Consider the following 144,179-nt stretch of genomic DNA (forward strand, 5'->3'; position numbering starts at 1 on the left):
ACTCTCGCACAGCATTTCACAAGTTTATTTTACTTACGTACCTTTTACGTACCTTCAGGTACCTGACCTGCTGGGCTTCAGATAATGGTATTGGATAGACTCTCAGGGCAGGTACACAGCTTCTTCCAGCCTCAAGAACTAAAGCACAAAGTTGGAGTCTGCCCAGCGCTGCATGTACGCCAGCTGTCAGTTTCTTGCTTTTTCACCTCATCTAGTCATAAGGTAGGGTGCAGTGAATGAGGTTCTTGCCAACCCCTCTCCCTGTGATGAAATGGGAGAGGATGAGCAGACAGCATGACTCATGGGTAGCCCTGGGCACGGTAGGGATTAACACAAAAGTGCCCAGGGCTACCTGTACCAGTTACACTACAGCATACCACTAATGGGGAGGTCCTGAGGCCTGGCAGGGTTCAGAGGCCAAGGCTAGGACCTTTGCTAGTACTGGTCAATCTTGTTAATGACTGTTACACGTGCCTCCGTGCGGGTTTGCCAGCCATGAGTTAATGCCTCAGGCCACAGCAAGGGTGGGCATACTTTTTATTATAAGAGTGAATAATAGGTTAATATTTATTACTGGTATTATAAAACAAGCATTGGCATAGCCAATAGGTCTCGCTTTTGGGACCTTCTAAGTATTTAGTTATGCAGCACAATATCCTTGGTGCAACCACGTCAACTGTTGCATGGCTAAACCCTTAAAGGTCGCAAAGGCAAGACCTATTGGCTATGCCAATGCTTGGTGTGGTTGTGTGTGTGGTTGTGTGATGTTGTGTGTGTGTGTGGTTGTGTGTGTGTGTGTGTGGTTGTGTGTGTGTGTGGTTGTGTGTGTGTGTGTGTGATTGTGTGTGTGTGGTTGTGCGTGTGAGATTGTGTGTGTGTGGTTGTGTGTGTGTGTGTGTGGTTGTGTGTGTGTGTGGTTGTGTGTGTGTGTGTGTGATTGTGTGTGTGTGGTTGTGTGTGTGGTTGTGTGTGTGTGGTTGTGTGTGTGGTTGTGTGTGTGGTTGTGTGTGTGGGTGTGGGTGCGGTTGTGGGTGTGGTTGTGGGTGTGTGTGTGGATGTGTGGTTGTGTGTGGTTGTGTGTGTATGGTTGTGTGTGTGTGTGGTTGTGGTTGTGTGTGTGGTTGTGTGTGGTTGTGTGTGTGTGTGGTTGTGTGTGTATGTGGTATGTGTGGTTGTGTGTGTGGTTGTGTGGTTGTGTGTGTGGTTGTGTGTGTGGTTGTGTGGGCTGTTGTGTGTTTGGTTGTGTGTGTGTGGTTGTGTGTGTGTGGTTGTGTGTGTGTGTGGTTGTATGTGTGGTTGTTTGTGTGGTTGTATGTGTGATTGTGTGTGTGTGGTTGTGTGTGTGTGGTTGTGTGTGTGGTTGTATGTGTGGTTCTGTGTGTGGTTGTGTGTGTGGTTGTGTGTGTGGTTGTGTGTGTGTGGTTGTGTGTGGAGTTGTGTGTGTGATTGTATGTGTGGTTGTGTGTGTGGTTGTGTGTGTGGTTGTATGTGTGGTTGTGGTTGTGTGTGGTTGTGTGTGTGTGGTTGTGTGTGTGTGTGTGGTTGTGTGTGGTTGTGGTTGTGTGTGTGTGTGGTTGTGTGTGTGTGTATGGTTGTGTGTGTGGTTGTGTGTGTGGTTGTGTGTGTGGTTGTATGTGTGGTTGTGTGTGTGGTTGTGTGTGTGGTTGTGTGTGTGGTTGTATGTGTGCTTGTGTGTGTGGTTGTGCTTGTGTGTGTGTGTGGTTGTGTGTGTGTGGTTTTGTGTGTGGTTGTGCTTGTGTGTGTGGTTGTGTGTGGTTGTGGTTGTGTGTGTGTGTGGTTGTGGTTGTGTGTGTGGGGGGTTGTGTGTGTGGCGGTGTGTGTGTGGTTGTGTGTGTGGTTGTGTGTGTGCTTGTGTGTGTGGTTGTGTGTGGCTGTGTGTGTGTGGTTGTGTGTGTGTGGTTGTGTGCGTGTGTGGTTGTGTGTGGTTGTGTGTGTGCTTGTGTGTGTGCTTGTGTGTTTGGAGTTGTCTGTGTGTGTGTGGTTGTGCATGTGGTTGTGTGTGTGTGTGGCTGTGTGTGTGTGGTTGTGTGTGTGTGGTTGTGTGCGTGTGTGGTCGTGTGTGTGGTTGTGTGTGTGCTTGTGTGTGTGGTTGTGTGTTTGGGGTTGTCTGTGTGTGTGTGTGGTTGTGTGTGTGGTTGTGTGTGTGTGTGGTTGTGGTTGTGTGTGTGTGTGGTTGTGCTTGTATGTGTGTGGTTGTGGGTGTGGTTGTGTGTGGTTGTGTGTGTGCGGTTGTGGGTGTGGTTGTGTGAGTGTGGTTGTGTGTGTGGTTGTGTGTGTGGTTGTGTGTGTGGTTGTGTGTGGTTGTGTGTGTGGGGGTGGGTGTGTGTGGAGTTGTGTGTGTTGTTGTGTGTGGTTGTGTGTTGTTGTGTGTTGTGTGTGTGGTTGTGTATGTGTGGTTGTGTGTGTGGTTGTGGTTTGTGTGTGTGGTTGTGTGTGTGATTGTGTGTGGTTGTGTATGTGTGGTTGTGGTTATGTGTGTGTGGTTGTGTGTGTGTGTGGTTGTGTGTGTGGTTGTGGTTGTGTGTGTGGTTGTGTGTGTGTGGTTGTGGTTGTGTGTGTGTGGTTGTGCGTGTTTGTGTGTGGTTGTGTGTGTGTAGTTGTGGGTGTGGTTGTGTGTGGTTGTGGTTGTGTGTGTTAGGTTGTGGGAGTGGTTGTGGGTGTGGTTGTGTGTGTGTGGTTGTGTGTGTGGTTGTGTGTGTTTGTGTGTGTGGTTGGGTGTGGTTTTGTGTGTGGTTGTGTGTGTGTGGTTGTGTGTGTGGTTGTGGTTGTGTGTGTGGTTGTGGGTGTGGTTGTGTGGTTGTGCGTGTGGTTGTGTGTGTGATTGTGGTTGTGTGTGTGATTGTGTGTAGGGGTTGTGTGTGGTTGTGTGTGTGTGGGTGGTTGTGTGTGTGTGTATGGTTGTGTGTGTGTGTGGTTGTATGTGTGGTTGTGTGTGTGGTTGTGTGTGTGTGGTTGAGGTTGCATGTGTGTGTGTGTGGTTGTGCGTGTGGTTGTGGTTGTGGTTGTGGCTGTGGTTGTGTGTGTGGTTGTGTGTCTGGTTGTGGTTGTGTGTGTGACAGTAATACTAAAAGCGTCTCAAAATAAAGGAACACAAACATCGAGTTTATGGAAAGAGAAAGCACGTTGTACGTCAAACGGGCGTAGCAAAGCATTAACACAACAGCAAAACAAACAAGATCACTTAGCGAAGACTAAGTGCTGATAATGGATACACACAGCCCATCATCTTAAGAGTTCGATTTCAGCTAATGTGCACTCAAACCTGCCCCCTCCTTGTGAGTTGCACCCCATATTTCATGAGTTGTAACTGCTGCTCCCACCATAGCGCTTTGAGATCTAAAGCGCTACATAGGTCTAATCGATTAACAAGTCACCAACATGCTGTGCTTTTAAAGAGAATGTGCCAAAAGTTTCCAGCCATCTCATAATGTCCTCATGAAAGCGCCAACGAAAGGACTCCCTGAATGGTGCAACGGACATGAAGCAGCCACTGCGATCAGAAATAAACACTGTGAACGTTGTCCAGTTTCACAGTAACATTTCCTTAATGTTCTTTAAGTCACAAAACAGTAATACTAAAAGCATCTCAAAATAAAGGAACACAAACATCGAGTTTGTGGAAAGAGAAAGCACATTGTAAGTCAAACGGGTGCAGCAAAGCATTAACACAACAACATGTTCTTTGATGTTTGATGTTCCTTGAACGAGAACATCAAAGGGGCCTGCAAAAGTGATCGCGGGCGAAAGTGAAAGTGATCACGGGCACTTAATGAGCATGACGAGGTTTGCCAGCCTCTGCTCCTAAGCGCGCGCAGTTATCGCTGGCGAAAGTGAAAGTGATCACAGGCACTTAATGAGCATGACGAGGTTTGCCAGCCTCTGCTCCTAAGCGCGCGCAGTTATCGCTGGCGAAAGTGAAAGTGATCGCGGGCGCTTAATGAACATGATGAGGCTTGCCAGCCTCTGCTCCTAAGCGCGCGCCCGCGCACATGCACTGTAGCTCTAGGATGGCCATGGTAGCATTTTTTTGAGCCCTCACAAAAAGTCTCGCCAGACCAGCGCATGCGCTGGGTCAGGCGAGACCTAAAAAGGGGGCTGAAACAAGAGGGAGCGCTACTGAAAATAACAGATTTTATTCTATAAACTCGTATATAGTGAATCAAGAGGAGGAATTTCAGAGCCGCTTTTTCTCTTCCACTTATCATTGTAGTTTCCTTTCCCAGGGATCCTGCCCTAACCCCTTTTGCCCCCTGAATTTGTACTAAATTTCTGATTGATGTTATAATCAGAGTCGAGGACCTAGTTGATTGAGAGCAGGAGTCTTGCAACCCTGTAAGTGTTGAGACTGAAATAAGTATTCAGTTTTTACAGCTGCAGCGTTTCCAGTCTTCATCAATGTTACTGACTCTTCAAGCTTACAAATGCTTAATTTACCACAAATTTCTCCAAAAATGAGCCTCCTGATGCTAAACAAGCAATATTTTTGGGGGCGGCCCGGGACTATTTTTGGTCCCAATCTGACCCTGCCCAGGACCTCTGGAAGCTGATCAACCAAAGCATCCAACTGCTGGCCTGCTGGCATGTGACCCTGGGACTGGGAAACCCCTCAAGGTGCCTTACCCCACTACAAGTCCCTGCATCCTGCAAGAGGCCCCCTGTGAGATGGCTGTCCTCATTATGGAACCATCCACCCTACAGATGTAAGGCCCGTGTACGACCCTTCAAGTGACCCTTCGCTTAGCGGCCTCCCACCACTGTGAGCCTCCTGCAACACGAGTAAACCTGCACTAGGGATCCGGCATCCCTGATGTGACTATTGCAAGCTGCGATGAAGCCCCGCCCATGGCCATCATTGACACCGTGTGATTCCTCTGTAAGTTCCCGCACAGAGCTCCAGAGCGCATGTGCGTGGTTAAATCCAAGATTAAATTCATGAATGATTGGAGCCCTGGCGTAACCCCCACGGCCCCTCCCCTTACTGATCATAGATGGCGGAAGAAACGTAATCACAGGACTACCGGAAGTAATATAAGTGCCATAGAAGTTCCTAAAGTTACAGAGCCTGTTTGCCTAATATGAATAAACGTGTCCTCCCGGCTTATAAAAGAAAGACCATTGCCTCAACAACCTGTTTATTATTGTGAGTGACACATGAGCTGCTTGACCTACATGCCCCCCTCCCCCCCTCCCCCCCAAGAGTGCACCTTGACCTTGTTTCCGTTGAGAGTCAAAGCCTATGAAGTGGGCCCTTTGCACTCAGAGAGCTCCCAGCAGTATCTGGTTCCTGTGTTTCTAGGAGCAGTGCCAATGCTTGTTGCAAGGATTTCCCTATCTGCCCCTGATGTGCACAGGTCCTTAGAACCGTCCTGAACCTCTGGGGCAAAGGGGGTTACTTGGTAATCCACTCGGAGGGCAATGGTACCTGTGGGCCCAGGAGAACTGTGGGAAACAACGGGCAGAAGAGGGCTACTGCCCCGGAACCAAGGACTGCCCAGACCCAGAGAGATTCCTCCGAGAAACACATTTACAATGCAAACTCTTTGGGAGGGGGGGAGGGGGGAGGCTATAAACCTTTTGCGTTTTCCTTCTTTGCTGCCTCAACTCGATGTATTAATTATTTGCAACATTTCACTCACAGCACGATCATGAGAGTTCGGAACCTGCCACATAGCGCTGAGGCTTCAAGGAGTTACAAATGTGTCCTGGGCACTAGTGCAAGCAGAGAAATGCCACTCGAGTCCAAAGTGGATAATAACAGACAGTCATAGTGGGTTCAGTGGGCCCCTCACATACCTGGGCCCCAGTGCCACTGCACCTGCTGCACTAACGATTGCGCCGCTCCTGTGAGGTGAATATGCAGGGTGCTGGGCCCACCTCGTCAGCGCTTGGGTGTGTTCACAATCAGCTTCTGTAGTGTGTGTTCACACATGTGTGTCGTGATTGTGAAAACAACAATTGATGGACAGAATGCAGAACAATGTCATACATTCACCCCAGTACAGAGATCTGGGCCTAAATCCATCGTTTTTTTGCTCACCATGCCATTCCAGTTTGAACCCAGCCATATGCAAATCAGTCTTGACCCTGTGCCTCATGGGAACAGTCCAGCCCGAACTGCCAAGCCAGGTCCTCCCTGGACTGGAAACAAGCATCCTAGGACCGGTTTCGGGGTTTCACCCCTCTTCAGCCAGGATAGCTTGATTCCAGTGGCATGGAGAGCACGGGACTCACGTCTGAGCATACCCGTCCCACTCGGGGTGACAAATTCAAAAACAACAATTGATGGACAGAATGCAGAACAATGTCATACATTCACCCCAGTACAGAGATCTGGGCCTAAATCCATCGTTTTTTTGCTCACCATGCCATTCCATTTTGGTTTTTGCTTTGTTCGCCATAAGTTGGCAGGGTATGCTCAGACGTGAGTCCCTTGCTCACTTTGCTACTGGATTCAAGCAAGCCTGGCTGAAGACGGCTGAAATGCCAGAAACCGGTCCTAGGAAGCTTGTTTCCGGTCCAGGGAAGACATGGCTAGGCAGTTCGGGCTGGACTGTTCCCATGAGGCACAGTGTCAGACTGATTTGCATATGGCCATGTCTGAACTGGGGTGGCAGAGTGGGCTAAAGAACGGGGATCGATTAAACCCAGATCAGTTGACTGGGGGTGAGTGCTTGCAATGTTCAACACTCCGTCCATCATTTCCTTTGGTTTTTGCTTTGTTCGCCATAAGTTGGCAGGGTATGCTCAGACGTGAGTCCCTTGCTCACTTTGCCACTGGATTCAAGCAAGCCTGGCTGAAGACGGCTGAAATGAAACCGGTCCTAGGAAGCTTGTTTCCGGTCCAGGGAAGACATGGCTTGGCAGTTCGGGCTGGACTGTTCCCATGAGGCACAGGGTCAGACTGATTTGCATATGGCCATGTCTGAACTGGGGTGGCAGAGTGGGCTAAAGAACGGTGAGTGATGGATTAAACCCAGATCAGTTGACTGGGGGTGAGTGCTTGCAATGTTCAACACTCCGTTCATCATTTCCTTTGGTTTTTGGTTTTTGCTTTGTTCGCCATAAGTTGGCAGGGTATGCTCAGACGTGAGTCCCTTGCTCACTTTGCACTGGATTCAAGCAAGCCTGGCTGAAGACGGCCGGTCCTAGGAAGCTTGTTTCCGGTCCAGGGAAGCTTGTTTCCGGTCCAGGGAAGACATGGCTTGGCAGTTCGGGCTGGACTGTTCCCATGAGGCACAGTGTCAGACTGATTTGCATATGGCCATGTCTGAACTGGGGTGGCAGAGTGGGCTAAAGAACGGTGATGGATTAAACCCAGATCAGTTGACTGGGGGTGAGTGCTTGCAATGTTCAACACTCCGTCTATCATTTCCCAGAAACCGGTCCTAGGAAGCTTGTTTCTGGTCCAGGGAAGACATGGCTTGGCAGTTCGGGCTGGACTGTTCCCATGAGGCACAGGGTCAGACTGATTTGCATATGGCCATGTCTGAACTGGGGTGGCAGAGTGGGCTAAAGAACGGTGATGGATTAAACCCAGATCAGTTGACTGGGGGGTGAGTGCTTGCAATGTTCAACACTCCGTCCATCATTTCCTTTGATTTTTGCTTTGTCGTGATTGTGACACTGAGCGCGGTGGTCAGTGTGTTCCTCTTTCTCTGGTTAACGGTTTCAGGTGGGGGTGCGGGCGGGGGGCCGGGCCTCATCATTGTGCAAGACCCCTGAGACACGGGAAAAGGGAGGGTGTGTGACTGCGGCGGTCTCTTCCCTGAGTCACGAGTCACTGGGTCTATAAAAACGAAGGTAATCTCTGTCTCTGCACGGCGCCAGTCAAAGAGCACAGGAGCTGAGAGGCCAAACATTGTATAGTCACCTTTCCAGCAGGTAAGAGATTCACCCTCTCTGTACGGTGTCCGAGAGAGGGCATAGAAAGGAGAGCTGTAGAGTGCTGGTCAACCCCTTCCCCCTCTCCCATGCCCCCCCCCCCCCAACTCCCAATGTTGTTTATTTGTGTTATAGACATAATTCTGTACAGCACTGAATGCAACTCCAACACCGGTTCAAGGCGAATTGGCCCCGTGCCAGGGCTGTACTCGGCTGGCACGGCATCTCTGTGGGTGTGGTGACGCGGTGCCCGCACACGCCCTGTGATTGGCAGTGAATACCGTTTTCTTCTGTGACACCGGGTGCAGCATCAACCCGTGTGTGTATCCCGCGGTCAGGCTTCCCCCAGCTGTTGGAACAGGCCCTGTTCAGCCTCTGGAACGCCCATCACAGGCCCCAAGTGACGGCAGGTAGGCTGCGTCACGGTCACGACCCTTGTTGGAAAGCAGCCGTGCCCCCTGCAGTGCGAACCCTGCCAGGCACTGGGGTCAGATGGTGGCGGTGGGGATGCTTGGGGTGCTGGGGATCGAGCGCCCCACTGTTTCAGAGCCCTTCCTGTGCATGTTGATGCTGGGGGCTACCGGGGGTAGGTGGGGGGTCGGGCCGGCCTTCTCTAACTCTGTTCTTGTCTTTCAGCCATGGGTCCCGTGAGAGCTGCCCTCCGGTTGCTGCTGGCACTGGGCTTCTTACAAACAGCAGCAGCTTCTTTCTACGGTAAGGCCTTGTCCTGCAGCCGCTGTCCCTCTTCCCTACTGGCCCCTGAGTGCTCATTCCTAAAACATGGTTTAAAACTGTGCAGAATGAAAGCGCCATTCAGGCCCCTGCTGAGGGGAAATCGGGTTCAGATAATAACCGAACTACTTATTTTTGGCTTCACTGTTTTAAATATGAGTGTAAATGAAATGAGTTTTTTAAGAATTTAGAACTGTTCTTGTCAATTTAGTGCTTCATTTTAGTTAAATGGATTGTAGAGTTTGAGTGAGAAAGGCGGTGTCGGCCCCTCTATGTTTTACCCTGTAGCCTACAAGTTATCCCCCGAGTTAGCGCTCCAGCTTTGGAGAGTGCCCTGTGAGGGGGGTGTTTACCCTGACGGGGTGAGACCGCTACCGAGGACACGCTGGGTTCTAGACTGTTGGACGCGGGTGAGATCTGTGCGGACCGAGAGCTCCTGAGGGATGGGGTCACAGAGTTTGGGGGTAAAGGCTAGGGGCAGCCGTGACTTCGGGCAGGAGTGGACTCAATGAATGTTAGTTATAATGAATATTACAGTGAGTGGAGCTGATGTCTCCTCGAGGCCGGCAGTGGCACGGTGAGACATGTCGGCTCTGGTAGTGGATGACACGGTGAGATGTGGCTGCTATGAGTGTTTACGATATACCTGCTATGAGTGCGTGAGCTATCCCTGCTATGAGTGGGTGAGGTGTGCCTGCCATGAGTGGGTGAGGTGTCTTTAATTAATGGGTGACGTCAGGGGTGCAACTAGACCCGAACTTCGGGGGGGGCGTTGGGGGTGGGAGGCTAAGACTCCCAACCAGGGCTGGCCCTAGCCATGTTCGCGCACAGTCAGTGCAACAGTATTTTTTGACGCCCCCGCCCCCGCCCCATTTCCTCCTTCTCCATGAATTCCCTTACTACCACTCGCCAACAATGCACCTCATCTCTCAATAGCCCCTTTCTGACAAACATTTCATTTTTTTTTATAGGACTACTCCTAGTTTACTCACTGTCAGTTATGTGATCTGCGTGGTACACGTTCTTTGTAGCAGGCACATTAACCCTCTGCACTGTGTGGGTGACAGGAGGGCCCGTGTGAGTGCACGTTGAACGATGCAATATTGTGAGAGTAGGGTGAGAGTAGTGACTGCAGGGTGAGGGAGGTGACCATATGAATTTGGGTGCGGATGTAAGTGCAGAGTGGGATGAATGAATGCATGGTTAGTGATGGGCTTGTTTGAGTGAGTTTGCAGAGTGATCACTGAGGAGGACAGGTGAGTGAAGTATCTCATGAGTGCAGGGTGAGTAGTGTGCTCGTGTGACTGCAGGGTGAGGTCAGTGGTCGAAGTGGGGGTAAAAAAGTAGGAGAACTGTGGGCGGAGAATCAGAGGGCGGGAATAACCCAAGGATTGGATCAGTGGGCGGAGCCAGAGGTGTGGCCAGAATGCGCAAACATCCCAATTTATTAGCATTTGTTTGGCATTTCTATGCCCAGTTTATTCAAGCAATGGATACACATGATTATTTAAGGTTATAATGAGTTATTGACATTAAAACACATCCACAAAGTGGGATATGCTTCTAATCACAGAATGTCCCAAATACGATAAAATGTGGAAGCACAAGCCATTTGTCGCCGAGCCATGGAGTTTGTCATCAGCACTTCTCCCGTTTTCCACAACAGCAGTTCAAACATGAATGGCAAAATATCCTAGTTTGCAAAATGTTTTCTATGTAATTATGTCTCTGCCATATTTGCCTCCTAATGGAAGATCTGCTGCATGATCTGATCATTTCAACTAATAAACGTTTTATAGAGCAAACGTATTAAAAGTTAATAAAAAATGTGACTTGTTTTGCTGCGGAGTGGATGGCTTATTGCAAAGGTCGACTGATCACCTTTCTCACTGTTGCATTTGTATGTTACACTGGTACTAATAAGGCAAAATCTTTCCAAAGACTGTTAGCATGTGTACACATGTCAAAATAATAAAATATCAGAAAATATACTGCATTACGATGCAGCCTTTATTTGAAAGCATAATTTAGTCAACACTGCAGCATAATTGTGTCCTCCTCCTCCTTTCCTGCATATTTGATTCCAGTGGCCCCACCGCAGGCAGCACATGTTAAAAGTGCTTGTGAATGAAGCAGAGAGACTGTGAAGTTTGCGAACTTAGTTCGGTGGGTGTGCAAATTCTGCATTGTCAATCCCTGGTGGGTTGCAGCTACTTCTTCTGAAACAAGGCCAATGGAGGTACCTATGGGTGAGGCGGACTGGCATTAAGGGCAGGGCCGGCCTTAGCACAGGTGGTGCCCTGTGCATTAATGTTTGTTATTGCCCCCCAATGACCACCTCTGCCATGGATTCCCTCACTACCACCCTTTAACAGTGCCCCTGAAGTCTCCATAACCACACTCTCTCTCAGATGTATTTAATTTGATTTACAGCACCACTCATACCAGTGTAGGGTGTCAGAGTACTTTATATCACACACATTACTCAGAGACAATCAATATGTGTGTAAATCACTGTATAGAAAATGTTACATAAGAGTAAGGACTACAAGGTGTAGGAGTCACATGATAACCATACTAGTAGGCGGTATAGTTTAATAGTGATTGGTCTGGAGAAACATAAACTCAGAATTTAAAACGTAATACCATGGTTGGGGGTTCTCTTTAATAATCAGAATTGATTTCTGACCAAAAGAACACTTTTTGCAACATTAGGATAATCAAAGACTGGGGTAAAAACATAACGCTCTAATTTATACCTTTCAGTTTGTATGCAGCTCTTAGATGAAAGTTAATAGCTCACTGTTCTATGTTAGGATTTTAACTTATAAAAAGCAAGTAACAAAAGGATCTCTCTGACAAAAGCAGTTGCCCACTGACCTATTTACATTATGTGCACTTTGTGATCTGCATGGTACATGTTCTTTGCAGCAGGCACATTACCCCTCTGAGATACCTTTCCTTGAATCAAAACTGCCACTAGACAAAATGATCTCTCTCTAGGAAGAACATTAAACACCAGAGTCATCATGACATTTTTATTGTTGCCAAAAATAGCTGGAGGCCAGGAAGGAGGCAGCAAGCGCTTTTAAAACCTTAATATACTTGCAAACATAATGCCTCCACCCAAAGTCAGCACCCAGTGCAGTCACACCGGTTGCACTGCCCTAGAGCTGGCCCTTCTCAAGGTTCCTGTGACCACAGAGACAGAGTCACTGTTGTTCTAGGCTGTGCTGCTTCATAGGCCTGCCCGCAAGACTGGACGTGAACTTCAGTATGGATTGTGGTGGACAAACCTTGGAGGTTAACCCACACTTGCCACTGCTAGGGTCCACCTGCTGGTGCTAAGACACCAGGGCTTCTAAGGTCTTGCGAACCCTTCTAAGGTTTAGCATGGGATTGTGCTCTCTCAGGAGAGTTGTCTGGTGGACTGGTTATTAAGGCTGAACCTGGTTCCCCCGTTCCAAATTCAGCAGCTCTGGCCATAGTGCCACATCCTCTCACCCCACTGAACACCATACTGCCCCACTGAGAAAAACTCACTCTCGCTTCAACTACAACCTAATTGCTGCCAGTTATAAACACCTGGATGTAGCTCAATTTAAATGACGCACTAGACAAGAGCAATATGCGGTCTACAAAAAACAAATTAACAACATCCTGGAAAAAGCAAACACTCATCGGGAATGCAAAATTTAGCAAACCATGTGAAATGTAAGCAGGAACAACATGGTACCTTAACGCTTTTACACTCACCATTCAGAAATCAGTGAGTGCTTTTGCCTGAAAAGTTAAGAACATGACTACAGGGCCCTGAATAGACCCATTTCAATGTCCATTGCTTATATCCTTACAAAACGTAAGCAGTATGGTAAAAAGACCACATCCCTGGACGCAGAGCCGCAGTACACATTTTGTTTTCCAATCCACACTTTGCAGTACCTTCAGGATTGGTGCACTAGTTGCAAGCCCAGGGAAAACAAACACAAGAAAACAAAAATAGCGCTTCACTGGCAAACTCTGTAAAAGTGGCGCTAATGTGTTTGGGTGTGAATAAAATCAATTTGGCCAGTTTGCTACCGCTCTGTCTTACTTTATTTAGTTATTTTTCATATTTTTAATCTTTTATTCCAGAGGCTGCACTTTGGAATTAAAATACGACATTTCCAGCAAAAAAGTTTTTCTTTTTTGGATCCATTTCACAGGGGAGCAAATAATCTTGAAGCAGGGCTGGCTTTAGAGCTGGCAGCGCCGGGTGCGACAATCATTTTTGGCGCCCCCACACAGCATGAGCACCTCTTCAGAATCTCTCCCTACCACCGGGTAAAAGTGCTTCTCATCTCACCAATCATATGTTATTGTTAAACACAGCACCCCCTTGAGGTTGGTGCCCCCTCCACAGGTCAGCGCCCAGTGCAGCCGCACCAGTCGCACTGCCCTAAAGCCGGCCCTGTCTTGAAGTCACGGTTTTCAGTAAGAGAAGAACTGCTAGACAGAAAGAGAGGGAAGAAGGAAAGAGTGGGGGGGGGGGGGTGGTGAAGCGGCAGAGCAGAAGTAGACACTGTATTTTTCTTCTCTGGGCAAGAAGGAAAAGACAGAGAGTCCTGTTACTTCTCTGCCGCCCGTCCTCGAATGCCAGGATTGCCGAGCTTTATAGGCGATGGTGATTTCTTGCGTCCTGGGACTCATTTTCAAAATAAAAAAGTAGGGGAACAGAATCCTTGGAATTGAAGAAGTAGGGGCACGCCGTGCCCTGCTGATCCCGCCCTCTTCGACCACTGGGTGATGTACAGGGTGAACAGCGCATGTGCGCTGTGAGTGCAGAGTGAGCGGTGTGCTCATGTTACCGCAAGGTAAGTGGAGAGGGTAAGTGGAGAGAGAACGATGCGAGTTCATGGCCAGTGGCATTAGTGCTGTGTGGTCATTGTGAGTGCATTGTGATCGCTGTGAGTGCAGGGTGAATGTGAAGGTGAAGGGCGAGAATGAGGAGTAAGTTGTCTGAATGCAGGCTGCATTCTCAGATGCATGAACTAACTGAGCATGATATTGAGGGCTGGCGTATGGTTTCAGATATAAGTTAAACTATTGCTATTATTGCATTATTCAGGTACAGGGCAGGACTGGCCGTAGCAGGCACTGGGCGATTTCTCAATGGGCTGGAATGGTGGGGGCCGTTTTTGGACCGGTGGGGGCCATTTTTGGAAAAGGGTGTAGGTTTTGCAGCAGTGCTGCAATATCGGCCCCCTGTGCCAAAAGCTGGTGAGCTGTGCCTATAAGTGGGTGGGATATGCCTGCTATGAGTGGGTGAGATGTGCCTGAAATGAGTGAGTGAGGTGTCTGTTATGAATGGTTGACGTATGGCTGTTATAAGTCAGTGAGATGTGTCTGCTATGCTGTGGGTGGGTGAGATGTAGCTGCTATGAGTGGGTGAGATATGCCTTCTATGAGTGGGTGAGCTGTGCATGCTATGAGAGGGTGGGATATGCCTGCTATGAGTTGGTGAGATGTGCCTGCTATGAGTGGGTGTGATGTGACTACCATGACTTTGTGAGGTGTCTGTTAAGAATAGGTGACATATGGCTGCTATAAGTGGGTGAGATGTGTCTGCTATGCTGTGGGTGGGTGAGAAGTGCCTGCCATGAGTGAGTGAGGTGCCTGTTATGAATGAGTGACATATGGCTGCTATGAGTGGATGAGATGTGTCTGCTATGCTGAGGGTGGGTGAGATATGCCTGCTATGAGTAGGTGAGCTGTACCGGCTATGAGTGGGTGGGATATGCCTGCTATGAGTGGGTTAGATGTACCTGCTATGAGTGGGTGAGATTTGACTGCCTTGACGGCATGAGGTGTCTGTTATGAATGGGTGACATATTGCTGCTATGAGTGGGTCAGATGTGTCTGCTATGCTGTGGGTGGGTGAGATGTAGCTGCTATGAGTGGGTGAGATATGCCTGCTATGAGTCGGTGAGCTGTGCCTATGAGTGGGTGGGATATGCCTGCTTTGAGTGGGTGAGATGTGCCTGCTACGAGTGAGTGAGGTACCTGTTATGAATGGGTAACGTATGGCTACTATGAGTTGGTGAGATGTGTCTGCTATGCTGTGGGTGAGATATGCCTGCTATGAGTGGTTGGGAGATGCCTGCTATGAGGTGATGTATAACACACGAAACACAGGGGGTCTAACAGCCAAATTTGATAGGCTACACTGTCGATACTGAGTCAACAAGATCTCAAAATATCTTTATCGCACACACATAACGTATTAATAAAGATAAAGAAGGAAAAAAGGCTAACACTACATGCATAGAGGAGACCGGTACATTATCGATTATTCGTAAAATGGCTGATTAATTCACAACAGATTGTAAAGGGTTTCCATCAAATTAGACTCAATGATCAGTCCTATCATTTGGCCAAACCCATGTGCAAATGAGGCTGGTCCCCTGATCAGTGGGACACTCAGCTCCGCACCTTATTGTTGTATCGGGATTTGGTCCACCAAATACACAAACCGTCCATGATGACTGATCTTTTGATGGTAAAGTAAGAAGAAATAGTGCAACGAACAAGAAAGTGATTTAAAATAGGATGGAATGTCCTCCTTCTAAATACTTTATTCTACGGACTGGACACGCCTCCTAATTAAAAAATAGAACAGTGCAAAAGAAGACAGTGACAATTATCTGTCTACATAAGATATTTTGAGATCTTGTTGACTCTGTATCGACAGTGTAGCCTCTCAAATTTGGCTGTTAGACCCCCTGTGTTTCGTGTGTTATACATTCAGTTGGTGTTGGGGATAAAATCAGGTGTGGGTCTTTAAAATATATATCCCTTGGACCCTATTTTAAATGGTTTTGTTTAATCTGCTATGAGGTGATGAATGTGCCTGCTATGAGTGGGTGAGATGTGACTGCCATGACTTTGTGAGGTGTCTGTTATGAATGGGTTACATATGGCTGCTATGAGTGGGTGAGATTTGTCTGCTATGCTGTGGGTGAGTGAGAAGTACCTTCCATGAGTTAGTGAGGTGTCTGTTATGAATGGGTGACATATGGCTGCTATGAGTGGGTAAAACGTGTCTGCTGTGGGTGGGTGAGATGTGGCTGCTATGAGTGGGTGAGATATGCCTGCTATGAGTGGGTGAGCTGTGCCTGCTATGAGTGTGTGGAATATGCCTGCTATGAGTGGGTGAGATGTGCCTGCTATGAGTGGGTGAGTTGTGACTGCCATGAGTGAGTGAAGTGTCTGTTACGAATGGGTGACATATGGCTGCTATGAGTGGATGAGATGTGCCTGCTATGCTGTGTGTAGGTGAGATGTGGCTGCTATGAGTGGGTGAGATATGCCTGCACTGAGTGAGTGAGTTGTGCCTGCTATGAGTGGATGGGAAATGTCTGCTATGAGTGGGTGAGACATGTCTGCTATGCTGTGGGTGGATGAGATGTGGCTGCTATGTGTTGGTGAGGTGTCTGTTTTGAATGGGTGACATATGGATGCTATGAGTGGGTGAGGTTTGCTGCTATGCTGTGGGTGGATGAGATGTGGTTGGTGAGATATGCCTGCTATGAGTATGTGAGATATTATTATTATTATTAACGAGCTTATAAAGTGCATGGTTACACTAAGAACAGTGTGTCCCCGTGCTACGATGAGGCAGCAAGAGCAGGTTACTGAGATCTATCCAGGAGGGAACAGGAGAGTCTTCAGTTTCTTTCTAAAAATGCCTTCACAGGGCTCCAATCGAAGGCATACTGGAAGTTTATTCCAGAGTTGGGCCGCCAAAAATCGAAAAGAGCGGCCCTCCATCCTGGCTTTCTTAACCTTAGGGATACAAACCAAACCCAACCCCTCAGACCTAAGGCGGCGGGTGGGAGTGTAGGGGGTGAGGAGGCTCCGCAAATAGTCCGGAGAGGTCCCATGCATAATGCGGTGGCACACACATAGTGCCTTAAAACGTACTCGTTCCCAGACTGGGAGCCAGTGTAAGGAGGTAAGAGCCGGTTTAGAGGGTGCTCTCCTTGGACGCATCAGGACTAATCGGGCTGCTGCGTTCTGCACGCATTGGAGTCTGCATACACTTCTCTGTAGCACCCAAATAGAGGACATTCCCATAATCAAGACGGGAAGTCACGAGTGCATGAACCAAGGTCTTCCTGACAGCAGCAGGCAATATGTCCAAAGTCTTCCTAAGTCCCTTTAGAAGTCCGAAACAGGCGCCCGCAACCCGTCTGGTATGATAATCAAACGAGAGGTGGGAATCCATCCAGACCCCTAGGTTTTTTGCCTGGGCACAGGGAACCGGAGTAGCGCCCAGATTCTGCGGACACCAAGCAGACGACCAGACAGAAGGAGCTTTTCCCACCACCAGTACCTCAGTCATACCGCCGTTAAGTTTTAAACAGTTTGTGTCCATCCAGGCTGCAAGTTCTTGGAGGCATGCCACCAAGTTGGGAGCCGCCGATTGTTGATCCTGAGTCAGGGACACAACCAACTGGGTGTCATCGGCGTAGGATACCACTCCAATCCCAAAGCCTTCAGCAATCTCAGCTAAGGGAGCCACATAGAGATTGAAAAGGGTGGGGCTCAGAATTGAGCCCTGAGGGACCCCCTGCTGCAGTTCCATCACCTTAGAGTAGAACTTACCCTGCCTCACCTGGAAGCTACGATTATCCAAGAAAGAGGTGAGCCAGCCTAAGGCCCTCCCAGACACACCTCCCTTCTTCAGACGGTCAACCAATATCGTGGGCCATCGTATCAAAGGCCGCACTGAGATCAAGTAGAATCAGGGCCGCAGTTTGACCCGCGTCCACGAACTGCCGAATGGTCTCAGTGGCCAGAAGAAGGGCTGACTCCGTCGAATGACATTCACGGAAGCCCGATTGAGTGGGGTGTAGGAGATGGTATTTCCCAAAATGAGCCGTAAGCTGCTGGTTGACCACTTTCTCTGCGATCTTGGCAAAATAAGGGAGAAGAGAGATGGGCCGCAGGTTATCTAAGCGTTCAATGCCTAAGTGCGGTTTTTTTGGGAGAGGGAGTACAACTGCCTCCTTCCAACAGCTAGGGACTGTGCTGGTCCTAAATGAGACCTCCAGGAGATGTCTGATGAAGGGTTCCAGAGCTTCTAAGCCCCCTTCAAGTCTTCTCGGGGAGGCCTGATCTTTGGGAGACCCTGACTTTATACTCCGACAGATATTAATCAAAATTTCAGGGGAGGGAGTGAAAAAGTTCTCAAGCCTCTCCTCCTCAGCTACAGTTACATGGCGTGAACTAGCCCAGGTGTCTTGGTCAGCAAGGACCACATCAGGGAAAGAGGAGTAAATCGTCAGCACCTTCTCAGAGAAGAAGTCCGTTATTTGGTTACAGCGTTCAGCTGAGCCTTCAGCAGGCGCTGCTATAGAGTCCAGAGAAGAGATCTCTTTATAGACCCTAAATAATTCTCTCGTCGAGTTTTCCGCAGACCCAATTCTTTCTAGGTAAGGTTCAGCCTTGGTTTTCCTAATAAGCCTATGATAGGCCTTCAGCGATGCTTTATACCCGTTCCTCCCTTGCGCAGAGAAGTCCTTCCTCCATTGCCTTTCAGCTCGCTTACAATCTGCCTTAGCCATTCTCAGCATATTATTGAACCATGGGGCAGATTTTTTGGTTCTGGTTAGTGTTTTCCACGACCAGGGGGCAGTACTATTAAGAGCTTCTCCTGTGTGTGGGTGAGGTGTCTGTTATGAATGGGTGACATATGGATGCTATGAGTGGGTGAGGTTTGCTGCTATGCTGTGGGTGGATGAGATGTGGTTGGTGAGATATGCCTGCTATGAGTATGTGAGATATGCCTGCTGTGCGTGGGTGAGCTGTGCCTGCTATGAGTGGGTCAAATGTGATTGCTATGAGTAGATGAGATATGCTTGTTATGAGTGGGTGAGCTGTGCCTGCTATAAGTGGGTGAGATATGCCTGCTATGAATGGGTGAGAAGTAGCTGCTATGAGTGAGTGAGATATGCCTGCTACGAGTGGGTGAGATATGCCTGCTCACATTGTTTGAGTCATTTAATACTAAAGAGATTGTGCAGAGGCAGGCGGGAAGGTCTCTTACACATAGCAACGCACATTCAAAGGTACTGCACAGGTTAACGCAAAGTCGACTGTATTGCACACATTTGTGCAGTGAATGAGGTATTGCACAGTCAGAGGTATTGAATAGCAATTCAAGCTTGTAGGCAGTGTACACCAGGACTTGTTGCACACTGCAGTGTACTTATCCATTAAGTGAGGAAGAGAAAGCTATCATGTTATCTCACCGGTGCACAATTGGTGCCTCGATGTAGCTTTAACTTATGGTAAGAGGTATTGCCAAACACAACACACAATACAGAACACAACATAAAACATACATAGACAGGGGCTTTTGAACAGCCAATTTCATCCATTGGCTGATGTGGTTCAGTGGACTCTGGGCATTAGATCACAGGATTGCCCATCAGTGTTGACATCCGTCATTGGCACTTCACGGATGTTGGCATCATTCAAGGTAGACACACACACACAGTCATTGACCCCTGCACTCTATCTGCTCAGTCTCATCCACTGCTTATCCATTCTTCCCAGGTGCTCCTATCTCGCTCCCACTTTTTTAACTGCACCATTCTTAAAGCCTGTCAGCCATGTTGCAAAAGTGAAGTAAAGCTGAGGGCAGCGCCGCCTCTAAATCGGATTGGCTGGGACAGCACCCTGAGCAGAAAGATAATTTGGTATTTGTTGTGGGGGCGGGGGATGTTGCGGTGTGACGGAAGTGTGGTAGGAAGATGGGAAGAGGGTGTAATGTTTCTCAGTGCGGGCTGACGGTCCAGTTCACCACTGCACTGAGCGCACGTTTAGACGTTGGCGCATGATGTACTGCGCATGTATAAATAAAGAGGCGGGGCCTGGCGGCGTCAGTCCGGACCGCGCTGGTGAACTAAGCACTTTGTGTATTGCGTATTATTCACGCCCGCTGCACGCACATGGTCCCCGCATGCTAGGCCATTACACTAGCGACGGGGCGGTGACGGACACATGCTACCTCACAGCACAGAGTTTCGCTGCACAGCCTGCCACGGAGGTACTGCTGGTTCTGCCACCAGGGAGGGTTCTGCTACCCCGCCTCCACGCCCTTTCTGGCTCCTGCTCTAAGGTTTCCACTGCCCTGCCTTCACACCACTGGTGCCTGCTCAGCCCAGGGCTCGCCCTACAGGGTATCCACTGCCGGTGCTGCCATACTGCAACTGGGGGGACAGGTTTTTGTGGATCCAGGCCTCCTCTACCCTCGGTCAGGCGGCTGCCATTTCTGCCAAGGTGAGGCAGTGCACGTGCCACGAGGTGTGACCCCGATGACATCCTGATGGCGGCGATTCCCATGATCGAGCCGTTTGTGGTGGATGGCGCTCCCTCGTCGCTCGCCCTGAAGTGGAGAGACTGGACGGAACACCTTCAGTTCTACTTTGAGGGGGTGGGCATCGCCCGTGAATGGCGCAGAGCACTACTCCTACAACTAGGAGGAAAGGACATTCATCGCATCTATAAGACTCTAGTGAAGGCCACGCACAAGACGTACATGACGTTGCTGAATGCCCTGATTGCGCACTTCAAGCCTATGGCTAACAGGGACTATGAGAGATTCATTTTACGCCAGGCTAAACAAGAGGCAGAGGAGGCGCTAGACACGTTCCATGGTCACCTGAAGGAGCTAGCCAGCACGTGCGGATTCCAAGATGAACAGGAAGAAATCAGGGCCCAGATCATACAGGGCTGCTACTCCTCGAAGCTAAGAGAGACCATCCTCCAGGAGTCTGGCAAATCATTGGCTGACATTCTCACATTAGGACGGTCCAAGGAGTTATCGAAAGCCAGGGCATCGCACATGGAAGCGGCGCTCCACCGCCCCATAAAGGTTGAACAAGCGAATGTTGTGAAGGCCAAACCCAGCAGGCCCCCATGCAAACGCCCACAGGGCAAGGGAAGAGAATGCGGGTACTGCGGAGGCACACCCCACCACATGCAGGACTGCCCAGCAAAAGGGGAAAGGTGTATAGCCTGTGGCAGGATAAACCACTTTGCAGCCGTGTGCAGGTTCTCGAAGCAACCGAAGGAAACTGCACAAGCAGTAGGCGAATCGCTCGATAGTGAAGACATGGACGACAATACAGGAGACTATCCCGTCCACTACGTGTTTGCTGTGGACCAACCGCCATGGAAAAAGCGTAGACTTCCGAAATGCCATATTTGGATTCACGACCAGGAGGTGCGAGCCACCATAGACACTGGTGCTTCAATTGAGCTGATGGCCGCCAATGTGTACAGGAATCTCAGTGCACGCCCACAGCTACGAGAGGCCAAGATCCGCGTGTTTGCGTATGGGCAGAAGATGCCCATCCCGCTCCTGGGGTGTTTCAAAACCAATCTTCATCATCAGAACCTGAGCATCCCCACCACAGTGTACGTGACAGAAGAAAGGAGCGGCATGCTAGTTAGTGGCTATGCAGCAGAAGAGCTGCGGCTAATTTCCTTTGCCCTCGCAGTCCAGGAAGAAGAATTGACGGCCATAATGGAAGAGTTTGTTGAGGTATTCCAAGGAATAGGATGCTTAAAAGGAAAAGAAGTCTCCCTCCACATCGACCAATCAGTCCAACCGGTGGCGCTGAGACACCGGCGCATAGCGTTCCACCTAAGGCAGAAAATCGAAGAAGAGCTGGAAGCGCTTGAACGGCAAGAAATCATAAAGGTCACTGGACCCACCGCGTGGGTATCACCAATCGTAGTGTCCAGAAAGCCGAATCAGCCATGCCAAGTACGCATCTGTGTGGACATGCGCCTTCCAAACTCGGCAATTAAGAGGGAACGCCACATCACCCCCACTATAGATGACATCCTCAGTGTGCTAAATGGTGCCGTCTGGTTTTCGAAAATGGACTTACACTCAGGCTACCACCAATTGCCTCTGCATCCTGATTCCAGGTACATCACTCCCTTCTTCACCCATGTAGGCCTGAGAAGATACAAGAAGCTAAACTTTGGGATCTCGAGCGCGGCGGAGGTGTTTCAGAACACCATCAGAGAAGTCCTGAGTGGGCTCCCAGGAGGCCTCAATGTCAGCGACGACCTGCTAGTCTATGCCACGTCCCTGGAAAATCACCATAAAAGGCTCTGCGATGTGTTTCAAAGGAAGCCGAGAGGCCGGCCTCACACTGCACAGGGAGAAGTGCCAGTTCATGCAAAAGAAAATCCGTTTTTTCGGATACACGTTCTCAGACAGTGGGGTGGCCCCAGATCCAGAGAAAGTCCATGATATTCAAGATGCCCCAGCACCCTCCAGTGTTTCTGAAATGTGGAGTTTCTTGGGAATGGTTAACTTCTGTATACGTTTCATTCCAGACCTGACCAATGTCACAAAGCCACTCCGAGAACTGACGAAGACTGCCACTCCGTGGCAGTGGGGGTTGACCAAGAACAAGCCTTCAATGACACCAAAGCAGCCCACTCGGCAGACACCACGCTGTCATACTTCGACTCAGCCCAGGCCACCAACATCGCTGTTGATGCCAGCCCCTACGGCCTAGGTGCAGTACTCACTCAGAAGCAACGAAATGAGGAATGGGCCCCTCTTGCCTATGCAAGCCGTTCCCTGACTGAAACTGAGCAGCGCTATTCGCAGATCGAAAGGGAGGCTATCGCCATCCACTGAGCCTGTCGGCACTTCCATTTCTACGAATACGGCCACCCGTTTACAGTTTCCACAGACCACTAGCCTCTCATTCCCTTCTTTCAAGGTTCCGCCTCAAAGCCTCCTCCAAGGGTAGAAAAATGGATACTCCAACTGCAAGGATATGATTACCGAGTAGACTACAAACCTGGTTCGTCCAGCCCAGCTGACTATCTATCGAGACACCCGAGGGCAGCGACCAAAGCAGAGGAGGAAGAAGCAGAAGAAACCGAAGAATATGTCCGCTTTGTGGTCGAACAGTCCCGGCCAATGACAATCGAAACTCTAGTTGAAGCCACAAAAAATGATGAGTGTCTGCAGCTAGCCATCACGGCAGTTCGAGGGAATGACTGGCGACCCATCCAGACCAGCATGGCCAGGCAAACAATCCCAGCGAAGGACACATTAGAGTCGTTGATGACAGTCAAAGAAGAGCTGTCCACCGACAGCAGCGGATGCCTTCTGAGAGTTCCTCGACTAGTCATTCCGTCAAGCCTGACGCAGCAGGCAGTGGATCTAGCACATCGAGGGCACCAAGGCGTGGTAAAAACAAAGAGTAGGCTGAGGGCCAAAGTGTGATTCCCGGGAATGGACACGATGGTTGAACAGACCGTCAGAACTTGCCAATGGTGTCAAGTCTTAGGCCAGCTGGAGCGACCCACTCCTGTCATCACAGAAGCAAATCCACAACAACCATGGGAGTGCCTCAGCATGGATTTTGGACACTTGCCCGATGGCGCTACGCTCTGGTCGTCCTCGACGATTATGCAAAATACCCTGAGATAGAAATCGTAGGAAGCCAGACTGCAGGGGAGGTGATCTCCAAAGTGGAAAAAATCATCGCCACACATGGGATCTTTGATGTGGCAAAAACAGATAATGGGCCACCATTTCAAGGACAGGAGTTCGCTGACTATCTGCCATCCTGGGGCATCCACCATCGGAAAATAACACAGCGCTGGCCTCAAGCAAATGGGGAAGTTGAGCGGTTCATGCGCACACTCAACAAGGTCATCCGCATCGTTAATGCCAAAGAAGCGCCCCTAGAACGAGCCATATACAGCTTCCCTGAGGGAATACCGTCTGACGCCTCATCTCATGAGAGAGAGAGCGCCAGGGCTTGCAAGCATGGACCGCGTAGTTCGAGACACTATTCCCCATCATCCGACCTGGGTCCCTTCCCCCGTTGACGGAGCTTGAGTTCTAGCAAAAAGAACCAATACCAACGTCCGGTCCAGCATCAACAGAGAATCAAAAGCATCCGGCATCCGTGAAGGAGACAAGGTATATGTCATGAACAGACATCCGGGGAGCAAATTCCGCCTCCCATTTGAGCAATGTCTGTGGACAGTAACTCGCCGGAGAGGCACGATGATCACAGTCCGGAAAGATGGGGGAGAGCTTACACAGAATATCTCCTTTTTCAAGAAAGTATGTGCCGGGACATCTACACTCCCAGTCCGAAGAAGTGAGGAGGCAAAACCAAGTCAGAGAGCAGCGGAGGTTGGTGACACCGATCTGAGGACGATCCCCCTGGCTATCCCGAGCGTGCCAGGCCACGAATCGCCATCTCCACAAAGAGGCCCTGAAGGAGAACTATCCAGCTCCCCACCGGCATCTCTGGGCAGCTGTGCCCTGAGAGAAGGAGTTCCGTCTCCGGTCCCATCCAGAGAAGAGCGGTCCTAGTATAATTTGCAGGGAAATCCTGCCCCCTCCTCCCGCCTGGCTGGATTCTTTGTGTGAGAGTCCAAAATCATGTGAGAGGCATGTGACCGAGAACTGAGTCAGTTGATCGAGTGGGACTCATCCTGGACTGGTAACAGACTATTTTGCTTTTATATTTTGTGTATAATTAAGGTTAAGAGGACTGTAATGTTTCTCAGTGCGGGATGACGGTCCAGCTCACTTCCGCACTGAGAGCACGTTTAGACGCTGGCGCATGATATAATGCGCAGGTATAAATAAAGAGTCGGGGCCCGGCGGCATCAGTCGGGACCGCACTGGTGAACTAAGCACATTGTGTATCGCGCATTATTCACGACCGCAGCACGCACATGGTCCCTGCATGCTAGGCCATTACAGAGGGAAGTGAAATGATGGGGTGCTAACAATTACATTTAGGTACATTAGGGGGTGATTACAAAGTCTTGAATGGGACTCGACTGAGATCAAGCGGAATGGACGCGCTGCTTGAAGTGTCATCAAAAGTAAAGAAATACCAACGAAAATGTTAGTATGAATTAAGTATTTATTTCTAAATATAAGACCCGCATACAGCTGATAAGAAGTCGGGACCGGCAGGACCCCGTCCGCAAGCCGAATGCCGTGCCTCTAAGTGACGTAGGTTAAATAACAATAGAACATTCTAAATGACGTGGAGGGAAGACAACCAATGGGAACAGAGTAAAGCCCCCCAATGCGCGAGGAAGAAAAACATGTTAAGATACACAACATCTCCCTTTCTCACACAAACAAACCTTAATACATTATAAAGTCTCTAAACCTGTTTGGAACACGTGTTAATCTTCCAGAACCGGTACAAGACCCTTCACAGATATTAGAAGCAAACAAATCGTTGTTATCACTAACAGTTCCCTCTGTAGCTACTACCCTCGGTACTTGCATCTCTTGATCAGTTGATGCCCCCAGAGTTTCACTGTTATGTAGCATTTCTTTTTCAATAACAACATGCGTAGGTATCCCTGATGTTTCCTTTGGAATAGAGCATTCCCTAGTTGGTTCATTTATGTCTGATTGGGGATTGGTGGAAACACCTCCATTTTTATTTAGACTCAAGTCAAACCAACAATTACTCTGATCGGAATCTACACTCTCATTAAGTGGACATGTCATGAGATCTTTCTGCCCACCTTTGAGCTTGATGACATCACTTTTGTTTCTCCACCCCAATTTATGGAGTTGAACAGAACCGCTCGAGACATCCATCACTTCACTAGGTTCGTAGTATTTGGACTCTCCTTTATGCCTGACAAAAGGTTTTTTGACAATTACCCAATCACCTTTGCAGATATCTTTAACAATGGCTCTATGAATCTTGTCATGGTATTCTTTTGACTTAATTTGTTGCTTTACAATCTTATCTCTCACTTTAAGGTTAGAGTCATCCAACTTTGTTCCTTCCTGAATTCGTTCTTGAAGGATAGAAAACTTTGGAGTAATAGCAGTGTTACATTGCCGTCCTCTCATGAGGAAAAAGGGCGTATACCCTGTTACACTGTTAATTGTGTTGTTGTACATATCAACTCTTTCGCGAGTGAATTCAACTACTGGAAAACCTGCAGAAAGTGCCATCTGAATACCATCTTTAAGAAAACGATTAACTCTTTCCACTTGTCCATTGGATTTAGGCGAATAACATGGAGTCTTTTCTTGACGTATTCCACTTCTCTTTAAAAATGTGATCATTAATTCAGAGGTAAGCTGTTTTCCATTGTCCGAAACCAAGACCTGCGGGAAACCTTCCAAAGAAAAACATGACTCCAAGAATTCTATTACACATTTGGAGTCTATAGTTGATACAAATTTGACATATATCCATTTACTATAATAATCACATAATACAACTACAAATCTTGAATTATGTTCCAACAAACTGAAAGGACCTGCAAAATCAATAGCAAGTTTGATCCACGATGAATTAGGAATATCAACTAACTGCATTTCTTGCACTCTAGGCTTCCAATGTTTATCTGACTTCAAACATATGGAACATTTATCCACAAATTCATTTACATCAGAGTCCAATCCAGGCCACCAATAATATTGTTTCAATATTTTTTTTGTCATGGTTGACCCCAAATGGGAATTATGAGCTAACTCAACTAGATGTTTTCTTAGTTTTGTAGGTGGAATCAACAAATCCCCCCGTAAAACAAAACCCTTCTCAATGCTCAATTCTTCCGCAACTTGCACATACGTTTTTAATGCGGCATGTACATTTCTGATAAGCGGCCACTTGCTCAATATATACGCTTTTACCTTGTTTAACACTGGATCTTCCTCCATGAGGCTCAACCATTCAGATTCTTTACACACCTGTTCTGATTGGTTAAAACCATGCACATACGACACTACACATTCAGTGTCTTCTTCTACTTTGGGTTCTTCGTTGTTCAATGGGAGACGTGAAAGGAAGTCAGCACTTACGTTTTTCTTACCTGCTATGTGTTTAATAGTGAAATTGTATTCCTGAAGTTTTGATAACAATCTTACTAACCTTGCAGACACTTTGCCATTTCCCCTGCCACAACCGTCCATTAAGAAAGTCAAAGGTTTGTGATCTGTGATCAACTCAAAACGTTTACCCCATAAGTACATCTTGAGTTTATCAACAGCCCAAACACAAGCAAGGGCTTCCCTCTCTATAGTGCTGTAGTTACACTCTGCATCCAATAAACGTCTAGAAATGAATGCGATGGTATGCACATTACCTGCTACTTTTTGAGTATAAACAGCACCTATGCCAATCGAACTTGCATCTACTGTGATGATATTGGTACCATCAGGATCATAGGGTTTCAAAGTTGGGGCTCTAACAATTGCTTTTTTGATCTCTGTAAAAGCAAAATCTTGATTCTCAGACCAAACATATTTTTCTCCTTTGCGAAGCAAAACGCGTAAAGGCTCAACTATTTCTGAGTAGTTTTCAACAAAACGTGAATAATATTCACTGAGCCCCAAAAAGGATTTAAGGGTATCTTTATCAGTAGGTTTAGGGGCATCAGATATGGCTCTAACTAAATTGAGTTTAGGTTTGATACCATTTCCACTCAATATATGGCCCAAGTATTCAATTTCAGTTTGGAGGATCTTACATTTGTCTTTAGCAACTGTCATACCTCTCTCGTTTAATTTGTTAAGGACAATATCTAAAATTTCATTGTGTTCTTCGATTGTATTAGCATGAATGAGTATGTCGTCCTGAAACTTCTGAACACCCATAACTCCTTTAAATATACATTCCATCAATTTTTGAAACACGCTGGCTGATGAAGCCAACCCGAAAGGAAGTCTTACAAATCTATAAGCACCCAACGGAGTAATGAATGTAGTTAGATCTTTAGATTCATCAGACAGTTGTACTTGGTGATATGCTGATTTGAGATCTATCAACGAAAAATATTTTGAACCCTTCGTGGCCGCAAGAATCTCCTGGATTTTGGGTAAAGGAAAACAATCCACTAAAATATTTTTGTTTAATGATCTCAAATCAGCACATAAACGAACTTCACCATTCTTTTTTTTAATCAAAACTATGGCAGAAACCCATTCTGCTGAATTGGTTTGTTCAATAACCCCTTCATCAACTAACTTGTTGAGAAGTTTTTGTAAATCAGCTTTTACAGACAAAGGAATTGGTCTTACCTTATGCTTAACTGGTATAGCATTTTTCTTCAACTTTATGGTATGTTCAAACCCTTTGACACAACCAATTCGGTCTTCAACAAGAGCCTCATATTTACTTAGAATTGATTCAACTTTGTCTAAAGACGACGAAGAATCAGAAAAAGAGACTGCATGAACAAAATTTTCATCCAACACAATAGGATCATCGGCACCAGGTTTGAGAAAAATCCCCAGTCGCGCCAAATCTTTCCACCCTACTATGTCTCTGCCACGCTCTGCGACATATACTTTAGTAGAAATGGTTCTTCCTTTAATATTCAAGTTATCTTGAAAATAACCCAACATATTTATGTCAAAATCCCCAAATGCTTTGGGATTGACATCTGAAGCTAGTAAATCAGTATTTGGCCAAAACTTTTCGTACTTAATATCAGATATAATGGTAATAGGCGAACCTGAGTCCGCCATGATATTAATTTCCACATTTCCTATGTGCGCAACACCAAGTGGACCTTTTATGGCATCTCCAGGGTCATCTACTGTCAATACAATATTAGAGCACATGTCTTCCTCAAAATCATCTAGAGAACTAACTTTAACTTTTTGAAATCTCTGAGTTTTAAAATTGTTGCACACACCAGCAAAATGTCCTACCTTAAAACATTTGGTGCATTTCCTCCCCTGCGCAGGGCACCCTTGAAAATCCGCCTTATGATTCCTTGAACCACATCTAAAACAAATAAAAGCATTAGAATTTGGACTTTTACTAGTTTTTCCCTTTCTGTCATAGTTAGGTACATGTTTCTTATGCTCTTGAATATAATATACATCATTTTTTTAATTCTTATCAGAAGAGAGCTCCTTTGTGCTTTCCAGAGAACGCTCTATCCCTTTAGCAATGTCTATGGTTTCCTGTAGAGAAGGATTTCTACACAAAAATCTTTGATATTCATACTTCCTTGGAAGTACAACGTCTTTCCTTGGCAGAAAATCTCCCTCCAGGCATAAGCTCTTTTGAGACACTGGATATAGTCCCTTCCAGCCTCCTTTCTGTTTTTCCTTCTATGTCTCTGGAGGGTTTGAATCTTCTTCTAGACAAGACGAAATCCTCCTCTCCACTAGATCCATTGCCTCTCAAAAAGCTAAAAGAGTGTAGGAACAGCCTCCTTCCTCCCCTACTTGAGGTGATGAACAAGGCAATTGTTCAAGGTATTTTTCCATCAATATGGAAGAAGGCCATTGTGAAGCCGCTTCTTAAGAAGCCCTCACTCGATCCTGGCCTCTTGAAAAATTTTAGACCTATCTCTCTGCTCCCTGCACCCGCTAAAATTCTAGAAGCACACCTGAATCGCCATTTATCCTCTTTTCTTGAAGCTTCGGAGTATCTTGACATTACCCAGCATGGATTTCGAAAACATCACAGCACAGAATCTGCCCTCACCTCTGTAGTCGACAACATCCGACGCAAGGTTGATGTTGGACAAACTACTGTTCTAGTGCTACTGGACCTCACAGCCGCATTCGACACTCTGTCTCCTGCCATTCTAACATCTCGGCTTAGGGAGGCAGGTGTCACTGGCTCGGCCCTGAGCCTCCTCAACTCCTTTCTCCTTGATAGGGAACAGAGAGTGATGCTCGGCAACCACCTCTCCCCAGCAAAGTCTCTGCAATGTGGGGTGCCACAGGGGTCGGCATTAAGTCTGACCCTGTTCAACATCTACGTGGCCTCCCTTGCTAGGCTAGTAAGATCGCAGGGGATGGAGGTGGTATCATACGCCGATGACACCCAGATCATGGTTTCACTAACTCAGTCCTCTGTTTTAACATCTGCCTTTAGCTTCAGGTCCTGTATGCAACATGTTGCAGATTGGATGGTTACCAACTCCCTGAAGCTAAATGGTGACAAGACTGAGGTCCTGATCTTTGGGAAGGACCAAGATATCTGGTCGAGTGAGTGGTGGCCCTCTTCTCTTGGCATCTGCCCCACTCCCTCTCAATCTGCCAGAAATCTGGGTGTAGTGTTTGATACCTCACTCTCGATGTCCTTACAGGTGAATCGGACTGTTTCGACCTGCTGGGGCGTGATCAGGACGCTCAACAGAATTCGCAGCTATTTGTCTCTTCAAGCACGCAAGCAGATTGCAGTCGCCCTTGTTGGTTCCAGGTTGGACTATTGCAATTCTCTCTACATGGAATCCAACAAGGGCCTTATACATCGACTGCAAATCGTGCAGAACGCTGCTGCACGTTTTGTCCTGGATCTTTCCAGGTCCTCTTCTGCTACTGCTGCGAGGAGAGACCTCCATTGGCTGCCTATTCAGCACAGAATCTATTTTAAAATTCTCTGTCTGACCTATAGAGCACTCGAGGATGGATCTAAAGGCGCTATCAGCTCCCTGCTTACCCGTTACCACCCTACAAGGTGTCTGCGCTCTTCGGGACTATTCCAACTTGTTGTTCCTCGCTTTAAGCTCACTAGATGGGGAGCCAGGGCTTTTTCAGTCGTTGCTCCACAACTTTGGAACATCTTGCCGACAGAGTTAAAGACCTTACCCTCTTTAGCGCTGTTTAAAAAGGCCCTAAAAACGTGGTGCTTTTCTAGAGCCTACACAGGTTGAGCTGCAGGGGCTTTTGTCATGAGTTGGATTTAGAATTAGGCGCCTTGACGCCCATTGGGCTATGTTTGCGCACGATAAGATCCCTTTTATTTTTATTATTATTATTGACGACCTGAGGTACTGCAATCTGCTACCGAAAACTATTTGTGATGGATTCCAGACCCTATTGATAAAGTAAAGTAGTCCACCGGCTCCTGAAAGAATTTGTTTCTGACCCCAGGACCTCTGTTACTAATCTATGCTCCTGCAGCCTGATCTTTTGTAAACACCTACGGTACTGCAGCCTGCTAGAGAAACGATCTATTTCTCACTACAGTGACCTCTACTAATGACCAAAGGTACTGCAGTCTGAGACAGAAATGATTTGATTCTGAATTCAGGAAGATTACTGCAAAATTTATCTCTGACTCAAGAGATCACAAGTAACTACCTAAGAATACTGCAGCATTCTACAGAAAGGTTTTATTTCCAATTGGAGGCATCTCTAGTAAGCTAGTAACAAGCATTAGCAAAGCTGATTTTCAGTTACAGCCATATGTATTAGCTTTTCCATTTCTTGTTAAAAAAACTGATACCGGTGGGCTTTTTTAACGTTTGTTACAAATCTGCTGTCTGTGTCTCATTTTCCCTTTGTTGTTTTCTTTACTCTCTTCCCCATCGTCCCCATATACCTTGGCCTACTTCTAATCTGACTTTTTTCCTTAAGTATTTTTTTACCTATCCCTGTCTCCACACCGTCTTTTTTCCTCCTTCTCCTTTTTTGCTTTTCCTCCTAGCTTTGCTCATTGCTTTGTTTCGTTCATTCTCTCTTACCCTGTCTTTTTTATTTCAAAATGATCATCCTTCAAGGATTTATGGATAATAAACAGGAAAGGCTTACTCCCTCGAACTCTTCCCAAGCTTTTGTGTATGGGAATTCCATAGCAACTGTGAGAAAACCTCTTGAAAATTGTATTTTATCCTGAAAATAGCATGATACACTGGACGAATTAAAAGGCTGTAGCTTGTTTTTCCTTGACAATGGCGGAATTCGAGTAGGTACTGTTAGTTTGACAGCAGCACTTGCAGATAAGGGTCAGACTGTAGTCCCTTCTTGTAAATGGCACAACTCTGTGTTTAAATCTGAGTTTCCTCTTTGCAGATGGGCTGGAAGAGGTGGAGACTTCCTTCATTCTCAGGTGTGCTGAAGAAGCCAAGCACCTGGTGGATTCCGCCTACAAGCACACGCGCCAAACGTGAGTCACGAAGGTTTGGGTATTACTGAGTCATATCTATAGGCAAATTCCTCAAGTGTGGAAGTAACGGGGAGGTATAAAACAACCATCATCAGGCGCAGAATGACTGTCTGATTCTGAAGTCTGACATGTCCCTTCAGGATTCTTTATTCAACTTCTGAACCTCAATCTGTCTCCATCAAAGCTGCCATGACTTCCTGTCTTCTGGTCTCTGACCTTCTCGGACCTGCACATTCAGAGCTCCCCAACATGCACATTCAGAACTCCCCAACATGCTCTTTCAGAGCTGCCAACATAACAGGTTTTAGAACCTGCCTCTTCAAAATAGGCAACTACCATTGAGTGGCCTTTAATCTCTCAACTTGTTCCTCTAGAGATGCCATCACTGTTAGAGTGAAGAGAGAATCACCATAGATCACTGCCAGAAATCCTATCATTGTTAAGACTCTGAACTCTGACCTGCCCTTTTAGAGCAATCATAATTGCTCGAATTCTTACTTAGCCCTTTGTATCTTCCATCACGGCTGAATCTATCATTCCTCCATCAGAATTCCCATAAATCCAAGAGATTCAATCTACATGCCCCGATTGAGATCCGCCACCTCTTATCGAGCTCCACTTCTTCTTAGGCTCAACGGTATCTGCTGGTGAAGTGTGCACCACCGCTGTTGATACTATGTCTGTTCTGTGTATGTGGGGTGGCTTAGCCTACCCTCCATGTGTGCACACCTCTCCTCTCTCCGACGGTGAAGCATTCATTGCTGCTGGTGATACTGTGTCTGTTCTGTGTATGTGGGGTGGCTTAGTCTACCCTGCCCTTGTGTGTCACACCTCTCCTCTCTCCCGTGGTGAAGCACTCATTGCTGCTGGTGTTACTGTGTCTGTTCTGTGTATGTGAGGTGGCTTAGTCTACCCTGTATGTGTGTCACAACTCTACTCTCTCCAACGGTAAAGCATTCATTGCTGCTGGTGATACTATGTCTGTTCTGTGTATGTGGGGTGGCTTAGTCTACCCTCCATGTGTGTCACACCTCTCCTCTTTATGACGGCGAAGCATTCATTGCTGCTGGTGATGCTATGGCTGTTCTGTGTATGTGGTGTGGCTTAGTCTACACTGCCCTTGTGTGTCACACCACTCCTCTCTCCGACGGTGAAGCATTCATTGCTGCTGGTGATGCTATGTCTGTTCTGTGTATGTGAGGTGGCTTAGTCTACCCTGCCAATGTGTGTCACACCGCTCCTCTCTCCGACAGTGAAGCATTAATTGCTGCTGGTGATGCTGTGTCTGTTCTGTGTATGCGGGAGACTTAGTCTACCTTGCCCTTGTGTGTCACACCACTCCTCTCTCCGACAGTGAAGCATTAATTGCTGCTGGTGATGCTGTGTCTGTTCTGTGTATGCGGGAGACTTAGTCTACCTTGCCCTTGTGTGTCACACCTTTCCTCGATTTAGTAACTGAACACCCATTTCATGACAGGTCCTGCTTTGGCCCTCATTACGAATGGGCACTTTGCAACAAATTGTTTCTTTGAGTTTTACTGTAATTCACCACACAATTTTTCCCAAGAAAAAAAAGAGTGGAATTTGTGCTGGCAAAAACACTGCACATTCTGAGTTTACAAACCTCAGAGAAGGGCACATTATGCAGTTTTACTTCGTTCCCCTCAGTCTGAAGTATGGAAATCTGCATGGTGCAACAACATCACACTTGACAACGAACAAACCCCATGGTATTGATATTTTCTGGCACGATATTTGGATATGCAACACAAAAAGATGATGGAAGGAATGCTGAACATTGTCAAACATTCACCCCTAGTCTCAGATATGGGTATAATCCATCATTAATTTGCTCACCACGCCTTTCCAGTTTAGACACAGCCATATTCAAATCAGCCTTGACCCTGCTCCCCATGGGAACAGTCCAGCCCGAACTGCCAGGCCAGGTCATCCCTGGACTGGAAAACAAGCATCCTGGGACCGGTTTTGTGGGTATTACCCCATATCAGCCAGGTTAGCTTGAAACTCCATACCGCTGCCTTCCCTTTTTTACGTCTGAAAATTCGGAGTTTGATGCCATTACCCCTACAAATTCACCTCTGGTTTTAGCTGTAAGAAATTGTACAGGCAAAAATGAGTCGGTGTGGTAATTATTGGAAAACCTGGCATCTTGATTCAGGCATAAACTCCAGTGTGTGCACAAATCAGCATTTGCAGGGCACTCAACGTGGACCTTAGCATCAACTAGTCCAAATTACTAAAGGGATATTGAGACAAATGGTGGTCTGTAGAAACCAAGTAGAAACGTTATTTAGTGATATAGTCCTGTTACTACAATATATAGATGATCTGCTCCTAATATTAGATTCCATTGGAGGATTGTTCAAGGTTTCTCAGTGCCATTAATGGTAAACTGGTTAATCTGCCTCATCACACATCAGAAATTTAGATTGTCAGAACTAGTCTGGAAAACGTTATTTTTAGGATAAAACTTTGTCCTTCTGTTTTGCCTGCAAGAACCTCGTGTCCAAGCTCAGAATTTGAAAAGCTTTCCTAATGGGGAGCTACAGCATGCAAGGACACATTGTTCTAGAGAAGATCGTTTCATTAAATAATGGAAAGGGGGTACACTCATTAGATTCAGATCTAGCAATGAAAAGAGTAACTGCACTACAAAGCTCACTTTTTTGATAAGCATAAAAGTCAATCAGAACTTTAAGACATGTAGGTCCTGTCCTCGGCCTCGAGGCTTGCACTGCTGCGGTGCTGCTCATGATCTGTGTCTTCATTTGCAGTTCTGGCAATTGATACATTTAACTGAAACTTGAAGACACAACAACTTGACCAGACCTAAATTATATTTTTCCTCCCCAGTTTAAAAAACAAACTGAAGCAGAGGAGCCTCTCGCCCTCGGACATCATGGCTTTCTTCAAGCAGCCGGTGGCCGGCAGCAGGACCGCCATCCGGGCAGCGGATTATATGGAGACCACCTTCCAATTGTTGAAGGAGAGGGTGGAGAACTCCTACCAGAGGCCCTTCAATATCACAGGTAAGAGACTGATGAATAGCCTTGGGAGGTGACTGTTCACTAACTAGCAACTAGCAAAGTGCTGCTCAGTCTAACCAACCAGAGAGGGCCCAGTACAGCCACTGCCAGACTGTTTAGTATAACCACTAAGAGGCTGTTTAGTATTACTTATCAGATATTATTCAATGTAGCTGGCCAAAGACTGTCCATTGCAAGCAGTGAAATACTCTTCAGAGGGTATCAACTGCAGGAGGTCAAATACAACCACTGATAGTCTGTTCACTCTAACCAACCACTGACAGATAGCTTAGTACAACCAGAAATAGATTATAAGTGTTAGAAATGGGGGTCTCTAGTTGGCAATGGCTGGCCACTGTCCAAGTAGGGACCCTTCTTCCTAAGTCACCCTTAGATAACCCCTGCTCAACCCTGTGGTAACGTAGCACGAGCAGCTAGGCTTATCTCAGAGGCAGTGTGTGAAGCATTTATGACCATACACAGTAACACAGTGAGGAACACTACAAAGGGACACCACACAAGTAGCTATAAAAAATAAGTATCTGTATATATAGACTTAACACAAGACCAATAACAGTAAAAAGCCACAATACTAGTAAAATAGGGTTACTCTTGAAAGGCTGCAAAAATAGTTCAAAGTGTGCAAAGAGGAGTTCAGTTCAAAGCAGTGGTCTCTGCGACCCTTTTACTCACAAAGTACCTGGATTCTGTAGCAAACCAACCAAAATGTTGCTAAGGAGCTGTAGCGATGATTTTCCTCACGCGTGATCCTTGCTGCAAGGGAGGATGATGCGCTGATCTGTGTGCAGGACAAAGCGACAAACTTCTCCACGCTAAGCCGGCGATGCGTTGAAATCCTTGCCGCAAGGGAGGATGATGCGCCAAGCCTGTTGCGTGTGCGATCTTGTTGCGATGCAAAGAAATGGCGCTCCGCGAGGGAGCGACGATCCTGATGTGATGTGATGACGCCCATCGTCCGCGCTGCGATGTCTTGAAGCGATGAACTCGATGCGATGATCTTTGGTTAGCGAGCACTTGGAGGCCCGCAAACATGCGATGCGATAATCTTTGGGTTAGCGAGCAGTTGGCAGCCCGCAACTGTGCGATGCAATAATCTTGAAGTTAGCGAGCCTTTGGCAGCCCGCAAACGTGTGAAGTGATGATCTCCGGTAGCGAGCACTCAGCGGCAGCAGCGCGATGATTTTTCGTACGAGCTTCAGCTGCGGCGGCTTGCAAACGGGCGTTAGCGATGATCTTCAGCACTCTCTTCTCTGTAGTAGAACTAGAGGCCCTGGAACTCACAGGAGCCTCATCTGCAGATAGAAATCCTCACTGGGAGGAAACACGAGGCTGGTGGTGGAGTCTGATGTGCCTGAGACTCCAGCAGGAGGCTAGCTCTCTTCTAGCCCTTGGGTGATTGCTGTAGCAAGTTGAAAATAAAAGTACTCTTCAAAGTCCTTTTCCTCTTCTTTCAAGTCCAGTAGTAACCACTGCAGGCCAATCCAAGAAACAGCATACAAGCATAAGGATAGTCCTCTCCTGTAGATTCCTTCAGTTATACGGACAGAGGTTCTTCTTGTTGTCCAGGAGCAATACAAATTGTAGGGGTTTGAGCACAGATATTTATACCCCAAAAGTCTTTGTTCTAAGAAGCTACAAGTCACTGAACCCAGCCAGAACCAGTTCTGGTCAGTCCTGGAGCACTTTGTTTTCCAGGCTGCATCCTTCCTTTCAGAAAGAGGGGGTCTGCCATCAGACGCAAAGTGGGAGGTGGAGCCAGCATTCACCTTGCCAGGCACAGCCCTATTCAGGTCAAGGAGCTACCCCCTCCCCATACTCCAATGCAGATCTCTCTATTCAACCCAGGTCTGATTTAGCCTTCCCTGTCCCTCCAAAACCAGACAGTCAATACACATATTAGCAAAGCACACTGGAAGGCTTAGGCAAGAAAATGCCTACTTTCTAAAAGTGGTATTTTCAAACACAGAATATAAAAATAAACTTCACTAAAAGATGTATTTTAATATTCTGAGCTCAGGCATACTAAATTCGTTTTTCTACCATGTTCTTTGGGCCAGTTAGGACTATAGAATGTAATAGTCAAACCTCCCATTCTGGCCTATGGAGAACAGGTAGCCTTACAGTAGTGAAAAACGAAATTGGGTGTAATTCACTACCAGGACATGTTACAAACATCAGAGCATGTCCTACCTTACACATACAATGCATCCTACCATAGGGGTGACTCACATGGTGCCAAGAGAAGGTTCAGTGTGTGCACTTCACAGCCAAGATGGCAGTTCTGGACTGCATGCAGACTCTGCAGTGGCAGGTCTGAGATACACTTTACAAGCTGCTTCTGTGGGTGGCGCAAACCAGCGCTGCAGTCCCACCAGCAGCATTTGGTTTACCAGCCCTGGGCACACACAGGCCACGCTAAAAGGGACTAACAGGTAAACCAAGTAAGCCAATCATGGATATACCAATTCAAATGTCATATTTACACAGGGAGCATTCGCGCTGTGGCACTGAATGGCAGTGGCACAGCGCCCAGAGCATCTAATACTAGCAAAAACAGAGGAGACAACAGCGAAAAATGGAAGGGAGACCCACGCCAATGGTGCCAGGTCTAACAATAAGTACAACCAATTAGATAATGTTCAGTAAAGCTACCAAGAAAGTGTCTATCGTAACCAATGAGAGACAGTTCAGAGATTAACCAACCAGAGGAGGCTCAATTCAGCCACTGAGAGAATGTTCAGTGTCACCGACCAGAGGAGGCCGAGTACTACCAAAGTGAGACTGTACTGCGTATCAAAGAAGTACAACAATTAGCAGCCTGTTACGTAGAACCAGTAAGAGATTAAAATATCTTGAGTATAAATAAGTATGTAGGGAAGTGGGAAGAAATTCCTATTAGAGGCTAACAGGGAGTCCCTGGTAGAGCATGTAATGCTAATTAAACAATGAGCAAGCAGCAATTCAGTAACCCCTGTAAGGGATGCATGTATGTGAGGAGTCGGGCACAGTTGGACTGTTTAGCACCACTATTGAGACTGTGCTCACTCCAAAGAGCCTACTCTTATAGCCAATTCTTTGGTCCTATTACTTTAGGATGTGCATGGCATGGGAGCATGAGAGCTAGCCAACCCTAGCTCCATATCTACACTCAGAATATATAGGTAAAGGACTGTTTGGTAAACTCCGAAAGAAACTGTATTCATAATCTATGACTCCATCCACAACACTCAAACCCATACATTTAATCATATCTTTCTTTTCTTTTGTCACTATGTATGTGTGTGCTGCATGTCACATGCCACATGCTATGGAAAGGCACAATAGGATGTACTTGTTCTGTGGGATGCAAAGCATCTTTAACATAACATGACATACTTTAACACCAGCAGGATGTTCTCCTGGTTTCCTTCTGGAATGTTCTTATCCTCCACAAGTTCGCATTTGTAAACTTCTATTTAGCTGCTCTTCATCACGAAATGAACCCTCCGGGAAATAAAAAAATCAAAAGCATTGTAATGCTGAGTTCTATAATTAACACTTCCCTAAATAACCCGAATATGTTCACCTCAAAAGAAGTGAGTTTGTACGAGCAGTGGCCATTTTGGAATGGGTAAGAAGACCTGACACTTACTACAACTACTGTCTTGTTGCAATGTAGACTTTGCCTCACTCCAACCTGTGCAAGCAATCATGAGCAGAGAGAGACACAAGTCCTCTACGTGCGACCAAAGTCTACGACCAACAGAACATGACTCCTGAAAGCCAAATTCCCTCAATTCTCCTTTCCCAGAGTTTAGGAAGGGGTGGTAGAGGAGGCTTTGTTGGTAAGTGGAAGACACTCTCTCTGAAAAAGACTTTGCTTTTGGGAAGAGAGACGGGTCGGTCTGGCACGCAGCCTCTCTAGTCTGGTTTGGTGCTCTTGAGGTACAACAACGCCATTAAGGGCATATATTGTGTTGACATACCACCATTTCAATAGACAAACTTTTAAAATGAAGCATGTTCTGATGTTGTATTATATATTTTTTAAATTCTTTGTCAGTTGAAATACTCACGCTCTCCTCGGTATTTTTTTCTTGAAATGCACTAAAAACTCATTTCTTTGGGTAGACTTTTTCAGGTTTGTTATTGTTCCGTGACCTTTCTTGAAGTATCTATTCTACTGAATATTAATTTGTAACATACTTAAAATGTTTCCAAAGTTATTTATCCCTTTGTGCATTAAACATATATCCTTTGAATCTTATTTGGATTTTTCTTGTACAATGGCCCATTTCTCTTCATTTCCCAGAACGCACTTTGTACATTTTATACTTAAAGAAGACAAGACTATTCAGCGAAATGGGAACCATTTGAGATGAGCAGTAAAACAACTCCCAATCTAACCAATTAAGGATTCTTTGGGAAAAAGTATTTTGATAAAAGTGGTTGAATTAGGCAAGCATAGTAAAAAAAAACTGAAACAAAACATGTATTGGAATGGTTTGGCAAATATAGTGGATGTAAACAGTATATATTCAGTAATAGAGGGGTTGGGATGATTAGTAATGCTCTAATAATACTTTCGCCGTAACCTTTTGCAGATATACTCACTGCTGAACAGCTTCACTCCATCTCCAAGGTCACTGGGTGTGCCTATCAGTCAATGCCAGCAGCTTGTCCAAACAGTCGATACAGAACCATCACTGGTGAATGCAACAACAGGTAACCCTGGCTTCCTTTGACATATAATGCCTGTGGGTCACTCTGGGCTATGAGAGGGGTCACTGGAGTTATGTAAGTGTGCGGCTGCATCGTTTTTCAAATAAATATGGATCTGCAGCATTTGCTACATAATCCATCATCTGTTGCATATTCTGCAGATTAAAAAAAAATAGTTTCTAGGACAAACGGTTCAAAAGTTTGTGAAAACGCTGCGCTACATTTTGTGCGCAGTGGAAAGCCCTTTGCAAAAGTTCACTGGTCAGCTTTCTGTTGTTAAATGCTATATTTGGATGTTAAACTGGTACTAATGAGGTGCACCCCATGCCTAGACAGTGTTAATAAGTGTAAACATTACAAAAGAATGAAGTAATACTATCAGAAAATGTACCACATTATTCCACATAATTTGGCATTTCTTGCTGCATAATTTAGTTAACACTGCCACATAATTTCACCCTCTTCTGCCGCATAATTCCAGTGGCCCTGGCTATGAGCACCTGGTCCTCAGTTGGAGACTGTCATACATTTATTCAAGTTCTGTTTAATATGCTGTAAATGGGTTGCCGCACATCTAACTCTCCCCTCCAATGTAAATGAATCTGACAAGATATTAGGTGGTCAAAACAGAGAATGGATATTCTGACTACTTAATTTGAAAAGGTGTCCTTCTCAGAGATGGGAGGTCTGATGTAATGTTCAGCACAATAAATTCCTTAGGACACAGAGAGCCTCCCCATACAGGGAAGTTGTTATCAGTCCTTTTGCTGCAGTATAGTATAGTTAACATGTGCTCCAAGCAGGATGCTCTTAGTGGAACATGCACAGCACCAAATGTAGGGTGGAGGAATTGAGTACAGCCTGTGATCAGGTGACACCTTTCTTTCTGAATGTCACTTGCCATTTCAGAGAAGGAGGTGTATCACCTGTTGAGCAGATTCTTGTTGTTGTTTTTAGTAGAACAGATACACAAAACCTTGTGCAATCAAAATCATATTGCATTATATCATCTGAGCAACTGCTACTGCTCACAAAATACCCGGCACAATCATGGAAGCTCCACTACAAGCTCCTCTACCCTGGGATACATTAGGTGTAAATTCTTCTCAGGAAATCCCATCCAGGAATGAAGGTGCAAGTTATAAGACCTGAATGAGAAACCAAAGAGATTTTCAGTCTCACCTGCTCTCCCATCACTTGTGATTGCGTGAAAAGCCAATGGCTCTTTCCTCCCCAATGCCGAGCTGGGTGTGAGATGAAATACTACTGCCGTAAAGAGCATGTGGTTCACGGAGGGAGGCTGAGGTGAGTGCTGGCACAGCCTGATGCTGAAGGAGCTGGTAGCGGGGCACAAAGACAGTAGTGACCGGGAGAGGAGGCCTCTCCTACTCCTGCACTCACCCTGGTCCACCTACATCACTGGTACTGCTCATCAGAGTCAATGCCTGCCCACCTACTGCGTCTGTAATGCTGAGGTCTAAGATCTGAGCTTAAGCTTGACTGTCTCTACGAGTGTTCCAAGCCAGGCACCCTCTGCCTCCTTTTAAGGGTGATGGAGCGGAAATTTCACGGTAATCTCCCCTAGCAAAAACACCGCTATCTTTGTTTTCCGCTCAAGACAAGGGACCTTTGCCACCGTGTGATGACTCAGAAGGAGACTTACATGAACATGAGCAAATCAAATGCAAATAACTATTTAAGTAAATAATGAGAGTTGTGAGTAGTTATAAAGGGATTTATTTTCCAATCAAAATTTAAGGTTGTCTGACTCTTCATTCATTAGTCAGATATCAATCAGGTTACAGAATTGAAAATAGGAAAAAATAGAAATCAATACGAAACATATTATAGATTGCATACAAAGCGCTGCATAAAGGAAGAAATCCCTATTTCTATGGAAAAATGAGGCATAAATGTCAGTCCGAACTCAAAAAGAATTCAAGAAATATAATACAAGAGTGAGCTTAGCATGAAGCTAAATTAATAATTAATATTTGCAAAATCTCCCATAAGGAGAAATAAATGAATAAAGGCATAAGACAAATAAGTCTTAGCAAAGCCAGTTAGTCAAAGCATAAAACTTGGGGTTCTTAGCAAGAAAGTCTGCATCTAAATCTGCCCTCGTACAGCTGATGCCCTCTCTTCGCACTGAGCTTGTCTGCCTCCCTGTGTGTTTCACAGATACTGCCCACGGCCCCTCCCTTTTATCTCTGCAGAACTCAAAAAAAGTTGTGTGATTCTGCAAGCATCCTGCTAAAAAGAATAAGCAAAACCCCCACACCCCTCAGCTAGGAACCTGTATATATCTCTGTAAAACATATGACTTTTGGTCTTCGTACTTTTCCAATTGAAGTAGCAGAAAGACATTGACACCCCTCACATCATCAATCAGGCGAGTTCTTGTAACACATTTTAATTTTGCTCTAAATTATTTCATCTCCTCATCCTGCTAAAGAAACAATTTATGTCAACTTATTTAAACTAAACAGAAATCTTTTATTCCAAGAAGAACTTATTTTTTTATGTGGAAACTGTGAATACTTTTTATAATAACACGAAGAAAATGTGTGCTTTGCAGTTTCAAGGACCTGAACAAATTCCATCTCTTTCACCTGGAAGCTGTGTTAGTATAAAGCCTGCGGATATAATAGTATGATATTCTCCATTGTCTGAGCAAATAAAGTAACACATACCGTACACACTGAAGGAATTAACTTGAGGTCGGTCAATGAGCTCATCTTGTTCTGGATAGTACAAGAACCTTTCCTAAGTAATCTCACGTTGACTGTGAGTAAAATGAGTTCAAAAGTTTGTGATTGATGAAACTGCAATGGCAGCTCAAGGAAAGAAGTGTGCAGATCACACCCTGTCTTGTGTATTTTTAAATCTACCAAAATGACCCACTCTGGCCTCCCTTCACCCTAAAATAACTCAGCAAATTCTTTCAAAATCTCCCCTCCCCCAAATGTATCCTTCCAGTCAATGAAAGACTTTAAGCACAAAATACCAAGAGAATTTCTGGAAACAATGATCACTAACCAATATCATTGGGCACAGAGAGGCTCACTCAACACTGACCTACTACTTCTCCCTCTCAACATGGACGTTTGGGCTAACCCACTACAGAAGGAAGAGGACATCTCCTCAGCCACCAAAATTGCCTATGGTAGAAAACTAATGGTCTGCCCCTCATCTCACTTTATTATAAACCTCTTAATTGCCATCTATAGCAACGTCAAGGACATGATCCAAGTGAATTACAATAATCTGACTTTGTTTGTTTCCCTCTTTCAATCCGTCAAACCTCTTTCAAGTACTTTTCTTCCTCTGCCACTCCTGTACTGACTTGCTCCCTACCTGCCAGGTCAGAGCCTCAACCTCGACCACCTCCAAAGCGTTAGTGCCACAGCTGAATCGCTTCCTCAGTGTTCTTCTCCAATTCATTTCCCTCCTCATTCCAGTTCAGACACCCCTTGATTGGGATCCTATGCTGCCCAGTTCTCAGCCTTTGTTCTCCCTCACCCGTTCACACACCTCCACTCTTCTCCCTTAGTCCCTTCAATCCCCATGCTTCAACACCAGCATCCTCCCCCGTCGTTCCCTTATCCTCCCTTACACAACACATTAGCCATTTTCTCAACTTTTATATCTATTATCACCTCCAAACCTAAACCTTTCCACAGCATTCTCTAGCTTCCCTTCCCTCCCCTTGTAAATTCCTCCCTCTGCCTACAACCTTATGCACCCCCAATGCCCTCTCTCCCCAAACCCCCATCTGATTACCTCCCGAATTCCCCCAATGCATCCCAACTTTAATCGTCCCCAAAATCTTTTTCTCCTGCTCATTCCTTGAGTAACACTCAGCTTACATTCATTTCTAGTGCACCAGTTCAATCCTGTGAACCATTAGGCCAATCGAAGCCCCTATCTCCAAGACTCAGCCCCCAGCTTGATAGGGAAATCCAAGTTTTATCTCCAAGAACTACACTTGTCTCCCCCTCCAGATCTAAAACCTCCTTGGCTAAACTGACTTAGAAAATTTTAATTGCAGCTTTATCTCAGGTCGCACCTCATCTACCAACCCAATCAACGGACCCTGATAAATAATCCAGGAAGATAGACTTTCAAGATGCAATTGTGAACCTTGCCCCAGGAGAACACAACCCTCCCTCAATGGTGGAGAAATTTGCAAACCTGTTGAAGTTTATATGAACTCTCTGAACTCAAAAAACTCAATCTGGACCCTGACCTCCTGGGGAACTTTCGTCCTATTTCTCTCCTTCTGACGATTAGTAAAACCATTAAAAGACACGTTAATTCAGTCTTATCTGAATTTTTAGAGTCCAACAACCTTCTGCACCCATCACAGACTGGGTTTCGGCCCCAACAGGGGACAGAAACTGCTCTCTTAGCGGTGGTTGAAGAGTCCAGAAAAATTCTGGACCGAGGCGCTACAGCGGCTATCATTCTCCTGGACCTTAGCGCAGCATTTGATACTGTCAACTACAACATCTTGACTCTTAGAGTCAAGAGTCTGGGAGTGATGGGGGTGTCATCACCTGGCTGCAATCCCTCCTGGAAGACAGGTCTTTTCAGGTCTTCGAAGGAAATACCATCTCTCAGCGTATGCCTCTCAGCTGCGGTGTTCCTCAGGGTTCTTCTTTTAGCCCTACACTATCTAATGTCTATATGAGTCCTCTGGCTGAGATTGTACGCCCATTAGGTATAATAGTCATATACGCTGATGACACACAACTTGTTGCGGCTTTAAACCATCCGTAAAATTCACCCTCTGGCCTGGGCCCCTGTCTGGGGAAGGTGGGTAAATGGATGGAGCTCTCCTGCCTGAAACTGAACGGAGAAAAGACGGAACTGATGCTCCTAGGCAATTCTCCAATCTTTGACTCAGGGTTACTGTGGCCAGACTGTCTCGGCCCTGCTCCTGCACCAAAAAATCAAAGCAAAAGTCTGGGCATGTGGCTTGATCGCTCCCTTAACTTTGAACATCAGGCGGCGAAATTATCGGCCACCTGTTACGGCATTCTTAGGATGCTTCACAAAATCCTCCCCCTTCTTCCCTTCCTTGCAAGAAGGCTGATGGTCCAGGCTCTTATTCTCTCCCGCCTGGACTATGGGAATGCCCTCTATTTAGGAGCCCCCCAAGCTACCACCTCCAAGTTGCAGATAGTTCAAAACTGCACAGCTCGTATGCTCCTCCAGATCCCCTGCCTGCTTTCCGCCAAGCCAGCACTGAAGGCTCTTCATTGGCTGCCAGTATCAGAGAGAATTACATTTGAAGCTCTATGTATCGCCCACAAGTCCTATTGGGGGAATGGACCGACAATTATGCAATCTATTGTCTCCCCTTACTGCCCAGCAGAAGACTTTGTTCGGCCAACCTCCTCCTTGCCTCAGTCCCAAAAATAAAAAAAAAGTAAGAAGTGGCTGGCGCTCATTTGCTTACAACGCTGCCAAGCTTTGGAACATCCTTCTTCTCCAATTACGTCACGAGTCCAACCTTCTGTCTTTCCGGAACTTCCTCAAAACTTGGCTTTTCCAAAATTCCGCCTAATCAAGCTGTCTTCTCTGTCCGCTGTTGCTTCTAGCGCTGGGATGCCTTAGGGTAGCTACGCACTTTATAAGTGTTTTTTCATTCATTCATTCATTCATTCAAGCCAGATTATCACTTGCTCTAGTGCTAAACAGATAGGAGCCCAAACCCATTAAATGCCATCATCCCAGTTATTATAAACAATAGACCTCCCCACACCTACCCTTAACGTAAAAGGAAGGAACCTGATAGCCTAAAACATAACAGTCAGCTGCAAAACTCTGTGTTCAATTCAAGACACTCTTTTCTTTGATGCATGCTGCACAACATCTGTTCAGTAGTTAAGTATGTAGATTTCTAACACTAGCTTGAATTTCAACCTTGAAATCCTAGTCATAACTGAAATAGGGCTGTCAGAGTCCTTCAACATCCTTCTCCCCTACTAGTATTTCCCTAAATGTGACTGAGAGGACAGGCATGGTGATGGAGTATTTCTTATTCATAGGTAAGGCTCCCTGTTTTCCGTTTTTACTGATTTTTACCGATAACTACAGACAGAAAAGATTTATTTTCTTGTCTGTATTTTGTTTTGATTTTGAAACCTTTATTAAAAGGTAAAATGAGTCATCCACAGCATAATACCTACATCCCTGAAAGGGCTGACATAGCGATATGATATGTCAAAAGTTGTTAGGGGTGGGAGGGGGTTACACAGCAAGCCTCCTACAACCACATCGGGCCGGCCGCATCAGTTGGAGTAGGGAATCTTTTAAGGATCATATAATTATCTGTGAGCAGGTGACTTTAAACAACTACTTATCAAAGATTACATTGCCACTATCGCATTATGTGTACATTGAGCATGTGTGCATATTGTGCCATGTTCTGATCCTTGGAATGTGGAGTGGTGTAGCATGGTGACCCAGCGTCTCCTGTGCTTCATGTGTTTCATATGGGGTGGGGGTTCCTTTTGCTTCAATTTACTTCATTCTTTTGGGATATTGCGGGGGGGAGTCGTGGAGTCTATGGTGGTGGTGTGTTCCAATAAGTAGGCTTGTAGGGGTGCCCATATGTCCCGCGGGCGGAAGGAGGTTGGTAGAAGTTCCGCATAAATGTGCAATTGCTCTTGGCAATAGATATGGTCTTGAAGCCAATCCTTAAATTTTGGTGCCATCCCTCCTTCCCATCTACAGGCGACCCTTCTTTTGGCAAGGAGGAGCGCAAGGGATGTGTATCTGCGTATTTTGGCAGCCAGAGGCTCAGCGTATCCTTAGAGTGCGGTCAGGGGGTCGTCGGGAACATGCAGTTCTGTTATGTGGTCCAATGCTGCAAGGACCTCCGTCCAGAAGCAGCAAACTGGTGGACAGTCCCAGGCTATGTGCTGATTGTCAGCGCCCTCACTACCGCAGGGGTCACATCTGTCATTATCGCGAAGTCGCAGGGGATGTAGTCGCGCCTGTGTGTAGTAGAGATGATGGATATATTTATATTGAATGATTCGAAATTTGCTGTTAGCGGAGATATCTCCCATTTCTCTGCAGCAAAAGGACCATTGTTCGTCAGTTAAAGGGTGTCCCAGTTCTTCTTCCCATCTGCTCTTGGCTAAGGGGATGCATACTCTCTGTCTTTTTGTACTGTGCGATATAGTAGTGATATCACATGAGAGGGGGGGTTTGTTGGAGAAGGGCATGTAGGGGGGACATGATGGGAGGCTCCTGTGGGAAGAAGGGGGTAAGGGCCTTCACTTCTTGATGCAGCCTTTCGTAATAGAAGCGCTCTAGGGGGGAGGGAGTAGTGGAGCCAAAGAATTCTTCACTCATGCAGAATTTTCCCCCAGTGTACAATTGCCCCCAGGTTTGTATGGACAGCTTACGGAGGAGTCTGCGACCTCCGCCTTCTTGTGTAACTGGGAGGTCCTGTCTGTTGGATAGGGGCAGAAGGGGGAGTACAGCAGAGCGCATTGTGTGAGGTTTGCGAGGTCTTGCCATGAGCTGGTGGTGCATTGTACAGTTGTGGTGGCAAGGCGCCTTGGGACTGCGGGGGTGCTCAGGTAGGCAGTGCATGGAGTTGGGGTCATGTATCCATCTTCAACTGCGAGGTGTGGCATGTGGGGTAGGTTCATCCAGTATGAGGAAAAGTGGGCTTGGGCACAGGTAGAATATAGCTCTCGGTCCGGTATTTCGTAGCCCCCATGGAGGAAGGGCCGCGTGAGAATATCCCAGCGTAGCCTGGCTTGTTTTCCCCCGCAAGTGAGTCTAATAAGTTGACTTTTGATGGCCGAGAAGAAGTGTCAGCCAGGGGCGTAGGGGATATTGACTAACAAATATAGTAGTTTGGGCAATATTACCATTTTTATAAGGGCAGATCTGCCGGCCATAGATCTGGGCAGCACGATCCACCACGTGATTTTTTCAGTTATTGAAGTCAGTGTGCGTCCATAATTGGCCCTCATTAATTCCTCACGGTTGCGGGAGATGACTATGCCGAGGTAAGTGAGCGTGTCATCGCACCATTTTAGGAGATAATCCGGGTTGAACTTGGGAGTGGAGTCAGTGAGGGGATAGATTTGGGATTTGCCCCAATTAATATTGACTCCAGAGAGCCGCCCGAAGAGGATGAACAGTCTGAGGATGGAGTTCAAGCTGTCAGCAGGGTCTCCTAATTAGAGGGTGAGGTAGTCTGAGTATAAAGAAATAAAAATGTGTCATTCTGGGTATATAATGACATAATCATGAAAGTGTTGGTGGACTTTAGCGGCGAGGGGCTCGATGGCCAGGGCAAACAAAAGGGGAGGTAGGGAGCACCCTTGCCTGGTGCCTCGAGCTATTGTAAAGGTGGCAGATCACTTGGCATTGACCAATACAGTCGCTTGCAGGCCCGTGTACAGTAGAGTTAGCTAGGCTTGGAATGGGGGAGGTAATCCCATATGATGCAGTACAAAGGCTAAACAGTCCCATTCCAGGGAGTCAAACGCCTTAGTGGCCTCTAGAAAAATGTCAGCAGCGTTCATGTCGGGGTCGATGTCGTGGAATAGCGCGAATAGGGTACACAGGTTATGGGAAGTGCCCCTGGACGGTACAAAACACCACTGGCCAGGGAGGACCAACACCCGCATAAGGGGACTCATGCGGTTCGCGATTAATTTAGCTAGAATCTTGGCGTCAACGTTAATAAGGGACGGGGCCTATACGAGTCGACTTGTGTAGTCGGCTTCCCCGGTTTAGGTAGAGAGATAATCAGTGCTTTGCGCATTGATTGAGGCAAAATGCCCGACTCTCGAGCTTCCTCAAATACATGGCGCAGTGCCGGAATGAGCAGAGGACGGAATGTCTTGTAGAATTCGGCCGGGAGGCCATCCAGCCCCGGGGCTTTACCAGATTGCCGTTGCATTATGGCGGAGATAATCTCCTCGTCTTTGTGATGTGCGAGGAGGAATTCTCTCTGCCCGTCTCCCAGCCAGGCGATAGCAGTGTCTTCGAAGAATGGGGTAAAGTCTACTGATTGCGTTCTGTGCGTTTTGTATAGGTATTTGTAGAATCTCTGGAAAACATCTACTATGTTGGAGGAGATTCTATGTATCTGACCATCTTCGTCTTCTATCTCCAGTATAGTATTGGCAAATCGGGGGGGGGGCAGATCATAGATGCCAGTGCTTTGCCTGGCCCCTCTCTCTCTCCATAACGGCGCGCCTGATGGTATTTTCCTCTAAATTTGCACCGAGCACAGCACAAGAGGGGCAGAGGTGTCTCGTAGTATGACAGTGGGTAGCTGGTTAATGTGTGTGGTCCGCCTCATTCCAGTACACGGCGTCGATCGTGATCTCTCAGGCTTCTCTGCGAAGTGTATGTGCCGGACTTTGCTTGCTTGTCAGCCTGTGAAGCATGGGCATGGTTATGTGGGCCAGTACGATGTCTGTCGCATTCCGGGGTGAGTGAGCGTGTATGCAGGGTCTTAATGCATATCCTTACAATGTCGGGGTTGCTCCTTCTATGATTCACTCGACATCTGATGTATCACCATTTATTTCAGGGCAATGTGTGGGAGATGCCTGGCTTGCAGATATTTGGGTCAGGGTCTTGAGGAAATCTTGAGTATGTTGTGGATTCGTAAAGAAATGTTGTTTTCCGTGATGCGTTATCTTGAGGCGGGCCAGGATGACCATAGCGTAGGTCATGTTTAGTTGTTGCAACTTTTTCTTTACCTGGAGGAACTTTCGTCTTTGATCTTGGACGGCCATGGTAAAGTCGGGGTATAGTGATAGCTCTGTTCCCTCGTGTTTAAGTGGTCCTTTTTCTCTTGAGAGGCGGAGAGCAGTGTCTCTGTCCCGGTAATTAAGAAGCTTGGCTATTATCGGCCAGGAAGGGGTTCCGGGTGCTGGTCGGTTTGCCAGCGAACAATGTGCTCGCTCGACAACGAAGACCGGTGAGAAAGCCTCCCTACCGAACAGTGTTATGAGGAGACGTTCCACATAGTCTTCCATCTTGCCGGTAGCTGACGATTCCAGCACCCCAAGAATTCTCAGGTTATTTTTCCTCGAACGAGATTCTAAATCTTCATTTTTGGCAGCCGTCACCTTCAGGATCCTCTCCATCTCAAGTGTGCGGCTCCTGGTGGTGCTGGACGTGTCTTTCAGGTCCGAAATTCGGCGTTCCGCTTCCGTCAGGCGATCGTCGTGCTTTGCCATCCTGTGCGTAAGGCCATCCAACCTGGCGTTCATGGAGTCCATTTTCGATTCAATGGATGTCAGGCTTGACTGCATCACCAGAAGTAGTTCCTTTAGATCTGCGGTAGAGGTGGTCGGCCCGTCAGGTTGGTCTTCAACCGGCTCCATTTGGGATCGGGCAGTTTTGCGGGTATCGAAGTTGAGTTTTGGTTGCCACCCGTCTGGCTTCCCCATGGTCACAGAGCAAGGGGGGCGGTGGCGCGGCTGCAGTCGAGGAATTTCCGTTGTGTGAGCGTATGTTTTGCGGCCCGTGTCCTGGGGCGAGGATCACAAGCTTGGCACGCGGAGAGCTGGTAGCCAAGAGGGCAGGCGATATTCAATAGATATTCCCGTTAGATTGTTGTGGTTTGCAGGTGTGGCAGCAGAGTCCTCCCACAAGTCACGTGAGTCTCAGCTCTGGTCCTTTCCTCACTAGTTGCGGGGGTGCCAAGGTGGGGTACGTATTGTAGGAATGAGGCGATAGTTTCATGGTCAGAGCAGAGTACAGCCTCCGGCAAAGAAATACTCAGCCGTGCGCCGGGTTGGAGATCCGAAATGGCAGCACTATTGTCTTCCCTTTTGGTGTATGGCCAGTATGCAGAGCTGTAGACCGCCGGACGCCGTGGGCGTCTGGTGTCGGTATACTGTGCGCGGCAATGGGCAACGAGCGGAGTGGCGCCTTTGGGATTCCAGCATATGCAATATGACTCAGGGATGCTTTTCCGTCTCTCCCCTTGAACTCAAGTGTCCAGAGGGGAGGTCGAGCGCTGGTGGAGGATCAATTAGGACCGCGCTCGTTGTGTGATGTGCTATTTTGCTGCGGTGTAGAGATAGGAGGGGGATCACATGATGGGAGATTGACCCCTATCGCCGGGTTGTGTCCTCCCCTTACCTACAGGGATATGGCGGTGAGTTCCTGCAGTCGTCTGCATGGGATCCGGATGCAGGTGGCATTCACTGTGCTCCAAGGTTGGGTCCAGTGGCAGGGGCAGGCAGAACTGGCGGGTCGGATTTGGCGTGTTTTAGGGCCTCAGTTACAGGTCGTGGAGGGTGATGGTGGATCGCCCCGTGGTCGTGAGTACGTCTGGGTTCGTGTCGTGGTTGTGCAGACTCCCCCGGGCACAGGACACAGACCACAGCAGCACTGTGAGCGCGAGTCTCCAGTAGCTGTGGTAAATATTTCTCCTTTACCGGGACTGAATTTGATACGGGAACATAATAAAATAGCTCAATGAAATGAGAGGCAGAATCCGTGATATTAGAGTTTCAGAATGGGCTTTATTCCAATAAGCGATTATAATCGGATGCCTCAAGTTCCATCACCACGGGAGTTCAGGAAGTGAAGTACATACATTATTGACAAGCAGTAACTTTTATAATACATACATCATAATGAAGTGAATACAGTAGGCGTAACAGTTGATAAGGACATTGACGTTTTGGTGTGCGTAGCCGAAAATGGGTGTAATAATGAGTAAAAAGGAACATGATTGGCTACGATGTAATACATAGGTGGATCTATAAGATAATACTTGGCATTGATGCGCGCGCAGCAGTCTGACGTATAATTGACGTATAACTAGGGGGTGACGAGGACTTGACATTTTAGCTCTACGTGTGGAGACAAGAAGTCTGGGGGGTCAAGTCAACCTAATCCCAAATCATATCTACATCCTATGTTTAAAGAACTATGTTATCCACAAAAGAAGGACTCTCGGACAAAATCTATTCTATACTGACTGTGCGTGCGTGTACAAGCGTCTAGGTGTCTACACTGAATGCGAGGGGGTAGGAATATTCCATGGTAACAGGGCTATGAATTACTTGCATGAGGACAGAGAAGATGGGCCTTTTTTGCTTGGTAACTGAAAGAATGTTTACTTAAGCTACTAGGCAGGAATGCATCGGCTGAGGGGGAAGCAGATAATTCGAAGGTGAAATACAGTTCTTGGCAGAGAATAGGCTGATGTCAGGCTTCGTGAGCCGCGCAGAGAATGAGACAAAGTTCATGGTCACGGATGCAGGCTTGAACTGGAGCTTTCAGAGACAGAAGGCAAAAGGAGTTCGATGACAGAATCAGGGCCTACTTGCCTGAACTGTAAAATGGCATAAGTGAACCATATAAAGCCGGTGGCCTTTCATATTTAGGAATGGAACATCCAGCCCATTTATGGCGGGTCTGACAGAGGACATGTTGACGATGGACGCACATGTGTTTGCGTCATTATTACTGGAACTGGAGGGAGCATACATGTACTTGCGACATGCACATAGAACCGTTGGGGTCCAAGATAGGGGACATAACTGACCAGAAAAATCCATATTTCCACATTCCCTCCTTGTCCCCTTCTTGCCCTTCACGAGATATCAATCTTCATCAATCCATTTATCTGTTCATATAGCATCATTTGTTCTTCTTTCTTCTTCCGGGATCTTGAATGAAAATCTTGATGTGGAATGCACGATGTGGCACACAGACCACAAATTGCTGGTCCACATTGCAGACATAGACAGCAACTGAATAGTATGAGAAGACTTATACCTAGGAAGGATAGAACTCTCCATCCCCAGGCTGATACCGTATTCCAAAACCAACTGGACCAAGTCCAAGTGCCTGGGTTCTGGTGTATCTGGCTTACTATCTTATGAAGGCGAGTGATGGCTTTATATACGGATGGCGAATTTTCTGGTATGAATACGCAGCAACTTGATCCGATGACCCTACAAGCTCCGCCCCTATCAGCCAGGATGACGTCAAGGACAAGACGATTTTGAAGCACAACAATCCGCATAGCAGACTGTTCTTCTGTTAAATTGCCTAAGGCGGAAATAGTTTCATTCACTACTGCTTCAAGGGTTCTAGTTAATCTACGTATTAGCTTACTATTAGTAACAGTACCTATATAGGGAAAGATGCCTTTATTGAAATCTACATACTTGTCCCATGCCGTCTCAGTGTAATCGACAATGGGGAGATCTCTTCGTTCTCTATTGTGTACTAAATGAATATTTCTGTAATAATCAGGAGGAGCTAGGAAAACAGGTGGCAAAAGGAATGTTATGTAGCAAGTACCATCCCAATCTAGAGGTAGACGCATATATGCAGTCTGACCACATATAAAGTAGGAGTGGCGAGAAGTTCTGAATGAAGATTTGCCTTGATCACTGAATTCTACTGTAGTAGTGCATTTACTATGGCCCATATGTATAGAACCAACCTTTCTTACACACAATTCACCCTTCGCTGGGAATACTGACATGGTGGGCAAGACTAGTTCAACTTCGGATACGACATTTAGAATCATGAGATTAGGTGTAAAATTACCTAATCCATATACTTCATTTTCTAGATCAGTTCCTGTTCTTTTGGGGCGACCCTCCTTGTCAGGGTAGCAGACTTTGAGTAAAACTAGGTTCAGGTTTCCCCATATCCAATGGTCTTGGTAAACTGCTGTGTCTGAGTCTATGGAATTAATTAAACTGAACCATGCTCCACAGGAGCCATTATGTGTAAATGGGTGCGGAAAGAATGGCAGGACTCCTTCATAATTCTGATAGGGAGGGAGTCGGCCACACACCCAACAATTGGTGGCGTTACTAGTCTGATGGGAATGGTGTAACATACTAATGAAAGTGTTATTGCGCAGCGCAAGTCTATAAGACAATTCATGCGGAGGTAGGTCACTAAAAGAATGTTCAGCAGCAACATTATAAACATGTCTAGAAATAGGGTAATATATGTGCAACAACATACTTGTAATAGTTATTAAAAGACTCAATAAAAACAAGATTAATAATGTCACTATGCAGTGGCTACGCAGTGATTTACAATACGCCTGTCGTTTCAACATTTTTCCGGTATTTCCTCTACTTAGGTCCAGGGGATACATGTCAGAGACAATTCAACCGCTTCACCTTGGAGAGGACTTAAACAATCAAATTGCTCGACTTGGTGGGCCTAAGCTTTAGTTTGTAAAGTTCGCTTTCCGTTTTTTCCATCAAAGGAAGTTTTGAATCAGTCTGTGAGGGAGTGCAGGGCACAGTGTCTATATCTGAAGGTAGTCCATGAAATTTTTTTATGTGACTTGAATGAATCCAACCCTTGCGTCCCTCGATCTTCACGGCTGTTCTTGTGGTCAACAGGACCAACTTGGGTGCTTTCCACCTGGGCTCCAGTTGATTTTTCCTGTCGAAATTTCTCACAAAGACAAGATTACCCGGAACAACGTCATGGGGTTTCGCCTCAGTGTTGTCGGGAAAGGCTGCAGCTACCTGTGAACGAGAAGATTGTAGTGCAGACATCAAGGAAGCCAAGTAATCTGTCAGCATATTACAGTCAATATCAGTTATTTTGCGTGGTATAGGCGTCCCCCACATATTCGGTGGTCTACCGAAGATCACCTCATACGGGGATAGCCCTGTTCTAGAGTGTGCTACCATTCTCATGTAAAAGAGTGCAACTGGTAATGCTACTATCCAGTCGACACCTTTCTCTCTGCATATTTTGGACAGTCTGATTTTCAGTGTCTGGTTATGTCTTTCTACGAGACCTGCTGCCTCGGGATGTCGGACACAGTGGAATTTCCACTGATAACCTAACAGAAGTGAAACGTGTTTCATTAATTCGGATGAGAACGGCTGGCCGTTATCTGAGTAGACAACACGTGGTAAACCGTATCGTGGGAAGAATTCTCGAACCAACTGTTTGGCAGTAGTCGGGGCAGTGTAATCTGAAACTGGGTACGCCTCTGTCCAACGGGACAGAGCGCAGACAACCACGAGAACATATTTGAATCCTCGACATCGTTCCATCTGGATATAATCCATCTGTAGGACTTCAAAAGGGTGATCAGGAGGCTGAAATCCACCCTGTTCTACGGGAACACTTTTTCCCGGGTTGAACTGGCAACAGATCATACAGGTACGGACCTTTTGTTTGGCTGCTGCTCGTAAATGCTTATTAAACCAAATGTGTTGAATGCTATCTAGCATAGCTTTTTCTCCTAGATGTGCTGGACTATGTATAGTGTTGATTACGACTTGGACCATTGAATCAGGGAGGAACCACACAGACCTTTCCTTCATCATCCATCCCTGGTCCGTTTGGATCCCTCCTAATTCAGTCCATTTCTTTATTTCGTCTGGTGTAGCATGTGTCTGTATGTCAATTACGTCAAGAGTAGGATCTTTAACTGTCATACAATGTGTCGGTGTCGGGACTATTGTCTTTGTCATATCGGGGGTTTGAATTTGAGCAGTCAGTTTAGCTGTTCTGTCGGCTAGATCATTGCCTTGGGAAATGGTATCAGTAACTTTTGTATGGGCTTTACATTTCATAATTGATATTGCAGTGGGTAGATGTATTGCATCTAATAATGCATGAATGAGGGGTCCGTGCTGAATGTGGGCACCGTGGGAAGTTAAATAACCTCTCTCTCGCCACAGCACGCCGAAGTCATGTACAACTCCGAATGCATAACGTGAATCAGTGTATATGTTGACTTTTTTATTCGTGGCTTGAATACAGGCTTGTGTCAGAGCGATGAGCTCTGCGGCTTGAGCTGACAAAGTATTTATACGATTAGTTTCAATAACTTCAGTATCGGTTGTGACTGCATAAGCGGCTACTAACTCTCCTGTACTTGTTCTCATGCATGAACCATCGACATAAAATGTCAAGTCTGGTTCTGACAATGGAACATCGGTCAAGTCTTGTCTGGGTTTTGTCGTTACAGTAATGACTTCAATACAGTCATGGATTAGTGGGTCTGTTCCGATTACTGGCAAAAGTGTGGCAGGATTCAATGTGTTACAGCGTCTTATTTCTATATGCGGCTGAAACAGTGTCAGTTCATACCCTGTAAGTCGTGCTACGGTCAAGTGTTGTGTTTGTGTTCTATTTACAAGAACCTCTACTGCGTGTGGTACTTGAACTGTCAATGGATGTCCTAACACTATGGCATCGCTTTGTCTGATTGCTAAAGCTGTCGCTGCTACTGATTTCAGGCACGCAGGCAAAGCCTGAGCTACTGGATCTAATGTACTAGAAAAATAAGCACATGGTTTGTGTGCTCCTGCTTGTTCCTGTGTGAGTACTGACAAGGCAGTACCTTCGCGTTCTGTAACAAAGAGTGTAAACTGTTTTCTGTAACATGGTGTTGCTAAAACAGGTGCTTGACATAAAGCTTTCTTTAGGCTTTCAAAAGCTTGTGTATGTTCCTGAGTCCAAGGGAGAATAGTCGATGTGGCTGCCTCCTGGGTTGTCAACTGAATGAGTGGTTTTGCTAGGAATGCATATTGCGGGATCCACTGTCTACAATATGAAGTGAGGCCTATGAAAGCCCGCACCTCCTTTTGTGTCTTAGGTGTTGGCATGTTAACTATCAACTGAATGCGGTCGGATGTAAGCTGCCTTCCCTCCTTGTCCAGCGAGTGTCCAAGATAAACAACTCGCTGGACACAGAATTGCAGCTTAGAAGGGGAAACCTTGTGCCCTTTTTCGGCTAGAAATTGTAAAACTGTCAGTGACGCTTTTTCACATTCAGCTTCGCTTCTTGCGGTGATCAGCAGATCATCGACGTATTGAAACAGGGCCGTGTTAACTGGCATGTGGATACTGTCAAGTTCTCGTTTCAATGCTTGGCTATAGATGCTGGGGCTTTCTGTAAATCCTTGAGGTGCGCGTGAGAATTTAAAGCTACGTCCATTTAAACTAAATCCGAACAAATATTGGCTTTCCGGATCTATTGGGACGCTGAAAAAGGCATTCTTGAGATCGATTACAGTGAAGAATGTCGCTTCGGAATCAATAGCTGTCAGTAATGACGAGATATCTGGGACCACAGGGAATTGTGGCACAATACATTTGTTTAACTCGCGCAGGTCAATAACCAATCGATATACTGGCGGGGCCTTCGGATCTGTTCGTTTAAGAATCGGTATTATCGGTGAATTACATATATTGGAGTCTGTTTCCACAACTACTCCTTGGGCAATGAGCTCGTCAATGATTTGTAGTAAAGCCACTACAGCATCTGGTGGTAACTTGTATTGTCGCATTCGTGGTAGCACCACTCCTGCCTTTAGTGTGACTCGATATGGTGTAATATTCATGCAACCAACATCAGTAGGGCCTTGTGCCCATAGACGTGTAGGTAAAGTCTGTAATCGGGGATCCATGTCTCTAGATACATAGTGACCTTTAAAATCACGTAAAAACAATCTTACTCCTTCCGGAGAACAACATATTATAGCTCCTAGGGCTTTTAACGTTTTTATTCCTAATAGGTTTTCTGGACATGATTTAGTAAGCAGTAAATCTGTAGTTCGGGTCAGAGGTCCTATCGTGAGTGGCAGAGGCTGTGACACTTCATTAACAATAGGTTTGCCTGAAAAACCAAGGGAAATATTTTGTGAGCCTGAGAGGGGTGCCCCTGGAACTTCACTACGTTTTATAGTTGTTCGACTTGCCCCTGTATCGAGTAAAAATTTTCTATCTTGACCTAATATTTTACTATGTACATAAGGTCCTTCTTGATCCACAGGAATCTCGATAAGGGGTAGGTCAACTTCCCTCTCTAGGCTAGTTCATGCGTAACGCTGATACTCGGGATATTCATACTGTGCGGTCTGATACATTTGCCGTGTTGTTGTTTGTGTGGCAGCAACAGGCAATGGGGGTGCAGCTGGTACAAACTGTATTGGCTGTTGTGCGGCTGGCATTGCCTGGACATGCTGTATAGCTCCTTGTTCATTCTGGTCTTGTCTTAGTGGCCGTGATCTTTCTTGTGTTTTACCTATGGCGATATTATGTTTTAGAACTGGACAATCGTGTACGTAATGGCCTGGCTTTTTACAATAATTGCATGTCCCTTTTACAGGTCCTGCTGAATCGGAATGTGTCATACCCTTTTTATGTCCTTCGGCTGGGACTGTCTGGGAAACTAGCATTTTCATTTTTGTGTCTTTCATGCGTCTGTGTTCATGTTCTTGTTCCTCTTTAATTCTGTTGTGGTGGTACTGTAACATTTGTAACATTTGTGTTGGAGTGTTACCTTGCCAGGTACTCTCGAATTTTAATACTCTATTCTTTACTGGAGGCAGAGCATTTTCTACTAATTTTGTTACAAACAGATGTGGGTATGATTCGCTACTTGCTTTTAGGCCACTATTTATACCAAAACATTTTTCGAAACGGGCATAGTAATCACTAGTGTCTTCATCTTGCTTCTGTTTACAGGCTGAAATTGTACCCCAATCTTCCTTTTTCGTAGTTAATAATCGTGGCAGTACCTGTACTAGTAGTCCTGGTAATGCCTTAGTTTTGTCCCCAAGCCCCGAACCTGGACCTCGGGCCCTTTCTTCTGCTTCTAATGCTGACCATTCTATCTTTTGATCACCTACCTCCCACTCTTTTTCTTTGAGTTTCTCATAAATGCCAGCAGGCATCAACACCTTTAATATTGTCATAATGTCGGGGTAGGTATACTCTCCCATGAGTAACATGTCTTTAATTTCTCGGTGAAACCCCGCTGGGTCCTTGTCATGACTGGGTACTACTTTCTTCATTTCTAATAATTCTATTTTCGATATAGGCGTATATACAAATACGCGTTTAAACTCATTGTCCTCACCCTTTATTGGGTGCACTTCTCGTAAGGGATTCTGTCTATCTATGTGGTACGTAGTTCTTTCCTTGGCGGACAATGGAACATGTTCTGAACACACGAAAAGAATATACTGCTTTCTTGATTCTAGAATTTCTTTAATTAATTCAGTACCTGGACCTCTCCATTTATTCATAAGTAATTCAGTCAGTATGTCAGGCAAGGGACCAGGGTCCGAGTGCTGACTCCGATACAGTATAATGAGTTGTTGGATCATATAAATCCCAGCTAACCTTTGTTCATCTGGGGTAAGATTCAAAAATGCGCGTACTACTGTATCATCACTATATTTTCCGGGACTGTCCACCCAATGGACAGCTGCCCTGGCTAAATCTTGTTCATCCATAGAATCGAGGAAATGATAACCCCTTCGTTCTTGGAGTAACTTGTCGGCGGTTTGGAACGAATGCTCGTTAGACCTTATATTAATTATAGGTATTTGGAAATTCCTGCTATTATCTGGACACGTCGGATGCACTGAGTCAGTATGATATCTAGTCTGATTCTTATTACAAGATCTTCCTCTACCTACATAGGCTATGGTGTCTGACTGTCCTGTGGGCAGTCCTGGCCCTTCTTCCTCGTTTTGTTCGAACTCGTCTGTCTCTAATCTCTCTTCGTGTAGGCGTTCTATTTCTTTACGGATCTTTCGGCACATGGCTATTATACAATTTTGTTTATCATGTCTCCCTTCTGATATATTCTGGCTCCATCTTGTAAGAATTCTCATGGCTTCCGGGTCTACCCCCGGTCGGTCTTGATTTCTGATCACACAGTTTATGAGGAAACGTAACAGTTCCCCCTGTATCTCTACTTTCTGGTATTCCATAGCTCTGTAAATACATTCTGGATCTCGCCCTGTTTGGACAAAATGATATAGATTATCTAGATGCGCAGTCATTCCTGGTAACTTTGCTAAATACACTGCGGCTCGTCTGATACGCAATGATGCTAGGGTCATTTCGTCCTCTTTTCCAGGCACCGGGTCATATCTACAATCTATAAGAAGTTCTTTAAGCGCACGGGCACTAAGGAGTTTGGGTGTACGTGAATGCGCTGACTCTTGAAAAGTAAGCTTATTTATTCTGGGTGGTGTAGAAAAGACATTGGCAGCTCCTCCCGCGGCTCCATCTGGGGCGTCGGGTGTAAAAGGATTCGTTGAACGTGACACAGCAACTACAGGTGTGGACATAGCCATAGAAGTAGCTGTAGGAGCGGATACAGAAACAGATGTGCTTGCCGAAACTTGTGACTCGATTTGTTGCCGTAGGGATATGGGTACTGGATCTTGGCGTTGAACCTCCCTGGTAGGCGGTCTACGTGGGGCGGAATTGGCATACTCGGGAGCTGCGTCATCTAAATAAGAGGAAAGAAAAACATCTTCTGCGGTTCTAGGATGCCCCTTAGGATGTACCTTTATTGGGAACAATGGGGTTGGCAAGTCTTTTGGCGTTTCCGGAGTAGCCTTAGGTAATCCTTCGGCCAGAAGGGGATACATACCATTCATAAGGGCATTTCTTTGTCTGTCTACTTGTTCTGATTTTACTCGGATACCTTCCTCAATTAATAGATTTTCTCGAACTTTAGTGGAATTCTCTTTACTCTTCTCTTCCTGTCTACGTGCTTTTTCTGTTCGTCTATGTGATTCTTTACGCCATAATTCAACGGCGTCTTTCTGTGACTGTCTGACTTTCCTTTTCCATAACTCTTCCTCGACTTTCATGATGCACTCTGCATCCCAGGTCCCCGCTGTGGGCCACCTCTGACTTTCTGGTAATCCCTTGGTATAGTCTACCCATAGATCAAGAAATAATATGGCGTCTAATCCATGTTTATGATACATAAAATGCCCTGGGGTGTCCCTAGGAGGGATAGGGACGGCTTCTTCGAGAACCCCTTTTCTGGTAGTGATCTGTCTTAATTTCGAAAAGAGCGGCATCTTGAGAACTGACCTTATACTTGATTTTGACCTGATACTTGAATTTGAACAGACTTAATACAATAAACACGATAATGAACAGTCATTCATACCACGATATACTTAAACACTTCAAACATTTAACATTAAACCTTTAACTGGAACAACAATGATGATCGTCTGCATGACTAATCACCAAGCTTATTTCTCGACAATAACTAGACAATAACTAGGCACTTCGGAATACTTGATATACTGCTAAACAGTACAGATACACTGCTAAAACAGTGCAGACCGGATTTGTGTACCCAAACCCGTCTTGACCGGCACAACCTATGTGCACGTCAGAAATGCCTCCCCAGTAATGGTACTCACCGGGTAGCTTCGGAAACGGAAGGCCTCAGTAACTTGAACTTGACTCGGATTTGGACTGGACTCAACTCGATTCGTCGGACACTGGGCTTGACGTCGGACTGGTGGGTCTCTGTATACCTCGGATCTTGCTCTCTCAGCTAGGCTCTGGTCGGGATACTTCGCACTTCTCACCGCCTCGTCTGGGTGTTGATTGCAGTCTCAGTCGCCCCCGCTTGACCGGAGGGAGATACAGGAAATCCTGCTGGTACGCGTTATTGTCCGTCCAGCTGTGGCAGGAGACCGGGCCTGCAACGCACCGCCGGCGCGTGAGATGAGAAAGTGTCCCTGTTCGGGCGCCATCATGTGGTAAATATTTCTCCTTTACCGGGACTGAATTTGATACGGGAACATAATAAAATAGCTCAATGAAATGAGAGGCAGAATCCGTGATATTAGAGTTTCAGAATGGGCTTTATTCCAATAAGCGATTATAATCGGATGCCTCAAGTTCCATCACCACGGGAGTTCAGGAAGTGAAGTACATACATTATTGACAAGCAGTAACTTTTATAATACATACATCATAATGAAGTGAATACAGTAGGCGTAACAGTTGATAAGGACATTGACGTTTTGGTGTGCGTAGCCGAAAATGGGTGTAATAATGAGTAAAAAGGAACATGATTGGCTACGATGTAATACATAGGTGGATCTATAAGATAATACTTGGCATTGATGCGCGCGCAGCAGTCTGACGTATAATTGACGTATAACTAGGGGGTGACGAGGACTTGACATTTTAGCTCTACGTGTGGAGACAAGAAGTCTGGGGGGTCAAGTCAACCTAATCCCAAATCATATCTACATCCTATGTTTAAAGAACTATGTTATCCACAAAAGAAGGACTCTCGGACAAAATCTATTCTATACTGACTGTGCGTGCGTGTACAAGCGTCTAGGTGTCTACACTGAATGCGAGGGGGTAGGAATATTCCATGGTAACAGGGCTATGAATTACTTGCATGAGGACAGAGAAGATGGGCCTTTTTTGCTTGGTAACTGGAAGAATGTTTACTTAAGCTACTAGGCAGGAATGCATCGGCTGAGGGGGAAGCAGATAATTCGAAGGTGAAATACAGTTCTTGGCAGAGAATAGGCTGATGTCAGGCTTCGTGAGCCGCGCAGAGAATGAGACAAAGTTCATGGTCACGGATGCAGGCTTGAACTGGAGCTTTCAGAGACAGAAGGCAAAAGGAGTTCGATGACAGAATCAGGGCCTACTTGCCTGAACTGTAAAATGGCATAAGTGAACCATATAAAGCCGGTGGCCTTTCATATTTAGGAATGGAACATCCAGCCCATTTATGGCGGGTCTGACAGAGGACATGTTGACGATGGACGCACATGTGTTTGCGTCATTATTACTGGAACTGGAGGGAGCATACATGTACTTGCGACATGCACATAGAACCGTTGGGGTCCAAGATAGGGGACATAACTGACCAGAAAAATCCATATTTCCACATTAGCAGGAGGGGGATAAATGGGAGGGATCGCGCTGTGGGTGATGGACCTTTGTGATCACACAGTGTCCGCTCCTGAGCCGTAGGGATGTGGCGGTGAATTTTCGTGTCTATCCATGTGGGGTCAGAGTACAGGGGGACCCACCACATCACCCAGTTGGTCGTAGGAGACAAGACAGCAGGGGCAGGCGGAGTTGGCTGAGCAGATTCGGTGCGTACAGGGCCCAAATTGCTGGTCGTGGGGGTATAGCGGTGAGTCGACGCGCAGTTGGGTCGGCCAGCAGTGTACAGGATAATGCGTGGAGCTGGAGATGCCGGGGATCTGCATGTTAAAAGGCGTGCAGGCCGCTATGAAGTCGAGATAGGTCTCGATAGTGAGCAGGCGGCTGAGGGGAGAGCAATTATGCAGAGGGGATGAGCAGAGCAGTGGAGGCCGCCAACGGGTGGTCCCCAGTTGGCGCAGCAAACCCAATCTTTTGCGTCTGTCAGGCCTCGCGATCCTGGAGTCACAGGGGGCGCCGCACGGGTGCAGGCAGCCAGCACCCTCCCCCGATGTTGTGGAGATCAGCAGCCATCACGCTGTGGTCCGCCCTGGCCGGCCTGTGGATAGGATGTGCAGCAGGGCTCCGGGGGCGCAGCGCAGCTCTCCTGGGCTCCCTGGAGCTGGCGGTAAGTGCCGTGGGCCGCAGGGAGAGTGGACTCAGGGCCCCAGGCAGCAGCAGCCGTGGTGTAGAGAGCTACAGTGAGTGCAGCGGGGGCCAGGGTCAGCGTGGGCACTCACCGGTTGTGGATGGCGTCTGTGGTGAAGGGGTCCCGCAAGGCAGTCACCGCGAGCCGCCTCACTCAGACTCCCGGCCAGGGCGGCTCGGTCATAGCGCTCCCTCTCAGATGGCCCGATCCAACACCAGGAGCCAGGGGGGTCCACCCCAGAACAGGGGTAGGTCAGCACCGGGGCATCCCGCGAGGCAAGCAGCATCTGCGGTGGGGTCACAGCAATCCTGTCTGTGTCCGGCGCAGTGGTGGAGCTCCAGTTTGCTCACCAGGGTGTCCCGGCCACCATTTTAGGTTGCAGAAGAGAACTGTATTTAGGGCATTCCGGGCCGCTTCGGAGTCAGGAAAATCCTCGGCGGGTAGCTCCGTATGGGCAGCAGTCGGGCATTGTCCCCTGGAGCAAAATTGGGCTGGAGATGAAGAGAATAAGTGGCGGATGATGGCACGAGCAGCAAGAGCCTCACGCAAGTGCGGCCATCTTGCTTGGCGCCCTCTAGCGCCTCCCCCATTTTCTTGTCTCTATTTATTTTTAAATGTGGATAAAAATTGAAATTGGGTTGCTTTTAGAGTAATTCTAAATACTGTCTGCCATGACTGCAATGCCAATAGCTATGTGGATTGATAGGTAAGGGAGTTAAAAAAGAAGGGAATTTTAGTAAAGAGACTTTAACAGCAGTAGATATGCACAAGGTTGATACAGAAATGTGCATATTTTCAGATAAGTGCATTGATTTATCTTCTGCAGGTGTTTTTACAGCACTGAAGCCTGACAGACATTCAAGTATGAGTGCATATTTATCGGTTAAATAAATGTGGAAATATACTAATTTCAGCTTAATTTTTCCACAAAACCCAAAATACATATGGATAAACACAGATAAAATTAGCAAAAATTAAATATGGATAAATACAGACGGAAATGTCCAAAAAATAAATACCATAAAGCCGGGAGGCCTATTCATGGGATCACATTAGGCTTCTGAAAATGTCCTGCTGTTTAGTATCATATCTTCCAACGCCCATCAAAGGAGATCTTCACTCATAAGACATCCTACACTCTTGATCTGATTATCTCAAAGGATATCGCTTTCTCCGCCAAAGACCTCATACTTGTGGACTGGTCAGACCATTTTCAGATTTCATTCACTCTGGCCTTTGGCCACCGTAAAACAGAAACAAGGGACAATGTGGTTTCCTGACACCAAAACCATAGACATTACAGCTCTTGTCAATAGGGCTAGATGGAACATTTCCTTATGTGATTCTCAGAAAGACATTAACACCATAACAGAGAAATACAAGAAGTGCATGAGGACGCAATTGAAGAATTTGTTTTATTGAAAAGCAAATAAAAAAGACTGTACCCTTCACTCTCCTGCTTTTCAAAACATATGTACAAAGAAAGACAAGCCCAAAGAAAACTCAAGACAGTCTTGAGACGTTCTCCCTCCCCAGTTATTTTGCTGCAACGTAGGTCTAAAAAATGCTGTAGCAACAATTGATGGACGGAATGCTGGCATAGTGAGCAAAGGAACGATGGATTTAACCCAGATCTGTGACTGGGGGTGAGTGTCTGAAAAGTTTCAGCACTCCGTCCATCATCTCCTTGCGTTTGCTTTGTTCGGCCTAAGTGTGCCTGGTATGCCCAGACATGGCTCCTGGGCTCACTGTGCCACTGGATTCAAGCTACCCTAGTTGATGAGGAATAACACCCCGAAACCGGTCCTGGGGTGCTTGTTTCTGGTCCAGTGAGGAGCTGACTTGGCAATTTGAGCTGGACTGTTTCCATGAGGAATAGGGTCAAAACTGATTTGCATATGGCTGGGTCTAAACTAGGGTGGCATGGTGAGCAAAAGAACAGTGGATTTAGGCCAGATCTCTTGACTGGGGGTGAAAGTGTGTTTTGTTCCACATTCCGTCCATCATTTGTGTGTCTTTTGCTTTCTCGCAACTTAGGGCTGGCACAGGAAGCTGCGAATCTCACATTTTCAGTTATAAGTCCATTCTCATTACATTTTTTCTTAACGCTGTTATGTTCTTGAAGCAGAGATGAACAGACAACATGGACCCAGGTATTTGGACTAATCTATACTTTATTGGGGATGCCCTCTCTACTCCTGAGCGAATTTGTGTCCTCTTTTTCTCTCCAAGCAAAGTCCCAGTCTGAAAATGCCCTGTTTTCCATTCTTTTAGCCCCTCTCCAATCCCCATGCAGGAAGTGTCCATTGTACATTTGGCAACCCCAAGTGTCCTTCCGATATATCCGATGACTCCAAGAATCACTCAAAGCTTCTCTTCCAAGTGATTAAACAGTAAAACAACCCACCCTCCATCAACATTGCCCATGCTCCAAAAGATAAGTGTGAAGACCATTGTCTTCTTTGCAAAGAAAATAAATTCTATTCAGGTCTCTCTTTCCACCCGATCTGTTGACCGTGATGACCAAAAACTCACCTGTAAGGCACATTCTCGCTGGTCTGACTTTGTTGCAATATAAACACGGAGCTGCTCAAAACTAAACTACCAAGTCACTTCTATGCACCGTGCCAGGATCCATTAGTAAGGAGTTTGCCAAAGAGCTGCTACCCTTCTAGACCACTTTTGTGAATTTGTCAGCTATGCAAGATACCTTCCCAGATTGTCTGAAAGTTGGACAGTCTCCTGCCTTCTGAAAAAAACATGTGCAGACTCAAGGAACTTAAACAACTACAGGCCTGCCATAAACCTTTCCTTCCTAGGTAACATGAGAGAATGCTGGGTAGTCTCACAACTTTCTTTTGATATCCAGTCAACCTCCAGGACTAATTCCAGTCAGACCTGGACCTTAGTACAACAAGTGCTTGACGACGCACTCTGTTTCCTCAAATAGAGCAACCACTACCATCATCTTCTTCTATACCTTTCAGATGCCTTTGATTCAGTTAATATCCTGAAAGAATAAATGGGCACTGAGGCAACAATTCTAAATGGGATTACCTCCCATTTCTCTGACCACTTCCAAGCAACCTCATCCCTCAGGAATCAATATTGTCTCATACTCTGTTTATCTAGAGACTCTTCGAGAAATCCTTAGTAATGTTGGTATACTTTATAACCAATATGCTGATGATAATCAGATCCTTATCAAAATGTTCTCCTCAGCCAACACCTACTTGCTTACCAACACCATGTCCAGAATCCAAAATCTGATGTCCATCCAGAACCTAAATCTCACCCAACTAAAACAGAATTATTTTGTAATCTTACCGAAAAAAAGTCCTGTGTGCCTGTCCAAGAGCAGATTAAATCTTGCTCTTTCCTGGGTTACATACTAGTGATTGCGGACGGTGTTAAATGAATTAGATTCATATTTGACAATCAGCGTACTCTACAATCTCATATCCGGACGATGGCTACAGACTCACTCTACCACCTTAGATTACTTTGGGGTATCAGACAGGTCATCCCTAACCAAGACTTTAAGTTTCTAGTCAGGACACTAGTTCTCTCCAGAATGGATTATGGGAACTTCCTTTTATCTGATTTTTCACTAAAGTTCACGTGGCCTCCCATAAGGCTGTCCTTCACACTGCCTCCTTCATTAGTTCAGGTTACAAAAAAGGTGACAACATCTCTCCTATCCTTCTCACTTGTGAATTGCTCCACATTGGAGAAAAGGCACAATTTAAGACGGTCTGCCTTGCTCAGAGAGTCCTGTACAACTCCAAAGCCTCCTATCTGGCTAAGAAACTGAAAATCTATAGTGCACAACTGTGGTCAAGGAATGTTGAATCCCTCCTACTCAAACCCAAACTACTGACATTCAAATAAGAGTATTGCATGAGGCAGTCCTTCAGAATTTCTACAAGGATCTGAAACTATCTTATCCAACTCAACACATTTCCCCATGCCGGGTTACTTTAAAAGAGGAACTTAAAGCCCTCCTCCTTTTCCAAAGACACTTTGGACACTGACTGCTCTTAACTCCACCACCCAATGCCCATTGCCTCTTCTTGACTGCATTGTTCTGCGGTTTATGGTTTCTATTGTTTGTCCACATTAGTTAGCATTCTCTTGTACAGCGCTCTAATTTCCTTGGGCCACGTTTGCGCTATAGGTTATTGCAAAATAAATCAAAAAATGACTGCATAATCCATATATTTAACAAAATAACTAGACAGCTGTGTATCACTCACTTTCAAACAATTATTCAAGGCCTCCTTAAAGCAATGGGTCTCGAACCCTAATAGTGATGGTAATAAATATTTTCTTCTGAAGTTCTAATAAAGACTTACTTTTTTAGTGTTTGTCTGTCCAGTTTGTTTTACTTCTTTCTTTCTACCTTAGGGTCCCCTTTTTTGGTTAGTAAGCGCTCAGTAATGGTATTGCAGTTGGTGTTCCCTGACATTCTTTTGCATTCTGTTCAATTAATTTCAACACAACACCATTTTATTACTATGTCTCAAAACTCTCAGTTCAAAAACTGTTCTTCAAAGCAGCATTTGATAGGTGGGTACCTCAATATGTTTGACCTTACAATGTTTAACACCAAGATTATTAGCAGTGCCTAATCCCAGCATTCATTGCACTTGTCTTACATTCTCGTTGTAGGAGGAATCCGCTTCTCGGTGCTTCAAACAGGGGGTTTGCTCGTTGGCTTCCTGCGGAATATGAAGATGGACTTTCTCTCCCCAAAGGATGGACAGAGAATAGAAGAATAAATGGATTCGAACTCCCTCTGGTAGAGTATGAGGGGCTGGATCTATGGTGAAGTAGGAGGGCTTCTGCTCTGTGATATGATTGCTGGTAGAGCCAGTGCTTAAGAGGGGAGGTGTCTACTTACCAAACGATAGAGGGGCTGTAATTCACATTCTGTAGTAAGCACAAACCAGGAATCTCTGAATCTGACAGGTTACTTCTTGAATATATCAGGTGCCACATATGGTCCAAGGGAAGGAAGTCAGTAAAATGAAGGTAGGACAACCCTTTTGGAGCAAATGCTTGTTTGTTCAACCTTCCGTTCCTACTGAATCCCACAGCGAACATTCCATGCACAACACTCACAACATTCCATGCATGCATCATCACTTAAGCGGTGTACCTCCATGACATCACACATGAAATATATCAAGTGTAATTACTTCGCTGGTGAGTATTGCTACATTTATATCATGATTCATCACATTGGGTACAGCTTTACTCCACAGATCAGTACAGGTAAGTATTTATAAATAATGAAAACATAGGAAAAAGGTTAAGGACATAAAGAATATTACAATCAAATAATTTAAACTAGATTAAATGTCAATTTAAGTGAATGCATAAAACATTAAGTTGAATTAAAAGTTTCAAGAATCAAGCGCAAAATGAGTACAATAATAAAGAGAAAAATATAAAGGTATTTTTAAAGTGGATACATTTAGAAAAGCTACATATAGATGCATAAATGTATATAATATGCACTCACCTATATATGTATATTTTATCAGGAGGTGATGTGTGGTCATGGTTAAGTATCAGACTTTCCACTGAAAAGTATTTTGTGTTTTGCTGCTAACTTTGGCACGGCACATATTTCCGCATGAAACTTTACATTAGGAAGGAACACAGATTTAGGTTTAAAATTATTCCCTGATGTACAGTGTGAAGCCATAGATGTGTTTGAAAAGGGAGTTTTAACCAACTTGAACAAAATAATGCACAAGAAAGTCCCCTGCAATAGAAAAAACCTTACTGTGGAACAAATCACTGCTATAGAAAATCTGAAAGCCGATAACAGTATTGTAATCCACCAGTCGGATAAAGGGGGAAATGTGGTGGTTCAGGACAAACACAAATATTTCGTGAAGGAACTAGACAATTGAGTGATGGTGACAGTTACTGCAAATCCAGTATGGCGGACATATTAAAATCTAACACTACTTACAGGGAATGACTGGTAGAATGGAAAGACAAGGGATTGTTGGAGTGGGAAGAGTACAACTATTTATACTGTGCACACCCAAGGATTCCTATCCTTTATTTACTCCCGAAACTCCACAAGAATTTTCACAATCCCCCAGGAAGACCCATAGTCTCCTCAATTGGATCGTTATTGGAGAATACTTCCAGGTTTATCGACCATTATCTTAGACCTTATGTGGTAGCACTACCCTCCTACCTCAGAGACACCACACATTTTCCCACAATAATTGATGGGATACATTGGGAGGATAACTATACCTTAGTAACTCTCAAAGTAAGTAGTCACTACACCAGTATCCAACATGAGTTAGGTCTACAGGCAATCCAGCATTTTTTTAAGACACGATCCATCTCATTATTCCACCATTCACAGATGATTGTAAAAATGATTGAATTTTGTTAAGTTAACAATTTTTTTATCTTCAATAATACCACCTACAAGCAGTCACAGGGCACTGCGATGGGCACCTGCTTCGCCCTCAGCTATGGAAATTTATTCATGGGCTGGTGGGAGGAGCAGGTGGCCTCGCAGATGATAGAATTTGAGAGCAATGTCGCCCTGTGGCTGTGCTACATTGATGATATTTTTTTCATTTGGAGTGGGGATGAGAATTTGGCTAGGGGTTTTATTGAGAAACTGAATATGAATGTGTTCAATCTTACCTTCACGGAACATATCAGTAAAAGCACCATGGAATTTCAGAACGTATTTCTAGAGGTTCAAGATAATACCTTGGAAATAAGATTATTTTGAAAAAAGACTTCTGGCAACAGTATTCTTAGTGCCAGCAGCGCACACCCACGAAGTCTCATGTACAGTATCCCATATGGGGAACTGTTACGCGCCAAAAGGAACTGCAGCACAGGTAGTGCCTACAAATGTGAGGAGGACACCATGTGCGAACGGTTTAAAGAACGAGGATATAGTGAAAAGACCATCCTTGAAGCCAAATCTAGAGTTGATAGGGTGACCAGGAATTAATTACTACATCCTAGAAGAAAGGAAGAGAGTAGTGAGTGTATAAGATTTATCACTACATTCTCAGGACAGGCCAGTGAGGTACGCAGAATTTTCAACAAACACTGGCATGTGTTGTTAACTGACGAACACCTTAAGAAAGATCTTGGTAGTAATCCATAGATAACGCTCAGAAAAAGTAGTTCACTTAGAGATGAGTTAAGCCATAACCATGTGACAGAAGGGGAAAGGGGGTGTCTGAATGGCAAACCCGGATTCAGGTGTTGCAGGAATTGTAAAGCCTGTAAAGGGAGTTCTGACTGCGACAAATTGGTAGTACCCAATTCCAAAAGGGAGTTTCAGATCAGAAAACTTCTCAAATGCAACATGACATACTGTGTATGTGTATTGATTTGCCCCTGCAACAAGTGGTACATGGGGAGTACAAAACATCAGGCTAAAAAGCGAGTGTTGGAGCATATAATTTCTTGCTGATGATTTGCTTTGAAAGAGTTGGATTTATCAGTTTATGGACTCGGTGTACACAAATGCCCACTTGGGCCAGACAGCCTGGAGAAGGGTAGGCACATCTGCTGGAACCAGACTTGGTGCCCACTTGGGCTGAATTGACAACTATGGAATTTATTTATTTGCATAGATATGAATTTTGAGCTCATTTTGCCCACTGGGGCGAGACTGTTATGCACATGTACTAATGATGTTGCATTCATTAATTCTGGACTGCAGCATTAATATCATTAATTCACTTAGATTGTTGTTTACAAGCTTCATCTGTGAATTTGGTGTACATTATATGTGTTAAATAAGAAAAATGTACATGTACTGAATCAATTTTGCATACTACAAAATGGCCGCCACAGTTGCTAGTATTGTATATACACAGTTTTTGGGCTAGTCCATCTTCTAATGTTTGAAGGAAGTGGATATAACCATGGTGACAATGAGCTTCTACGAGCGTGACCAAGGCGTAAAGCCGAAACGCGTAGTTTTGAACTTGCCATTAAATATTTATTTTTCGCAGCACGTGAAAGTGTCTGAGTGGTTCCTGTTGTTGGCAGAGACTTTTTGAAACGAATACATGGGACTTCCGGCGTCCCGACTTGGACGACCCGTGACAGCCTGAGTGTTTCTGACCGGAATTGGTGTAGCGAATATATATATATATATATGAACTGCACATCCGTTCCTCCGCACCACATATATATATATATGTATATATATATATATATATATATATATATATATATATATATATATATATATATATACCTTTTTTTCAAAATATTTATATACACACAGACACACACATGCATATATATATATATAGAGCATGTGTAAGTCGCCGGCGGTGATAGTGCCTGTGTAGTTATATGTAGGTCAGACTTTCCACTGGAAAGGCATTTTCTGTAGCAGCTTTGGCACTGCTCAAGAAACCTACATTAAACTCTCCAAAAGCAAGGCCTAAATAACAGAGGGGTCCGTAAAGAGACATTCTGCATTTTAATATTCATAGGATTCTTTGCCACTCATTACAGAAAAAAGGCGAAATTGAATTAGATTTGACTTGAATCAAAGTAGATCTTTACTTTAGGAAATGCCCTTGCTTGTTCAGTAGTTTTCAAGAAACTTGTGTTTAAAAAGTGTTTGGTTATGAAGAGGTTAAACTTTAGGGATATGTGTAGTACAACGAACCAGATTTTGCATACCTCTACTGACCCAAAAAAAAAAGAAAAATCCTCAAATCTCATCGGATGAGTGAATCTTTTCACCTGTTACCCATTTCAGTTCAACAAAAGATGGGTCTGCGAACTGAACCACTCTGCTTGTCTGGCTGTTTCAGTTTCAAATGAGGAGAGGGTGTTCTCTTTTGCAGATCCGAAAGGATGAATGGCCAGACTTTCAGATTAGAAGGGGTGGTATACTTTTCATATGAAGGGCAATTGTGGGCTTCCTATCAGACTAGGGGCCTTATTACGATTTCAGTCAGAAAGTTTCTAAATGGCATTTGGATTTTCCTAACCCGTCTTGGAACCCATGTTTCCGAGTGACTCGGAAACATGTCTGCCCGACCTATTACGATAGAAGTTAGCCATTCGGTCTTTCTGACTCGGCTCCGCCCGGCAATCGGAGACTCCGAGTAGGTTGAAGCCGAATCGTACGTCTCTATAGACCACGTTTTGGACCGACGTATTACAATGTCAGATTCGGACAGCCTTTCTGAATCGGTCTGTCCGACACGGAATGACTCTCGGAAACTGACTTTGAGAGCCCTTAGCAGGCCCCCCTTCACCCCGAGGCCTCCGGTTGGGATCCGTGGGGGGACCCATGGAACCCCCCTTTACAACCATGCATAGTGTGACAGGGCCCATGGGTTCCAGCCACAGGGTGCAAGGCTTTCCGCAACCACCCCTTTTTTCAATGGAAGCCTGTGTTGTCGGTTGGAACACAGGATCCCATTGAAGTCAATGGGAGTCAGACCGAACGTGTTTGGAAACATCGTAATCAGCCAAATCCGAGTCAGTCGGAACCGATTTCGACAAGGAGTCAGTTGGAATGCTTTCTGACCAACAACGAAATCAGGCACTAAGAGTGCTGGGTACTTGCCATATAAGGGGCAGGGGTTTCACACTTCAAGGAAAACAGGATGTTCTCGCTTCCGGAATAAGAAGGGTGTCCGCACTTTCAGGTGAGCAGAGGCATATATTTTTCCGAGCAGGATGGGGTGATCCTATTTCCAGAAGAATATGAGAAGTGGTAACACCTGCAAATGATGTACATTCTTTTTCAGAAAAGAACACTTGGAAGAGGAGAGGTAATGGTACATCCAAAAGGGGAAAGGATAGTCCCACTTCCTGAAAACAAGGGAATGATTTTAAAGGAGAGGATGGGTGTTCAGACACCCAGCAGAGAAGGCAGTGTTCTCACTTTGAGAGAGTAACAGGGCTAGCCATGCTAGAAAAGGGAAGGTGATCTCATTCCAGAGAATGAGAAAGTGGTCTTCTTATCAGAAATACTATGAGAAGTCTTATTGGTTGTGGAAGAATATAGGTCTCATTTAAAAAACATGTGTGTGAGGGGGTCTCATTAGAGAAGGAGGTCACTTCTCCAGAAGAAGAGATGATAATCAATTATTCAGGAGAAGAGTTTGCGGCCTCACTTTCAGAGAAAGTTTTAGGAAGGAGTTTCCTTCTAGCTGTAGGCAGGGGGTTGAGCTCATTTCTAGAAGAAAATGAGATAGTCTGAAAAATTAAGAATGTGTTTAAGCAAGTTGTGTTTGTAGATGGAGGTTCATCAACTTTCTCTGTTCTTTATTCCAGGCACGTGAAGTTTCAAACCAGATTGTCCAGTTTCCAAACAATGAATTGACACTGGATAATGAGCGGTCACTCACCTTCATGCAGTTTGGTCAGTGGACAGACCATGACCTGGACCTTTCGCCAGAGACTCCAGCCAGAACCACCTTTGTTGAGGGCCTGGACTGTGACCACACCTGTGTCAAGGAACCACCTTGCTTCCCACTGAGGGTATTATGCAGACCTGTGTTTACTGGACCATATCTGTTCACATGATAGGATTAGGCTTCCTCTGGCTGCTCATCTGCAATGCTTGATGCAATCAATTAACAAATCAATTAGTTAAGTAAATTATTCTATAAGCTATCCAATAATGCAGCGATTGAATGAAACATTAAGGCTGTCATCTACAAGACAGCTGTCATGGAACAACCCCAAAACAAAATAGTTTTCAATCTGGAGAGGGTCAGGAACTTGCACCAGATTCTCTCTCCGAATGGCTAAAATGATGCCAAACAGTTTCTCAGACTTTCTCAGAACCAGCTCTTAAATTCTGTAGTGATACTTGAAGGGTTCTGAATCTCCTCCACTCTGATGGTGTTCAGAGAATATGCAAAAATTCTTCTTCTTAAAACATCTTTAAACTTATGACATACTAGGGTTCTAATGAATTGGTAATAAATGATCTGGCTGCATAGTCTTAACTGTTTTAATATTAACCCAATTGTTACATTGTTATTTACAGCACTCTGATATCATTGCTGGAGATTGCTTAAATTTACAAAATGTGTGAAGTAAATACACATTGTTTATTAGAGATTCCAGATTTCATTCTGAACTAAGAAAATGAAGATATCCAGCCTTCAAATTGCAACCTGGCATGATAAGTGAGGAGTGCCCAATCTGTAATCTGGGGGTGTGATTGCTAGTAGATATTCAGAATATCCACAAATTTACATATAGTGACTGTAAACAGAACTAATTTACATACTTCATAGCTATCCTGAAAATGTGCGCTGATCCAGCTATTCAGGATTCATATCCGACAGCCCAGCTATAGTTTATCTGTCAAATATGTCCGTTTTGTAATTATAAGAGCCATCTGACCATTTTTTCCAAAAGGGAACCACAGTACCACCACTATGTCTTCACCAGTAACATTCCAATGGTGCCCCATCAAAGGAACCTTGAGATGTTACTTTCCAATTGTCTATCAAAGACCTTTCAGACATTCAATGCCAACAACCAATCAATAAAACCATCCGTGTATTGCCACCTGGGACAACCTGTCTGTAGACCCCGAAATTTCTCATACCAAAATCAAAATCAAAGAGTCTCTGTCTCTCCCATTTAACAAAACAACATTTAGATGTAGCCTAGGGTGCTAATAAAGAATTGTTTACAGATTGAATACATAAATAAATTAAGGAAAATGCTGTCTAGGATGTCAAGGTCTTCTTCTTCATTGCCCTATGCATAGAACTACCTCAGAGCTTTCAGAGCTCTGCTTTTAATGTTTCTTACAAACCTCCCTATACAAATTGTACATCAACTTTCTCTTACTGATGTCCCTATATCTCCTATAGCCTAATCAAAGAACACCAGCCTACTATATCTCTGCCTCTTAAAATCCATCCATGGAGATTCATGATCACCACATTCAAAGCTGTATCCATAGAACCCATACAAGATCTCTATCTCTTACCCACAGAGGCATGTTAAAAAATTCACCCGGATTAATACATACAAAGAACAATCAACCCGCACCTACGTATAAAATGTATCCTCTGACATTCAGAGTCTTCTTCTTCAATCCACGCAACCCACAGAATACCTCTACCTTGTAAGAAGTTTCTATATCTCCACTGCCAATAACCACACACTTATACCACTGCCCTATCTCTACCTCCAACAACTCATCAGGTAATCTCTTATCCTAGATAAACCATTCAAGTAACTACCAAATATCCAGTTCCTTCAAAGGGGCATTTATACTCAGATTGCAATTCACTTTGTGCATTTACCTTAAGATGTCATCTCGTACTATAATAAATTGCCATCATATCATATATCAGAATGACAGACCATCTTCTCTTGTGATGTTTTTAATGCAGATTCCACCCAATGATCCAAGGATTGCAAACAGAAGTGACTGCATTCCTTTATTCCGCTCGGCTCCAGCTTGCAACGAAGGATCACCTGCCCGTGAACAGATTAACATTTTGACATCATTTATTGATGGAAGCCAAGTGTATGGAAGTGACATGGCATTGGCAACCAGACTTAGGGATCCGACAAACCAGTTTGGGCTGTTGGCTGTTAACCAGAGATTTACCGATAACGGCAGAGAGTATCTTCCGTTCAACACCATGGGAGAAGACTTCTGCGTCCTAACCAACAGATCTTCGGGCATTCCATGTTTCTTGAGTGGTGAGTAGCATCATTTCTGCCTATAGTGGATTTGTAGACTCCATTTTACGTTCATGATTTCTGAAAACTCCGTAGTGTATCTTTATGTGCTTGAAGATATTCTACTAAATTTCAGAGAGCAACAAACCACGATTGCCTGTTCTGAAAATTGAACATATGTGTCTCTTTATTATAATGGAGCACCAGAAATGTGAGGTCTCCTTATCAACCATTATCCCCATTACTGCGAGACATAAACTGTTCTGCCAGTTGCCATAAGCTTACCACATCATGGGGCCTCCATGGGGTGATCCATGTACAATCAGTCCTGGATCTCCTAAGTTCTCTCATACCTCCAGGCTATTTGTCTTTATTTATTACTTTACTATATTTAGATTGTTCAGAATGTCAACTGATGTTAGGGTGATAGAAAAATAGAAAAGGCCTAAATGTGAAATAAAGAGAAAGAAACTAGAGTGTTGTGTGACACTGCAAAAGAAAAAAAGAGAGCTTTGGTAAACAGCCAACGTTTAGGAAAACCTGTAACTATGGTACCATGAACTAACAGTTTCACAGCTGGCAATTCAAAAAGGAATCCCCTTATTTGCAATTTATTAGCTAGAGATTTGAGAACAAATGGATGAATGAATACACTTACATATTATGAATAAAGGAAAAAAGTGAGAAAAAAAACATCTGTTGGTGCTGACGTTTTGAGCGCGGAGATAGCATGTTGTTGGCAATAGTAAAATTTCTTGTTGGCCAATTTGGTTTCCTTATGTTCTGTTGTTTCTTGGTGAACTGCCCATGATAGACTTGTGGGCCATGGAGAGGACTTTAACCTGCACTCTTCGGTGACTGCCGGAGACTGCATAAACTTTATAATCTGCCTCATATGTTTCTATCTACCCAAACCGTGTACATCTGGATAGAGTGAAGTAGCTGGATCTTTCTGTTAGTGTTAACTGGGATGCAATGAAACCAGCACTTTTAGTGATGATGGCCTGCTCAACCATTACATAAAATCAGTAAATCAGTAATGACCTACAGTGACCTAGTCAATCCGATGAGTTAATGACAGCAATTAATCGAACTACCCACCAAGGATTCTGAGGCACTTAAACAAGACATGTGGGGCTAAAATGGAAAACTGAGGAATAGGTACTGTGATGCAGATCTCTTTGGCAACAATAAGGATGTTCAATTTCACATGTTAGTTGATAACAACTTGCTTTCTGACCCAAGTCAAAGAGCGATTTAATAAGTAATAGCGAGCTGTGCAATGGCAAGCATATCCTACCTGTCAATTCTGTCAAGCTACATCTTAGGAACTGAATGTGCACTCCCTCAATATACCTGTGATGTGCCGACGGTATCCAACCTCGGCATCAGATTCAAATGCCAACTTTTTAGGTATAAGAAATTGGGGTATTAGTTGAGGGGGATGAGTACCCACCTCAAATACCTACCACAATCCTTGTCAAGGTGAACCCTTAACTAACGGAATACATTTGTAACTAGAAGTTATAACTTGGTCAATTATGCACTATGTATATGTTGGGAACGACAAAAACAAAATACCTTATGTATCGTATGATTCTGCCATTACGCTGACGAGGTGTTTCAATAAAGTGTGTTAAAAAAAAAATGGTGAACCCTTAAAGTCATTAAACTAACCTGCGCTCAATCCCCTGGTAGCTATGGCACAGAGCAGACAGGCTTAACTTAGAAGCAATGTGTAAATTATTTATGCAGTAATTGTAGGAAGCTGGGTTTCTGTTGCAGTAACCCCCCACTTTTTGCCAGACTACTGATGCACTTTGACTAGATGTGCCCTGGGTCCCTGCCAATCAGGTTCCCAGGGCCTGTGTTTTTCACAAAACTGTATCTTGTACCCCCAATTGACACCTCTTTGGCCAAATGTCAGTCCCTTGTAAACGGTACCAAGGGTACCAAGGGCACTGTGGCCAGGGAAGGCCTCAAAGGGCTCCAGCACTTATTGTGCCAACCTTGGAGGCCCTGTTCCTTTACACACACACACTGCCATTGCAGGCTGCGTGGTTTGGTGCAGAACAAAGTGAAGAGTCGACATGGCACACATCCTTGTGTGCCATGCCTACAACCCACTGCCCTGGCATAGGTCCGCCACCCCTCTTGCTGGGTGCACTATGCCAGTGATGAGTGTACAGGTGCATGAGCTCTGTACACCTACAGTGTCTAGACCAATTTTTAGACATTGTAAGTGCAGTAATGCCATTAAGAGTATATGGTGCTGGGAGTTTGTCATTACAAACTCCACAGCACCATAATGGCTCTACTGAAAACTGAGAAGTTTGGTATCAAACTTCTCAGCACATTAAACCCAGACTGATGCGTGTGGGATTTACAGAAAAATGAACTCAGAGGGCATCTTAAGATGCCCCCTGAAAAATGACCTGCCTCTGGTGGGTTCCCTGACTGGTACACACCAGCCTGCCACCACAAGACATGTTTCAGGACCCCTGGGGTGGGAGCCTTCACTCTCTGAGCCCAGAAACAAAGCCTTTCCTGGGCAGAGGTGGTCACACCTCCCCCAGGCCGGGAAGAGCCATCTGTGGCAGGGGAGCTTCAAAGGCCTTGGCGCCTTTGTAACGTGACCCCAAGCCTTTCTTTCTTTCTATCAGGAGCAGGCCGCCTTCCTGTCTCCCCTCCTTTTCGTCAGGAAGACAGGCGAGGAAAGTTAGCACAGCCCAGAAGGTGTGCCCACCTCTGCCAACCCCACCCTTCAAGTGGGGGAGGCGAGGTGAAGCACACTCTTCAGTGCCCACCATATTGCAGATGGCAGGCACTCTTCAATCAGGATTAGGGATTGTGCCCACTCCCCCACGTGGGGTGAGCACACCAAGGGTGTAGTCACCCTAAGCCCATTGGCTACTGACCTCGAGACCCCTAAAACACCCCCTAAATACAGTATTTAGGGGGCAGCCCTGAACCAAGAAGCCAGATACCCACAACCTACAAAGAAGAAGGACGAAAGAAGATGCCCAGCAGAGGAGACTGCAGAGATGAACTGACTTGACCCCAGCCCTACCGGCCCGTCTGCAGTTTCCAGATATCCTGCGCCAAAAGATGCCTTGTCCTGCAGCCAGCGACCTCCAGAACCCTGGGAGGACTGACTGCCTTCAACAAATCCCGAATCTCCTGTGAACAGCAGGTCTGTTCAAAAGAAACTCCCAAAACAGACTCTGAGCCTGCTGAGGACAAAAAAAACCGATGCCTGTAACCACCACTGCACCCATCTCCTACGGCCCGAGTTTGAGTAGCCCTCCGGTCCCAGCAAGGTCCCCAGCGCTCCAGAGTCCGAGTTCAGTGTGGGTTGATAACTCCAGGACTCCCCGACGTCGCCTGCAGCCTGTGCATGGAGACCCACCCCAACACGAGTGGCCCGGTAAGGTGAAATCCGACCTCAGAAGACACCCCTGTAGAAAAGAAGCCGAAGTGCACCTACGTCCCGAGCCCTCCAACTTACCTGCCCAGCTGTTGGTTCCTCCTGGAAAACCTCTTGGACTGATCTTGCAGCTAAAAACCAAAACCGGCAATCCCCATTGAAAACAACAGGGCACCCAATTCCAAAACAGCACCCTGCACCCGGCCACCCCTGTGCCGTATGGGTGTACTTTGTGTGCTAAACCGGATCCCCTTTGCCCTGAGCCTAAAACCAGGAGCTTTGCTCCCACAACCTTGTGTCCTGCTCATAAGCAGCCACCAACCGGAGGCCCCCCATCGCCCAATGGATAACATTGGGCCTTAGCACTCTGCACCCGGCCACCCTAGTGCCACTGAGGGTGCTTTGAGAGTGTATCCTCGACCCTGGGGAAACCCTGGTTCTAACTCCAGAATACCAACTCCCACAAACTTGTATTTGTCTGCAAACTGTTAACTTCATTTTTCTCCAAAGGAATACATTGACTGTTTTCCCTTGAAAATTGTTCTAAGTGTGGAGTTGGTTGAGGGGCGTAACACAGGCCCCCTTCGCAGCTGTGCTGCCAGCAACCACTTACTTTACTGTGCAGTGCAACTACTGCACTGCTCTGGTGTTTAATATACCTCATCATCTGCCAGGAGGTGGTTTCGGTCGCTCCGACCGGCCAGACTGGCTAAACTGTGCTCTCACTGGGGCGTTTGCGACATTGTCCATTAAGTCATAACCTGGGGGTTGAGAGCGGGCGGAAGTTATGTTTGAAAGTTAGTTTCGTTTTTGAAGCCGCCAATACTCGCACCACCGCCTGTCCTCTCATCATGGTGCCCTGCTGTGACTGGCCGGACCAGGCTACTTGGAGGCTCCTCATCGAGGCCGTTGATCTAGCAGTCACTCTGGAGACCGATGTCCACCTACCCATGGAGCCGCTGCCGCTGCTACTATTATGCTGCAAAGGCAAATTGAACGGACGGTTTTGAGGACACTCATGCACAGCGCTGGTGAAATACGAAGGCCAGCAACCACGCTGCCGGACAGTCAGCTACCCTTCAAAGGGGTGTGCTCAGAGAAGGATGCCAGCCACATTTATGTGGAATAGCTGGCACCGGAACAAAGCCTGGCCCCGGAAGACTCGGTCCACCGAGGTCAGGTGAGCTTCAATCATCTTAGATTTAATGGTATTATTATATCTATAGTGTGAACGCATGAGCCAAGCAGTTCACACCTCTTGCTGGTTTGTATCATAGTGTCCAGAGGGCTGCAGCTATTATGTCTCACTTACCACTTACTTCATTGCAATGTCATTGTTGGTTAAGCCTCGTGTTAGTTAGGCACAATTACGTACCTTGCCAATTGACGGGCAGGGAATAATCCACTTGGCTAGGAAATAACAGTCTGTGCTTTAGAATAGCGATGTTGAAATTGAGCATAATTGTTTTCTGCACCAATATTAACAGTCGATTCTGAGGGATGCGTCATTTTATAGGCCACATATCTGCAAAAGTGATGCGGACTAACTAGGCCGTCTTCTGGGTGCATGGAACTAAGCCTACCTGCAGTGCGCTGATTCACATGCGCTCAAGAGGCGGCGCACAATTAAAAGAGGGGAGGGGGTTTTCGTGGAAGGAAGATTTTATAGTGTTGGCTTTTGGCTGCTTTTGTTTTTTGGCGTGCCTGTTGCAAGTGCAGTGCTTTCCCAAAGTATGCATGTTACTGTCACAGGTCCTCATATGCGCTGACTTTCTTTGACTGTTTCAGGGCCTATTAGGTCTGCTGTGCAGCGTCAGGTTTTACTGTTTATCTCCCACATATAATTACCAAACCTTGACCGCAGCTTAAATGAGGGAGTCTCTATCTTGGAAATCAGTGGAGCTGGCGGGCATCAGCTTTCTTTTTCCTTGAGGCAGCATCTGCCAGGCCCCGAAGGATAGATCATTTGACCAGTCAGTGTGTGGGCTGTTTGAGGCTAGTGCACCAGGTATTACTGTTGATTTCCCTCATAATGTGACAAAGATTACTTGCAGCAAGCCTAGATGCATGCAGTCTTTTCTATACATTGCAAAAAAATATAGAGCGTGTCTTGACAAGTTCAAAACTGCTTTGATTTGCAAATGTGGGCCAATTTTAATTTTCTAGTTTCCTAAATGGGGGGCACTTTTTGTCTGCTGCCCAGATGTATTTTCTCTCCCAGTGACGCCCTGGAGTGGGGGGTGTTTCTTTTCCAGTCTGACTGACAGACACAAGCGAGCTCTCTGGTAGCTCAGGACTGGACTGTCTGCAGCTCTTCATCCTATATTACCCTACCACGCCACCATTGCATTTTTTAGCCATATTGTACTGGGAGCCCGAGGCATGCTTTTCTTAATCTCAGTATATTTTCAGACAGACTGGCCTCCAAAATTTACTTGGTGCCTGCTACATAGTGTTGATCCACTATTGATGTCTTGTCAGGCTAAGCTAGTGTCTCACAGCCCCCTGCAAACTTCCTTCTAATGTGTCCTCTTTGCCATGAAAGGCTTTGCCGCAATTGTTTTACAGTATGGTCATCTTATAAAGAGGTTGTAGGTTAGTGAGATTTCATTTCAGGAGTTTTCTATTAGTTTCAAGATATCTTTAGAGCTTCTCATGCTTCAAAATATTGTAATTTCTGATATTTAGCTCTTTCAATGCATTTCATTCCATGGTTTAAATGGAGAGAAAGTGTCACTCTAAGTGTCATACATTTGGCAGCAGAATGTTACTCATAGGTATATTGAAACCATTGAAATGTTACACACAAGCAATCGCAAAGCTTGGCAGCTATGACAGACTGTGCGCATCAGAAATGAAGATGCTGAACATTGCGCAGTGCCTCAGAAAGGAATGCGTGCTGTTGTATAAATAAGAACCACGAACTTCAAGAAAACTATGTTGTGCACTTTGTATCAATTTGCATCAATTTAAAGATTTTAGAGTTTCTCGCTGCTCAAATGGGTGTCATTGCTGATACTTATATGTTTCCCTGGTCTTCATTGTCTGATTTTGCTCTTGAGAAAGTGTCACTCATAGTCGTTGAATGTCACTCATAATTTCACTAAAATTATGAAAATGTCACACATAAGCAATCTGAAAACTTGGCAGCTATGTTTATACTGTATTTTAGCAGGGCACTTAGCAAAATGTGACGGCGCATAATTCAGGAAACAGTGACATTTAGATGTGCGATTTCCACTGAGGGCAGCTGGTGCGCGGCCGCGTCTGCGCGGTCTTCATCCTTAGGGTGGAGCATACTATGGTGGGGCTGGTCATTCTCATGCACATGCCACTTTGCGCAATTTAAAATGCGCTTGAGTTGGGAGGCGGCTGAGAGGGACCGTGCAGCCCAGGACGGACTGGTGCGGCCTTAATTTACTGATTGCCAATGCTAACCTTGCCGGTCATGGGTAATTGCCCAACCCATAGTTTCATTGGTTTAAAAGGTTTTCCCTTTTGTCTATAATGCAGTGTTATCTTGCTTTTATTGTTTCTCTTCGGGCATGATCATTACCTGCTGGCTGCCACTAGCGCGCCTTTAGATTGTTTTCTGTTCTCGGATTAAAACCGATGGAAGCTCGGCCACACCATAAGAAAATCATGGCTGCGCTTGTAGTTTGGTGAAGGAATAATGTTCACCAGGTTTTTAATGTTTTTTATTGCGAGAGAGAGTTTTGGTGAGGAAATAAGGAAGTTAAAAGGAAACATATTGCGAGGTGTTTTCCTGTGGCTGGTGAGGCATTTTTCCGTGGCTGATAGCTTACTTGGAGGGAGCCCATGCGACTACACCCCCAACAAAGAGTTAAACGCTTAGAGAAGTAAAACCGGCACATACTTCAAACAGCAAATACAAATGGAAAGCATTTTTACAGGGCTTCTACATCTGCGTCAATTATCCCTGATTAGTAATTAGAGGACACGAAGAGCAGGAAGTCATTCTACGAATAAAGCAATACGAACTTGTTTACATGTACTATTTAGTATCATGAAGAAGTTATAATGTGCAAGGTGGTCTTTTTTCCCAAAATGTGGGAACAGCGCGGTGTGTATATTCAGGCATATGACTTCCTGTATTGTTTGGTCTCATCTGGCCCCCGTATAGTTAAGGTTCACATGCAGTGCTTAATTTGTAAACAATTAGGTGCCAGGGCCCTCGCCAGAAGGCTACTGCAACTTAAACTATCCATTGTTGCTGCCAATGACATTACCAAGACAACTACTAACCCTCACACTTTTGCAGGTATTACAATTCATACTATTCCCGGCCCCCAAAGCTCGAGGAATGGCTTGCATGGCAGTTATTAATCATTGTTAACGTTTATTGAATTAATGGCCGGCTGCTGTTGTGGACATCCCTATTTCAGCCACCTGCTCTTCGATGGGGCAGGCGGTCATACGTGCAGGTGCTGACAATTTAGTTCTGGTGCTGAGCACCGGAAACCACAGGCTCAAATTAAGCATTGGATTTGATATTTCGTTTTTCACAAGAGAATGGACATTTAAGGGCTTATTATCCGTTGCTTTTATTTATTCAGTAGGGATAATTTAGAAACACATAGCATACCCTTTGAGTACACCAATGGTAATGGGGTGACATCTCTGGCTGATGAGAAATCACTAAGCCAGTGATTCGATTAATTAGATTATCTGGGTAGGATTCATGTTCACATTTGACCCTTTCTCATTTGCTACACAGCATGGGAGGGGCATTTAGACAGACAAGGCGCAAGTTGCTTTTCTGCCAGAGTGTCTTAAATCACAGTGTCGTGGAGTAGAGTGGGCTGTTATGGAGTGGCGTAGAATCTTGGAGTGGTGTAGAGTAGAGTTGAGTGGAGTGTCATGGAGTTGTATAGGGTGGACTGGCATAGTGTTGTGGATTGTCATGGAGGTAGTAGAATGTCGCAGATTAGAAGGGTGTAGAGTGTATTAGAGTGTTATATAGTTGAGTATTGTAGAGTGAAGCAGAGTGTCATAGAGTGGAGTGGCATAGAGTGTGTTGCGTAGAGTGGAGTACAGTGTTATAGAGTGGTGTAGAGTGGAGTAGATTGTTGTAGAGTAGGGTGGCATAGAGAGGAGTAGTGTAGCAGAATGAAATGGCATAGAGTGGAGTAGTGTCTTAGAGTAGAGTGGCATAGAGTGGCATGGAGTGTAGTGGTCTAGAGTAGAGTAGTTGAGTAGACTGGAGTGTAGTGTAGAATATAGTCGAGTAAAATGACATGAAGTGGCGTAGAGGGAATTGCATAGAGGGTCGTAGAGTGGAGTAGTGTCGCATAGTGGCATAGAGGGAATTAGAGCATCATAGAGTGCAGTGTTGTAGAGTGGATTAGAGTGGCCTAGAATGAGGTGCCATAAAGTACAGTGGTGAAGAGTAGACTGGCATCATAGAGTGCAGTGGTTTAGAGTGCATTGGTTTTGAGTAATTGGCATACAGTGAAGTGGGGTAGAGTAGAGTGGTGTAGAGTGGTGCAAAGTAGAGTGGTGCAGAACAGAGTGGAGTGGAGTGGTGCAGAGTAGACTGCAGTGCGTAGAGTGGAAAGGCGTAGAGTGGAATGACGCAGGTAGGGTCATAGAGTGCTATAGAGTGGAGAAGAGCGTCAAAGAGTGGAGTGTTGCAGAGTGGAGTAAAGTGGCCTAGACTGAAGTGGCATTAAGTACAGTGGTGCAGAGTAGATTGGCATAGAGTGGATTGGTTTTGAGTAAAGTGGTATAGACTGCATTGACGCAGAGTGCATTGGTGCAGTGGTGTAGAGTAGAGTGAATCAGATTAGAGTGGTGCGGAGTGGTGCAGAGTAGACTGCAGTGGAGTAGAGTGCAGTGGCATAGAGTCGAGTAGCGTAGAGTTCGGGCCATCAGCACAGTAATTATAGCATGCAGCTGCAGCATGGGTGCACCAGTTACCTCATATCAGTCCTTCAGCTAGGCGGCCTGCCTCATAAATTAAATGGTGCGCTTCTGAGCCTCTCAGTAGTGAAGATAGGTTGGTCCTCTCGCCTGTTTACCAGCCCAGCATAATCGTCCTTGTTGTAGCACATTCTGATGACCAAGTTATAGATAGAGCTACACTACTTTATGCGCATCATTTACATGTTATGTTACGTTATTTATGTTAATATACTGCATTCTATGGAAAATATGGCCCACGGCCCAAATGCCATGTCTGTGCTTAGTTAGATGTAAGCAAAATGTTCTATTTAAATGTGTTGTGTTGGACTGTTGTGTTTGTTCCATGCTATTGAAAAGTGCTCTTCGGGGCCACATTGCAGCCAGCTGTATAATATATCTGCGCTATGTGGGGTGTATGCAAGGTCTGTCCAGTGCGTTCTGTTTAACGCTTGTGTGTGTTTTAAACTACTTAAAATGCTCTTGGGAGGTGCGTGCCATCCAGCTATATGGTATTTCTGAGCTATGTGCTATATAAGCTCTACCCAGCGTGTGCTATTTCATGGCTGCGGGTGATGTACATTATCGAAAAGTGTTGTTGGGTGCTACAGTGCAACACAACAGTCAGCTGTACGCTCTATCTGAGGTGCACAGTCAACATACCTTTGTAAACTGGTTACTGAGGCTTAGTTTTTTTCTGGTTCCAGTACCCCCTGGGCCCCCACTCTGCCTATTCCTTGCATTTGAAATTTACATTTACTGCTGTAGAATGAGAATGCATTTCATTTAAAGGAATATAAAGTAGGGCTGCCAAAAGAAAAATGCCAGCCATGTGTTTAAAGAGCCTGGAAAAACCTAAATAGGGTTATAAATAAAAAGTATGTATTCATTTGTAATGTGGCTTTTCTGTCTTTGTTCCCTTTAATTATCAGTCATGGATCTCACCATTCAGGAAGCCCTAGAACACAATAAAAGTGCTTTCTATTTATATTTGCTGTTCGTAGTATGCACAGATAAGTGCTGAAAATACAGCTTTAGGTGACTGCTTATTTTTGTCGGTGGGGCAAAGTGGTAGGTGGTGGGCCGGGACGCTGGGGGGGGGGGCTCCATGTGCTTTGCAAGGGGGCCCCCTCATGTTTTGTTATGCCACTGAGTTGGTTTGTATGAAACACTGAAAAATTGAAAATGTACAAAAACTGATTTACTTACCTTGTCTCTAGGAAATGTCCCAGTGTGATATCTAGGCATATCACACTGAGTAGTAAAACGTTACTTAAAAAGTAACCTAAAAAAAATGTACTAAGTAATCTGTAAAGTAACTGATAAGTAATTTCGAAACATTGACTTACCTGTAATTCAATCAACTGCATTTGAACCTGTTTTCTACTGTAAAACATTGCATATGGTTTTGCAAAGCATTTATTTCACTTACCTGCACCAGGCTTGGCTTGGTTCTAGAAAAAAAATAACTAAATCATATTTTTTATACAAACACATTGGTCTAAGTTCAGACTTTGAGTGTGTGACATCATTTGCTCCCAGAGTTTGTACAACAAATGCTTAACACTACCCTCTGATAAAGCCTTACTGCTTGCCTACACTACAACAAATAGAGAGTAAGGTGCTCTCTACTTTTACCTCTGCTTGCCCTTGGTGTTCCACTGGACTCTGTGCACACTATACCTCATTTTGGTATAGTATATACAGAGCCAGCATCCTACAGTAATAAAGTCAAATCACAGCACTAAAAAAATCCCAAACCAATTTAGAAAAAGAGTGAATTTGATAAATAAAATGACACTGAATTGACAAACCTGAGTTATTAATTTTTTATTCTGAATTTTAAACTAGTGCTAAAAAGAGTTGCGATCCAACCACAGCCATCTGGTTGCATATGACCAAAACAATGGTAAGTTTTAAGGCTGAAAGTGATGGAGCACGGATGGGATACATTGACCGAGTTGGTCGCAGTCAAAAAGTTACCTTTGCGCTTAGAAACCTTTATGGACCAAGACTTCAGCAGGGCTAGTCAGCAGGCTGTGGTCGAAGCTGTGCTCAACATCAACGGGGAACCGAAGTCCTTAGTTTTTGTGAAGTCTTTGATGAATGAGGGAAAGTGAAGAGTGGGAAAATAGCTCTCAATGTCTATCGGATACCGGCAGTAGCTTGATTCAGTAAATCTTTTGACCTTTGGTCGTACAAACGTTTCTGGAGTTTGGGTTTTCCTCAGTGGGAAAATGCTGCAGGCTGTGTCTGAAGAGTATTGGACATCACCCGATACTGGTCAACGACAGTACCGCTGAATCAGATTTGCTGCTGCAAAGAACACAGCAGGATTGCAGCACACTCACCCCAACGGTGGTGCACCCTCGTTGATCAGCTTGGCAAGTTGTTTCCAGTCCCATGCTGGCTCTCAGGGCAAAGATTTAGCAAAACGTTTCTTAGTCCCAAGTTTCAGTAAACTTTAGGAGTACACATTGACACCAGCTAAGTGTCCAGGACCACAAGGACAGCACTTGGGGATCAAGACTTACTTCATCAGCATGCTAATTTGGAACTGAGGATCTGAGAATGCAGGAAAAGGCATCTTGAAGCTTGTGTGAGGTCAGCATTATGAACCTTGCAGTCCACTTCTTTGTTCTGGGTACATTAGATAGAGAAAGTCCAGTTTTCAGGTCTTATCTCTGGTCACAGACAGCAGGTCCAGTCCTCTTTTGTTCTTCCACAGGCCCAGAAGTGACCTGAGGAGGGTACTGAGGATTTCATATTTATGAATGGCACCACCCTGTGGTTGGGTGCAACTCAAAGCCACTTCCTAAGCAATGGGGTAGACGTTCTCAGGGGTGACTCTACCCATTTTTGTTATAAGGAACAATGGTCCCTAAACTGAAATAGAAAAACATACTGCACTGGGAATATAAATAATGCCCAGGAACCGTCCAATCAACTTTTAAACTGTCATTTTATTAATACATGAAATAAAAAATAATCTGTGAGGGCAGATACCTCTACGGGGCACACTTATACAGGTATAAAAAAAAAACATTCAGGCAAAAAAGCAAGTGACAAAAAATACACAGAATTAAAGTCACAACTCCACAAAACACAATGCTCCTTCTCGGTATACTGTTTGGATACAATGAAGCCAAGAAAGGCCTTGAATTCTTGGCGTGGCCAGGACTGAATTTATGTTATTGGGTATTGATCCCGCTTGCTGTTTCCGGTGATTCGTACTGGTTTTTTACATTTCCGAGAAATTACTTTTATATAGTTTCCCGATATAAACTGTGTGGGAATTTAGTTGGTGAAGAAGAGTACACTCTCCTGGAGCACCCTTGCTAGTCTGCATTGGGTGATGTGACGCCTTGGCATACTGCCATGGTATGATACATGAGGAGTTTTCCTACGGTTTTCATATTGATTTATTTTTTTCTCATATTGGTTTATGTATCCAGGTAATATTGTATTGTCCCGAGATTTGAGTGGATCGAATCGTTGTGGAGCTAATCACTCTAACCCGCCTAATTATATAGAATTAATTATTGGGTGCAGCAGTGTTGTGTTTTGCGAAGTTTTGACTATAATTCTTTGTACTTTTTGTCACTCACTTTTTTGCCTGTGTGTGTGTTTTTGATACTTGTATAAGTGCGCCCCAAGAGAGTAACTAACCCTAAAGATTATTTTTTATTTCATGTATTATTAAGATAATGTTTTAAACGTTAATTGGATGGTTTCTGGGCATTATTTATATTTCCAGTGCATTATATTTTTCTATTTCTGTTTAGGGACCTTTGTTCCTTATAACATACTACTGCCCGTGGTCTCTACACATCATTGGGTTTCCCTTGTGTCTGCAAACCAACCTACCTATTTTTGTAGCACTTCCTTAGTGGTCTACTACAAGCAACCCCACAGTGGCCCTTTCTCCCTAAATCCAACATGGCAGAACATTTCTTACCGTGGTCAGAGCTCCCTGTGCCCATCCAGAGGTGTGGCTATGCAAATGGCCAACCCTTCCCCTGTGGTTCTGAGGCAGCTCCCTCTCCTGTAGGGATTGGCGCCAGCCTAGCTAGAGGGCCAATGCAGGGGGTTCTGGCCTAGGTGTGAGATACATCTATCTTACACAGGGTAGCTCAACAATTGTTAAGTCTACCAAGAGCCTGGAGACATTTTCCAAGCCATCCTGTCAAGGAAAGGAGAACGCCTACACACACCCAATGCCCTGTTGTTTTCAGGAGAGGAATTCACACCTCACTACTGGGGAGCCATCAGGTGCCAGGTGACAGTTAAAATACTTACAGGAAGGCCTTAGAGGCTTTAGGTAGGGAAAAGTTGATTTTTCAAAAATACCTTTTCCTTAATAGTTAGATAAAATTCACTTTATCATTAACTTTGATCTAGTCTAACTATTAAAAAGAGTTTTCTGAATAATTTTTTAGCTGTTACTAAACCAAAATTAACATTAAAGAGTGTAATAATGTAATCCAGTGTTTCTCTATGGAATGAGTTAGACTTGCCACAACGAAAATAGCTTTTAGGCTTTTTTACCGTAAGGACATGTGGGACATTAAACTATTATATATCCTCATTTTAAATATCATGCATTCCATCTTTATGGGCACTAAGGCCTACCTTAGGGATGACATATTAGCATTTCAAATGAGTTTTAGACCTGTCCAAAGGGTTTATTTTGATAGGTCAAATTGGCAGTTTAAAAACTGATTTGCCAGGGGTAGTGCTGGGGTCGGGATTCCTGTATCACTGCAGTTGGTAACACAATGAGTGCTGCAGTTCACAGGAGAGATTTAACTAACAGGGACTGGATACACTTTGGGTACCATGTACTAGGGACTTATAGGTAAGTTAAATATGCAAAATGGGGGCATGCCAATTTCATCACGTTGAAAGAGGAAACACAGGCACTTTTTTCCACTGGTTAGCAAGGGCAAAGTGTACAGAGCTCTATAGCCAGCAAAAACAGTCAATGCAACAACCTGGGGAAATAAAAAAGGTGGTTATTTCCAACACCTGGTCAGTCTGAATACTACGCAGCCTTAGAGGTGAAAATAATACTTTGTTCTGTATTATTGTTGTTAATGACAGGACTGCTAATCTTGTGTATAATGCTTTTCTTTACATAAAGGTGATTCCAGGACGAGTGAGCAACCAGGCCTCACAGCCTTCCACACACTTTTCATGCGAGAACACAACCGTGTGGCCAGGGAGCTGCAGCAGATAAACCCTCGATGGACAGGAGAAACTCTCTACCAGGAAGCCAGAAAAATTTTAGGAGGCGTTCTCCAGGTATTATAGAAAGCACATTTATTTGACTAAATTTGAATCCCTGTTGAATTTGTGTTGTTTACACCAAAAACAATCATCTTCTATGAGAGTGCAACACATTTAATGTGCCTGAAAGTAGCAGATAACTTCTGATTGAATACCATGGCCTGACAGGGTCTAATAGTAGTGGCACGCAGGTTTATGCACCCACATTGCCAGTCCCCACCAGAGAAGGATTTTAAGATACTTTGTACAGTCCAGACACTGACCCCAGTGTTAGTTGCACCAGCTTTAGTGTCGACCTCCGCAGATATATTTCACAGTATGATTTGACTGAATTCATTTATTTCTGCTAGGGGTGTGAAGGAGAAGAATGGAAGCATTTTATGTATTGACTGGTGCATTTGTAGTGCAGTATCCTGGTTGAATGTAATTCGTAATTGCACAAAAGCCGGACGGATCAACATGGAAAGCTAAACCGTACTACATGGTACATCTACCTTTAAAGCCTGTTGGACTGCAGCTTTCTTGGTTGGACAATCCTATTTTTTTGTGACTGGGTCAAAGCGGAACTAAATCCTTTCCATGCGGGGTTGAAGCCCCCTCGTACAAACACAAGTGCGACAATGGAAGTGAGCTTGTATTGAGAACACTGTACTGGGTAACAATGGTAGTGAAATAGTGCAGGGCAAACTCTACATACTGTGAAGCAGTCAGAGTACATTGTAACGCAGATTGATCCTTTCCTGGTGAAACTATGCTATAGTTTACAAGAGTGAGAGTGATCCAATACTGGTGATACTCTATTGACTGTCTAATTTTCAGAGTTATCTGTGTACCAGGGAGAGTGGTTCTGTGCTTGAGATACTATCCTGGATTGTGTAGCAGTGTAAGTGATCTTGTGCTCGTGAGACTGTATTAAGAAGAGTGAGAGGTATCATATGCTGTTGATACTGTACTGCGGAACAGTGAGAATTACCCTGTGCTGTTGATGCTGTACTCTGTAAAAGTGAGAGTGATTGTGTCCTGGTAATAGTGAGAGTGGTCCTGCGCTAGTGATACTATACTGTGTAACAATGTTAGTGAAACTGTACTGTTGATGCGACACTTTGTAACAATGAGAGGGAATCTGGCTGGTGATACAATACTGTGTACCAATGAGAGTACACCTGTGCTTGTGACACTATGCTGTGAACACAGTGAGAGTGAGCCTGTGCTGGTGACACTATGCTGTGTAACATTGCAGTGCATAAAGCATGCCAGATCATAAGACCACAAATGTTTAATCTCACATTGGCCTGTCCTCATTAGACAGCAGCGGCTGTCAATAACCTAGGCTCTCTAACTCTGTACCACAGGCCTAATGAGGTCAGTCATAGCTACCCTGATGTATAAACTACCACAGCACATTTACGTAGACAAAGATCACCAGACCCATCTAGTCTTTCCATGTGCATATTTCTGCAACACTGTAGGCACAATACAGTGTCAGATTAGGTAAAAGCCTTGCATCCCCTATTGGCTGTTTGTTTTTTAAAAAAAATTAAATGTCCTTGTAATGTTTGTTTTCTTCCAGAAAATCACCTACAAAGATTACATCCCCCTTTTGATGGGCAATGAAGCAGCTGCACGAATCATTGGTACCTACCGGGGATACAACGAGTCAGTGGACCCACGAGTAGCAAACGTGTTCTCCATTGCCTTCCGCTATGCTCATGCCTCCATCCAGCCCACGATCTACCGCCTGCAGGATGGGTACCGCCCGCTGACTGGGGCAGCTTCTGAAGTTCCACTACACATGACTTTCTTCAACAGCTGGAGGGTCGTGAGGGAAGGTAAGAAAGTACCCCATCTTTCTTGCCAAAACAGCATGTACAACTCCTCCACATGCACAGCACACTACAAGGAGGTAAGGGATAGAGAGTTGCACTGAAAATCTACTGGAAGCATGCCCAACATATGCCCATGGATAGTCACGAGCAGACAGTGATGTGTTTTTCTTCTGGGCTACACCTATCAAATTATAAGCCATTACCAACTTAGTAATGTTGACAAAAATGGTACTGGAGGCACAGCACAGTCGAACTGAGGTTGCTAAACAAAAACGGTCACAGGAATAAAATTTATGATAAAGCATCTTGTAGGGGTGGGAAGGCAACTCTTAGAGACTTATCTTACATGAACACTCCCTGTTACAATAATCTTCAATGAGGGGTGGCCGTCTCTGAAAATGATCTTACAAACACCATGAGCCAAATGTACAGGACAGTGGTGATTAAGGTTCTGCCCAATTGCCTCCAGGAGCTTAGCTGCCCAATTTAGAGCTCTGTTTATGGCACATACACTTCCATCACCACTGAGCCAGCCAAGCTAACTCCATCAAAAAGGGTCATAGTTCAGCACCCTTTTTGACAAATGAGATGTACCACTAAGTGTTGCAGAGCCAGCATCATGAAGGATTGCTCTTTCAAAGGCTGGTGGACTGTCATGAAAAGATAATTAAACTGTTGAAAACATTCATGGAAATTCACCTGAATGCTAGGGAGACAATGAGTGTGGGCACTGACTCCTTGCTTCACTTTTGTGGGGTACATTTCCAGAATCCATATGAAAATACCACCATTCTAGAAAGCTATTGGTGCAAAGTCCACCAGACATTTACTCCCAAAAAGGCCTCATCCTGATAGAATCTCAAAATGTTGAGTATTATGTTATTGACCTGCAATAATATTGTGTCCGGAATATCAATTAATAACATATTGTAACATATTGTAAAGGTGAGCATATATATGGAAGATTAGATTTACTATTTGTTTTTTAATTAGGTTTTTCATAGTTAAGGAAAACTTCAAAATCTAATCACAGCTCAACAGGTCATCTGCAACAGAAAAGGTTCAACATAAGTGGCAGACATTTCTTACGTACAACCAAGGGTTCAGTCAGTGAATCAGAGATGTTACGTAACTGCGCAACTCATAAGCACCCCCTTTTATTTGGGATTCTCAACCTGTTGACTAACAACATTATCATTGCTAAGCAGGCCTAAGTCTTTGTGCTAATTTTTCCACGTCTCTAAGTTTTCTCCCACCAGGGGGTCTGTGCTTACTGCAGTCATGTCTATTTTTCCCACTAATGCCTACTCACTGACAAGCTTCTGCCACTCCTCAAATCTCAATCCCCCAGCCTATTTCCGAAGGATCACTATTCACATTTTAGTAAGAATTAATCCTAGAGTCATCTAGCTGAACTGCATGTGCATCATTCTTGGATGTGGGTAGAGGCCCAGAATGCAGTGTATAAGTTCTAATTTAACTAGTTTTCCATTAGTCCTCTTAAGACCTGGACAATCCCATTCCTAAGTATCTGTATCAGTCATGCTATGTGGAGTAGGTCTGTCCACTCCACATGACATCTGGGGAACTATCTGGTCACCGTGGGAGTATTGTAGCTCTACGGGTTGAAATAGGTCAATGCAAGTACCTAATGTGGGTGAGCCTGAACCATGGCTTTCTGGATACTTTACGAAAATAACAAAACACCCTAAACCACTGGCTGTCAATGTGTAGTCTCTGTCCCATTTAACCCATTTCTGTAGATCCTGATTTGGTCAGTTAGGATATATACACTGTAAAGTGTAGAAAGAGGACAACCATTTAGTCTCTGTCAGTACGGTCTTTAGGGTGCTAGATTCTGGTGGTTATCTGGAAATCACCTCCAATTTGGTGGGTGTGGTTCTTGACAATCTTGAGTAGAAGTGGAAATGATCCAACTGCACCCCCTACAGGATCTTTCCCTTGAGCCTGCACTGCTGTGCTTACCGCTGCTTGTGTCTTTTCCAGTTCCCTGGGTGTGCTGGTGCACTGTGCTCCCTGTCCTGCTGTTGCCGTCCTGGCCTGTGTGGAGCCCAGCGTGGAGACGAACTACATTACCCAGCGGCCCTAGCGGTGGACCCGGAAGCCGCCGATCGCGGTTTCGCGCCTGGAGGCGCTTTAAAAACGAACGCTGACACTGACAGAGCGGGTGATCTTTCCCTTGAGCCTGCACTGCTGTGCTTACCGCTGCTTGTGTCTTTTCCAGTTCCCTGGGTGTGCTGGTGCACTGCGCTCCCTGTCCTGCTGTTGCCGTCCTGGCCTGTGTGGAGCCCAGCGTGGAGACGAACTACATTACCCAGCGGCCCTAGCGGTGGACCCGGAAGCCGCCGATCGCGGTTTCGCGCCTGGAGGCGCTTTAAAAACGAACGCTGACACCGCATCGCGGGACCGCGCACGGGCGGCGCCGGGCTAAGCCCGGGCAAAGGGCGGGCCCTCTGTGGCCCTCTAGGAGCCGAAGGAGGCCGGGCCGGGCTCACCCCCTTGATTCTTTGCGGTATTGTTGTGACTCTGCGGTATATCATAATCGTGGTTGTAGTTTTTAAATGTTCATCTTGTGTATTGTATTGTCATTTATATTTTGCGTCTAGGTATTGTTAGATGTGCTTTACTAGGGTTGCGGTCTATTAGCTACATGATCATGGCCAGCAACAAGGGCACACTAGATGGCTATGTCTGGAAAGTTAATTCCGGGGCAGACAGAGAAACGACCCTTGCCGAACTAAGGGCGAAACGTCGCAGCTCTGTAGAGCATATAAAAAATATGTCCACAACTTCAAATTTGCTCGATAATGTTAATTCATCTCATAAAAGCCCCCTCCCCGATCACAAGACTTTATCTTGTTCGGATAACACCGACAAGTCAATACCTCCTGGTAATCCTTCCATGTATGATCTATTGGAAGATTTGTCCTTTACCACCTCACCATGTCCTACAGAGGTAACTTCTCCGCCAGTCGTATCTAACGACTTACAAATAGTGGCATCATCATCTCAAAACACTATTTTCTCAGGGGCATCTAAAAGAATAGGTCCATTGCCAAAGAAAAGGAGGAAGCTAGATCCAGTAACCTGTAAAAATAAAGGCAAACACAAACCCAGCCACAAATCGAATCGGGCTCACACTGCCAATAGTCCCATCCACGTTGCCATTGATACACCCCTTCCTGGTACCTCGGTATCGTGTTCTGTAAATGATATCACAATAGCAGAACTAATGGGCAACATAGACAAATTGTTCAAAACCCATTTGATACCCATTTTGGATAGTCTAAAAAATATTGAAAAACGGCTGGTGAAAGTAGAATCTATAGTTATTAATAAAGGAGACTCATGTAAGAGTACTGCAAAACTAACAATGCCGTCCTCTACTGTGTCCGTTCCTGCGGTATCACCTCCCATTCTACTTTCACACCAGATAGTTAGCCAGGGAGAGAGTAGTATAAATAATGCTACAAACACCCACGCAGGAAGAACCAGTATTGCCAAGTCAATCCAGCCAAAAAAGGTCATGCCATGTCAAGGAGGAAATATTCTATTACCTGGGGTAGTAAATTCTGACAGCGAGACTCGTCGTTTAGCCCCTATGGCAAAGATGCACGATTCTCCTACTGTTAATCTCCCACCAGAGGCTGTACCGCTTGTAGTGGTGCTTGCGGGTGTTCCCATTTTGAAGAGCGAGGTTAAAGAGGGATATTCCCAATTAAAAAACAAGGTGATTCACTGGTTGGGACAAAATCGTCCCCTCCCCTCGTACATTAATGGGGAAATCCTACATGTTAGGCGCTTATCATGGTTGGGTAATACACCAAAAAACATAAAAGGCGACATTATCCTGGTTAACTTCAGGGACCCCAGGGCTGTTAATTACATCTTAAACTGGCATACAGATCATGGGAGGTCCGTTATTACCACCTGGGAACTGACTTACTTCTTTCCTAGACCTAGGCCAGTTTCTAGTTTTAATCTTGGGACCTCATTATGTAACCAAATAAATGCCCCAATTTTGACGAGTAATCGCTTTGAGGTGTTAGCCAAGCTCGAAGATGTAGATTGACTCAATAACAATCTGGTCACGACAGCGAGCCCTGTTCAACCAATGCTTGATCCATTTCTCTCTAGAAATAAGACAAGAAATCCCCAAAAGGAAGCAATTATAGACACCTGTCCAAAACAAGTTTATGATCTTCCATTGACCACTATTTGCCCCAGTAATGCCCAGGGATCTAAGGGGAGCTTATTGTCCTGGAATATTGCTGGGTTGATTTCCAAACTAGATTCACCAGACTGGCTTACTTTTGTCAACAATTATGACCTTTGCATATTCCAGGAGACTTGGTCATGTGAACCTTGTTTTGTTCAGGGATATCTTAATTACTCTGTGCCGGCTTCTAAGGGCCTTAGGGGCAGACCTATGGGAGGACTAACAATATGGGTTCGCCAGTGCCTAAAGCTGGTTATTAAAGTTATTGATATTAACAACCAAGACATCCAACTAATTAGACTGGAATCAGATAAATTGGGAAGATTGGACATCTATAATGTATATGCCCGGAGTAATAAGGGTAGAAGGTCCGATACTTTAGTCGCTCTAAGTAGTCTACTCGACACCCATTCTTTAAACAATAACATTGTCATTGCGGGTGATTTTAACAGAACTTTTGAACCCCTACTTAATAATGATGACTTATTTGGTGACGAGGAGGACCAACAATGGGGTGTTCCCAAATTAGAGCTTCCACCGGTTTTGCGGTGGACTTCAGATGTTATAGCCCTAAATTCCTTATGTTACGAAAAGGGCTTAAGAGCCCTAAATGGTAGGACTAGCGGCGACAGGAATGGGTCAAATACATTCGACAATGGCCGACATACCACTAGAATTGATTATGTGATATGTAGCCTAAAACTATGGCCCTTGATCTGTGATATGGAGGTTGTAAAGAGGATACAGAGCGATCATAATCCTTTGTGTACCACTCATAAATGGTGGCTTTATACCATTTTACCACCTTGTCCTTTCGCGACTGCTCCCCCACGGGTCGTTCCTACAAACGACATGCGGAGGCTAAGATGGGAAAAGGTAGCAACTAACCACCAGGTCATTGCCGCGATTAATTCACGGGTGGACACTGTAATATCGGATATAAAGAACCTAAATTCACTTGGAAGTGGCTTAGGTGAAGTTGAAGGATTACACAATGCTCTTTTTTATAAGATCAAGGAGTATTTTCTGAAACCTGTTAAAAATAAAGGCAATAGAGCTCTTAAACCTGCCAAATGGTATAACGAACAATGCAGGAAATCAAGATTAGCCCTAGGTGAAGCTATTAAAGGGGGTCAATCCACTCTAATTCAAGCCGCTAGAAAGAACTATAAAACTAGCATATCCAAGGCCAAAAAAGCTTGGGACGAACATCACTGGATCGAGTTAAAGGCAGCCAGTGACAGTAGGGACTCCCGGTTATTTTGGCATATTGTCAGATGGGGTAAAGCTGGTTCTCCGGGGTCCCCAAACAACAATGTGCCTGAAGAAGCATGGACAAAATTTTTCAAAAACCAGTATGCTGCTCCAAGAAATGACAGCATGGCTCAGGAGCCTAGGGTTGACCTCCCTAAAGTGAATCTTTTTGGCACTGCTGAAATCTTGCTGGCCCTGAACACGGTTGCCTGTGGTCGTGCTCCTGGTCTTGATGGTGTGCCAGCTGACTTATTTGTAAATGATAAGGATCGCTGGTGCCAGTATATTCACCTTCTTATCAATGCCATAGCCTTGGGTGCTGCGGTACCAAAATCCTGGCAGGGTGCAGTTATCATTCCTATTTTTAAGAAGGGTGACCGATCCCTACCAGGCAATTACAGGCCAATAAGCCTTATTGATACCATCCAAAAGGTTGTGGGACGTGTGATCGTCAATAGGCTCCTGGAATGGGCGGATGAGACAAATGCTCTCTCACCATTCCAGGCTGGCTTTCGACGGTCCACAAGCACGGTCGACCAGGTAGTCCGTTTTACCCTGTTACAATGGAAGACGGTGGTCCTGGGTAAAGGCAGCTTGTATGCAGCCTTTGTAGATCTACGGGCCGCTTTCGACCTTGTCCCTCGCTCTAATCTTTGGACGGTTCTAAATAAGCAGGGTCTCCCCAGCGATCTACTGTCCTTAATAATGAGGCTACATTAATCTAATTATGCCAGAATCCAGTGGGGAGGACTCGGTTCGGTAACCACGGACTTCCCTGTCGAAAGGGGAGTCCGGCAGGGATGTTCGATGGCTCCCGTTCTTTTCACCCTATACATCAATGATGTGGTAGCCCGTATGACCTCTGCACAAGTGGATGCTCCCTTTTTAGCTGGGATAAAAACTCCTATTTTAATGTTTGCTGATGACACGCTCATCCTATCTAAAACCCCGAGTGGTCTGCAGCGCGCCTTATCTATTTTTGACCAATTCTGTGGGGAGTATGGATTAGAAGTTAACACTGGCAAAACAAAGCTTATGATATTTAATCCTCATCGTAGCTTTAAATCAAAAATGATTTTAAATGATCGCCCGCTAGAAGTAGTGAATACTTTTACATACCTGGGTATGCACATTTCTAGCGAGAAGAACTGGCGTCATCACGTTGACATTGCTACACTCAGACATAGGCAACTGGCAGGTGCCATTTCCTCAGAGCACAGAAAATCATTGACCAAACCTGTAAAACCTGCTCTACAGGTTTATGAAGCAAAAGCTCTAGGCTCCGCTTTATATGGTGCTGAGCTCTGGGGCTTTGAGAAGGTTGCTGCACTCCAATCTTCAGAAAACAAATTTCTTAGGGCAATAACAGGACTCCCTAAAAGTACTCCATTGGTGCCCCTCAAATATGATTTGGGCAGAAAAGCAATTTCAGACATGGTTCAACTGCGCCCGATTTTGTATTGGCGCAGGTTATGGACGACTCCTGTTCTTTCCCATTATGCAGATGGTTTCTTAGACATCATAAGGTCTGATGTTCATCATAAAATAGAATGGTTAAAGGCACTTAGGACATCCCTGTATGAGCTTGGCTTGCGCTCCCTCTGGGATGATCCTGCGAGAGCCAGCTTTCCATCCAAAAGCATTCTAAAGAACATCTATTGGGAGCTGGTTGCTCGACGGAATTGGAATTGTATGAGTGTTGGTTCTATGACTTCAGATTTTATAGAGGCAAAGATGTATCCTTGTCTGGAACCATACTGGGATATTATAACAAGGCCCTTAGAAAGAAAGCTTCTTTTTCAACTTAGAGTAGGTGCACTTCCCCTTAAATTTTTGACATCTAAGTGGGAAGGGGGTTCTGGCGATGGATGTCCTGTATGTGGCTCAGGTAAAGAAACCATTGGTCATTTTTTATTTGTTTGCAAGCTTTACGCAGTCCCTAGGCGTAACTGGTTGACCCCGATTTGCAAAAATTTAGGTACAACCAGTGGTACCGCGGCACTGCGTATTATACGAACGAATACTTTGTCATGGATATCTGTAGCCACTGCAAAATATCTAGTCTGGGCGTGGTCAATCAGACAGAGACTGCTAGTCGTTTGACTATTCTCACGATTTGGGAGAGACTGCTAGTCTTTTTGATTATTCTCTCCTATGTTTTATGTCATCTTTTCTGCTATATTTAACTGGTTTTTAAATAATTTTATCATCTAGTTGAGTTTTAAAAACTTTTTATTCATCGCCAAAGTTCAACATGCCGCGGGGTTATGCTTATGATAAAATTTTCATGTGTATGCTTTGTATCTGATCCCTTGATCACAGTTTAATACTTTTTTAACTATGTATGTAATTGTCTATGCAAATGTATTTTTTGCTTTTATGAATGATATTCGAATAAAGCATACTTTGACTTGACTTGACTTGACTTGCTATGTGGAGTAGGTCTGTCCACTCCACATGACATCTGGGGAACTATCTGGTCACCGTGGGAGTATTGTAGCTCTACGGGTTGAAATAGGTCAATGCAAGTACCTAATGTGGGTGAGCCTGAACCATGGCTTTCTGGATACTTTACGAAAATAACAAAACACCCTAAACCACTGGCTGTCAATGTGTAGTCTCTGTCCCATTTAACCCATTTCTGTAGATCCTGATTTGGTCAGTTAGGATATATACACTGTGAAGTGTAGAAAGAGGACAACCATTTAGTCTCTGTCAGTACGTTCTTTAGGGTGCTAGATTCTGGTGGTTATCTGGAAATCACCTCCAATTTGGTGGGTGTGGTTCTTGACAATCTTGAGTAGAAGTGGAAATGATCCAACTGCACCCCCTACAGTAGTCAAGCTTCTTCAAAAATGAACACCACAACACCATTATACAAGTCCCCTTTTGTGTTACACTCATCTTTGGTCCTTTACACTGCCCTTACCCACATGTAGAGCTTGCAGAACTCTTGAGGTCTCCATAATGGGACTAGGTCAGAACGCAGTGTTTTCTTTATTACTAATCTGGACAACCAGTCCCAAATGTGTGAAAAGAGTCTGACCACTGGATCTCTTGTCAATAGGGAAGAAGAACTGATATTTAAGGGGTCTATCTCTGTGACGTTTGTCTAATAGCCTGCTTTCTCTCCCCTGTATTTCTGTTAGCGACTCGGGAAGTTGCTGTAAATGGGAACCTAAACAATAACTGTTCATATCACGCATGCTTAGGCTCTGACTCTCATAGGGCAGGTTTAGGGTACCCAGTTTGATTATGGGGCACTTTCCCAGCCACAGCATTGAAGGAATAATACTAATTAGCTCTTGGAATATTTTCCTAGGGAACAGAGTAAAAACGTCTTGAAATACATACAAGCACATATACAGTCCCACCATCTTCACCAAGGCTGCTCTACCCAACCCAACAAAGTCAGGGAATTTTGACCAGAATGCCACTGAGGTTCGAGTCTCTGGAAATACTCAACCCTTGCTTGCTTCAATGCAGCATTCCTGGTCTTGCGATAATGTGATGCCTAAGTATTTAAAGGAAGGGTTCTGCCACAGGAGACCCAGTTCATGGTAAACTAACCTTCTTCTGTGTGCCCTGTGCCCAGAGTACGTAATTTAGTCTTATGCCAACTGGTGTTCAAGCCAGACGTATTGCTGAAAATATAAAGTATATGGGGCATTCAGAGAACCTTCACAGCTAGATCTTTCAAGGAAATCAATATATCGTCGGCATATTGTGAGATACTGTGTAGGGGGGTCTCTTAATAAATCCTCCACTGCCCCACCTTACTTCCCCAATCATACGCTAACAGTTCCAATATAGGTGCCAAAAGAAAAGGTGATAAAAGACACCCTTGGTGTGTACCTTGTTCCAATGTCAACTCTCAAAGGCAATCCAGCACATTTGGACCAATGTTAGTGGTTTTGTATGTAGTAATTTATCCATTTCAAAACAGTGGGGCTGAATTTGCCTCCCTCGAGTACCCAAAACACAAATTCCCAACCCACTGTATCAAACACCTTCTCTACATCTAGAGAAGCTATAGAGTAGTCATTTTTGGACACGTGTAGAAAGCATTGTACATTTGCTAAATTATGTAAATGATGGCTTTTGTTTAATCTGTGAATGAACCCACACTGTTCCACATGTAGTAGTTCTGCATTCACACCCCACATCTGCCTCCCAATGGTCCCACTCAGACTTTTGGGATTATCAACAGCGGTATTTGTGACCTACAATGCAATGGTCTTTCCAAGGCTTCTGGGCCATGACAGTCGAGGCCCCCTTCATGGGGTCAGGGAGGCTGCTCCTCTCCAGAGTTTTGACACGTACCTCTAATAGTTTGTCCGATAACAATCCGATGTATGCCAGAAAAACCTCCAATGGATGTTAATCCATACCCAGAGTCTACACAAGTTTCATTCTCTCCAGTGTAAGCTTTTAGCTAATGATGGAACATCAACTTTATTCCTCTTTGCATAATTTGCAACTCTCTATTATGATCAGGATTAGGACTGGTCACGTTTTGATTTCTCGTAGAACAACCAGGCAAACACCCTCCCAGACCTTCCATTCCATACACAATGTCAGTTGGAATGTTATGCATGAAAACTTGGCCAGTTTTGTGAAATAATCATTGCAATTTAGATTGTCATCTTTCAGGTGCTCATGTAATTATAGTCTTTGTACTACGTCTTTCTCCAGGGCGGTCGTCTTCCTCTTGGTCTCATTTATATCTACCTACAGATATTTGCTGACCCCATACATTTTCCTATACATGCTGTCCTCAGTAGTGCTTTCTTTGTATTCTACATTATTGCCCTGTAAGAGGCTGTGCAACAATTGTAAAATATTCATCAAGTGTCACTTCACGGACATTTTTTTTTTTTAACATTCTTTTTATTCAACATTTTGAGCACAATTACATCTGAGGCAAGCTAGAGTCATCTTAGGGCATACACAAATTCAATACAGCATTAACGTATTTGCTGTGTGATGTCCGAAGTTACAGCATCTCTATGTAAACTGAGTCTGTGATGGACTAGTCACATTTAGGATTCACACTTGGCAGGCGTTGCTGCTTGCAGGTACACATATAATCCAGTGTCTTCATTGACATTTACATCTTATATGGCCTCCACCCTTAACTTTCAGTTCGTCACTCTTTTGTTAACATTATACCAGGTGTACAAGAGGCAATGTGGAGAACGGTCAAAAAACGGTCTATACAGGTAACAGGAGTCAGAACAGTGATCTGCATTCAAAGACGTCACAAAGATATACATAATTCTACTGTATCAAATGTGAGGGCGAGAGAAAAGAATATCTTTTTTAGGGGAAATGTTCCAACCACACATCTGCTAAGTCCTGTCTGCCTATCATCTCTCTCAACTGACTAGAACTCCTGCTGGCAGCACCTATTTTAAGGAGGACCCTATACCTCTCACAATATATTGCACAATTATAGTATCAGCCCATATCAAGGAAAGGAATCCTTTTCTGGGACACTAGGGATATCATCATTGACCAGGCCAACAGGCAAAAGTTAAGTGGCGCTTCGGGTTCTGTACTACTTGACTTTTTCTGAAGCAGTTCCATGCAAAGAAAAGTAAAGTTCCCTCCTTCTATTTCTTCACCAGTTTGTCGTGTTATACAGCACTGAGGTGTGTATCCTCCAGGAGTGCGGTAAGGACACACTCTCATTTTCTATACTTTTTTAAGCCCATCCCTTTCCATATCATGACTCTCACCCTCCCTGTCATCTAATGGGTGTGTAAAGATAATACAACCAATGCCTATTCATAGCACCGCGTAGTAACGTGTTGCTGTCGTATCTGTTCAACTCCCTTATGTTTTTCCAGACTAGTGACACCTCTGTCGATAAATCGAACACCATGTGTACTTAGTACCTCCACCCATGGAACAGTAATCTTTCAAATTACTTGAGAATCAGTCATTATCATTTGCACACGGTTCCAGCTCTTTACACCAACCCTCCATACTTACATCTTATGCCAATTCCAATTTAAAATCAGCCCCAATACCAGGGTGCACTGGTGTTGTGCTCGGCACTGTCTTAAAGAACAGCCGAGGGGAGCCTTCGGCTCTATTTTCCCTCTGGCCACTCAAAACAGGAAATCAGTACCTTCCATGTGCCATGTTTATTTTTCAACTTGCTGTGTTCTAGCAGCATTCACCACCACTCTACCAGTCACAGTATGAACATCCCCTATGGGTGAGTTGTAAGTCAAGACCATCCCCTTCGTCAGCAGCTTCACGAAGATGGCAAGAGATATCTTAGCTAGCTATCAAATCCCATCTCTAGGGTAGTGAAGAATTCGACACAATCATCTTTAAGTACTTTCAGCTTGGTGGGAAAGAACAACATATATGTTAGTCCCTCTTCGCGGAGACATCTTTTATCTGCTTCAAGGAAGCTGTGATGTTGCATTGGTTAGGTGTATTCAGGAAAATCCCTTGCTATTGCACAGGTTCAATGTGAAGAGACACTGAATAGTGGCATCCCCATCTCAAAAAATTCCAGAATTGATCTTGTGGCCAGATTTCCGACATGCTGCCAGTGCCCTGTAAGCCCTTCATATTCAAAACTGTTTAGATAATCCTTTCAGTTTCAAAGTTTCCAGCAACCATTTCTCATGAAAACGTTTAGCAGTTCCTCCACACTGCTGAGGAAGTGGAGGTTTTTGCCTCTGGGTCTACCTGCAGCATCTTCTACCTTTGCCTCCAGAATGAGGCTGGACCCCTCTAATTTAGTTATTGTAGCTCACATTTCTTGTAGTTTTTCTGGGATGATTTCTAATGCAACCTCTGTCGCCTTTGTCCTTTCGTCCACCTTCAATCCGGCTTTGATGATTATCATCTCCAAGGAGACCGAGTCTATCTTGTAGTCTGAGGATATTCAGGAGTCTGTTGTCACCTTTATGATGTCACTAGCTATAGGCATATCAGAGCTTTTCTGTCCATTCATCACAGGATTGCCTCCCCAGGGGTTGCTTCTTTAGCTGCACATGTACATGGTAGAATATTGTTAGCGTGAGTATGTCAACCTGGTTTATCTTTCACCGTGATTGAAGTTCATTATGTAGAAGAATAGGGATGATGTACATTCTCCCGGGTAACCTAAAATATCTAATGAACATCATTAAATGTAGGGCGTACTGTGGAGACCCATTGTAGCAGCCTCAGGGATCCAGGGTACCTGACGAGTCCATTCGCTAGGCGGAGCTAGAGAATAAAGCAACATTATAAACATAAAATTGCCCCAAAACGTTCATGTGTTGTGTTCTTACTACCTCGACAGTAGGAGAATTCTGGAACTGGAACTGGAAAATGCTGAATTGCTTATATTTAAATAACACATTCTCTGTTACCATTTTACATCCTGTTTAAAGATTTTTTAAATGTAGTCTTTGGGGTCTGGACTGTAAGCATAGTGAGAGGCACCTCTGAGGCGATATGGGTAAATAGGATTGACATAAGAAAGAGACCCACCCATCCATCCACAGCTCATGTGCAACTTGATAACGTGACTTGCAAAGAAAGTCAGAAATTTGTTTTCGTAGTACTGCCCAGCGATTGTCTGACCTTCAATGAATGAAGAAGTCCAGCATTATTCTTGTAATGCTACATTTGTTGCATCACCCCTGAGCACTAACAATTTCACTTGTTATGTTAGGTGCATTTAAAGCAGACCTCTAGAGCTACACCTTCTGGCTCCCAGATATGAAACCACTCCATTAAATCTGTCCACAACCTCGCCTCTAGGACTGAACAGTTCTGTCACTGGCAACTTATGTAAAACAGGTCTCTGCCTCTTGCTTTTTCCATTTTTTTTTTTTTGACCGATTCTAATCCTTCTTGCTTAGAAGTGCGGGGTCTATGCAGTAACTGCCTCCACAGGTTCAGGAACATGGCAGTTTGTTAGATCTAGGCCTCCAAATGTTCTGATGGCTAAACTTCAGATCATCCAGTACTCTGCAGGTCTGTTTTTTGGTAGATCATCATAATTTGACCTCACTTGACCACGCTTCCTCTCCCTCCTGGTGAAGATTCACTGGCTTCAAGACCCACAGCAAGTACAATTTTAAGTTCCGTATATGTCATTGTAGATATGGGTTTGCTTCAAGATCTACAGGTGGATGCTTAGGAACATCCATGCACCGCCCATGGAACGACAACTTGATGCAAAATAATGCAAAGTAAAGTAATGTGATGCATTGTGGTACCTTTTTTTCACAAAGCTACGTAAACACCTTTCTGCTTTCCATTGTAAATGGAAAAAAGGATTATTGCATCTGATCTGCATCAAAAAAGTGACATAAACCGACAAATAAATCTTTGCAAACCTGAGACTAAATTCTCTTATTGACCATTTCAAACAAATACCCTCTATGAAAGGGACAAATGTCCATATTCCTCACTCATGTAAGATTATATTCACACATTACAATCAATGCCATCCTGTAATCCTGTATTCTGACTGCATTGAGAAAAATATCGTCATTCTTTTCTTATTTTCAGTAGGGTCTTTTATATAATTGATCCATCTTCTTATAGCTGTAGTTTTTTCCAATATGATTTATTGAAAATATCTTTAAAGTCTACCTGAATTCGAAGTGAGTGTACACATTTTGATAGTGCTGTGGCGGTCTATCATCAGCTCTCTGTCTTTAGACATTGTCATTGCTAAATTCTTTAATCCACATGGACATACAATCATGTATATTATGCCCCATAACTACAATTTGTAAATTTCTATTTGTCCCAGAAGTGGCCCAACATTGAGTCAATAAATGTAGACATTTTGTGTGTTTACACAGGGACCATCTGCTACAAGGATGATGTCCTTCTACTCTAGGAAGATTTCAAGCATAACATGATCATATTATGTTATCCTCTTCATAGGCTTAGTATGTACCAACTGATTCTTCAAATTTCTCATCCTTTTAAGACAAAGAGTGGTTGATTAAACTGCATTGTCCATATTTTAAGTCTTGTTCCTGCTTAAGTGTTTTTTTATTCTGTTACTCATTGTTGTATGTAGATACACAGGATCCTGTCTTTTTTAGGAATTCTGATGTTTCTTCAATAAGGCAGTCTCTAATTATTTTAGACTGTTTTTGCCTTTACTTAACATTTTAATTGGGTAATGTCTTTGTCTATGTGTTTGCGTAAGGTCACCAGCTCATTTTTTAAGGTCTGTGCTATCAGAGCTGTTCCTACGGATTTGTAAGATTTGCCTGATGGCAATTCTGTTCAGAGCGCTATCAGATCTATGCTTTCAGTCAATAGAAGAGAGTTTCTATCCATAGGTTTAAAATGTACCTTACTTTTGAATATCTCATCTTTGTGGGTGCAGCACACTTACACCCATTTGGTGTCAAAGATTGACCTTGGGAATTGCATTGTACAACTTTTATACAGTGAGGAGAAATCAACTATCTGAACTTTCAAATGGCCAAATGGAGTGAGGCAAAATCCAAGTGTAGGTTCGAAGGTGATTCAACATTGAATAATCATTGATTGATTTCCAAGGTATGTGATTGGCTGCATTGAAAGAGTTTGAAAAATAGAATGTTCTAGTTTGCAGCAACAGTGAATCTCCTTTGCTAAATTACTGATAGGAAGCCAGCTCATCTGTTCACAATCAGCATTTAATGGATCAGGCAATGATTTAAGGGATATTCCAATATCAGTCATTCAAGAAGCCCAAAGGGTATAACAATGTATCAGTCCAAGTACTAATGGATATGTATACCCAAGTCTCAAGTTAAAAAGAGATAATCCAAATCAAAGCTAGCACGCTACCCCCAAATGATCAGTGCAATGGAGTCCAATGCAAACATTGCAAGTAGTCAGGTTTAGCCCAAGCACAAACCATACATGTGCTCTCTGGCTTTCCAAAAACAAAACTCTACTTTAGACACATAAGGCAATACATCGCAAAACCCCAAGGTACCTAGCGGAGAAACTAGTACTATCGGGTGGTAACAGATCTACCAGGAGTTCTAATAATCTTCTACTTAAACCACAACGTTTCTCCAAGAAGAAAACATACAATCGTGCCTTCTCAGGAATGGCTCCCAGGATTTGGAACGCCTTACCCCCTGAAACGAGACTTAATCCGTCCGCTGCTTTTTAAAAAAAAAGAAGTGAAGTCGATTCTCATGTCCAAATTCACTTGAATTTTTCTTATACACTCTTGTACATATGTGCTAATCTCTAACAGTTACCAGTACTGTATTCACATAATGCATTATATTTATATGTATATGTCATACACCTATATCTGCCCTGTAAAGCGCTCTGATTTTCGCAAGGGTCTTGTTCGCGCTATACAAAACCGTCAAAATAAAATACTTTCTGGAGCATGCACCAAGATTTACAAGGTGGGTAAACGATCACATATGTCGTACAAAAGTACTTACTCTATCCAATCAGAAGGCTCCTTTTAACTGTGTTAAATACTTTAATGGACCATGCATGGTTTGCGTACCACTGAAAGCTAACCAGAGAGTGTATCTTTCATTTCTCCTCATACGGCCCACGTATTATGTAAACCGGTGGATTTTTGAAAACTTCCTTGCTCATTCAATATAGTTATCAAAGAATGGGGGGAAAATAGAGGTTAATGGTTAGGTTCACCCTCCAGCAGTACATATATCAAAGAACAACCTGAGCTAGTCAAGTCAAAGGAACCTAACCTGGGGGAATGGGAGGTGTCAGAAATCCACTCGATTCTGAAATTCACCAATTTGAAAGAAAGGAAAAGATTATCTCTTTCTTGAGTCCCCTCACTCACCAGGGTTTCCCCACGGTGACATGCTTCATCATTGGGGTCCTCCCAGTCCTTTACGAACTGAGGCGTGCTGCGACTTGCGAATTACGTAGGAGCACTGGAAATCAGACTATGTGTAGTGCAAGTGAAAAAGTGGTGGAGTGGGATAAGGAAAATTAAAATAATCAGCTAGTGGGCCAAATAAACTTTATTAATGCTCTTAGCTGATAGGTTTAAAAACGGGGTGATATGCTAAAAGGCCCTAACTATAATGGATAGGTGTGCCTAGCATATGGTCTGGTCAGTGCTCCTACGTAATTCGCAAGTCGCAGCACGCCTCAGTTCGTAGAGGACTGGGAGGACCCCAATGATGAAGCATGTCACCGTGGGGAAACCCTGGTGAGTGAGGGGACTCAAGAAAGAGATAATCTTTTCCTTTCTTTCAAATTGGTGAATTTCAGAATCGAGTTGATTTCTGACACCTCCCATTCCCCCAGGTTAGGTTCCTTTGACTTGACTAGCTCAGGTTGTTCTTTGATATATCATTCAATATAGTCACATGGTCACAATCACAGTACAGATGTAATAATCATTATTGATCATTTTGTTTTGCAGGTGGCATTGACCCTCTCCTCCGAGGCCTCATGTCAAATCGCGCGAAGCTGAACAGGCAAAATCAGATGATGGTGGATGAACTGCGAGACCGTCTCTTCAAACTATTCAAGAGGATTGGACTTGATCTAGCGGCTATCAACTTGCAACGAGGCCGAGATCATGCCATCCCAGGTATTCACCCTTTTAGGTTGGGACCAAGGAGTAGAGTGGGTAAACACTGGTATCCCAGGTAAGGAACCAGATGGAAGAGAATAAAGCTTCACAGATATTGACTAGGAGACAGAGAGAACATGAATTCTAAGTAAAAAAGACAACGGGCGAGAAAATAAGGCTTTACAGGTAAGAAACCAGGGAAGGCGGGAAAGAGAGATGCCTTAACTCGAGCCATCAGCTATTAAACCATAAGAAAGAGAGCTGAGCTTTCCAGGTAAGTAGCTTAGGGGGCAACAACATGGTTTTCAGATAAGAAACTCTGGTATAGCACTGCTCTCCAGAGTAAGAGAACATAATTGTAGATGTGCCTTAAACAGACTTGTTCAGCTGGAAGCAAAGGCTTTTTCCTAAAAATGTTCTTGTCTAGTGTTTAAGGTGGTAGCAGTGGCTGGTGATATTTCAGATATGTTGGGGTGCAATACTGCTACTCATACCTAGGGGTGGGCGGAATTTGCGAAATTAACTTTCGCAAATTATCGCAAAAATATTTAAAATTATCGCAAACAAGCGGAAATATCGCGAAGATGCGGATGTTTTTTTCCCGCATGTTCGCGAGCTTTTCTGCATGGCTGCGGGTCGCCAACTTACCCATGTGGTTGCTTGCGGGCGCGGCCATCTTGTTTTGAGTTGTCTCGCGGTGCATGATCGCGAGAAGAAAGACGTGATCGCGCGACGCATGACGTCACTGCGGGCGCGAACTGTCGCGAGACAGCGCAAATGGCTAAAAACAATACAACATCTCATGGAGAACGCGACCGGATCAAGAAAACTTGTCGGCGAACGCAGGGATTCAGGTAAGGCGATTGCGCGCGCCCGAGAATGTATTATTTTACAGCGCGAGCAAGAAACAAATTATCGCCAAGCTGCGGAAACCGGAAATTTTTACATTTTCGCGCTCTCCGCGGAACGCGAACATGTCAAATTATCGCAATTTCCGCGAACGGAACAAAATTTTCGCCCAGGCCTACCAGCCTCTTACTGCATCAAGCAAGCAAAGTAGGCCATCGTCAGTGCGGATGTTTTCTTAGTAGGTTTAGATACCAATCTGAGTGAAAAGTACATTTTTGCAGCACCATTTTTGAAAATAAAACTGTGCCTAGTAGAAAATTGTTATCTGCCCAGCAGTAATACTGGCTGCCCAGCTCACCATTATTTATGCCAGAAGTAAAGCAGTGTGTTGCTGCCCATCAAAATGTGAGTATCAAAACATAAAATATAACAGAATCTACCAGGGTATTTATACGAATACATACCTGAGTACTGCTGTAATGTTGGAGGTTTCTGCCAATAACTTTAGGGTGCAGCTCTAATATTCTCAAGCACTTTTTGCAAATGATGCTTGTTATGCCAGCCTGCCCGAGGTATTGGTCAAAAATCCCAGTGTGATGCACAAATATACCAGAAGGTTGGGCAAGTACTGCAAGTGACTACTTAAGCTTGTCAGTGTTCTGCTAAATGTGCCAGCCTGTCATGGGTGAGACTTAAATTAGCATGGAGGCTCAGTTCAGCAAGTGTTTCTTAAACTTGTCCTGGCTGTTCCATGTTACATATAGTGTTCATGGTTTTCTTTCTTTGTTCCCTATACATTTAACTCTCGCTGCAATAGACACAACCCACCACTTCACTGTACAATCAAAGCATAAACGTTCTGTATCCTTACACATATGTTTAAAATAAGACCCCTAAACTGTTATTAACAAATGTTTAACTGCCCAGGTACCATATTTCAAACTCCTCTCACGTTAGTTCAATATGGCTTGCAAATTTTGGAAAGGAACTACTTTCTTTACTGATTTCATGAAAGGAAACGAGTGGGAACATTCACAGAGGTCAATACTGAAACAGTTTTTTCCATCAGAAAGTCTTTTCATACCAGAAAAAAACAGCCTAAAAAGGGGTTAAGGTGATTAAGTTTAAAAAGCCGCTGAGGTCCCTGGCCTTTAGTGATCTCCTACGGTGGTTATGAAAGATGGTTTTAAGAAGGTTAGTGTAACATCTAGTGTCGTTGGTAAACCACAGGAGACAAGGGTGGATGAAGAAAGAGGTTTTATTAAGTGAACATCATAGCGAATGCCACAGCTGTAAACGTCAATGTTCTCCACAGTCTCAGGCAGGAGTCTCAAATAGAATCCTGGCCACAACAACATTCTAACCACATCAGCAAGGGTACGGGGTAAAACCATTCTGTTGTTGGGAGGAGAGGAAAGATGCAAACCAGTGTGAGTCTCCTTCCCTCATTTAGAGGATACCACACATCCCCCTTCTATACAAACAATAAGTTCACAGGAAAAGAAAAAGACCCAGGCACTCTGGGATGAGAACAAGGACAAGCAGGAGAGGGAGAACCAAGTATGGTAAGAAGATAGACCAATGGAACTTGAAAGCATGTGAAACTATAGTGAGTAGATGATACAACGATTTACTCTGCAACATAATCTTTGAGGAAACTTGGACGACATATCTTTTTTCCACTTGCCATGGTGTGAACTTTGGTTTTCTCAGTGTCACCTGCAGTGGGTGCACTTGCTAAACCAGGGGTCTCACTCTCGCCCTCTCCCGGTGCAGCAAGGTTTGTGAAGGTTGTACTTCACTAACCACCCTAGGTTCCAAAATCTCCCATCTTGAGTCTAAACTGCATTCCTGAATAACTTTATAATTCTCATAGGCTCTGTAAATTCGGACCACTTCGCTCTACCCGTGTGAGCTTTGACTTTGACGAAATCACCCACCTTGAAACCTATGTCTTTGACTGCATCTGTTCTGTCATGCCTTGCTTTTCTATCACTCATGAATCTTTGTTCCCTGTCACTCAAAGAAATATTCTTAAAGAGATCTGACCACCCTTTGTGCCACTTCCTCCACCCTGGTACCAACCTAGAGTTAGGCTTCCTAGCTTTCATTAGTTCAAAAGGTGTCAGGTTGGTAGTTTGATGTGGAGTTAACCTATATGCCTCCAAACACTTCATCACCTCTTCCTTCCAGCACAACCCACTGACTCTTGCTAACTGGATGCTCTCCTTGATGGGCTTGTTCAGTCTTTCCACCATCCCATTAGCCTCTGGGTGATACAGAACACAGAACTTGTGTTTTAATCCATTGCACTCTAAAAACTCCTTCATTTTTTGAGAGCAGAATTGAACCCCATTGTCCGTCTGTATGGTGGTGGGCAACCCCTCCCTAAGGAACACTTCCAGCAGGAATTTAATGACTGACTTTGTGGTGATCTATGAGACAAACTTCAACTCGGGCCACCTGGAGTACAAGTCTACAAGCTCTAATAGATACAGTGACCGGTTCTCTCCTGTTAATAGGCCAATTATTTCTAGGGCTACATTCACCCACGGGCCCTTTGGTGGTGGTCAACAGTGCATGGGCGGTGTATGCAACTTGAGTATCTTATCACTAGAGGAGCATGATACACACTCCTGTATCTTCCTCTCTATGTCCAAATCCATGTTTGGCCACCAAAAGTCCAAACATAGCCTCTGTTTAGTCTTGATAATACCAAGATGTCCCTCGCGGGCCAAGTTGATCAGTATGTCCCTTAAGGTTCCGTGTGAAATTATCTTCATGCCACGGAAAAGACACTCATCCACTATGGATTGTTCATCTCTAGCCATCCAGAATGGTTTGAACGACTCTTCTCGTTTGTCCTGGATTGACCATCCACACTGTGTCCTTTCACATACCCTCTGCAAGCGCAGGTCAGCCTTCAATCCTTCCTTCCACAGTGCTTCTTCTACCGCCCCTTGAGTTATTATGCACACTTTCTAATTTTGTAGGCCCAAAACCTCATCCTCCTGTTTGTTAGCATTGTTTTCCTCCTCCTGTGGTACCCTACAATGTCTGAGAGACAATATGCAGCACAGTTTCTCACCCCTGGTACATACTCCCCCCAAACGTATACTCCTGTAGATTCACCACCCACCTCCTGATCCTACTCGAGATAGAGTCTAGTCCTTTTTTTGTAAAAACTTCAACAAGAGGCTTATGGTCGGTCCTCAAGTCGAACTTGATTCCCCATACAAAATTTCTAAATTTCTTAATGACCCAATGTGCAGGTAAAGCCTCCTTCTCAATCACAGAATAGTTATTCTCTGCCTGACACAGCGATCGAGACTCAAACGCTATTGTCTCCTCCCCCTTCTCACCCTCTTGAGTCATGACAGATCCTTGGCCTTTGGAGCTAGCATATGTTGTTATAACCATTCTCCTGCGTGGTAAGAATGTCTTCAGGTTGGGAGCTTCCGCTAACACTGCTTTGGAATCCTAAAACTCTTTCTGACTCTCCTTACTCCAATCGAACATTACCTCTTTCTTCAACAGACTGCGAATCTGGTATGTTCGCCTAGCAAAAGTCTGAACGAACTTACTATAAAACTCAATCATACCCATAAAGGATTTTACTTCCTCTTTGGTTTTAGGTGCTGTAAGGTTTAGTATGGTGTCTTGCAGCTCTGTTTTAGGTAGTATGCCCTCTGCTGTCACTCTATGTCCCAGAAACTCTGTTTCAGAGCAACCTATTCTGCACTTTTCCCTTTTTTCCCATAAGTCCCTGCTCCTGAAACCTCATCAGAACTTGTTTGAGCTTTTGGTTGTGTTGTATTTCATTCTCCCCAAATATCAGTACATCATCCTGGTAGCATAGCACCCCAGGGATCCCTTGGAGTAGATTGGTCATATTTCTCTAGAAAACTGCAGCCGCTGACACAAGTCCAAACGGCATGTGTTTGAACTTGTAAGCCCCCATGGGCTTGTTAAACGCAGTTAGTTCTTGTGACTCAGAGTGCAGTTTGACTTGGTAGTAAAAGAAGTCTAGTCAAGAATTGAGAATACCTTGGCTCCAGATACCCTACTCATAATTTGCGTGATGTTCTGTAGGGGATATTTATCCACTATAACCTCTCTGTTCAGCGCTCGGAGGTCTATGCAAAGTCATACTGCCCGTCACCTTTCTTGGACACTACTATCGATGCCAACCATTCTGTGGCCTCCACAGGCTTGATCACTTTCAAACTGCACAGTTTCTCCATCTCCTCTCTTACCGCCTCCTGCTTGGATATGGGCAAGTTCCTTACCTTGGCTGAGACCCAATGTGAGTTTTCTTTAAGTTTTATTTTATGAACATAGTGTTTAAGACACCCCAACTGTTCTGAAAAACTCCAGGGAATTCTCCTTCTATCCTTGCTTGGACTTTGCCCTCTGACCCAGAATTTGAGGGTCCTTGTTGGGGCTGAGATAGATCCCAAGATCCTTTTGTGCTTGCCACCCTAGGATATTATCCCCCCGTGGGATACATATATCTTGGTAACAGCATATCTGTCTTTGTATGCCATAGTTCCCCAAAAGAAACCTCTCATGTGTATGGGTTGTCCGCCATATCTTCCCGAGTTGACATCCATTCTTTGCAGTTTTTTCTTACACTTGAACATTTTGTCAAATGCCTCTGCTGAGTTTATTGTTAACTTGGAGCATGAATCAAACATTGCATCAATCTTTTGTTCCTCAATACTTATGAAGTCTTTGGGGTTACCCACACCTCCTCCTTCTATTTTCAAATCAATCTCATCACACACTTGTGTCTTTTCCCCTCTAGCATTCCTTCTGTAATTCATGTAACTTGTTTTTTTCTCGCTCACACACTGCATCCTGTGCTCCACCTGTTTGGCTACAATTAATACAGTTAGCACCAATATATTTAACAAACAGCCTGACATATGCAAAGGACAGAGCCACAATATCAATGAAGAAACTTTGATATTCTGATACATGGGCAAGAAGAATCAGCAGTTGAAGTGAAGAAATTAGGAAATATGTACCTGGATGAGTATTTGGTCAGTAAGCCATTTAGTACTATGGGCTTCAAAATGGGCACATTAAAACATAGGAAATCTTAGATTCCACTTCTGCACTCGTATCTATAATGGAATCCTGTCCCATCAGCCAATCCAGACTTTTAACCATATGCACCTTTCATCCTGGGACATGGGGTTTCGCTTTAAAAACTGTAAAGTGTGAAATTAAAAACAGCAGAATTCAACGTTTTGTTTGCTAAGAAGCCAAATCATGCTAGAGGTGTTACACATGACATGAGTACAATTGACAGCTGTGCCCCAAGCTATCTTTAAGTGATACCAGTGCCATGGTACATTGACCCTCACTGATAATTTTGGATGTTGCTTTCAACCTTCTAACTTCTCACCACCCAATACAAATTTAACTGATTGCTGGCTCTGGATATAACTTTGAAAATCACTTTAATCTCACCACTTTACTGTCTATTTCTTGCAATAGATTATGGTGCGTGGCGGCGTTTTTGTGGCCTCTCTGAGCCACAAACTCTGGCAGAACTCCAAAGAGTCCTGAATAATGGTGTCCTGGCCAGAAAGTTGATGGATCTCTATGGGACTCCCAAAAATATTGATATTTGGCTTGGAGGAGTGGCAGAACCTTTTGTTCCTGGTGGGAAAATTGGACCTCTTCTAGCCTGCATCATTGGAAATCAGTTCCGAGTGGTACGGGATGGTGACAGGTAAGTGCATCACTTTTTAGAATATTTTGTATGTTTGTGTGAGGAAATCTGACATTGAACTGTAAACAAACAACCCCTATGTTTCTCAGAAGGTAGTGGCTCTTGATCTGTGGTGAGAGACCCTTGGGGACAGTTCAGAGATGGATAGGTGTCTTTGTGGAGAGACTGAGTACCTATATCTGAAGAAGACAGTGTGTCTGTGGGAATATAGCCTGGATCTATGTCTGTTGGTATACACCACTTAAGTTTGTATCTGTAAAGAGAATTCTCTATCAGGTGTATGTCTGTTGGGATAGACCTCTTTAGATATATATGTGTAGGGAAAATCCCCTTTAAACCTTTGTTGTTGGGATAGACCGCTGTAGGTTTATATGTGCAAGGAGCGTCCCCGTCAGGCCTGTGTCTGTTAGAGTAATACTCTTTAGTATGTATGTGTACAAAGAGTCCCCTCCAGGCCTATGTCTGTTGGGTTAGACCTCTTTAGGCAAAAGGGATTTACTCAAGTGCAATATTACACTCTTACGGGTAATACTGTGCATGAGTAAGGTCATTAATGTTGGAAGGTCATCTTTTGTGAATTTCTTGCAGCAATAAATCTGGCCATGTGCTTGTGCAAGTCAGACTTACATGTGCAAGTTGTTTTTTGGATCGGGCATAGTCTAGCTCGAGGTGCATTTCATCATGCAGTGCAAATTTGAGGTTTGGGGTTTAATTCATGTACGCCTTGAGAACTAGAAGGAATGTGATAATGGCAGTTGTAGCAGATAGTATTGGTGTGAAATGTCTCTGAAATGTGTGTTCAAAGGCAAGCAGACCTTCACCATGTGTGCGTCTTTCTTTCCAACAAAGGTTTTATTATGAGAATCCCGGTGTTTTCAGCAGTGCCCAACGACGCTCTCTGGAAAGGGTCACACTGGCGCGAGTCATTTGTGACAACACGGCTATCATTGAAGTGCCGAGAAATGTCTTCATGGCAAACAGTTACCCGCAAGATTTTGTGCGTTGCGACCAGATTCCTCCCCTCGACTTAAGTCCCTGGAGGAGACGAGGCACTGAGCCTGGTAAGTTCAGGATGATACATAATCTTTGGGATTTCCTTCCCGGGGGTGTGTGCAAGTACTGTCCCTGCAATAGGGAATTCTTGCAGATTCCCTGACACCGGTGCTGCATGGTACTAGCAACAGAATCCTAGATATTCCTATTTTGGTGGTGATGGTTTGCTTACTAAGTGGAAGATACGCCTAGTATTACTGGAGTGTCCCAGGGTGCGTAAGAGATGGCGACCACACACCCTTTCCCATGTTGTTGACAAAGTTCACTGTAATTCCTCAAAGTCAGACAAATGACTGAATACTCCATTACCCCTTTGCCTGTCCTCCTTGTCCCAGTCCAAACTACTAGTGGAGAGGCCCCATTCCAGACAGTTACCCCACACTCTGTAAAAACATACTATGCACAACATAGTCCTTTCTCTAATTTACACTGCTATGATGGATAAATACCCTTCTTCTTCCAAGACTTCCAGTTAGACGCTTTTTCTGTTTTAATTAATATATGCTTATATTTCATCTCGCTATGCTGACAAATATTCAGTGCAGTGCTCCGAGATACCGTTCCCGCTCATGTGCTGAGCTTTGGCAGGGAGCTAGTTCTGGTCTCAGAATGTGTTGCATGGAAGCCACTGGGGTCAGCATTTCCATCCGTTAGTGGTGTCGGGAAAGGGTAGCACAAGCTTTATTTATTCCATTTTCTCATTTCGCGAGATGAGAGTTGATAACTAGCAACACATTTAAACAGAACCATTCCGCTAGTGTGATTGTTCTTCTGTTTGCAGCTATGAAGGTCAGAAAGGTAAGTTTCTATACATTTTCTATACCTAATTCCACATATACGTACTTTGGTGATATATATCTTCACAGTATGTAGATGGGGAGTTAAGATTAGTAAATACTTACATCTCTCCATGAACTTACCTTTTGTTTATTTGTCCCTCCATATTGTTATAAAGATATTCCGTCCCATCGATTTTGGCATTTGATATTCACATCCAGAGTCGTATTTTCCAGTCCCAACAAGTAATCTAGAAATTATTGTTTTCTACCACACACATTTCGTGCCCCTCATCTGCATTCAGTTTCACACATGCTGTCTTCCTCATATATACCCACTTTTAGATTCATGCATATAGTGTGTCCTACTTGTGCTTGCCTTCCTTCCCACACCAGACTTCTATCCTACTCATATATAGAGTATATCAATCATGCTTACCTTCCACTCACACACACCCACCTTATTTCTTAACCCTACTCACCTCCCTCCATTCATTTAGCACTTGGTTGCATTTTCCCTCGTTTTGTTTTCCTCCAGTAACACATGTTTTTCTTCCACAGAGGATGAAGATCTCACTTTTTAGGAACCAGCGCTATCCAGACCGAAACTCACAAGCCATTGAGCTTTCACTCCGAGCAAGGGAATCTTACCTTTGATCCTACATGGTCCTGTAATTGGTGCTGCTCTACCACTGTTGATTGACAGTTTCTTAATTAAATCTGGGCAAACTTCAATCTTACAACCTTCCTACCAGTGATCATTCACTTAATGCCAGTGTCTGAAGACCTATTTTTCTTGAGAGCCGTACTCACTCTAATGTATGGTGAGGCCTTCACCCAGATCCCATAAATGTATGGAAAGATTTTTAATACTGCAGTTCCACCCTCAGTCCCAGCATACAGGTCTTTATCATATGATCATGCACTCCATTGTAGTGGATGAAGAAACCTTCTGCCTGAGATTCTACACCTAACACTAGTATATGGAGACACCTTCTTCCTCAAATCCAATAACTAGTTCTAGTGCTTGAAGGGATCTTCATCCTGAGATCCTACACCTAATACTAATACTAGAGAAAGCCCTCTATTCTGAGACCCTAAACCCAATCCAGGAGGGTGGCAAGACCTTCTCTCTGAGACTGTACACTTAATGATATAACATGATGAACCGTTCATCCTGAAATCCTACTCCTTATCCTAGTGCTTGGAGAGACCTTTACCCTGAGATCCTATACCAAATCCCAGACGGTGGAGAGACTTTCATTATTAAATCCTTCACTCAATCATAGTGTATGGGTGACATTCCTCCTTAAATTCTGCACCCCATCAAAGTGTATGTATGGACTTTCATCCTGTGGGCCTGAATGGAGTCATGGATGCTGGAACCTGCTATTCTACACTCACCCTACTCTAGTTAGAAATGTCAAGCCTGAGATTTTATGCTCAGTCCTATTCGCTGGAAAGACCTTAATAATGAGATGAGTTTGGGCAACTGTAGAATCTAAAAGGATATGAATAATGAAGTTTATCTGATGTGAATCCTAATTCTAGAACAAAAGGGCACCTAGAAGACCCTCAGGTAGGCTATAGGAAAAGTCTCTATCACATGGTTTTTCACATATCATGAAGTCAGAAGATCCTGCAAGCTTGTCTCTACTACTGTGATAATGGAAGTCATATGTTTTCCTGAAGTATACATTTTTCCCCTTCCTAGCAATTGTTTATTATGAGTTATTTGCACAAGCTAAAGCTGGACGCATACGTTCCTGTACTTCTAGTTTCTGTGCTCGTCTAATTGTTTTGCAACATATCAAACATGTCAACTATCAAAATACTGCCATTATTCCAAGACTCTCAACTGAACATGTTATTTTTGTTATTAATAAACATGTTTATTGAGTCTTATTCTTCTCTATTTCTGTTTTCAACACCTTCTTCACCATGGCATTAATACTCAGTAGAAAACATTTTCTACGGGACTTGGAAACATGTAAGAACCATTGCTTGTTTGGTGGCGTGCTTGTCAATAGATTGGCTGGGGAAGATCTCTTTGCTTATTGGCTGTTGGCTTCAAAGAGTGTACTGAAGCAAGGGGGTTTCAGGGGAATGCTTACTAGTTGCTCTTTAGCGGTGCTCTTTTGGTGAGAGCACATTATTGCCTACCGAACGCTTGGGTGACTTTGCCAGTCCAAGAATTGAACCTGTGCCTGAAGCAGCTAGAAAATAGGTGCTCTTGAGTGGGCTCTTCACTAAGTCTGAATGTGCTACTCCTTTGCCTCTCAGTAGCCACTTCTGTGATGCCATTCACAAGAGACCAACACAGCATGTACCCACGTTACAAGTTTATCATCTTCTGAGGCCCTCTCCTTTCCATGCTACATTGCACTACCCTCTAAGCTCCAATGCCACAATTTAACTGAGGCCTCACACCAGCAGTTCCTTTAATGCTCCTGCTGCCCACTCCAGACTGCAACAAAGTTGAAGAGTGTGAGGTGTGGGACTGGCCACTCTTCATGCAACACTGCTCCTGCTCCCACCTGGGTCTAATGGCTTTACAGGGTTGTCTGCACTGAGCCACTTGCAGGGCTGCTTCTTGTATCTCACAGGACAGTAGGGTGCCTCTTTTGTGCAACGTTCATGGCCATGTAGCTCTAGTAGGGTCCACCACCCTCTCATGCCTACTCAGGTTTAGCATTTTTCCTCTTGATAGATTCCCTGGTCAATGCTGGACAAAAGATTTTAACCTTCATTCCTCTGCCCCTGGTGAGCAGGCTGCCCATACTTTGCATTTAGTGTGTGTAAAGAGAAGTATATACTGACATTATTGTGCTCTATTGGGTGGATGAGCCTTGAGGAAAGCTTTCACAGCTGTTGTCCATGATGTGTTTGCTGTGTGTGTTTGTTGGGCTCAGGCTGGGAAGTCCTCTGCTGCTCCAGTGCCCCACCATGGATTACAACATAAGTGCAACATGCACACTCCACATCAATCACAGATAGGGCTTGTCTGATCCTGACTAAAACCTGTTTAAAGGACCTAGTGCAGAGGTGTCACTGCTAGGCTCCTGTCACTGAAGCAATGAAACAAGAGCCTTCATTGGGAGAATTGTATTGTATAGCAGCATGTATATAGCGCTTACACTCCTTATGTAGGGTGCTGAAGCACTTGCCTACTTGAGTAGTATGCTACACCATGTAGGGTGTGTGGTTGGAAGGATGTTTTTTTGTTTGAATCCGATGTGGGAAGTGTTTCTATGTTGTGCATGATGACAACTGAGGTGCGGTTATCTTGTTATGGGAAGCAGCACATAACAGTGTGTTGGATGGTGAAATGTAAGAGATAGACTGCATTTTTATGGTTTTCAGTATGATTTTAGCATTGAACAGCTCTGCAGGTCCCTTTATGGTATTTTTTATGATATAGTCGGCTTAGTTCCTTACTGCACTGGGCTATCAAATCTGAAATTCTCTGTAAAGTTGTGGTCCTGAGCTGGCATGGTTGGAAGGAGAACAAAGTGGAGGGATCTGAAACTGTGGCCATTTTTATCCTCCCATAACTGGGTTTCGATGTGAGATTGTTGTTGTTGTTGGTTTTTGTTGTCTTCAAAGTGTTGTTATTGATAGTTGTGTGGGTCTTGAAGGTTATGACGTTGTGGTCTCTCCAGCTTACCGGGAAGTTGTCTTGTCCTAGGGGTGCAAATATTTCATCTAGAGTTTTTCCTGCACAGTGAGTTGGGCCAGAAAAAATTTGTTGTAAGGTTGAAGGTTTCAAGGTTGGATGTGATAACTGTGGTTGCTGTTGGATTCTTGTCAAACCATATGCTGATGTTTCCTGGAAACAGCCGTCCTTGGTGAAATTTTTTAGTGATTGTTGTTTGTAGTTTTTATGTATGGATGACAGCTAGGTCTCTGCCAATTTTGGCATTATGATTTTTGGTAACGTTGTGAAAATCGGGAGGGATGACTTCATAGCATGTTGGTGCAGAATCTTATCTAAGCCGTGTGTTTGGAATGAAGGTGAGGTACGGTGTTGTTTGTCATGTTCATAAATTATTAAAGCACTCTTGTGATTGTCCTGTTCAAATACTGATTTTGGAAAAAGCAACTTTGCTTAATACTTATAAATATATCTATATGTATGCATTTGTATTACACCTAATACATATGTAGTCATGCACCCTTCCAGGCGGCTGTCCACTCGCTCACTCATCCATTCATCTATTCAAGGATGCAGTTTTTCATTCACCTATTCACTCTTGTTAGCATTCACTCTTCCACATTATCACACCAATACATTTACCAATAAATGAAGAAGCACTGTTGCCTCAAAAGGCCAGACTTATTGTTTTTTTCAATGCTGGTTTATCTTATAATGGGAAAGTTCATAAACAGAGTGAACTGCTTTGGTTCTATCGCCTGTAGGAAAGTAGGATCTGCTTCTTATGGCTACCCCCACTTTTTGCTGATGTCACACTGTTTTTGGCTTAGTCTGACTGGGGTCCTGCTATCCAGGACCCTAATCTATCTGCTTTCTCCCTTAAATTGCAATGCATGTACTTTAGGTACACTCCAGATTGGATTCTGGGGTACCTTTATCAGTCCCTAGTATATGGTACACCATGTACCCAGGGCATAGGTACCCCAGAGGCCTCCCATGGGCTGCAGCATGTATTATGCCACCCATGAGAGGCCATCCAAATTGACACGACAGGCCTGCTACTGCAGACTGTGTAAGATGGTGCTTGCACCACTTACTGAGATATAGGTTCACTATATCTCTCTAAATCACTACACTTAAATACCTATCAGTCATCCCTATGGCAGGCCTTAACAATTGTGAAGGCAGGGTGCTGGGTTTTATGATAGAGGGTGCCCCTGCATTAGCTGAGCCCCTCTGCAGCCTTCGGAGACCATTCTCCGGGGTTGTTTGTGATGCAGCCAGACATATATGTTTAAGTGAATTATAGCCTCGCGGTAAATGCTAACTTTAAAACGGCTGCTTGGAAACATGTCGTGTTTGGTGTCAAACACCTTGGAATCATACCTCCACACCAGTAACTGGTGTGGGAGGTATGATTCAACCCTTCTAAGGGGACATTTGTGGGTCACCGGTATACCCGGTACCAGCTTTCTTGACCTGGGCAGCACAAAATGGATGCTGCCAGCCACAGACACGGGTCTGCCCTCCTGCTGCTCAGCCAAGCTCGCGAAGAAGATGGGATGACAATAGGCATCCTGTCACAGGGAGGTGTAACCACCTCCCAGATAGGATTTAGTGTATTAGGGCTGAGTGGGAGCACTCCCTGAGTGCCAGAAAGTCTGCACTGGGGGCACATTTGGTGTCCCTGTGCATAGTTCAGCTCCAATCACTTCTGGAAGCCATTGGCTCCTGCTCTGGTGCGAAACTGGACAAATGACATGAGTGTAGCCACCCCTCTGCCCTGCTCCTCCCACAGGAGGGTCCACAGAATCTATCCAACCCCTTTCCATGTGTATAAAGTGGGTTACCTGATCACAGGACTTTAGATTTTACCTGGACAAGATTCTGCTAAGAAGAAACCAAGTACTTCGACAGCCTGCACGATGCTGGACGAATGAAGAATCTCCCTTGGAGTAAAGGAGTTACTACCCTGCACATGCAGGCACCTAAACACATCTACCCGGTTTGCTTCTCCCAAGCTCCTGAAGACTCCGAAGATTTCACCAACACAGGAGGTGGGTTCCCGAAGGTCTCTGAGGTCGATCTGCCCTCTCAGAGATTCTAAGACCAGTATCTCTCGTGGGGACCGTGCAACCCGTACCCCTGTGCACCGCGTACTTTTGCAGTTGCATATGCTTAGTGGCGATTTCTGAGCCTGTGCTTTGGACTCCGTGTAGTCCTGACCCGAGCAGTATTTGCACTGAAGATTTCCAGCCTCCACTCTACGAGTGTCCTGTGAGCTGGTCCTTTGCATACTTGCATGAGGTCTCCATGCGATCCCTGGTCCGTTGGCCTGTGGGTCCTATCGAGGGTCACCTTGTGAATTCTTGGGCTTACCTGGTTGCTCCAGACGTGCCCTGACTCTCCATTGCTTCAGAGAGTCCCCTGGACCTTACTGGTCCACACCGTAACCTGTTTCCTCTGAATGCGTGGATTGCAGTTGCCATGGCTTGTTGGTGCTCCAGCCGGACATCGACCCCTCAGCTCTCGACATCCTTTGTGGGACAGCTCACCTCCGGATTTTGGTTGTCCTAGACGTCTCCTGGTCCCCGTGGCTGCAGAGTCAAGCAACCCTTCTTTGCACCTGAAGCACCCGACATTGGTGGGCATTCGACTACCGAGCCCCTGGTCACCAGAAGTGAACCAGACTCTGTCCCCTCTGCTTTCAGGTTCCTCTCACCTTGAATCCAGGCTTGGATTCCACCAGACATTCTTTGCCTTCTTGGCAGCAGTACTTCTTTGAAGCTCTCCATTGAAAACGACAAAGGTTTCCGACACCACTTGACACCCATGCACCCGGCTCCTCTGGGATAGGTAACACAGGTACCTCGGTACTCACTGGTGGGTTGGCCTTAGAACCTCCTATGTTCCAAAGGGTTGGCTCGAAGTCCTCTTAGAAGTGTCCTTAACTTGTAAATTTCCAACCGTGACTTTCCCAAAGAGTTGTACGGAGCACAAGTCTGTGTTTCCTCACTGCACCCGTCCTCCGTGGGCTCCCTGTGCCACTCCTCTGGGTCGTTCCTTGGGGTCCCAGTGATTCTACATGCTGTAGGCACTGTGTCTAGTTAAGTCGTTGTTGTTTTACCATTTTTATAGTACATGGTTCGGTCTCCCCCTGGAGCCCGCTGTGTATTGTACAATTTGCAAATGTTCTATTGACTCAGTATTGTGTGCTTTGTGCCCTAGTCTCACATAGAGACTAGAAGAGAGTGTAATATTAATAGATACATATTTTATATAAACACTGTGTGGTTCTCCTTTCATTTAGTCATTTAGGAGGGGATATTCTGGTAAAACAAGCTGATTTACATTCCTTCAAGATTAACCGCTTCGACGCGGCTGGAATTCCCCCGCAGTGCGGAAGAATTCCACACGTGTGCGTAACAGACGGACCCCGGCCGTCCATCCGCACATGCCCACCTGAAGGCTGCTCTCCATAGCTACCACTAGGATAGCTTTTAATAAAGGTTATCTTTGACCTCATACATCATAAGGGTTGTGTGGCCGGGTACAAGGTGCCCACTTTAATTAGTGGACAGCATATACCAACCCACCTTCTCACATCGCCCTTGTGTAGTGCAGTAAATATGATCTCTATAGCAGTGCCTTAGGTCGGCCTGTACGTGATTACACTGGGAGCTGGGAGGGAGGTGCTGCAGCAGAGGCATGTCATTTACACCATTTATTAGTGATGCTAGCTAGTAAGGAAATAATGTGACATGCAGTGAAGCTGGTGGTCGGCTAAGTCCTGAGTTCTGGTGCAAGGGAACCAGCCTGGTAAGGTTAAATACCACTTCACCCCTGAAACAAATGCAACTACAAGTACCAAGGAACCAAACATTTATCTAAAAATCCAAGACCATTCAAAGGTGCTAATCCAGCCAGACACAGCACTTGGAGGTTCCTGTGTGCTTAACACCACAAACCCCCTCTCTCTTACACATACACACCAGCACACACAGCTTCCACATTTTACAAACATCAGTACATTGTAGTTTTCTAACCTTAGCACAAACTTGCCCCCGGTCAGGGCATATACGACTCACTCTTTCCACAGCAAGGTATGGAAACTCTTGGCTCCTGCCATTGCAGCAGAATTTTGCATCTCCAAAGCATAACAGTGAACTGTATTTCTGCACATAGCTTGCAGCTATAGCCGCCATGACTAGTCTAGCGAGTGTGTCGTGGGCCCTAATGCAAGTAAGGGGATGGCCCTCCTGGCTGCTCTTTGAATTATAAAATAAAGAAATACTCGGGGATCAGTTAGCCCCTTCGGTCTCTGGGTACAGTGCACTGCTCCTGATGCACCAATGGAAGCTACACCCTTGAGCCCCATCATCAAGTGGGATACCTTCAGCAAGCAAATCTCTAGTTGCATTCTGAAACTTTTGGTTTAGTTTCTATGCGGGAAGCATCCTAAAGAGCCAGAACTTGCTCTACATGCATCACACAGGTAAAACAAGTAAATGCTTCTATGCATTTATTTCCACCTTTTTGTGCTCATTGTCTGGAATATCACATTCATGTTGATGATTCCCAAATGTTCTTTTATTTTTCTATCCTTCTCTGCTTCTCAGACCTGCCTGTTTGTTATCCTCGATTAAAGTTCTAGTGAAAAATCATTTCCTGACTCCCTGTTATCAGGCTTACTCAGACTGCACAGCGCAACCCACAGCTACCCAAGCCTGGCAGGTTTGTGATCAATACATTACCTCCTCGTCCGTCTTCCTCGCCACAGCAATCACACATGAGCATTATGATCCCACAGAAACTCCAAGTAAAAATCAGTTAGCTTACTAGTCTCACTATCCCTCCAATATGGCCTCCATCGTCCTCCACCAATCCCATAAAAGGATAACAGACCAGAACCATGACCTGTTTTTTTGTTTCTGCACTACTCCGAGTGCTGTTTCCTGTTTCAGGTGAGTGGGGGTTGCAGTCCTCCTGTAGCGGACTCTATGTTCACCGGGAGGTCTTGGTATGCGATGCATATGGAGGCGACCTCTGCTGATTTGCTCCCCGTGTCCTGCTCTAAACTTCTGAGAGATCGAACCGTTCCTGATTCTTTGGAGCACGTAGAGCCTTTGGTCCAGCTCATCAAGGGAGGGTTACCCAGCCCTTTCGTGGAAGGGGGCGTGGCCGGGATGCTCCTTCCTCTGAGAAGTCCTGGTTCCCTGCTGCTTCTTCCAGCTCTTCTGCCCCCTCAAAGCCCTGACTATCTGGCTCCGGGAGTGGGGCCAGTGGGTGGTCGCCAGTCTCTCTTTGTGGAAAGCTGAATGAGGACTGTTTCGGATCAATGGGTTCTTCAGGTGGTGTCAGAAGGTCTTCGCATTGGGTTTGTCATGACACCCCCAGACAATTTTTGGGTCACACCCTGTCCCAGAGACGAGTTAAGAAAAGAGGCTCTCCTGACAGGGGTCCATTGTCTTGTGGACAAGGGCGCTGTGGTTCCGGTGCCCCCAGAGCAGAGGCGGCTCAGTGTACTGTGTTCTCTTTCTGTGGAGAAACATACTGGCAACCGGAGGCCTGTGTTGGATCTGAAGTGGTTGAATTGGTTCATTCCTCCGATCAGGTTCAAGATGGTGTCCCTGAAGGTGATCCTTCCTTTGATCAATCTAGGGGATTTTCTGGCTTCCCTCGACCTGTTGGATGCGTATCTGGGAGTCCCAGAGGTCTCTTTGCTTCTGTGTGTTGGGCCTTCATTATCAGTTCAAGGTATTGCCTTCTGGACTGTGTTCCTCTCCCCGTATCTTTACGAAAGTTCTGGCCCCGCTGATTAGGCTTTTACATGGGAGGGGAATTAAGGTTTTTCCTTACCTGGGTGATTTGTTGATTTCTGCTTCTTCTTTCTCTAAGGCAGAGCATCATATTCAGGAGGTTTGCCAGGTGCTGTAAAGACATGGATTTCTGGTGAATTGGAGAAAGTCTTGCCTGGTTCCTACTCAGGATCTGACGTACATTGGGGCTCGTTTCATGCTTCAGTTGGGTATGGTGATTCTGCCTCTGGCCCGGAAGATGACGCTGATGTCAGAGATGCAGTCCCTGTTGTCCAAGCCTTGTCCTCCTGTGAGACTTTGGTTGAGGGTGCAGGCTCTGATGTCTGCCTCCTTGTTGATGGTTCCATGGGCTCTACTCCATATGTATCTTGTTGTGGACCATATTTTGTCCCACTGGCGCCCCTATGGTCAGTATTTCAATCAAGGGGTTCCTGTGTCAGCCCAGGTCAGGGTGGATCTGGGGTGGTGGTTAGACAGGGAGCATCTCTCCAGGGGTCGTCAGTTTCTGGTGGTCATGTCTCAAGGGGTACTACGGATGCCAGTCTGGTGGGCTGTGGTGCTACCCTGAACGATTCCTCAGTGCAGGACAATTGGTCCGGAGCGCTGATGTCTTGTTCTTCCAACGACAGAGAGCTGAAAGCGGTTCAATTGGGTCCCTTGGTATTTTCAGCCTTGCTGGAAGGTCACCATGTTCAAGTCAGGAAGGACAACCAGGTTGTCATGTCCTACATCAATAATCAGGGGAGTTGCAGGGTTCGGTCGTTCAGTTGCCTCAGTCGCCTCATTTGTTCATGGGTGGAGAAGAAGTTGGCATCCCTGTCTGCTATTTACCTGCCTTGCAGGGAGAATGTGGTAGCTGACTGTCTGAGCAGGGTGTTTCCCTCCATGGGGTTGTTGTCTCTGACTCAGGTGATGTTCCGAAGGTTGCAGAGGATGTTTGGCTGTCCCATGGTGGACTTGTTTGCGTCCCCAGACAATGCTAAAGTCCACTGTTTCTGCCCGATTTTGCCTTGCCAGGAGGCTTGGAGAGTGGATGTGATGTCCTTACTGTGGCCCCTGGGTCTGTTGTATGCCTTTCCCCAATTTCCCTGTTTTTGGCGGTTCTACAGAAGATCAGGAGGGAAGGGGCTTTGGTGCTTCTGGTGGCGCCAGGTTGGTGTCGCCGCCCATGGTTCCCTCTGTTGCTGGAGTTGGCGGTATGTCCGAGTTGGACGTTGCCGTTCCATCCTTATCTGTTGCTGGGTCCTCCGGTTCCCATCCCTGTGTTACGGTCCATGGGTCTTCAGGTTTGGTTCTTGAAAGGAGGTCTCTGATCTAGACTGGTTGTTCCCATGAGGTTGCGGGTCTCATTCAACAGTCCAGGCACCCTTCTACTTTAAAATCTTATGCTAAACATTGGGACAATTTTTCTGGTTGGTATTTACGCCATGGTTGGTCTATTGCTGAGTTGGATTCTGCTCGTGTTCTGGATTTTTTGAAAGAGGGTTTTGATTCGGGCTTGGCCTTTTCCACCCTACGGGCACAGTGGGCGGCTATTCAGGCTTTCCATGGTTCCTTTTTTGTGGCTGTTGAACACCTGGTCATCATTTGAAATCTCTGGCCTTCAAACGCCCTAATCCTGTGTTGTCTCCACCTCCATGGGATCTACCGTTGGTGTTGAGGGCTTTGCAGGGGGCTCCCTTTGAGCCAGTGGAGTCTGTTGACTTGAAGTTTTTGACCTTGAAAGTGTTTTTTTGGGTGGCTATTGCCTCTGCCAGACGTGTTGGTGAACTGGGGGCTTTCTTGAGGTTGGGTACGTTTTTGAGCATTTTGGTGGATAGAGTGGTCTTACAGGCTCATCCTACTTTTGTCCCTAAGGAGGATTCTTTCTTCCATAGAACAGCGGAGGTAGTCCTCCCTGTTTTCTTTCTGGATTCTAATTCTGAGGAGGAGTCTCTGTTGCATCTTTTGGATGTAAAGCGTGCGTTGCTGATTTATTTGTCTCACACAACTTCTTTTTGTAAGGTGGACAATTTGTTTGTCACTTTCTGTGTTGCATGACAGGGCTTAAAGCCGTCCCTTTCTACTCTTAGCCGGTGGATTAAGGAGGCTTTCCTCTCGGCTTATGATGTCCAGTCGGTGGTTCCCTCGCACCCGGTTCTGGGGCATTCTACTCATTCTGTGGCTGTTTCTTGGGCTGCTTTCAAAGGTGTTTCCATGGAGGATATTTGCAGAGCGGCCACTTGGTCTTCTCTTCATACCTTCATGACGCATTCCCGGCTTGAGGTTGGGGGTGGTACTTCCATTGCTTTTGCCTTTTCGGTTCTTGACTTCTGTTTCTATCTCAAATGTGTTTTAATCAAACATTTGTTACTGACTTCAGTGTGTGGGCTGTATTTACTTCTCCATGAAGCTGATGTTGCTTTGGTATCTGCTCATGTGTAATTACTGTGGCGCGGAAGACGGACGAGGAGGTAATGCCATGGTTCTGGTCTGTTATCTTTTTATATTTATAGGATTGGTGGAGGACGATGGGGGCTTTTTTGGAGGGATAGGAAGACTAGTAAGCTAACTGATTTTTACTTGGAGATTCTGTGGGAGCATAATGCTCATGTGTGATTACTGTGGCGAGGAAGACTAGGACTTGCAGTAATGAAGATTACCGGTAAGTCACCTGGGCATTGCAAGTCATGAGCACTGTGAAGAATTGTGTCACTCAGCAGGATAATCACCGGGACTCACCCAGATTAGAATCTGACAAGCAGCTTGCTCTAGTCCACAAGCTGCAAGTAGCAAACTTCTGGCGCTTAGAGGCGGGGATGTCAAGTGCACCCGAGCTGTGTGAGGCATCACATGAGACAGGATTGTGAGACACAACACAGCTGTTTTCAGATTAAATTTTAGATTCTCCTAGCCATTTGGTGGAGAAGAGTCCTAATGTTATCAAATTCAAAGGAAGAGAGCATTATGCAGTCTCATTTCTTGCTGTTTATCGCATTAAAAGTTTCAAAGCAAACACCCTAGGAAGGATGTAACAACACAACAGTATAAATAGGACAGTCAATAATTAAATGTGTCTTTTCTTGATGACCTCAAAAAAGTCTATAGTCCGTTTGTAAAATGAAACAGTTAAAATAACAACAGTAAACCAGGAAGCAACCACATGAATTCTTCTCTTCCTTGGGTTATTCCACTTGAAATATCTTCTCCATGCCATCCACAGTTTTTCTAACATTTTTATTTATCGTTTTCAAGACCTTGGACACAACAGCCTTCATCAGTAAGTTTCCCCAAATATACAAATCTATGCACAGTTTCTATATTCCATGCATTTCTTGACTAAGTCAACTTACATCTTGGAAAAGTCCTCCTCCCACACCACCCTCCTGCTCCCATTTACTCCTCCCTTCATAGTCAGGCTAGTCCATTCTGATCTATTCCCCACCTCCAGAGAGAGGGCTTTCTTACGTATGTTTGAGCTCCTATTTGGTATCACCTTGCTGGTGGTAATTGATCCCTATATCTTGTGAATCTCCTGCCGGTATATCAATCATATTAGATAACATATCCCCCACACCAATAAATTCTCTTTTGCCTTCTCCTCAGTTCTAATATCTCTTCCTACAGGACCCATTCCTATACATCTGTTTCCCAGGCCTTCCTAGTGGGCGTTGCACTTGATTCCCAACAAAATGCAGTAAAGCACTTTGCCAACTGTAATCCGAGCACCACAGAATTAAGTTGCATTTTTCTGTTTTTGGACTTTGGTATAATAGGATTACCTCACAATTTATAGCAGTTGAGGTGTGCTGAGTTTGCACCACCTCACTCCAGAATTCTACTACAGTTGGGCAGGCCCAGGTCATGTGTATGAATGGAACTGCTGGGTCACAGTATTTAAGGCAACAAAGCAATCTGCTTCAATATATCCTGTGTAATCTTAGAGTGTCAGATATGTGCCGCACAAGAAATTAAAGCAAGTCAATTAGAATCTGACATTGCTCGCTACCTTCTTCACCTGTGTGCAATTCAGAATCAGACAGGCGTCTTGTAAGCCCCAAGTTTGTTTAGCCCATAGTGGAGCTCATTGCTTATCTGTTTGAAAAGCCCCATAAAGACAAGCAACTAGCCGTTGACCTGGCCCATTTCCAATTTCATGGACGTCTCCGGGGCATCTGTTAGTATTAGACCCATAGACTTTTGGAGTGTGTACAAGCATCGGGGAGCAGAACCATCTTCGCTATGGCCACTGTTCCTGCAACACAGAGCAGCAGTGAATTCCAGAAACATTTAGATGCTGCAAGATCCTGCAGCCCCTTACCCATATTGTAAGGATTTATTATGTGCCACCCATATCCCCAAATAACAGAACCCGTTGGTTTGCCAACGCAGGTCCAGCACTGGGAGTTCCACCCAAGACTGTCTCACTAGGCCCGATCATGATAACAGAACCAGCTTGTTATTTCAAAGTATAGGGTGCTGCAAATCTATCAAGTTCACAGAGCAGAAGAGGACCCTGAGGCTAGTTTAGGCACACCGAAGTATTGTCTACATACATTGACGCTGTGTGTATTGCTTTCACAGTTCGTATTTCCCACAGTTGTATCATTGTCCTAAGCCAAAACACAAATTTTTCCATCACTAGGGCTAATAACAATGATGACAAAGGCCAATCCTGTCTAGTGCTCCTTGTGATATTCCAACTACCATACACCACCCCTCCCGACTGAACTCTGGCAGGAGCCTTGAAGTATAATAGGTGCACCCAACCCAGAAAATTGAGCCTAAAGACCATCCTTCCAAGGACCTCTAGCATGTATTCCCAATCTAGGGTAATGCCACTAGGGCACTCTCCGGTGTTTTTTATGTCATGTGTAGTACATGGTTAAGGAGCCTCACGTTCATTAGTGTGCTGCGGCAAGGGAGAATCCTGCATTGATCATCACGTATTAAAGTCTCTACAACCTGTTTCAGTCTCTTTGCCAATATTATAGACAATACTTTTGTCTCTAGGTATAACAGAGACCAGCCTATATAAACATGAGTCTGTTAAGTATTTATCTGGTTTCTGTAGCATAGCTATAATGGCCTACTTCATACCTTCCGATAGGCTTCCTATTTGTTTAACCTCTAGATAAACTTCCAGGAGCTTATCAGGGAGTCTAGCCACAAACACTTTATAGAACTCTGGCAGAAATCCCTCCATCCTGTGGGCAGCTCCCATTTAGCTACAGTCATCTCCTTCTGCTAAATGTTGGTTTTCAGTTCCTGTAGCTAATCCTCAGGTATTTTCAGGAGCCCAATCTTATTGACAAATTCTGCCTCCCTGCCCCTTTGTTATTATTGGCACTTGGTGGTTTCTGGTACTGGGTAGCTACATATGTGGCCAGGGTAGCATTAATGCTGGTTTATGTTATGGCCAGTGTGGTATTGGAAATCCCAAGGGGATGATGGACGGAGTGTTGAACAATGCAAGCACTCACCCCCAGTCAACTGATCTGGGTTTAATCCATCATCATTCTTTAGCTCACTCCGCTACCCCAGTTCAGACATGGCCATATGCATATCAGTCTGACCCTGTGCCTCATGGGAACAGTCCAGCCCGAACTACCAAGCCAAGTCTTCCCTGGACCGGAAACAAGCATCCTGGGATCGGTTTCTGGCTAAACAGCCGTCATCAGCCAGGCTAGCTTGAATCCTGTGGCAAAGTGAGCAAGGGACCCACGTCTGGGCATACCCTGCCATATTAGGGCAAACAAAGCAAATCCAAAGGGGATGATGGACGGCGTGTTGAACAATGCAAGCACTCACCCCCAGTCAACTGATCTGGGTTTAATCCATCATCATTCTTTAGCTCACTCCGCCACCCAGTTCAGACATGGCCATATGCAAATCAGTCTGACCCTGTGCCTCATGGTCAGACTTATTGTACAAGGGCTTCTTGATCTGGCTGAGACCTGTTTTCTTACCCCTGACCTAGTTCCCATGGCAAGTCACTCTCAGACATCATCTGAATTTGTGAATAAATTGAACTTTCATTGTGGACAACCCTCAATTTTGCAGGAAATCACAACATTAATTGTAGATTTACAGTTTGCAGTTTATGTTTGATCTACATGAAGAAGTTCCTGAGTTGCAGCACTTTGTGCATATAGTGAGGGAAAATTCGTATGGTGCTAGCTTTATATTGGGGGTCTTCCTTTTTCCTAACCATTTGTAAGATAAAGTTTCTGTCACTGTAATTAAATATTGTTGCAATCATTACTCTTGGAGGAGCCCCCAATGGAGGTCTTGAGTTCAACGCTCTATATGCTCTTTCTATCACAATAAAAGTTTGAGAGAACTGAAGTGACAACTCTACGTGGATAACAGGTAGGCAAGACATACTCTCCAGGCACTCCGCTAAAGATAACATCACCTCAACATGAGCATTCAGAATGTTTCAACAAGGAAGGTGGAGGAGGGGTGAACTGGAGGAGATAGAGAGCAGTGGAGGGATGGTTGGGTCAGGCAGGAAAACCCAGTAGGTAAATATAAGGTAGTGATTTACAGCAAGACCCTCTGGCTACAAAGTGGGACTCCTCAAGGGTGCCTCACTCAGCCCCCTTAGTAGAGCATGAAAATCTCAAATTATTCCTTCTCACTCTTATTTATTTATTTTATTTATTTAATGAATTTTATATAGCGCTGGCTTGACCCGGAGGTATCAGAGCGCTTTACATAAGGATACAGCAAGTTGCAAGTTACCAAATTTGACATAAGTTTCAGAATGATTACATAGTCAATACAGGAGTTACAATCTAGCACAAAAATCATGCCCAAAAACGACCAAGAGAGCTGGATGTCCACATGGACGAGATTGCAGTGGAGAAAACGACAAATCAAATGTCCGAAGTCCGGCTGGGTAGGTGACGGCCATAGCGGTGAGCCGTAGCCAGTCTGCCCTATAGCTGTTGGTGCAGCTCCACTGGGAATTGGTCATGATGCTCGGGCTCCGCAGGGTTAAAATGAAGATCATGAAGTGTCCGGAGGTCTTGAGTCAGGAAACGGGAGAGTGGAGATGACGAGGATGGCAGAATAGAAAAGGGTATGGAGCTTGGCGGCCATCTTACAGTCAGGCAGGTAGAGTCAGTTGGACTCCGTGACTCTGCAGCTAGGCTTGCCTCACGTTCTGTGGTTCTTTTACTCAGCTATGCCATTAATCAAGCTAGAACATCGGGACCCCCTCGTCTAATGGGATGTCTTCCCTCTCAGGTGGAAATACCTTGGCGGGCGCCTTGTTGAGGTCAGGCTCGGCGAGTTCCAATTTAAAAGTATTTGCCGAGTTTGATGGGGCATACATTTAGGTGCCAGCAGGACCTCTGAACCAACACTGGGATCGCAAGTGGCTGTTTTCCGCTCCCCCACTCACCGCCTCTGAAGCGCGACCGCTGTGTAGATTGAGATTGGCATACCATGGCACTTTCTTTGGACTCACTCTACGCACGTCATCCAAGTTGTCTTAAAGGAGATAGGCTTAGCACAAGGTCATGCAAAGCTTGGTCCGCAGGGTCGCCAACTCAGTCATGAGGTGTTCAACCGTGTTTTCGAGTTTTAGAGAACTGTCACTCACCTCCTGTAGGTTGACCCACAGGAGGCTAACTTCCACAGCCATGGTGTCAATGTTCATTTTGAGTGTAAGCTTGGATCTTTCAATCATGGCTAATATTTGCACCCACGTTGAGTTTGCCTTGTGTGGTTTGTCCCAGCCAGCCCCCACAGCCTCTTTCATGTTGTTCATGCTCATGGAGGCTGTCTTCCCCGGTCCACCACGGATGCTTCTGATTGTGTGGAGGGAATCACGATGCAGACCGGAAGTGTTGCAGACTCCATTGAGGCGGTCAGCAGTCTAGTTGTTGAGTTGGCTGCATAAATAGGGATGCTCGCCCAGACGCGCAGCGGGCGCGCTTAGAGGTACGAGTTACGGTGGAGATCAGCTCATGAAGCGCCTGGTAAAGGGCTTCTCGCTCATTCACTGTTTAAAAATTGTTACCTGCTGATAATCTGTTGTATGTTATCACTCTGCCTATGCTCACAAATTCCTTTTAAAATTCACCACATCGCCGCATATCCTGATATTTTAAAACTACACTGCACTCGCTGCAATCACTTGGTCGCCAAGCGTCTTCCCCGGTCCACCACGGATGCTTTCGATTGTGTGGAGGGAATCACGATGCAGACCGGAAGTGTTGCAGACTCCATCGAGGCGGTCAGCAGTCTAGTTGTTGAGTTGGCTGCATAAATAGGGATGTTTGCCCAGACGCGCAGCGGACGAGCTTAGAGGTACGAGTTACAGTGGAGATCAGCTCACGAAGCGCCTGGTAAAGGGCTTCTCGCTCATTCACTGTTTAAAAATTGTTACCTGCTGATAATCTGTTGTATGTTATCACTCTGCCTATGCTCACAAATTCCTTTTAAAATTCACCACATCGCCGCATATCTTGATATTTTAAAACTGCACTGCACTCACTGCAATCACTTGGTCGCCAAGCGTCTTCCCCGGTCCACCGCGGATGCTTCCGATTGTGTGGAGGGAATCACGGCGCAGACCGGAAGTGTTGCAGACTCCATTGAGGCAGTCAGCAGTCTAGTTGTTCAGTTGGCTGCATAAATAGAGATGCTCGCCAGACGCGCAGCGGACGTGCGCAGCGGGTGCGCTTAAGGCAAGCCCATCTGCGCTCGTCCCCTCCTCGACCGGGCCCAGGACCAAGAACCCTGGCCCAAGCAACCCAGTCATGTCCAATACGTTTTTATCCTACTCCAGTACCCAGCTAAAAGATATTGGCCACACCACTAACATCCCCTCCTGCCCTCACCCCCACTCCTGCTCATTAGAAAGTAACGCAACCTTCAGCTCTCCTTCCTGCCCCTTTATGCCTAACGTTAATAACATTTACAACATCTCAGGAGACACCCGGACCCGACGAACTCACTCCAAACGGGATGACACACACTCTGCACTCGTAAACTCATGATCACTTCCCAAACACAAATATGAATTAGCGGACTTCCTAACTAACCATAACTTAGACATCTTAGCAATAACAGAAACCTGGGAAGACATCTCATCTGGCCCGGACTTCTGTACCGCAACCCCAGAAGGATATTGTGTAGTTAGGCAGGACAGAAACAACAAGAAATGGGGTGGTCTGGCAATAATGCATCGAGACAAATATTTGGTTAGGACAGAGACAATCCCCACTACAACTTGTGAAGCTGTAACATTATCTATAAAACTCAATAACTCTCAATCTTTCAAAGGAATCCTCCTATACCGCCCCCCAGACCCGCGAGCGGGTTTCCTCTCCACCCTGGGCAACCTGCTGGAACCCGTAGCAGGGGAAGCAGACTTCACCATCCTAGGTGATTTCAATTTCCATCTAGAAAATCTTGACGACAAGGATGCGGTCACCTTACTCACAGAACTAGACGCTATCGACCTCCGACAATTGGTTACGAGCCCCATGCATAGAACCGGTCACACGCTGGACGGGCTTTTCACAAATAATACCAACTTATCACTAATTAAAACTTTGCCCCTTACTTGGACTAATCATTGGGCAGTCTTCTTTAATATCCTGGCAAATAAAACTCCCCCCCCCACACATACCTATAAGGCCTACTCAATTCAAAGCCTGGAGCCGAGTAGATAAGCAGTTCCTTAATACTCACCTGTCATTATCCAACTACGAGCCTACAGCGGATCCTACACTAGCCTCCTCCAAATACTTAGATTGGCTGTATAATGCCTTTGAAGTACTGGTACCTATGAAAAATCTCTCTAAAAGCAGAACTTCCCCGTCAGCCCCTTGGTTCTCGGACGCCCTTAGATTGGAAAATCTACGCTGTAGGAACCTCGAGAGACACTGGCGCATAGACTATAACATTACCGACAAAGCTCGCTATAAAGACGCAATCTTCCAATATAAACAGCTCCTGATTGCAGAGAAAAGCAAATACTACACCAATCAAATAGAAGCGGCCCAAGATTCCACTAAACGACTCTTCCAGGTAGTCTCCAAACTATCAGGATCCACAGTAAACCCCCCACCAGCACCCACCCAGGACTTGTGCAATGCCATGGCCAGTGCATTTCAAGACAAAGTCAGCAAAATATACGATAACTTCACCACGCAACCTAAAAATGATTACCCAACCCCCCCGACAATAATGACAATTCTCCTTCTTTATTGCATTTTCATCAAGTCTCATCCAAACAAATCAATGACCTCATCCTATCCATAAAGTCAGGATCCCCAACTGACCCATGTCCAGCCTCGGTATTAAAACTCATTCCTGATCTACTAGCCCCTAACCTAACAGACATCTGTAATGCCATGTTTAATACCGGTATCTACCCCACAACTTGGAAAAGGGCAACTATTAAACCCCTGCTGAAGAAGCAGCATCTTGCCCCTCTAGACACCAAAAACTATCGACCCATTACGAGCCTCCCCTTCCCAGCAAAATATTTTGAAAAAGTAATGAACACACAACTAGCTCACTACATTGAAGAAAACAATCTCTTGGATGAGACACAATTTGGCTTTAGGAAAGGCCACGGGACAGAAACCGCCCTCATCAAGGCGGCAGACTAAATCAGAGCCACTCGAGACCAAGGTGGATCAGCAGTTTTGATACTGCTGGATCTATCAGAGGCTTTTGACATGGTCGACCACGCCACTCTGATCGACCGTGTCTCAAACATGGGCATCAAACTAAAGGCCAAGGAACTACTGGCCTTGTTTCTTTCCAACCGCACTCAGCTAGTGAGTCTCGGCAAATATAATTCCTCTCCATTTACCCTCCCTTGCGGTGTGCCACAGGGATCATCCTTGAGTCCGACTCTGTTTAATATCTATGTGTTGGACCTGGCCAAGGTCATTAAGGCTCATGGGATGGGGCTGACATCTTACGCCGATGACACACAGCTGGTGCTTGCAATCAACAACGACGGAGGAGCATTTGCGACCACTTTTCAAACTGGTATGCTTGCCATCAGCTCCTGGATGGCTAAGAATTGCCTAAAGCTGAACTCCGACAAAACGGAGGTAGTGATCTTTGGCAAATTACATCCAGCATGGTCCCCTACATGGTGGCCGACCACCCTGGGACCTCCACTCCTCCCAGTACCGAAAGTAAGAAACCTAGAGGTCATATTCGATGACAAACTGACATTCTCAGCTCACACCAACGCCATTGTCTCGTCATCCTTTTACACTCTCAGAATGATCAAAAAACTGTTACCATTTCTCCCTTCAAGTGCAAGAAAAACACTGGTCAGTGCCCTAGTAATGGCTAAAATCGACTACTGCAACGGCCTGCTCATTAATGCCCAGAAAAAGATTACCAATAAATTACCGATGGTGCAGAATGCCGCCGCCAGATTAATAACAGGCACCCCCAAGTACAATTCAATCTCCCCGGTGGTTCGGAGTTTGCATTGGCTACCAATAATAAGCCTCATTAAATTTAAGGCCCTCTGCACTGCCTTTAAGGCCATTCACAATACTGTACCGAACTTTCTGAAGAAAGCCTTCTGTGCTCATGTGCCTAGTCGAACCTTACGTTCTTCAACTACCAACCTGCTGATGGACCTCCGCACAAACAAGGCTTCCTGGGGTGACAAGAGATTCACTATCGCCATTGCCAAACTGTGGAACTCCCTCCCACAGCAAATTAAAGCCTGCCCAACGCTACCTGCCTTCAGGAAACTTATAAAAACCTCTTCAGTCCGTAGCGCTGACACACTCACGGGTATTTGCACGCTCTATAAATCGCTTAAATAAATAAATAAATAAATATTGGCCCAATCTACCCTGTTGGGTTGGTCAAGTGGGTCTGTCACAACCCATCTTGAAGTTTATGGTATAGCTGGCTTTACCCAAGCACTCCAACCGTTGTAGTTGAGCTCCCCATTCCAGCATGCAGGGCAGCTGTCAGTGCAGTTTGCTGAACTATTTTGCAGTGTTCTTAGAGAGACTATGTGCTTGCTGTCTGTTGTTCACTCTGTCAACCCTTATCACATCATGCAGTTAGGCTATTATTAGTCAGCACTTCACAAATGGGGGAGGGGATGTCGCCACCAAGGCCCTCCACTATTTTGCACTCTCTGGGGGTCCATCAGCTACATGTCTCTGTACATGATCTGGTGGTGGGGGGGGATCTGCAGGAAGGGGGAGTAGATGGGTCTTGATCAGTTTCCCTGCCACCACTCCACAGGTCTACCTCAATCCCGTCCCATTATGGTCTCTGAGCCCGGATCCGAGCATCATTTCTTAGTCACAGTTCCCTGTCCCTTTTCCCTTGTTTCTCAGTGCTCCTCCTGAACTTTTTCATCCTGCGGGTGGGCCTAGACCCAAGCATACCAGCCTGCTGTCGCCAAGGCCCCCAGGTCCAGGCAGCCGGAACTGGTGTGTTCATGTTGCCAGCGGTTTTCATGCTCTCAGCCTCAACTAGATCTGGTTTCTAGCTCAAGAATTTCTTCAACTGAGCTGTCTATCAAATGGACCTCATTCAGAGACCTGAAAACCTGATGAATCACGTAATAGAGGTTCAGTGAGTAACAATCTGGCACCATGTTGTATGGTCCAGGAAGATACTCTAGTATCATCGACATCTCCTGGAGAAGACAAAACAAAAATTTTGCCTTGGTCTACTTCTCTAGTGGCTCTAACCTCGCTCCCCACAACCTATATATGTACCTGACTGTATAGAAACACGTGTAGAACTGCACATTTTACCTTGTCTTTTACTAAGCTCTGGATTGCAAAAGAAGTGTCAAAGAAGAAACCACATTGGACTATCTGTCTCCAGTCGAGAAGGTGCCACACCTTACCCTCCATATCCAATACTTGCATTTGACTCTAATACTAGATCTGGGTATTAAGAAAGATGGCCTGCCTGTTCCAGACATGTGAGTATTCCAAGGCCTTTGTAAATGCCTTATCTTTAGTTGCTGTAGCACCCTGTAGTGGAGAGGTCTTGAAAAGATCACTTGAGTAGGAGATTATGGAAGACCTACCATCCTTGCTATGTGCCATAAGGAAATCTGTAGCTAGGCCAGCCTCATCCTCAATTCCTTTCTGATCATAGAAGGAACCCCAGAAAATTCATTCTCCTTGAGGATATTAGGTCTACCTTTTCTATGGATATAATAACCTCTAGTCTCTGGATTAGATCTATTACCTCCTGAACCTGTCTCAATCAAAGATTTCTTTTTTGACCCAGGAATATCATATCGTCCACATAAATCCCTGTGCTCAGTCCTTGGAACCTAAGAGCCGCTGACACCGGCATTAACAGTCTGGTGTAACACCAAGGAGAGGCAGATAGGCCATAAGGTAGGAAGCTGAACCTGTACATCTGACCTTGCCATTGGAACTAGAGACCCAGTATGAGATTGTGACATATTGGCACCAATAAATAGGCATCATTGAGATTCAAACGAAACATCCAATCTGCAGGAAGTAGGAAATCCCGTAAGCTGATTACTGTCTCCATTTTAAAATAGCTATAGAGCACAAACTGATTGAGATTCTTCAGGTTTATTACTGAGGTGAACTTTTTGTCTACTGGGATCATGCAACATGGTTGTTTTGCTCCTTTTGAAAGCAAGTCCTGTATTTCGACAGGGATTAACTCTGCACCCGCCCAGGACAACTGCATTGAAGCATGAAGTCGGCATTGAGCTGGTAAGACATGAAAATCTATCTGGAACCCCTGTACTGTTTGATGAATCCAAGGGTCATTTGAGATTAATTTTCATTCCAGCATTCATACGAGCGCTTCGTATAGGACTTCCATGAGATGGGACATTTATTTGAACATCAGTGCTCAGGAAAATGTATATAAGTACTTTTCCTGTGTCCCGATCTAAAAGTGAATTTTGTAGGATTATCTGACGGAGTTCGACCATTCAATGGACGCATACCTCCCTCGACTAAAGTTTTGAAGATAACTTTGCCTTTCCTCATGAGAGTACATTGCTCTTTGGAAAATGAAGGAATGCTCCATATGCTGTCTTCTTCTTTTATCATGTGATCCAGCAGGGGGCATTTACAGTTAAAATCACCACAGACCAGTATGCAATTGTTTTTTACAATGCAAGGCACTCCATTGCAGACTTTTTAATGACATTGTCAATGGCTCTGAACCAATGAATAATAATTTCCTAGGCAATCACATAGATACAAATATCACAGTAAATGTATTGATATAGAACCAAAAAACAAGATTGCTTCTAATAAGAACCAGTGTACCATATAATAATTGTGGTTAAACTTTTTTTCTTTATTATGAAAAGAAGCTAGTATTTTGTTTAAAGGACATGTGAATAATACACAATAGAACATTTAAAAAGAAACGCGTTTTTTTCCCCAAAATGTTTCATAAGTTATAAAAATTATACACTGTATAATTCAAATATAATAACCAAAAAATAAGTAAAAGACAAATGCAAACACAACAATACAGATCAATAATTCATAAAAAATAAAAAGTGAAATGCGGCAGTAGATCGTCTTCGACGCGCGTTTCGGCGCACTAGCGCCTTCGTCAGGAAAGCCACACAATGTTCCTGAAAATAAAAGGTACACTGGCTTTACAATAGTGTTGCATCATTCTTATAATGACAAATTTAGCAATAAAATTAGCTCTTCCAAGAATAGCAAGACCAGACTTCAACTATATCTACAAGTGATAAGGTGAGAAAGGTGAAGAAAAATAATAAATAGTGACCTTGTACAATAAGTTATGTATTGTACAGACATGTAACAAATATAGACACTGCATATTAAGATTAATAAAAAGTAATATATGCACCGTGATACTGAAGAAACCAAATGATTCAGGGAAAGCAGGAAACTCCCGAGGAGATATTTTAACCTTGATGTGAGAACGGTAAAGATTCCAACCAAGATTTGAAAATCAGAAACATAAATTAAGTAATACAGAGACTTACTCGTAATAAAGAATTTGGTAAAAATGTTTTGCAAGGGCTGATATTAGAAACATTGTCAATGGCTCTGACAGCCTTTTTGCCATGAGCTGATCGTTAAATAAAAGTACGTCGGGTTTAACCTGAACCCATCTACCTGGTGGAAAATAAACATACAGGGGCAGATTTACAAGCCCCTTGCGCCACTGATGCGTCATTTTTAACATGGGAAAAGTGATGCCAAAGTGACACAAGGGGCTTGTAAATCTGCCCCACAGTATCTTAAGTGTCCACACCTGGATTTTTAGATCAACAGTTTGTATGTTCTCATTTGTTATGGTATAAGTCACTTCACCATTAGCAGCCAGCGAAGTTCTCACCCAGATAGTCAAGCCTCCTGTGGGTCTGCCCTTGTGTTGTTCGTTGGCGGGTAAATGGTATGTTAAGTATCCGTTAAGTTCAATGATATCAACGGCCCACGTTTCTTGCAAGCAGCATATTGTTGTTTTATAAAAGTCAACCAATCCTTATCGCCCATTTTTTACTTTAGGCCTGCTATTTTCCAACTCAGTATTTTTAGATGTGCTGATGATCTAATTGTCGAGTTAGAGGTTCTGGGTTTGTCCTATAAGCAGTTACATGTTTGATCTTCTACTGAGGGTCTTTTTAATGGCAGATGATTATAAGTTTGTTTGGAAAGAACTGTTTGCTATTACGTTTCTCCAATTATAGCATGTGGTTGATTTTGGTGGAGCAGATAAAACAAAATTTTGTATACCTTCTCTATTTTGCATGAAAATACTAATTACCTAATCATTATAATTATTAACTTGTACTAATTGCGTGAAAATTTTATACTAACCAACCGTACATCTTAATAAACACGAATTACACGCGGGACTGAATGCAAATTGCATGGCAAAATAACCTTAATGAATAACTGTGGTACGCATATTAATGATAGATTGTGTTGGCATGATTTATGTTGCTTTTGTAATGTTTTGCGTTCCTGATGGGATGAAATGGTGAGTATTATTGCTTTAAATGTTGCCATAAGGCAGGAAAATTCTAATATATAAAGGAATTAGCGTGGGTTTAACATTGGATTCTTCCTTTCCACATATTAATTACTATTTTATGTTTGTTTCGCTTAAGTTGGCATTCGGGCCTACTAGGACGCAAGATTCAAAATGGAGTTCGGAAGTGGCCACCGTCATGTGAGCGCGATGTCTACTGTGCAGACTCGGATGGCTCTGAAGATCTCCAGGCGTCCTTCGATCCAAAGCACAGTGTTCCTTGTCAAGGATAGAAACGTGGAAGACTGCCAAAGCTCAAGAAGGGTGAATGAGAGAGGGAACAATAACCACCTATATTCAGAAATCGACGTTGTGGGAGCCGGCCTCGTGGCGTGGTCCTGTTTCCCCGCGCTAAGCCGCACGAGGTCCCATGCACCTCGGGGCTCCTCCATTTTGGACGATACGTCACTCCACGTGACCACCTGCGTGACCTTGCTTCACCCGGCCTCTGTCCCAGCGAGGCCCGACATCGAGGCGCCAACCCCTGGCCCGGGGGATACCACGTGAACCCTTCCCACTCCCGGCGGAGGGCAGTATCGATGGGACCCCCAACCGTCCTTCCACACCTAGGTGCCATCGCTCCACAGCTCTCTGGGGCCTGGCGCCTCTCCTGCTGGGCGTCTGGCCGCTCCCTACCCGACTTCTCCGCCCCTCCGGGCGCAAGGGTCCAGACATCAAAGGGCTCCAGTCCTATATCTGGGGCGACCCGACAACAGGACAGTAGTTGTATCCTGGGGTCAAGAGCCCTGCTGATCGGATCGCGGCTGACCCTACGGAGGAAGACTCTGCCTGAAACTACCTGCTGAGCACTGCTGACGACGTCGCGGCTCCATCGTACTTACAAGACCTTCACGAACCTTTGGGGCCCTGCTGACGCCGTCGCGGCCCGACCTTGTGAACTTGCCATCAGAGCCCAGCTGACCTCGTCGCGGCTCGACCGAAGCGGACCTACCACCGGAGCCCTGCTGACTGTGTCACGGCTCGACCCAAGCGGAACTACCACCCGAGCCCTGCTGACGCCGTCGCGGCTCTCCTCGTCCAAGCCGCTCTGAGACAGCATCCAAGGTCTGGCACAGAGCCCCCTCCCCCGTACCTGGTTGGTACTGAGACTGTCCCGCTACCCTATTCCTATCGATACCTTGAGACTCTTACTGGATCCCTCGATCCCACTGTAAATATTGAACGTACTACTTTTTTGATAAAGAACCAAGTCAAGCAACCGATATTGAGTCCTGTGTGGTGGTGTTACTGGGCCTAGTACGATCATAGGAGA

The 144,179-nt window shown here is 44.9% G+C and overlaps 1 protein-coding gene across 1 annotated transcript; it reads left to right on the forward strand.

Moving 5' to 3' along the window:
• The first annotated feature begins 7,799 nt into the window (after nucleotides 1–7,799).
• Nucleotides 7,800–119,305, forward strand: LOC146859090 (myeloperoxidase-like). The gene is made up of 14 exons (XM_085649742.1): nucleotides 7,800–7,902; nucleotides 8,539–8,616; nucleotides 31,493–31,586; nucleotides 34,461–34,636; nucleotides 39,238–39,358; nucleotides 67,431–67,560; nucleotides 73,080–73,286; nucleotides 75,170–75,485; nucleotides 89,957–90,117; nucleotides 91,673–91,931; nucleotides 108,827–108,997; nucleotides 115,334–115,571; nucleotides 116,421–116,632; nucleotides 117,962–119,305. Exons 2-14 carry the CDS (start codon nucleotides 8,541–8,543, stop codon nucleotides 117,982–117,984), a joined length of 2,184 nt encoding a protein of 727 aa, XP_085505868.1. The 5' UTR covers nucleotides 7,800–7,902; nucleotides 8,539–8,540; the 3' UTR covers nucleotides 117,985–119,305.
• The last annotated feature ends 24,874 nt before the right edge of the window (nucleotides 119,306–144,179 follow it).

This window comes from Triturus cristatus, chromosome 3_2 (assembly GCF_964204655.1).
Source record: "Triturus cristatus chromosome 3_2, aTriCri1.1, whole genome shotgun sequence".
Taxonomy (NCBI): Eukaryota; Metazoa; Chordata; class Amphibia; order Caudata; family Salamandridae; genus Triturus; species Triturus cristatus.

Excerpts from the sequence above, each read along its gene's own strand:
- LOC146859090 (XM_085649742.1), top strand. The coding sequence starts at position 8,541 with ATGGGTCCCGTGAGAGCTGCCCTCCGGTTGCTGCTGGCACTGGGCTTC. Across the intron at positions 73,287-75,169 it reads CACCTTGCTTCCCACTGAGG|ATTCCACCCAATGATCCAAG; the intron begins GTATTATGCAGA and ends TTTTTAATGCAG. Across the intron at positions 91,932-108,826 it reads CTGGAGGGTCGTGAGGGAAG|GTGGCATTGACCCTCTCCTC; the intron begins GTAAGAAAGTAC and ends TTTGTTTTGCAG.